The sequence below is a fragment of the Salvia splendens genome, chromosome 6 (genome assembly GCF_004379255.2).
Source record: "Salvia splendens isolate huo1 chromosome 6, SspV2, whole genome shotgun sequence".
NCBI lineage: Eukaryota > Viridiplantae > Streptophyta > Magnoliopsida > Lamiales > Lamiaceae > Salvia > Salvia splendens.
The window spans coordinates 10375797-10517016 of record NC_056037.1 but is presented as its reverse complement, the minus strand read 5'-3'; the positions used below and the strand labels follow the sequence as shown (position 1 = coordinate 10517016).

Here is a 141220-nt window from a genome sequence, read left to right as displayed (position 1 = left end):
TAAAAATAATATTACTATTTTGATATTTTAAAAAATTACACTTTAGTTATGTTTTCTAAATTCATTTGAATTAGGTTTAATCGTCTAATATCGAATTTTAATAAAGTACTATCAAGTTTTAATCGTCTAAATCAGAATTGGACCGTTATCGTTTTGTTATTATGTCGTGTCACCATACCCCTTAAAAGACTCAGGGGGTGGAGGAACACGGCTTGAAGTCTATGATTCACCTAGATTATTAATCCACAATTTTAATAGGTAAACCAACAATTTTGGAAGTTGAACCAAGATAGTGGAACATCATTCCAATTCTCAATTGTGCATATATATTATTGATTTTAGTCTATATAAAATTTAGCATTATATTAAATATTTTGCACCAAACATAACAAATAGCAATATAAATAGCACAAGCCATGTACATATAGAGTTGTCAACTGTGTCAGGCCAAGTGAAACGAAACAGTTTTAGGTTGGGGTCGGGCTCATTGGTTGAGATGTGTCCCAATTGGGCCATTTTGCAAACTCAGGCCCGGCCCAAGCCAAGGACAATCTGAAGCTCAGACCAGCCCAGGTACAGTAAATATCATGGTCATTATCCTAACTAGCCGTAATATGGATAGTCTACCAAACACGATTATATAGATGAGACAAGATCATCACCAAGTCAATGTAGGACAAGAATTAAGAGATTTTAACACGTCCCCTCACGCGTGGACCAGAACACGTGGATAAACAAGAGATAAAGATCTTCATGATCGACTTAGACTCTATCTGATACTACCATTTATAAAGAGTGAACTTTAAAAACAGTCCCTGGACTATGAGTTTATCTCGTCCATAGTCCTTAGACTTTAAAAATATCCACAAACAACCCTGGACTAAGGGTTTATTTAAAAAAATGGTCATTTTGCCCTTTTTTGAGGCGAAAATACCATTTTGAGGATTTGAGCATTTTGGTCATTTAACTATTTATGCTTTTTGAGTGTGTCAGCTCATTAATATGTGCATTGATTGTTTTATCTCTCTTGCCTCTTACCTTCTCTTTCTCTCATCTATATATCTCTGCTTCTGTTATCTGTTCAATATCACATGATTTGAACAGTAATGTTGAAGAGACCAATGTAGGAAACCAGGAAACTCTGGAGAAAATTTCCCCTCCTCAAAGGTGTCCTATTTCTGTGGACCTTGAAGGCCAGAAAGAAGTTGAGTTAACTCGTTTTGCATGTGCAAGCAAACAACAAGATGAGGCAGACAAATTTGCTTCCACTTGTGATGGGGCTGCTTCTTGTATTTGCTGAAGGAACAGCAGTTCCAGGTGCAAAAATAAAGTTTGAGTTGAACGAATTTAGTAGCGAGGATGTGAAATGTGGGGATTCTCTCAATAAATCATCACCTACTTTGTCCACTGCTCATCCCAACGAGCTCTACAATTGATGGAAACTCTGCATCTGTTACCATAGCAGCTGCCATTTGTTCCCCCAGAGAACTTGTTGAGAAGTAAAGTGGAACTTGGCTGGAAGAGATCTGCTGCTACAAGTGCATTTCGGCCCGCTGAACCCAAAACAAGTCTTGAAATGCCGTTAGCTCTAACTAATTTGTCTTGTTCTGATTCCTCCACCAGTAAGCATCACCGTATTGCACTGGATTTTGATCTAAATGTAGCAGATGGAAGAGTTCTTGAGGAAATGGCAGGACATTGATGAGGATGTTGATATGAATTTGCAAAGGGACGGATTAAAATCAAAAATCCAAAAGATCTTTATTTTAGGTTATAATGTAGGCTCTTTGGTAAGATGAGGAAATATGGCTAAAAAGTGACTACATCCAAACATAGCAAAAGTGATCAATTTCTACTACATCAAACTTAGCACCACACCAATAATTCAAATCTCAATAAATTCTAGACTATATCTAAATTTCTTCTCACTTCCCAAATTCCTTTGATTTTTTTCCTTTTTCTTTTCTTTTCAGCATTTTTTTTCTTTTGTGCATCCTTTTCTTTTATTATGCACAACAATATATCTAATTTAAATCACATAAGTCTATGCAACATTCACATTTAAACATACTACTTTCTTTCTACCTTATCTCTCCAACTCTTTTCACAAAATATACATAAAAATTCCCCAAGAGTGTATGAATATTCCCCCTCTATTTAGCTTCCAAAGTAAAAAGCTTTCAAGGGTCAAAGTGGCTAGCTAGGGAAAAATATTTTGAATAAGGTCATTAATTTGGATATATAAAGTAGCTAAGAAGGATGGCCTAACGTCCTCTTTTATCATTTAAACACTATGTAGATTTAGGCAGACTAGGAGCAAGTTCTAGAAACAAATGCATGAATGCAGATAAATCACACAAGAAAGAAATTTATGGCTCAAGTCTCACAAGGTATAAGCATGATTCAAGACAAACACGCAATTCATTATTTTTGCACCTTTTCACTAAACCTTCAAATCAATGCATCAAGTCAACTCAACCAATACATAAACGAACTATTCATCATAGGCAACTCGGTCTGATGTCCCTAAACATGAGTATTTCTAAGTTTTTTATGTTATGCTCATGACAAGATTCACCTTGGGCTTATTAAGAAAAACAAACAAAAAAAACTAAACTCACAGTCCACCACTTCATCTCCCAAACTTATTCAAAACTACGTTAAGAATAAGTTTGAAAAGTCGGTAGGGACATGAGTAAACGAAAAAAAATAAACTAAACTAAAAATAAAAATGAAAAGTGAAAAAAAATGATACCAATGTTGGGTTGCCTCCCAACAAACGCTTGGTTAACGTCTTTAGCTTGACGTTCTTTGAAACTCATAAATTATCCCCCATTCTCGGGACTTTCTTTGGGATGCCTTTTGTACCTACAATTTCGCAATGTGAGTATAGAATGAAGAAAAATTATAGTAGAGTACAATGCATAATATGTGGCAATCCTCCAAACCTGAATCAAGTCAAGGCACAAAATATACAAATCAAATTACCAACCTTAACATGATAATTTTTCATCCCCCATATCTCTATCCCCAATCAATTGCAAGAATTTTCAACAATAGACCAAGATCAAGCAAAACACTTAAGCTCTAAATATACATAATTCATGCGAGATAAAATAGTCTCACAATGCTATGAACATGAAATATGTGTACTAATAATCAAGCCAAAGTGATATTCAATTTTCATCCACCAAGATCAAACATTCTCAAGCACACCCAACAATAAATAATTCCAAACATCCAATACTCACAAATTCACCATGCATACATCCTAATTAAATCATCTCTCATCAAACTCCAATCCAAACTCCCAATATATATCAACAAGGCCATTCATGAAAAAAATTCAAATTCAAAGCTCAGAAATTAAAAGAGAACGTACCTTGTGTTGGTTAACAATTAACACAAGAAAATTGGTAGCATCCAAAGAATTTGATTAAGTGATGTGAATGTGAAGTGTGAGTGTGTGAATTATGTGGAGAAAACAAAATAAAAATAGTGGGAAAGAGGTTCTAGTTTATCTTTTTTTAGGTATTTAAAAAAACGAAAATAAGAAGTAAAAGAATAAAAAGGAAAACAAAATAAACGAGAGAAAAAAAGTTAAAAGAAATGATTTTTTTAATTTTCTTTTAAACTTCAGCACTAGGGAGAAACATCAGCTCTACAGAGGAGAAAACTAATAAAAAAAAGGGAGTAATCAGAACTTTATACCTCACCCACGCTCTACAGATGATATCAAGTGTTGAAGCAAATAATTCTATCTTGTAACGGAACGTAGAGTGATCCATTGTTGTGCTCCGTGTTCCTTGTAAAACAGATAAAAAAATTAAAATAAAACTATACAAAATATTACACTCTAAATTAGTATTATCAACAGTTCTACGATATCAGCTTAAAGCAATAATATTCCCCGGCAACGACGCTAAAAACTTGATGCACTATTTATTAGCACTAAAAATACTTTCAAGTATACAAGGTACATCTAGTATAGTCAAAGGTCAGTATCGGGATATCGAAAACAGAGAATAAGATTGCAACTGACTATCCTATACTAAGTGTCATATACTATTTAGAGACACAATGTTTTTTATTTTGGATTCTATAAACAAGACATAAATAAATAAACAAATAATAAAAAGCATAAAACAAAGTAATACAAAGCAGACTAAAGAATGTAGAGTTTTAGGATCCAGCTACTACGACCTAGTGATGATTAATCTCACAGAACCTTTACCTTTATGTGTCTCTAGGATTATTAGGAAAGTCGCGATTCTAGGATAAGCCATCTCTCGAGTGCACCTATTCAGTAGTTTAGACTCTAATTATCAAAGTCTCATTTAAATAGATTAGATTTTAACTCCTTAAGTTCCTAAGACTCAAGCCCTCACAAAGGGTCCCCTCTCTCGAGTGCAGATAAGCCTATGTGTTGCACTCATTCCTTTTACCACGTTAAACTAGCTATATCTCGATTAATCTAGTTAAACGGACAAATTTCTAAAGTTGGCCAGAAAAAAGAACAATAAAAGCACAAGAACAAACAAAACAATCACAAGAGCTAGGAAAATGTTCAATTAAATAAATCAAAACATGTTCACAATAATCTTCACCCAAAAATCTACAAATGATGCTTAACTACTCATAGACAAGTAGTAAAACAATAAAGTACGAGACATGAAAGAAATTGATAAAACCCAAGGTTGAATCCTCAATCTTCAGTCTTCTCTTGTCTGGATCTGCAGAGCTCCGCTCCAATGGAAGTTGGAGGAATTTAAGTGTGGAAGATGGGATGGAAGAAATGTGTAGAGAGGGGAATGATTGGAGGCTCCGAGATGGAGAAGGATTGGAGGCTTTGAGATGGAGGGATGGAAGAAGGTGTAGAGATGGAGATCTTTGAGATGGAGGGATGGAAGAAGGTGTAGAGATGGAGATGGAGAAGGATTGGAGGCTCTGAGATGGAGAATGATTGGAGGCTTTGAGATGTAGGGATGGAAGAATGTGTAGAGATGGAGATGAGAATGATTGGAGGCTCTGAGATTGAAGATAATAAATTAGGTTTGGGTATTTATAGGCGGGAGAAATGTTTATTTTAATGTTTTTCGTACCCTACAAGAAATGAGAGAGATTTGGGCAAAAATTTATTTTATTTCTTGAATTTCCGCCTAAATTTTCATCAGCTTTGACTGAACTGCGCAATATTCGTAGAATGGTCATAACTTTCTCTACAGAACTCTAATTGAGATGTTCAAGGTATCCACGCGAAGCTCTTTCGAAGAGGAAGAGAATGGTATGCAATAATCACTTATTGGACTCCAACACTGCCGGTAAAATAGGATTGAATTGAGATTGCTGCACCGTGGCCTTTTTACACTTTTTTATGTCTTTTTCTACATTTATCAACAAACAGGTCCAAAATACCAAATATATAATATATGCAATTTTAGAACATAATTTGCATAATTGACATTTAAAACAAGTCAAATATAGTCCTAAAAAACATGCAAAATCCGTGTTTGTCAGGGACCAAGAGGAAGAAGAGAAAGAAGAAGGGAAGAGAGATAGATAGATGAGAGAAAGAGAAGGTGATGGCAAGAGAGAGAAAACAATCAATGCACATATTAATGAGCTTACTCACTCAAAAAGTATAAATAGTTAAATGACCGAAATGCCCAGACTCTCAAAAGGGTATTTTCGCCTAAAAAAGAGCAAAATGACCATTTTTAAAATAAACCCTTAGTCCATGATTGTCTGGGGATAATTTTAAAGTTCATGGACAATGAGCGAGATAAACCCATAGTCCAAGGACTGTTTTTGAAGTTCACTCTTTTATAAATGAGTTACTCAATCCTTTAAAAGTCCTTATAAGGAGAAGGGTTTATCCATACTCATATGAAACATGATCATCACCAAATTAATTTAGGATACTATTTAAGAGATTTTAACATTACTTTGTTCCATGATTATCATAATATATAAATCTATAGTGTATTTCCGTTGTTATAAATTCATCTTATGAAAATAAGAAAATTAAAAATGGGAAAATTTCATCATATTCAAAGATTCTCATTTTTTTCCATGTACTCTTCACAAAAATATGAAAAGACGAGGCAAAATATTTTAGCATCTATATATGAGATAAATTGATAATTTTAGCGTAACTCAAAGTAAAAATGAGGGAAGTGTGTTGCTCAAGATATTTTCAATTTTTCTCAGGAAAAATTATCCATGTGAGATACTAACATTTATGCATGTGGCTCAAATTTGCTACTCTGTACAACAGAATGTTGATTATGACTAATTTTTGAATGGTCATTTTTGCATTTACTATAACCTAACTTTACCTAATTTTTGTATTTAATTTAATTTGATTAATTTTCAGAATACACAAAAAATAAATAAATTTTAAGATTATAAACTTTAACCGTGCAAGTTTAAACTAAAAAAAATACAAGAGCCGCACTCTTTTGTCATTGTGTGGATCGCGCTCTATGTGCATATGTCGCTCTTGTATTATTCATTCACTCATAGTAGTCAGTTGCACAATAATTATGTTTATGAATTACATATGTTGCTTGTATTAATAAACAAATTCCACTTTTATAATATGGATCATAAATTTAAAACATTAAGTCAAATTTTGATCGAGATTTGAATCAAGTTTAGATTGAGTTCATGTTAGATTAAAGGTGAAATCAAATTTGAGTTGAATTAGTGGCACAAGTTTAGGTAAGGTCCAGATAGACCCGCCCCACCATAACCCGCTATTTGCGAAACTATAATCAGTGATGGGATTAAGCTAAATGTCATATTAAATCTTACATTAATTCACTTATTTAAATTTTCTATGATCAATACAACAATCCCAAAATGATCAACTTCATATCACAAGTTTTTCTAGTTTCATGCAAGATCCATTCAGCATAATTTCTACATACTTTAGTATTTATTTTGTCAGTTCATAAAACTGAAACAAATTTTCTACAATTCTTACTTTCAGATGTTTTTTTTTTTTTTTTTTTTTTCTTTTTCACCCTCTTACTTTCAGATGTTAACACAGTCACATTTTTATCACGGATTCATGAGAGGCGATAATTTTAATTTGAAATGATCTTAACCGTAGCCAGAACTAAATGAACCTTTAATTAAGTGGAATCAAAAAATACAAAATAATTTAATTTGTGGAATAATTGTAACAGGAAATAGACGTTGGACCTCTAAGAGCATCTCCAATAAGTATTGCCTTCACCCTGCCACATCATCAGCACTACAATTCTCCTGCCACATCAGCTTGCCACATCAACTGGACATCAAATAGCCCTCACATAGCCTTCACACTACCTATCCACATCACTAATAAAAGAGAGACAACCTAGAATGATTTTAAAGATGTCTCTATAAAAGAGAGACAACCTAGAATGATTTTTGTCCCACATCGAATGTGGAACATAAAACATTCTAGGATGTCTCTATAAAAGAGAGACAACCTAGAATGATTTTGTCCCACATCGAATGTGAAACATAAAACATTCAAGGATGTCTCTATAAAAGAGAGACAACCTAGAATGATTTTTGTCCCACATCGAATGTGAAACATAAAACATTCAAGGATGTCTCTATAAAAGAGAGACTACCTAGAGTGGTTTTTGTCCCACATCGAATGTGAAACATAAAACATTCAAGGATATCTCTATAAAATAGAGACAACCTAGAATGATTTTTGTCCCACATCGAATGTGGAACATAAAACATTCAAGGATGTCTCTATAAAAGAGAGACAACCTAGAATGATTTTTGTACCACATCGAATGTGAAACATAAAACATTCAAGGATGTCTCTATAAAAGAGAGACTACCTAGAGTGGTTTTTGTCCCACATCGAATGTGGAACATAAAACATTCAAGGATGTCTCTATAAAAGAGAGACAACCTAGAATGGTTTCATAATTCGCAAGCCCATTAAATATATATGGGCTATTACGAATTTCTTGTATAAATTTATTTGTAAAAAATGTTTTTAAATATTAAAAACAATTTTCATAAATAAATAGTATTTTTAATTTTTTTTTTAAATTTGAATTTTTAAAATTTGAATTAAAAAAAAATTAAAAATTTGACGCCGATTTGGCGCCGATCCGGGACGCACAATGGCGCCCGTGAGGATCGGCGTCGGAACCGGCGTCAGCGCGGGAATCGGCATGGCGACGCCGATTTCGCCCACGCCGGTTCCAATGGTTCGGCGTCAAACCGGCGTGGGCGAAAAATCGGCGTCGCGGTGGTGACGCCGGTTATTGGAGATGCTCTAAAGCAGGCGTGTGGAGCGGTAGACCTTAAAATCAACTTGCCGTGCGGTACACGTCATCAGGACAGGTGTTTTAATTTTATACGCTACCGCAGAAGGCAATTTCCTATAAAAACCCTCCTCTCCATCTTCGTTTTCATAACCTAATCTTCTCCCAATTCTCTTCTCCCATTCCTTCAGCTTTTGTCAAGGTGCGATTTCTGTGGTTATGATTCGCTTATATGATAAGCTTTTGTATTTTCTCCTTGCTTTAGGCCATAGATTCGTTTTTCTTTGGTTTGGATTTTGAGATCTCGGTTCTGTGTTTCTCCATACACCTGTTTGACGATTTGTTTTATTAATTCTTGTCTTGGATCTTATGATTTTTGTTTTCCATTTTGTTATCTGCGATTCATATCTGTTACGATTCTGTTTTCGTGGAATTATTGTGTGACCTGATGGATTCAAAGGTTTTTTCTCCTTGATTATTAATTAGGTATTGATAATTGACCTGTGAGCTGTTCTCTGATACTATTGTTTTATTAATTTTTGTCATGGATCCTATGGTGGTTGTTTTCAATTTTGGTATCTGCTATTCATATTTGTTATTCAAAGGTTTTCTTTTTCTACGGTTACAATCGTCGATCGTTTCTCCTTGATTATAATTGATCAGATTATATCTGTGAGCTATTTCCTGATACTCTTGTTTGACAATACAGATGCAGATCTTTGTGAAAACCCTCACCGGTAAGACCATCACCCTTGAGGTGGAGAGCTCCGACACAATCGACAACGTTAAGGCCAAGATCCAGGACAAGGAAGGCATTCCCCCGGATCAGCAGAGGCTTATCTTTGCCGGCAAGCAGCTCGAGGACGGCCGCACCCTTGCTGATTACAACATCCAAAAGGAGTCCACCCTTCACTTGGTCCTCCGTCTCCGTGGCGGTATGCAGATCTTTGTCAAGACCCTCACGGGAAAGACCATCACCCTCGAGGTCGAGAGCTCTGATACCATCGACAATGTTAAGGCCAAGATCCAGGACAAGGAGGGCATTCCCCCGGACCAGCAGAGGTTGATCTTTGCCGGCAAGCAGCTTGAAGATGGCCGCACCCTTGCCGACTACAACATTCAGAAGGAGTCCACCCTCCACTTGGTCCTGCGTCTCCGTGGTGGTATGCAGATCTTTGTTAAGACCCTGACGGGCAAGACCATCACCCTTGAGGTCGAGAGCTCTGACACCATTGATAACGTTAAGGCCAAGATCCAGGACAAGGAGGGTATTCCCCCGGACCAGCAAAGGCTCATCTTTGCTGGCAAGCAGCTTGAGGACGGCCGGACCCTTGCGGACTACAACATCCAGAAGGAGTCCACCCTCCATTTGGTCCTTAGGCTCCGTGGTGGTATGCAGATCTTTGTCAAGACCCTTACCGGAAAAACTATCACTTTGGAGGTTGAGAGCTCAGACACCATTGACAATGTCAAGGCTAAGATCCAGGACAAGGAAGGCATTCCCCCAGACCAGCAGAGGCTTATTTTCGCAGGCAAGCAGCTTGAGGATGGGCGCACCCTTGCGGACTACAACATTCAAAAGGAGTCCACCCTTCACTTGGTCCTCCGTCTCCGTGGTGGTATGCAGATCTTTGTCAAGACCTTGACAGGAAAGACCATCACCCTCGAGGTGGAGAGCTCGGACACCATTGACAATGTCAAGGCCAAGATCCAGGACAAGGAAGGTATTCCCCCGGACCAGCAGAGGCTTATTTTTGCTGGCAAGCAGCTTGAGGATGGCCGCACCCTTGCGGACTATAACATCCAGAAGGAGTCAACCTTGCACTTGGTCCTCAGGCTACGTGGTGGTATGCAAATATTCGTCAAGACCCTTACTGGGAAGACCATTACTTTGGAGGTGGAGAGCTCGGACACCATTGACAACGTCAAGGCTAAGATCCAGGACAAGGAGGGCATTCCCCCGGACCAGCAGAGGTTGATCTTTGCCGGGAAGCAACTTGAGGACGGTCGTACCTTGGCTGATTACAACATTCAGAAGGAGTCAACCCTGCACTTGGTGCTGAGGCTGAGAGGAGGAATGCAGATTTTCGTGAAGACCCTGACTGGGAAGACCATCACCTTGGAGGTGGAGAGCTCTGACACAATTGACAATGTGAAGGCCAAGATTCAGGATAAGGAGGGCATCCCACCGGACCAGCAGAGGTTGATCTTTGCTGGAAAGCAGTTGGAGGATGGAAGGACCCTGGCTGATTACAACATACAGAAGGAGTCTACCCTTCACCTTGTCCTCCGTCTCCGTGGTGGCTTCTAAATGTTGTCAAATTTGCTATCTGGTGGTTTGGTTGGTGTGGTCGATTATTTAGTCTGTTGGTGCCTTGTCTACTTTTATCTGCCGTTGTGAACTGATGTTGATGTTCCTTTAATACTCTCTTTTCACCTGTTGAACAATGAAGTGGAGTTTCCCCCATTTTACTTGAATAAATTTGTGTTTCAGAATTCGTTTTTGTTTTCTGGTGATCTTATATTTCCTTCACTTGCCTTCTTTCTCCACTTGAATATATGCTGCCGTCACCAGAGGTTGCATCTGTAATTCTCCTAATCCCATCGTCTTCATGGTGGCTGCTTCATTTCTATTATGATTTCATCGCACCCATTTATGTCTTTCGACGGACTGGGACTTTTCATCTTCTTCGCCATTATTAATGTTGGCAGCCTTCAAATACCTTTCCTGGTTTTGATGCATACAAATTACGATACATAAAGGAAAAATTAGATTAATAAATAGAAAATTGATTTATTATCAATATTTTAGGTATTCGTTTTTTCTTTTAAGATGCTTACGGAGTGCTATTATTTAGGTATGTAATATTATTTTATAAAATACTAACATTGATTATTATTTTTAGAATGATTCTTTTCCTTATATTAATTTAATGTAATTTTTAAGATATTATTATCTAAATTTTTGTTTATTACTATTTGATTTAAGTTTATTTGTTAACTAGTTTTATCTATCATTCTCTATCTTTTAATACAGTACTTATCTTTTATCTAATATATATAGTACGTAGTAGTTAATTATTTTTGTTATAATATTTGGATTTATCAATCTCGATTGAATTATGAATCGATAATTACCAATACAATATTGATCCAATTTTAAAACATTGGCTACAATATACCCTTCTTTTCTTATTTATGCTCTCTATTACTCAATGGACTAAAGCGGCAAATGAAAATTTTACAAGCAACCTGATGATTTATTAAGTTAGAGTTTATGCAGTTGAATTAACAAAGAAAATTTGCATGAAATATAATTTTCCACATCAAATAAAATTAATTACCACTATGACATAAACTAAATCTCAAATAATACTAAAATTTAGGGATATTTACAAACAAATCAAAATTTAATACGTAAATAATTTTAACAAAAATACATTTTGCCAAAAGGGAACGAGACGGTGAATCAGTTCTGAATCAGAATCTCTTTGAAGATCTGAGCCTTTGAGAAACCATTTCAAAAATCGATTTGTCTCTCATGGCTCCCGCCGCTCCCAAGTCAGGTGATGTCATTTTTGCCAGTGTAGATCGCGTGGTAAGTGTTGAGAGAAAAAATTGCTGCTTTCCTTTTCCTATCTGAGTTTTTCGGATGCGTAGGGCACTCTACTACTATAATAATGAAAATGTACTCAATTTGTTATTTCTTCCATCTAAGGAAAAAACATCATCCACATTGGCGTTTTATTAAGTAAAAACGCCTACTCGGTTGGCGTTTTACAATTTCTTTTTGATTTTATGTAAAATACAATATATATTGTAAAACGCCCACTTGGTTGGCGTCTTTGAATAAAAAACGTCTATTCTTTTGGCGTTTTTAAGCAAATTTCGGATAAAATAAATCCTCATTTATAATTGAACACGCCGATCACGATGGCGTCTTTAAAAGATTTTCAAAAAAAAATAAAACTAAAATTAGAAACGCCAACCCCATTGGCGTTTTTTGACAGATTGACTTAAATTCTGAAGATAAAATAAGAATTGTAAAACGCCAATTACAATGGCGTGGTTTTGATAAAACGCCAACCTGATTGGCTTGTATCGTGGACACATATATCAGCCCAGTCTCTCCCCAAAATCACGAACCCTAATGTTTTACCCTCCCCAAATGCGAAAAACTTCAAGTTGCTGAAACCCTTACTCGGGTCGACCCAATTGGCGATTTGAGCGAGAAGATTTTGATTTTGGCACATTCTTCCACACATTAGTCCTCCTATTCGGTTAGTATACATAATTTTTTACCAATATTTGATAGATTGTTATGATAGTATATATTGTAGTATAATTAATAGAAAACATATTGATGATATACAAAGTTTCTTCTATATAATGATGAATGTAAATAATACATTTTTATTTGTGCCCTACATTATTGCAGATAGTATGACGTGGTGTGTCAATTTATATTGGGGTGGAAAGATAATTCCCAGAGCGGTTATTTCATATGGTCCTCATTTCTCAAAAGGATTCATTATGTTGGACGAAAGTGTTTCCTACGATAAGCTTGTGGGTACAATTTGTGAAAGGATGAGTATAAGCATATTTGAAAACAAAGTTCAAACAATATGGAAACGTACTATATGCGTTGGATCTGGAGTCACGTTTATAGGTACTTTACTAGAAGAAATATGCATGCCACTAATGTTCAGTGAGAGTATGGCTACATGAGGTCAAATTGAATTATTTGTTGAGTATTCGCCGATTACTCAACAAAATAGTCATCATGTCATAAGTTATGATGTTGGTACGTTTACGAGAGCCCAAGAACTAAGTTTTGCTGGAACATATAGACTTGCAACACAAGATTTTGATGTTGGAGGCGTGCCTTTAGAAGACAGTGACAATTGTCATGTGGTTGATGACATTATAGGTCCTGATAAAGCCGACTTTCTTGATCCACAATCACCGTATGATTCAAAAGATTAAACATTGTTAGTACAGACTCAGATGGTGATCCGTCTGATGATGAACAATTTATTGATTCAAGGCCATCCATTCCAGTTGGAGAAACATCAGTTGGAGGAAGAGCAGTTGGACAGTTTCCACAACGTGGAATGGACTATTTTCGCACCTTACCAGGTACATATGATAGTTTTGATCCAAAGAACTTTGAGACTGCTGATCCTAGTGTGCATTATTGGTCTGAAAAAAGATCTTAGCAATGTCGGCTTGCATACTAAATTTGGAACGAAGTTGGAATTGAAGACGACCGTAACTTTTTGGCATTTGGAAAAAATCCGACAATATACGGTTGCTGAAAGTAAAGGAAAGAGATGGCATGCGGTTTGTAAGTGGCCAAAAGGAAATCTGGAGGATGAATCAGCACTGAAGTATTTGTGGGAGTGTCGAGCAACATTGAGAAAGCATGATGAACATTGGCAAATTAGAGTGTGGAGCACTGCTCATACTTGTATGGGGGATTGCAATTATGATGGGCACGCTAATCTTTCGTCGTCCATGATATCGTTGAGTGTTCGACACCAGATAGAAAACGATCATGCCTACAAGGTAAAAACGGTTGTGGCGGATATTGAAAATAGATTTCATGTGAAAATTTGTTACAAGAAAGCATGGTATGGTGGATGGGAGTGGTCATTCAAAGTTTTACCGTCTTATTTGAATGAAATACAAAGACAAAATCCTGATACAATTGTCGAATGGTTGCATGGTGACAGATTAAGCCACGATATGAACAAGGTATTCAAGTACGTATTTTGGGCTTTTGGACCAGCTGTGGAGGCCTTTCAACTATGCAAACCAGTTTTAACAGTTGATGGAACTCATCTACGTGGACGATGTCGAGGTAAAATTCTTATTGCCGTTGGATTTGATGCTAATAAGAAATGTTTGCATGTTGCATATGTCATTGTTGATGATGAAACCAAAGAAAGTTGGAATTGGTTTATGGAACACATAAGACTTCATGTAGCAAAGCATGAAATATGTGTAATTTTTGATAGACATGTGGGAATCATAGCAGGACCGTCAACACAAATATCCGACAAGTTTCGCATGACTAAGTCTCCAAATAAACTACATATGAAACAAATTTAGTCAAAACAAATTCAATCAAAACAAAAAACAAAAAAACAATTTAAGTTACATAAATTACTTGGTTGGCGTGCATTCTGGAGAACTGATCTCTTAAATTTTCAATGCAATGCCCGGGTGCTTTTACATATGACGCCAGACTACTCCATTTAAAAAAAATTAAATTATGAGCGAATAACAGAGAAATTAATGAAAATTATGCTTGAAAAATTAATTAGTGAACAACTTACGCGACTGCACATGGTGCGTAGTCTACATGCACAGGATTTATCATCTTTGGTCTAATATTTGGGATTCTCTCCCAAGCCCACAATTGTAACAAAGTACAAGCTCCCTCGACATCGGTCCTCCTGTCAAGGGCAACTTCACATAAATTGTGATACAAGCAAGCAAGAGTCGCACCACCCTAGCTACAGCTAGAACATCGTTCTACATCCATGAAAAATTGCAAGTAGAAGAATGGAATTTTATTTCCCGAAGCGTTCGGGATCACCAAGTAAAAGCAGACAATAAACACGAGCACGTTGAACATATATATAGTGGTCGTGTACATCACCCAGCTCAATCCTTAGTTGATTTGATAAGCTTGTCTGTTTCCAAACCATTTCTTTCAACTCAACTGTATCTGGTGTAAATCCAAGATATTCTAAAGAAAGTTGCATCCAATAGTTGGCTTCCTTAGTGGGGATGTAACCCGTCAAAGCATCACCGTCAACTTTGAGGCCCCATAAGACCTCCACATCTTCCAATGTAACTGTCACTTCACCGACTGGAAAGTGAAACGTGTGAGTCTCTGGCCTCCATCGTTCAGTCTACGCGGTGATAAGATGGTGGTCAATGTCCTTTGGTTGACCACACCTCAATATGCCGCCAAAGCCCATCTCGTCTATTATTGTCAAAATACGGGGATGTATGGGAATATCCCAAATAATTCATTCATATCTTCGACATCGTACGTCTTGTGATTCAACTCATGCCCATATATTTTGAGAGACATGCTGTCTCTGAAGATACAATATGGAAGGGTCCTCAGGACCACATAAGAGTCTTCGACGAGAAGCTGATGATGTTGCCATAATTCACCTACACAACATTCACAATTCAAATTAAACAATACACAAATCTAAACAATTTCAATAACTATTTTACCCAATATCACAAAATGGAACATCAATATCAGATAATGCACAATATCTTATGCTTGCCAATTTGTATGATTCTCACATAAACATAATGTACCAAAAAAGTGTTCCAGAAAATCTCAATAGGTAACACAATGTAATCACTCAAGAGGTTTACATTGATAACAATCTCAACACTGATGCATCAGCATCATAGATATTATAGAATTAAATTAGCAACTAAAAAAACTAATTAGCAATCAACTGTCAAAGTAGCCTATATAACCATCTAATCACCTCAAATTTAAACCCAAGATCATAATTTTCCACCTACACAACATTCACAATTCACCTACACAATCAAGTTGCCCAATTTTTAAGCTAGAACAACACTACCTAGTTTGGTTTTTAATCAAATTTATACCCTAACTAAACAACAATATCTCAACTATTAAGGAACAATAATGTCATTCAAACAAGCCACTACGCTAAATAATAATGTAACACAAAATTTCAACTTAATTTCCAACCCATTACAAACCCTAAATAACTACCAAACAATTACTCTAATATTATAAAAAATAAGCATACTAACCGAAAAATATATCAAATATGTGGAAGAATGGCACCGATTCACTCCTTGTTAATGCAATTGATGGAGGGAGGCCGAAATCACCGAGAAACCGCCGCTGCTGTGTGTGTTGTGGGTGGGTTTCTCGCTTTGGGGGAGGAGAATCCGATATAATTCATTCTGTCAAAAAATGCCAATGGGGTGTGTTCAATTATAAATAAGAATTTATTTTATTCGAAATTTGATTAAAAACGCCAACAGAATAGGCGTTTATTAATCAAAGATGCCAACCAAGTGGGCATTTTACAATATATACTATATTTACATAAAATCAAAAAGAAATTGTAAAATGCCAATCGAGTAGACGTTTTTACTTAATAAGACTCCAATGGAGATGACGTTTTTCCCATAGATGGAAGAAATAACAAATTGGATACATTTTCATTATTATAGCACTAGAGTGCCCCACTCATCCGAAAAACTCTTCCTATCTTTGTCCTGAATACTAGTAATTGGTTAATTTTTTGTTCTGTTACGGTTGATTGCGGGACTTGATTTGGGTAGAACGCGGAGCTCTTTACTCTGACATACAGTGCTATCGTGCGCCAACTGATTACCGATCTGGAGGAGGTGGAGGAGGTTAACAAGCAGCTCGATCAAATGTAAATGATTGGTCTCTCTCTCTCCTTTTTTTTTGACCTTTTTAGTCCAAAATAACTATATAAACAAGTGGAGTAATTATTTTGCGATAATTTTCTTTGTAATTATGTTGTATTACAATTTACAGCTGAGTTTTTCAGTACTTGAATTGTTCCACTGCAGGGGTTATAATATCGGGGCCCGTGTCTGGTTGATGAATTCCTTGCCAAATCAAGTGTGTCAAGGTGTGTCGATTTCAGGGAAACAGCTGATGTCATTGCCAAGGTTTTACCTCGTATTCTCTTCTTCATGTTTTGTGCTATTAAACGGAAGGAATCTGTGATTTTTTAATGCTAGGTTTTACCTCTATGTTTTACCTTGATCCTTTTGTTAGCAATTAGCATCATTATATATTTTTAGGAAAAGAAAATGGAATTGTGCTGATTGGAAATGATTTCAATCAAATAACCAGAATATCTTGAAGCTGGATTCGAAGTGTATTAAGAACAAGCATCACAAGCATAAAGTGTTTTAGATGTGGAAAAAGTGTTCAGCATATCAAGTAAAAACCATAGTATAGTAGGCTAGTAGCTCTCTCTCAAACAATCTTCGCTAAAATCAAATCAGGTTTGCAAGTACTAGCAAGTGACATACATAACACATTTGCTAAAACTGCAGAACATATAACTCATGGCAAACAAGTAGCATCAGCAATGATGAAAAACAAGAGAGCTATCACCAAATAGGGCTTTAATGTACTATAAAAATCATCTTCTGGAGGCGAGTGTCTTCGAATTTCCTTTCATTGTAATATTGTATTTGTAGAGTCTTTACCAAGGTCCCTGCAACACCCTTTTTAACCAAGCTCTTCGACAAAAGGCATCGTCTCTTCAACAAAGGCTAATGTAACCTGTCTTCCACTATGGATATCATTTTATCTCATCTGAAGTGTCTTGCCATACACCTAACATACAACTTCACAAATTAACCCTCGGAGTTAGGACAGGTTATTTCTAGAAATTCCAAGCAGTGGCTGAACTGTAAACTGTATCCGCACATTGGGGACCATAGGGGTATATAATCATTATAGTTAGGTTTATTCATGGGCAAATGTTGGTGGTGTCGATTTTATGCAAAGCTTTGGGGTGTACATTTGGCTGAACAAGCATACTCTCATATATAACCTCCATTACGGGCTTGCCTTCTCACTGAAAGAAGGATCACTTTTAGCTTATAATATAAGTACCAGGGGCAGAGGCTTATGCCTATATTACTAGTAGTATAACTCATGAATTTCTTTAAAGCTCTCCATGTGAACTCAATGCTGAAAATGTAGTGCTACAAGCATAAAGTCTTAGTTATTATATTCTTGTGTGATTGTTTCTGTTCTCAAATCTCAATATTATCATTCGTCTACAGGTTGGATTCAAAATGTTTCTTGGAGTCACTGCCTCCGTCACTAACTGGGATGCAGAAGGGACAACCTGTAGTCTCATTTTGGAAGACAATCCTTTGGTAGACTTTGTTGAGCTTCCTGATACCTGTCAAGGCCTTCATTACTGCAATATTTTAAGTGGAGTTGTCAGAGGGGCTCTTAAGATGGTGAGCATTCTACTATATGTCTACATCTACTAAAACCCCTATCCATCATAAATCAAATGTTCTAATCTGAGTCTGTTTTGAGTGCATTTTTATCGATGTGTCATTTCAGAATCTGATACTAATATAACTTGTGTGCATAAGATCCCTCTTGAAGTGCCACCCACTGGTGTCCTCTATTAAAGTGTAGACTAGCACTTCTTGAATAATTTACAGAGCTAATTTAATAGGGGCAAAAGAAGTAAGAGGTTGGGTCAGTGGGACATTGATCTACTAAATTATGATTCCTTTTAATTTCCCTTTTGGGTTCGCTTTTCCTTTTCTCTCGCCTTCTAAATATTGTACTCTGTTGATGGGCTTTGTTTAGATGAAGTAACTACAGCTTGTGAGATATAATAACCATAACCAGACTCATTCAAGCACTACCACACTTTTACAGTTATCATTTCTATTCTTTTGTTTAGGTCTCAATGAAAACTGAGGTCACATGGCTGTGTGACATGCTCAGAGGAGATGATGTATTCGAGTTACTAGTCAAACTTCTGAAGCAAGTGCCCGAGGAGTACCCATACAAAGATGATGAGTAACTTGCTTCTTTTGCTCTCAAATTTCTACAGTCTATATTATCCTAGTAAGCTGTAAGTCCACTCTTCATTTGGATATTTTGCACTTCATTTGGTGTAGCTACATTTGTTTGCTAGTAAGATTACGTGGAAGGACATTGCTCATAATTAAAAAGAAAAAAAATAAATGAATCTATTAAATTACTATTGCTTCCTCTTGCAGCTCCAAGTGTTTAGATATTTGCTGTGTTTGTTTGTGGTTTTGTACTCATATGCTTTACCAGATATGATGTCTTAGTTGGGGCGTAGAATATGACGCTTCCTCTGCCTGTTTCTGATTCATCTGATTTATTCATCTATGGATCTAAAACACTTCCATGAATTATTGTTACAACTTTGTCTTGGATTAACGTCGATTCCTATGCTAACTTTGACATTTCTTTTTCCATTTATACCAAAATCTTCAAAAAAAATTATCAATGGTGTATCAATTATGTCCTCATAGCAGCGTGGCAACCTTTGAAAGCTCGTGCTCTACTTGTTCGATTGTGTTTTTAGTTATTGTTGCCAAGTGTCTGTTTCTCATTGGATAAACTTTCTAAAATCAATTAAGTACTTTGTCATTGAGTGGAGTTTGACGATAAGATTGAAAACTTGGTCGGGCCTAGACCACGTACTTCAAAAGCCATTATTCCTTTTTTTAATTTTCAAAAGCTGTTATGTTGTACGAGGATAGATAGAATCGATACATATTGAAAAGTTCAAAAATTAATAAATGAGGGCTCATTGTATCCAGAAAAAGTCGTGATTTAATTAGTAAGACTATAGATTGAACTGAAAATAATTTAACTACGCATATTTCTTTTTAGGACATCTTTTCTATTTTTCGAATACTTTATTCTTACTTTTTATTATTCCTCTCTTAACTCACTAAACATTTCTTTTTTAAATTGAAAATGACTTATTTAACTTCCTTAAAATCCACCTGCACATCATAGTTGTGCTGCACACCTCCTTCCATGTTGGTGACTACAACTAGTGGCACCACCAACTGCCCCATTTCCTCCTCCTCGTCGCCGCCCACCAGTGTCAACATTAAACAAGCACACACGCCTCCCCTTCCCTGCTACCACGCCACTGTCAACCAGCCTACATCGAACGCACACACAAAATGAACACATGCACACATTGGCGGAACTAGGTGGAGACAAGGGGCTTAAGCCCCTAATCAACTCATTTTTTAAAATAATTTCTTTAATAAATTTTTAAAATTTATCTAAAGTTTAAATAAATTGTTATACAAAAGCCCCTATTAATAATCTAAATCACTAAAAAAATATACTTTTAAATAATATTTGGAAAATATAGTCCTTACACCGAGTTTTTTTTTCTGTGTCTGCCTTTGCATGATGTGCACCCACCCTTAAACCTAAGTTTTAAATGACTCTATCTTTCTTGCACACAAACCAATCTTTGAAAATTGAGCACCAACTCAAATTCTCAAAGATATCGGCAGTGTGAACTTGGTGCTTGCTTTTGTGATCACCAACGACAGACTCATAATTATAAGTGTGAGCTTGCTTGTCTTCTGATGGACATATTTCATCTTACTTGTAACCTTAAAAAAACAAAATAAGTGTGAAAACAAAGTGCTTCTTTCTACGCCCTATAGCGCACTACAATTTAGAAAATCATTAACATCTATGCACTGAATTGCTTGAGTTAAGCGTAGCAAGGTCAAATGGAAAAGTCTAAAGATTGGTCCGTGACATCATATAGTATTAGTAATATTTTAGTTTGATACAAGTGGAGTACTACTATATAAATCAATTGCGCTGTAATAATTTGCAGACAACAAAGCACCTGTGCAATCCGTGAAGAAATATTTTCTAATCCCTCCGTCCTACTCAAGATGACTCACTATCATTTTTCGTTCGTCCCAACCAAGATGACCCTTTTCTTATTTAGGAAATATTAAAAATACTCAATTATCTTTTTTCTTTCTTACTTTATTCATCTCTCCTATTTTTAAACACCCAACAACATTTTCTCTCTCTTACTTTTTACATCTCTCCTACTTATAAACATCAACAACCTTTTATCTCTCTTACTTTATTCATCTCTCTTACTTTTAAACACTCAATAACTTTTTCTCTTTCTTTTTAAACACTTTAAAATTGGCATGCATAAAATCCCGTGCCGTCCCAAAAAGGGGTCATCTTCCTTGGGACGGAGGGAGCAAGAACAATACATTTGTCTTGGATTGAATCTGGTCCTAAATTCGTCCAAGCCCCTTTGCCTAGCGGTAAAGGGCGCAGGATACCGCGTCCATCCTGGAGGTCACGAGTTCGACCCCTGGGAGGCGCAACTTGGGATTAATTTCCCTTGGGGGTGACAGTTGACTCGTCTGTACCCAACCTTGGGGGTGACAGTTGACTAGCCGTGTACCAGTTCTGGGGTCGGTAAGTTGACTCGTTTGTTCCCAATGGGACAATTAATTTCCCTTGGGACGAGTTCGACCCCTGGGAGGCGCAACTTGGGATTAATTTCCCTTGGGGGTGACAGTTGACTAGCCATGTACCAGTTCTGAGGTTGGCAAGTTGACTCGTCTGTACCCAACCTTGGGGAGACAGTTGACTAGCCGTGTACCAGTTCTGGGGTCGGCAAGTTGACTCGTTTGTTCCCAATGGGACAATTAATTTCCCTTGGGGGTGACAGTTGACTAGCCGTGTACCAGTTCTGGGGTCGGCAAGTTAACTCGTTTGTTCCCAAGGGAACAACGAAGCGCAGCTCGGTGGTAAGACGCTTCACCTCCGATAATTAGGCCGGGGTCCGAGTCACTTAGCGGGTAAATAGGGAACCATCGTTGATCCTCTTTTAAATAAAAAAAATCTGGTCCTAAATTCCTAATTAATTTGTCACTGCCACTTGAAGAGCTCCCATTTTCTGAATGGGAGGATTTATTTATTGATAGAATAATTCGAGTGATGATGTTGATTTGGTTTCAACTTTAATAGTACTAATCATTCCACCTGGTCTCATATTATCCTATTAGATACGTAATTTTTGAGATGTAGCCTATTTGTTCATGAATAAAAGTTTCATTTGAGTTCAATACAAATTTTAAGAAATATTAATATGAAGAAAAATATATAGAAAAAGGTAATAGAATGTATATCTTCCTTTCATAAATTAGTTTTGTAATATAATTTGAGTGAAATGAGCTAATAAAATATTAGGCCATCCGCAAAGGTGTCTGTTATCCGTCTCTTAACCGTCTCAGCTCTTAACTATTCATGGGCCCCACTGTACTTTTCACTCCATCTCTTAACTAAGAGACAGCTCCTGCATCCATTTATCTCTTAATCATCTCTTAATCATCTCATACCTTAACTATTCATTCAATTTCATTTTTTTTTATTTCCAACAAATTCAATTAATAAAAACACTCTTCATTAAATAAAATAAAATTACAATTTAAAATCCTAAAAAACAAAAAAAAAACACATGATTAAAATCTTTAAAAAAAAGACATAATTTAAAATACTAGAAGTTAAAAATTACACACTTAAAAACTACTCCGCCGGCGAATCATCACCCGAAGGCGCTGGCGGTGCACTCAAGCCACCTGTAGGCGGGATACCAATTTGTCTTGCCATATACTCAATTCCGGTAAGATGGGCTTGATATTGGGGAGGCGTCATGCGGGAAGTGTCAGCCATCGTGGCAGTCAAGTATATGGACAATAGGGCGTTCGAGCTTGAGGCCGAGCCCGCCTGGCTTGATTCGCCTCGGCCCCTCCTCCCTCTAGCCGCCTTCGCCGCCTTGGTCCCTTGCGGCCTACGTGCCCTCAACCTCTTGTGAGGTGTTGCCTGACCCGCCCTCACTAGACGAGTATTGGCCACCCGCCGTGTGCTTCGTGCGTTTCGAGCTCGAGCTCGTGCTGGACTGGACACCGCCAGCCCACCTTTCAACGTCTTTGACCGCCTCCCAAACATCGACATGTTTGAATTCTTTGATGTGGTCGTCAAAAAAGACTCGCATAGACGCTCTCAGAATGTCAGCTCCACTGGCTCCGCTTTGGTAATTCACCGCTTCATTCTTGTAGATCCCGCAAAAATTTTTGACATCTCTGTCTACTCGGTCAAAATGACTGCGAAGCATCTTCATGGTGCGGCGGCGGGACCCCTTTAGCTTGTTCTCGTTATAGGCGTCGGTGACTTTTTCCCAAAAATACTTGCGGGTTTGTTGATTCCCGACGATGGGATCGTACGAGACGCTGACCCAAGCGTTGAACAGAGTCATCGTGTCCTTGCGGCTGTATGGATGACGGCCTACATCCTCCTCCTCCTCGGCCGCCTCCTCCTCTTCCTCCACGGCGTCGAATGTGCGACCCCCGAAGCTTCCATCGCCTCGTCCTCCTTCCGGATTGGGTTCATCTGGAAAATCCTCCCTAATTTGGGATAATCCCTGCGATTGCCCATACCTCGAGGCGGAGTGACGAGAGTATGCATCCACATCAAAATAGGGTGGTAGGTGCCCGGCGTCGACGAACCGGAACCGGAAGCACCCAAGACACTGTACATGCCCCCAGTCGCCAAACGTGTTCAAGTCATAGCCGCCGGAGCCGCCGGAGTTTCCGTCGCCGGACATTTTGAGATGAAAATTGGAGAGATGATATGAAAATTGAAAAGAAAAGAGAGATGAATTGAGAAGAATAGATGTGTGTTTGTGTGTATAATGAGAATGAAAGATGAGTATTTATAGAATAAAAAAATAAAAAAAATTTAAAATATTACCGTTTTTTAATATTTATTTATTTTTTTTATTAAAATCAAATTTAAAAAAATATTTATTGAGTCAGCATGATGACACCCACTCGCGGGCCTGCGAGTGGGCGTCACGCCTAGCGCCAACGCTCGCCACGTGGCGCTAGCGCGTGGCGAGACGTCTCGCCAACCCACCCTTCGGGCCGAGATGCCCGCCGAGACGAGACCGAGATGGATGGCTGCATCGCCGTCTCGCTGCCGTCTTATCTCTCCGGGACGAGACCGAGACGGGGCGAGACGCGGTGCAGATGCCTTAGAGTTACTCACTATCTATAATAAAAATAAATTAAAATCTGTATTGGCGATGGAAGGAGTGTTAAGTTAACCAAACTCTATATAGTACTAACAATTTAATATGATTATAAGTATATGCCAATAATGTATAGGCATCCCACTTATTTTATCATCATCTTGGAAGCATTAGTAAATAACTAATCTTTAAAAAAAAAAGAAACTCCAAGTGATCCTTCTCCCCCACCGCATACACTTCTTCCTCCGCCGCCCCATGGCGGGCGACGGCGACTGCGCACGGTGCTGCTTCAGCTTCGTGTTCACCTCAGGGCTAGCAGCCCTGTTCCTATGGCTGAGCCTCCGGCCCTCGAAACCAAGCTTCTACATCGAAGACTTGTCCGTCCCCGGCCTGAACCTCTCCGCCGCCGAGAGGAGCAACCACAGCATCCTCTTCAAGGTGGGGCTCCGGAACCAAATGAAGGACAAGGGCGTGGGCTACGGCGACATAAGCCTCCTCTTCCTCTACAACTCCACCCTCCTCGTCGCCAACCACACGCTTCCCGCCTTCTACCAGGGCCACGGCAAGACCGCCCACCGGATAGACGCCGCCGACGCCGCGGGGGTGCCGTGGTCGGCGGCGGTGGCGGCGCTGACTGCCAACGGGAGCGTGAGGTTTGGGGTTAGGGCGGCCACGAGGGTCAAGTTCAAGATCATGCTGTGGTTCACCAGGAGCCACGCCTTGCGAGTCGCCGGAGATGTCGAGGTGGGACCCTCCGGGAGGAAGCTCAACAAGAAATCGATCAAGTTGAAGTCCGGCGCCGCGGAGCCCCATAATCTGTGGCTGACATTCGGCGTTGCTACGCTCTTCACTTTCTTCTTCTTGTAAACATTTTTTTATTTTTACCTTTTTTTTTCTTATTGTTGATATTAATTTGTAATCCGATTCCCAATTGTTTGAGTGAGGCCATTTGTAATTTGGATTTTATATTTTAGAGGTACTAATAAATTCTTAGGTGTATTTTTTTAAAATTTTGAAATTAAAATTTTGATGTTTTTCGAATTCAAAATTGATTAATGTGTTTTTCAAACTATCTCATTATAAATTTCATCATTGCATTTTTGACGGATGGTAAATTCAGACAAGAGTTGACTATGAGCTGTAAATTTCAATGTGACCATTACAGCATCTCCAATGGCGGACGTTCAGTCGGACATCCGCGACGGGCAACCGGGACGTCCGCCATTGTGGCGTGGCAAGTCGGATACGGACGTCCCGAAAGGACGTCGGATGTCCTCGGACGTGCGGGCGACGGGTGGGTGGACGTCCGCCATTGTGGCGTGGTCGGACGTCCGGTATTTATTTATTTGTTTTTTTAAAACTCTATATATACGGCTCGTTGAATTTCATTTCATTCGCACCACTTGTGTTAATAAGTTTCTCTCTTCTTTTACTACAAATTTCATTTCTACTTAATGGAGAACGACATGAACTCCCCCGCCACGAGCGAGTCGCAGACTCCGACGTTTCCCGCCGAACTGGAGGGAAACTCTAGCGGAAATGCGACAACTGTTCCGGCAATGTTGGGGATGCAGTCCCAAATGGCGTGTGGGATGGGTGGAATGGGTGGGATGGGTGGTATGATGTCCCCGTACTTCAATATGTACAATTGGATGGGTGGGATGGGTGGGATGATGCCCAGAGCAGCAGGGATGGGGGGCATGACCCCAAATATGATGGGGATGGGGGGCATGACCCCAAATATGATGGGTATGGGTGGGATGATGCCGGGGATGATGCAGACCATGCATGAGGGAGGGGGTGGCAGGAGCCCTGAACCACTTGCAGAGAATGTCTATCGCCCAGTTATCGATATGCTGTCTACTGATTCCTCATCCAGTTTTGTTCTGGAGACTCAGTTCACCGGCATGAAACTTTTTCTTTTGAGAAGTTGGGGCTATCTCCAGTCAGGGAGACTCCCGATGATGTGGGGACAGCGGCAAGGGGCAGGGGCAGGGGCAGGGGCAAGGGGAAAGCCACAGGCTCTTCCTCGCGAACCGTGGCAGAGGAGGAGGATGAGGAGGAGACGCGAAAGAGGACGGTCTGGAGCGTGTGGGAAAACGTCGCGCTTGCGAAGGCTTGGATTTCAATAGTCGAGGATCCCTATGTCGGTGCTAACCAGCATATTGACAGACTGTGGCATCGCATCGCTGAAGCCTACCTCACACACAAACCGGCTGTGGCGAAGCGTCGCATTCCCGAACAATGCCGGAAACAGTGGGAGCGGTTGAGGCCTAAGCTTAGTCGATTTGTCGGCCTCTACCAAAACAATCTCCGCCAGGCAACCAGCGGTATGTCCGAGGAGGATGTGAAGAACCGTGCCTTTGCGCAGTACCCCGACAAAGCCTTGAAGTTCAAAGATTTCGACCAGTGGGAGGCCTATCTCGTGGTGAAGGATTCCCAAAAGTTTTGTGGGGGTGTCGAAGCGGGCTGGCCGAAGCGGACGAAGATCAACGCTTCCGGTGAATACAGCAGCAGTGCTGGTTCGCACGAGCTCCCAGAAGCCGAGGAAGTGTCCCCGATACCTCAATCAGACTCCCGCCGTCGTCGTCGCCCGATTGGGCAAAAGGCTGCACAACGGAATGCTAGGGGAAGCAGCAGCGGTAGCGGGTCGTTCGAGGTCCAATCGCAGGCCCCTGCTCCCCCAGAAGAGTACGACCGTCTCGCCCGCGCGCAGATAACGACTAGCTTGGTCCGGACCATGCATAGGTGGCATAGCACGACCGATCCGGTGTACAAAAGGATGTTGAAGGATGTCATCGATGGATGTCGGCGCGATTTGGGGATGCCACCCATTGGAGATGATGGCGCCGAGATCAGCGGCGGGGACGACGGGGGCGGCACGGGCGACGAGGACAACGCAGAGTGAGCCGAGAATGTATGACTATGTATTTTTTTTTTTTATTACTATGTAATTTTTTTTCGAAGCATGTATATTTTTTTTAATGAAGTTGTTAATTTTTCCCGTTCGTATTCGTGTTGAAATTTTATTTCCGTAAACGTAAATTGCTTTATTTGTGAATTTGTGATTTTTTTATTGCGGGAAGTCCTAGTGGGAAGGGCGATGGGAATGTTGGATTGTGCAGTGGAAGTCCTAGTGACGTGGCAGTGGGATGGGAAGTCCTAGTGACGTGGCAGGAGGTGTTTTTGGGAAGTCCTAGTGGATGTCCGAGTGGGACATCCGGCCCCGGGCATTGGAGATGCTCTTAGTATTTCTTCGTCTCACAATAAAAGTCGCATTTAGTGTGAGTATGAATAGTAAGAAATACTATAAAGAATAATGGTCGGAAATGTTAGTGGAACATAAGGTCCACTTTTTTATTATTAATTTATAATAGAATGTGAAGGAAATGAGTTAATAGAATATGAGATGTACTTATGATAAAAATGAAGTGAGACTCTTATTATAGGATGAACTGTAATGGCAAAATGTGACTCTTACTAATTGATACTACGCGACTAGTAGTATAAAAAACAACTCAAAACTATGTCGTAAAAATCTTGATAGGATTTGAGGTTTCCTAAAAATGTGTCCATCTCCCATCATGTGAATATAATGTTTGGCTTTTGCATTTAGTACGGTGCTGTTGAAATTTAATCGATTTGTATTCTTTTTTAGAGACTTCCATACTGTAAGTCATTTTCTTAGTTGTTACTAAAAGTTTTAACTATTATTTTTTTACTTTATAATATCTCTTAATTATTTCCTCTCCACTTTATTTTATTTTATTGTTTTTCCTACTTTGTACTATTTCTATTTAACTCACTAAACATGGAGTACTTATTAAATCTTGTTTCGAAAATAAACGTTTTGATTTACTTGGAACGAATGGAGAATGGAGTATTTCTTTGTGAAAGTTGGCTGTCCCTTGGTTTGGGATATCAACCTAAATCAGTAGCATATTGACATATTGATAATTGGAAAAAAGGACTAAAAAATAGGCTTAACTATTTGATCGTTGTGCTCAGTTAATTTTCCCCCCTTGTTACAGGTTTCTTACTCTTTGTTAGGAATTACTATTATTCCCATTAGATTAGGCATACCCATTCCTTTCTTCAACCATTGCATTACTCATTCCATTTTTATCTCCATTTCTACATTCATTACATTCCATTGTGCATTTCTACCAAGGCAAAGCCAACCTTTGCTCGGGATATTTGTCATATTGAAATATATTTCCTACTGTTATTAGCATATGATTTATTCAAGTGCATTTCCTCATGTAAAATGAAAGAGAATAATTTATAGGTATTACTAGGAATTTTGATTCAATTTTTGGCTTCAACAATTTATAATAAACTTGTGGAACGAAAGAAGTAATTAAGTAATGTTATATAGAAGACAAGATTCAAAACGAATTAGCAAGAAGAATAGCCTGCCTGCAACGAGCCTTAGCCTGTTGAAGCCTCTCATTCAAAGTATCTTCCTTAACAGCAGCTTTAAGCATAGTCAAATCCATTTCCATTAGCTTCAAAACTCTAGCCAGCTCTGTCACCATCCTATCCTCCACTTTCCCCTCATCTCTCAGCACCTCCGCTTCCTCTAACGCTCTCGCCGCCACAATCTCCCCGGCTGTAACGAGCAGCGCCGCGGACCCGAACTCCCTATCCATGAGCTCCACTAGCTTCTCCAAGAAGTCCATGATCACATATCCTGTTGGCTTCTCCAATGGGATGGCCTTGCTCCTCTTCCACCCTATCTCGAAATTCGGAGGCTCCGGCTTCACCAGCCCCCTTCGACTATCCCGGTCGCGGATGATCTCCGATTTTCTCCGTTTCTCGATCGGGAACTTGTCAGGGCTGATGGTCGTTTCCGGCGATGGAGCCGGGAAGTCGGGGTCATTTGAGGTGCATTTTAGTGGGAAGTGGGAGTGGCGGTTTGATGAAGGGAGAGGTATATGGAGGAATTGGAAAGTGGAAGCCATGACTAGTTGTAGGATAGGAAGACAAGATAAGATGAGGTTTGGCTGTTGCAATACACTGTTTTTTAGATCCCAAATATCGATTTTACCCTTCACTGCTCACAAAAGTCCATCTGTTACAAAATTCAAATATAACTCAATAGTAATAGCATATCTGCTATCCAATACAAAATTTGGTTATGAGAAATGACATATCAGATAAATTTACATTGAGACCCTAATCTCTATATTTTGTATGCTTAGTATCTACAAGAAAGAAACACAAAACTATACCCCTTCACCCAATGTCATAATATTACAACACAGCATTTTCAGTGCGGAATTCTCAATTGTTCAAGTAACTTCTGCATGGTTTCAAGTTTCTCACTCAGCTGTCTGACATTATCAAGGTAGTCTGCTGGCGAATCTGAGCAAGCTAACTCGGTCGCCAGAGCAGCGCATTTTGCCTTCGAATCCAAAACTGCCTCCTCAAGAGATGCCACGATTGTTGTCTCCATGCCTGAACCCCAACTTCCACCGCCCGCGTCTGAAAATGGACTGGACCCCGTCTTCGACTTCGGGGTAAAAATTTGGTCTATACTTCCAGTCCCTGCAAGTTACAACAATCAGGAAACAAAAGATATATGTGTCCATGAGTTGCAAGTATATACATATATATTGTTTCAATCTCTGAAAATACAAATTATCATTTACCATCTTGAACTGATTTTACCTAAATTACTCAGTTGGCTGATTGCTGCTGAACCAAGTGATCCATCTAACTTGAGAATTCGAAGGACACCAGCAGCTATTCTACCCAAAGAGTCGAGCTCAGACTTGCACAGGAGAGCGAGATATTGGAGCTCATCCTTCTTCACTACAGCCTCAATCTACGAAACAAATTATAGCCTCATTTCCCTCAAACTGAAAGCAAATACAACAAAGGCGTATAACAAAACCGAAACTCTTACTGGCTCGGTTACAGAGAATTTGAAATTTTCCACCATCCACTCAGCCATTAGGTCATCATTATCTGCTTCTGAAGCCACTATGTCAACTTCCACATTGACGCCACCATGTCTGTCGACAGGTTGCTTTTCTATTCCAGGAAAACCATTCTGAACTATCTCATTTTCACAAATCCCATTCGTCAGCATCCGGTGCCCAGCCATTGGTTTTAAGATCTCCAGACCTTCCATGCCAACCTGCAAATATTTTATTGTAAAGGCTACAATAGAAAATTGTTAAAGAAGTAGCAAACATCAGTAAGTTTCAGAACTCGTGTTTCTGCTTGCATAAAAGTGAGCCCATAATAACAGAAACAACAAATTTTGGTTCTAGAGCAGATCAATTACCCATTTACATTAAATATATTAAGATCCTCCCTTTTCAGTAAAACAGAGCTAATTCAATACATTCCATAGTGGTGACAATGACTGACAAGCAAACAAGGTTAGGCAAGAAAAAACATGAGATCCTCTACAAAAAGGTGTTTCATACTGTACAACAATATCTAGTATGAGGTACATTAAGGGACCGTTCAATTGCCATAATTACTTGTGATTAAAGGCCATGGCTAATCTTATCTCTTGTTGGTTGCATTTTTCTCAAAAGCTCGGCCCGTGACAATGTATCTTGGCCCGCCTCCGTAATGTCAAGATTAGATGTATCTCATGACTAACCATCTCATTGTCATTCCTATGACTAATTTAATCCAAGACAAATACTATAATGGTTTATCCCATATTGTATCTCACTATTCTTTTGTCTAACGAACCAAACACCACGTAAGTGGTGTTAATATATTATTTGTATTCTGTCCCACATCGGTGATGCGACATAGTCTAGCTTAGTCTCTTGTACTATATATATGTGGCCTATGTTGAATAATAATATATACTACTACTTTCTCCATTATGTCACTATATTTTACTGTTCTACATGGTATCAGAGCAGACTCAAGTCGATGATGGATTTTATCTCTTTATCTCTTCTCTTGCCTATCCACGTGATAGAAGTCCGATGTGTCATTCCGGCCCATACGTGAGAGGGCGTGTTAATAACTCTAAATTCTTGTCCCACATCGACTTGATGACGATCCTAGCTCCTCTATATAAGTGTGGATAACTCTTCCCCTTATAAGGCTTTTTAAGGGGTGAGTGGTCCATTTCTAATATGTCATTTCTAATATGGTATCAGAGCGGATTCGAATCCGTCACTAGTTTAGTCCCCAAAAAAATAAAAATAAAAAAATTATGGTTTCGAAATTTAGGGTTTTTTCTTTCTCCGTTGATGCTGCTCTATTCTGCTCCTGCCCCCGCTGCCTACAGCTATTTTTTTTATATTCTGTTGCTCTGCAATTATCTGTCTGCTGCTCTGCCTGTTGCTCTGCACTACTGCTATTATCTTCATCTACTTCTTCATCTGCCTGCTACTCTACTGCTGCATCTGCCTGCGCTGCTCTGTTCTACTGCTAATTCTTGTTGATGATTATTCTCGTATGACATGATTATATTTGCTTAAACAAAGAAGTGAAGTCCCTACTGTTCTCAAATCCTTTTACTATGAAATAAAAAAACCAATACTCTGTTGATTTGCGTATCCTCCGTACTGATAATGCTCTTGAGTTCACACAACAATCTATCTCATCCTTTTGTGAATCTCATGGTATAATTCATCAAACCTCTTCTTGCTCTCACACTTCTCAACAAAATGGGGTAGCTGAGCGCAAGCATCGTCATGTTTTAGATGTTGCGCGTACTCTTATGTCTCACATGCATGTGCCTAAGTATCTATGGTATGATGTTCTTACTGCATGCTTTCTTATTAATAAGATGCCATCTAGTGTGTTGCATGGGGATATTCCTTTTTTGTGTCTTCATCCTGATAAACCTCTTTATCATATTCCTCCTCGCATTTTTGGGTGTACTTGTTTTGTTCATGATCTTACTCCTGGGTTGGATAAGTTGTCTCCTCGCTCTATTAAGTGTATTTTTCTTGGTTATTCTAGAACCAAAAAGGATATCGATGTTTTGACCCTCTTACAAAACGTCATTATATCTGCAGACGTGAGTTTCAGCCTTATTTTACTCATTCTCAAACTAAACCAACCAGTCATTTAAATCCTACTCCTTTGCCTGCCCAAACTTTTGTATCTCCTCTGCTTTCTGCTCCTCCTTTACAGGTCTATACACGATGCCATCGACCTGCAACAACCCCTAAAGCCCCTGAAATAGTACCTACATGCTCATGTCCACTGCCACAATCATCTTCGCCTCCAGCTTCTGAAGATCCAGCTCCTCCTGATGAGTTACCCATAGCCATTCGCAAAGGTAAACGTACTAGTACCACCAAACACCCCGTGTCTAATCATGTTTCCTTTACTCGATTGAGTGCTCCTTTTCGTGCCTTTGCTCTTTGTCTTTTATCTACAGTTATTCCAACTTCTTACCAAGAGGCACTTAAACACCCTTTATTGCGAGCCGCTATGGATGAGGAGATGCGAGTCTCTTGAGTCGTGGTACTTGGATATTAGTACATGCCCCTAATTCGGTAGATATTGTATCTTGTCGTTGGGTGTTTACCATAAAATTTCTTGCTGATGGTAGTATTGATCGATACAAAGCTCGGCTTGTGGCCAAAGGGTACACACAAACTTATGGTATTGACTACTTTGAGACGTTCTCGCCTACTGCTCGTATGAACTCAATCCGAATTCTGTTCTCTTTGGCTGTTGATCTTTCGTGGCCCATGTACCAACTTGATGTGAAGAATGCTTTTTTGTATGGTGATTTGACTCCGACGGTCTTTATGGAGCAACCTCCGGGGTATGTTGCTCAGAGGGAGGATGCTACTAAGGTTTGTTGTCTCAAAAAGGCAATTTATGGCCTTAAACAAAGTCTCAAGGCGTGGTTTGATAAGTTCAGTAGTGTTCTTAGAACTATTGGTTTTAAGCAATGCAAGTCTGATCATTCTGTCTTTGTGCGACATCAAGCATCAGGTATTGTCATTCTCATTGTGTATGTTGATGATATACTCATATCTGGAAGTGATGTACGTGGAATTGAGGAAACTAAGAAATATTTGCATCAACATTTTGTCATCAAGGATCTGTGGCGTCTTAAGTATTTTTTGGGAATTGAAATTGCACACGGAAATTCTGGAGTGTCTATATCTCAGCAAAAGTATGCTATAGATTTATTGAAATAAACTGGACTACTTGGAACAAAACCTGTTGATACTCCTATGGAGGTTGATCAAGTGTTTGGGATGATAGTGGAGAATTCTTGGAGGATAAAGCTAAGTATAGACGTTTGGAAAACTTATCTACTTGACAGTAACAAGGCCTGATATTTACTTTGTTGTTGGTTTAGCCAGTCGTTTTCTGGATAAGCCTAAGCAAGTTCACTGGCATGCTGCTATTCGAATTCTTCAATATATCAAGAAATCACCCGGCAAATGGCTGTTATTTAAAAACAATGGTCATCTAAAAATTGAAGGATGTTCAGATGCTGAGATGCTGATTATGCTGGTTCTAAGTCTGATATAAAGTCTACTTCTGGATATTGCACCTACTTTGGAGGAAACCTGGTAACTTGGCGAAGTAAGAAACAACATATTGTTGCGAGATCGTCTACCGAGGCCGAGTATAGAGCTATGGCTCATACTGCTATTAGATGATTGGAGTCAAGAATCTACTTGGAGAATTGGGGTTCACTTTCAATGAACCTTTACCGATGCATTGTGATAACCAAGCTGCAATCTATATTGCGAATAATCTGGTTTTTCATGAGGACTAAACATATTGAAGTTGATTGTCATTTCATCAGAGTGTGTGTTTTGAATCAGACAATTACTACTCCTTTCACTTCATCGTCCAACCAGATTGTTGATATCTTTATAAAACCGTTGCCTATGAAGCGTTTCTCAGAACTTTGTACCAAGCTGGACATGATCAATATATATGATCTAGCTTGAGGGGGAGTGTTAATATATTATTTGTATTCTGTCTCATATTGGTGATGTGACATAGCCTAGCTTAGTCCCTTGTACTATATATATGTGGCCTATGGTGAAAATAATATATACTACTACTTTCTCCACTTTATCTCTATATTTTACTGTTCTACAAGTGGCATTATCAATCATACTTGGCGTGTATTGCGATGTTAGAATAGATGGTTAAGAACTATTCGTAGTAAAGGATGAGGGTCGAGGATCCCAACTAGAGAAAACGTATCGACGCTAAAAAAGATTACTGGGCCAAGACAAATGTAACTGGAGCATAAGAAACAGAAACAATTGAACATAGTAAATGCAAATACTGATTAGCTAAAGAAGAAGCTCACAGTAATCAACTCGATAGGATGTGTCTGCTTTCTGTTTGTTTTTGTTTTATCAAGTGCTGCATGCTTTGGGGTGCTTTTTGCTTTCATATGTATATTATGAAATGTCATATGCCAGCTCCTCTCTTCTCTCTGAGGAACTGCGGAGTCTTGGAAGTATAATCTATCTGCCATCTCCTGTTCACCTTCAAGAGCAAATAACCAATCTTTTAATTCAATTGATACATCCACGTCATCAGGGGTGCCCAAATGGAAGAGACTGCTTTCCTTTCCATCTTCTTGACATGCATCTAGGAAGGGAGGGAGAGGAAAATTCAAGAAGAGAATAGATCATCAGTTCATGTTATGCATAAATAGCAGCGAAAGAATCTAAAAATAGTAATGGTTCATACTCTCTCTAAGGTCATCCACAGTGACAGGTGATGCTTTAAAAATTATTGATAAAGGTCCACCAGATAACTGCTCAAGGCCTCTAGTAAGACCTTCCCCTGGCCCGCCATCAGCACCAAAAATTCCAAACCTATGAAGCAAAGATTCAGCATAACTCATACCTCCACCAAGGCGGATACCAGCAATGCAGGCCAACACTCTTAAACTGTGGCACTCGATATCCTGTGCACTATATGGAATCACATGTGTCACGGATATGTCCAGAAATGGTACTGTGGTATTACGATTTGATTGATCAATTTTAGTATTTTGAACCCAAAAAACAGCCCGTAACTGATTGCTGTCCTTCCCGTTCATATTCTTGTTGGGAAGCATCAATTCAGAACCTTTCTCCAGATGGAAGTCATTCGCAGTGTCTGCACAGTCCACCTCGACCCTTTCCCATCGTAAAGTGGATGAAATTGCCATAGCGCCACCCAGAGTTCTATGGCTAACCTTGACAGACAGACCATCACCAATGAAAAGAACTAGAGGTGGGCCTTGGGTATCAGATGAAGATTCTAAAAATCTTAGCTGCAAATTCTTCAGAGAAAGAGTGACAGCAGTATCACCAGGAACTTTATCCATTATGCTTCCCTGCAAAGACTCATTTCTTGTTTCCTCTGAAGACTTGTTTTTCCCTGCCACAGCTATCCTTTCACTAACCTTACCGAAATAAGCATAGAGGTCTAGAACAAAGAATAATTGCTCCACTGAAGTGCTTGAATTGTATTGTTCACAGTTAACACCTACTCTGACAACCCCTCCCGCAGGTGGCATATCTGTTAAAGGGGTCCCATCTGCAGTCACCATTGCTACCTCAAAACAAATATCTTTCATCTCAACACATTTCCATACACTTGAATCCACCTTTGTGTTGTTCCTCCCAATAAAGCCATAGCATGTTTCCAAAGACAAAGTAATCAAAGATGCTCCAGCAGTCAATTTCTTCTGGCTGGCATCAATTGGTTGACTCTTCCAAAGACAGAAACATGCAGGATCCTTCTCAATGTTCAGTAGGCTTAGTTTTAAGGAAGGTGACTGGGAGAACATCAAATTTTCAATATGGAGCCTTGCCCCAGAAAATGAATTCTGGACTGGTATGTTAGGACTTCCAGATAATTGTTCTGGGTTTCCTATCTCTAGGGGTACGGTAACAACTAAACCTTTAAGATTGAACAGTAGGGAGTTAATGGAGAAATCTGGCAGCACAGAACCAGGATTAACAACAATTCCATCAGCCAAAAAGGATGATATTCTCAGACAGGATTCTTCCTGAGGATGAATCTGAGATACAAAAACAGGTAGGTATTAGCAGCAATAATAGTAAAGAAAGTCAAATATTTCTATCTACGAGAGATAGGATTAGATGAATGCTGACCATTAGTGGCTGGCAATCAATAACGGTTCTGGAAGCAAAAATTGGTGGGCTTGGGGAGGGCACTAACTGCAGACTGTAGAGACAGATCAGAGGCACACTGCAATTTGATTGCCACTGCTGGTCCCCAAGAGGATATATTGGAGGACAGAAGTTCTTAGCTGGATACAGCAAACAAATTTCTATATGACAAAGGGCTCTCACAATCAAACAGTGTAAGCATGTTGAGGTAAAGTTAGTGAATACCAAAATCTGGGACATCTGAATTATCAATTGAAGCATCCTGCATCGATGGCTGCACTAAGGTGCAGGGTGGACGCGAAAATGTATCCCTAGATTTTATTTCATATGGACGAGGACAGAGTTAAACAATTAAAAGCCACTCTAAAATGAGAATCCACCAAGCAAAATAACTGACATCTATTTCTAATGAAAACCCACAGAAGTTTACATTGACATGTCTCCAGATCCACAATGATGGCCCCAAAACCTTTCGATAATGCAAGATAAATATGTACTTACAAAACAAAAAAAGAATGCTAGAATCAAGCATCAAAACATACTTGCACACAGAAAATAGCATTACCTCTGACATATAATTAATTAAGTAAACTAAAATTTGTCTACAAATTGTGAAGTACCAGTAATATATGTACTGTAAGTGATCCAAAAATTATTTGCATTCTTGACCAGAAAGAGAGCAGGTCATACTAAAAAAGTGATTTCCAAATTTCAATCAAACAGGCATATGTCTGATGTCATGGTATACTACATCGATAACTTACGGCTTACCTCAAAAACAATCCACCTATTATGACCCTTGTCAAGTAATTGGCCTTCTCTCCATCAGATACACTTGCCTGATTGAAGAAACTAGATCTCAGTGCATTGATAATACAAAGTTGTGAAATACAAAACTATTGGGAAATACATGACTTGAGTGTATGTGTCATCCTAGGATCATAAAAAGAAATGAAAATGGAAGACGAACCCGAGAGAATAATAGTGATTGCATCAGAAGTTCTAGCTGAAATTCTGTGAGGTAAACAAATTTGTTAGACTAAGACTTAAACCGATAACAACTTTTTACAGAAAAGTGTGCATTATCTTTGGCACTCGCATTGGCGACTAATCAAAGAGAGCAGTAATTTTCTATAACAATACCTACTGTATTGACTTCATTGGAAAGAAAAAAGGTATTGGAAAAAAATAACACGGGCGCAAACCAACTAACCAGCATCCTTAATGCAGACAAATATGTGATCCACAGTTATAGAGACCAAAGAACGGCCAGCAGCTTCTGCAGACCGCTGCCAACAGAAGTAATATATTGACACCATTCAGAGAGCTCATATGTATAAAAGATTCTAAAAATGTCAGTTCATGACATCAGATACTATAGAAGAAGCAGAGAAATAAAAAAATACTGGCTGAGAACTTGGATTCACATCTCCTCGATTTAGACAAACATAAAATCCAGTAAAGAAACGGAGAAGAGCTCGCAATCCTGAGAATACGACGGAATTAAGTTAATAAAAAATTTATGCAAGAATTTTGTGTTGTAGTCAACAACACAGGTTTTGAGAAACATTATTTCTGGTAGGATTATGTTTATGTTTCAGGAAATTCAACAATAAAATTGTGTGAAGTTGTAGCCTTAACAGAAACCAATTAACTTCTAATACAGACCTGGTTCACTTAAAGCAGGGCAAACAGCTTCTGTAACATGCAATTGAACTTCGAGCCCTAGTGGGCAATTCAACTCTGTCCGTTGAATTGTAATCTGAAACCATCATTGAATTGCAAAGATATTAAATATTCCACAGAAAACAGGGCTCAATCACACATAGCAGGAAAGAAAACTATATCCTGGCGAATCAGTGAAATATGACTATCCACCCACATTAGAAGGTGGTGTTAAAATAAATTGAGAGCTAAAGTGCATACATAGGCCTCTCCTGAGATCCCCTCAATGAATCGCTCCCCACCAAAGAATACCCGCTTTGCACCATCTTCGTCTTTCTTATTAGACCCTTCTTGAGAGTTTAAAAAGTCTGGATCCGAGAACATATCTGGATGAGGAAGGATGTCAATAGACAACTGCTCCCACTGAAGTTTCTGCAGATAAAAAATATATGTATAGATTATGCATCATTTCCAAAAGCTTGCATATAAATTGAATGACTACTTTTAACTAGACAGAACAAAGGCATTAAACATGATCACATTACAATAACTTATGCAGAAAGTTTCAGACAAGAAGTGAGAAATAAGAAAAACACGCATGAAGCACCCTTCTGGTATACTTCACAATAATTTATAGTACACAGATACGAAATTAACAAGAATACAAACATAAAAACTAAGTGGGCCTCTTTACTTTGAACACATATATGAACTTCTTGCCAGTAGAAAATTCCCTTGCATCCTTAAGATTTACAACCTGCTAAGTGGAGCAAATATTAATAAGAGATGTGTTCTTCTACAAATGCACATCAAATTGAAAAAAAACAGAAACAGTCTGACATGTAGAGCATAACCTCCCAGTTCTCATTTGTTGTGCAGAGTATAAGGTTCCGTATAGTGATGGAAGCCAGTGGAGATGCCCTGTTGGATAGGAAATGATTAATCCAAGCTGAATGAGAGAACTATAGGATAAGTATGCCATATCCTTCATATTTCTCTGACAATTCTAGCTTTCTAATATACAACTATAAGGAACTGATCCAAGTATTATTGGAACCTTAACACATTTATAATTCCTAAAAGAAGGGTTCCCCTTTAGCTCTTAAGTAATAAAACAATAACTCAAGTAAGTAGATTCCTAGTAAAGAATCAAATATGGAAGATATGTTCAGCTAGCTCCTACAGGCATGATCACATCCACCACGATATCAAAGATGGTATGAACTCAAATAATCTTTTTCTCTATACGAAACTTTTATTGAGAAACAGAGAACAAAATACATAACAAAAGGCTGACGCATCTCCAGAGGCAAAACCCGCCCAACTATATATGAGTCAAGACATAAAGAACTTTATAAGAACTTAAAATCAATTTCCACATCTTGCATCCACTTAAAATTTAATTGTGGAGATATGAGACTCTCTTTCATTGTAAGAACTTTATATTAAAGGCAATTACTCCTTAAAATCAACGGGCTTAAGACCAAAGAGTCAGGTAGAAAGGGGGCTCTCCGTTCCTGGTTCTCATGTAGCTGGAACCTCCGGAACCACAAGAATCCTTAGCTAAAATGGGATTCCAACTCAGCACCTTTTGAGTAGACTTTAGTATTTTCTTCATTAGTTATTGCATGTTCTTTATTACTATGTAAAGAACATTTCCTTCATGAGTACGTTCACCCACTCCACCAAATACGGATAACCCCCCATGGGCTTTCAGCAATATTGTTAATCAATTCTGAGGCATGGATGCTCCCCAAATAAAATTAAAAAAGGGAGGAGTTACGTAAGTATTTGTACAGTAGAAAGAATTTTAAATGATCCAAAATGCACCTCCTAGTATCATCCTACAAGGTTGCAAAAGTTAAGGAAATCCCAACAAACAAGAGATCTAGAGGAGTTATGAATCAAGAAGGCAAAGTAAAGAATGGGTAAAAGATGGATGGGATAATACATAAAAAGGTAGGTAAGCAAGGATAACTATGTTACCCGCTCACAAGTCGTCCAGAATCTCATTTTGTTACCGCTTCTGACTCTAGATATGCATTTCCACTGCCTTTGATGGGTAGCTCTAGCCTCTAATAGCAATACCCCACATCCCAATGGTTGTCTTCCAGGCCTTGCTTTTAGTTAGTTACACAACAAGAATTATTACCTTCTAGAAAGCACCACTAGCATTTTCCCAAAAGAGCCTTGTTTTCTATACATATATTCCCACTGTCCAATAAGCAAACCTTCAAATTCTTTAAGTTGTTTGACCAATTCCCAGGAGACAAGGTGGGAATGAATAAGAAGCTAGTTTTTAGGATAGCACGAGGAATTATGATTATACTTTAAAATATGATCTTAGTTCCCATAATAACTTGCTTCCATCAAAAACACGAAATGATAACTAATTCTGAAGGTGACAAGGGTTACCAGGTTGCTCCTCCTCTGCGCCGAGCTCCACCGTGAGTTTCAAGTAAAAGATTAACAACACCAACTTGTAATGTCATTCCGTCTGCAATCTGATAGATACAAACCAAACATAATTTTATTAAATCCATTACGAGGTAACCATAAACATTAACAGGAAAAGCCAAGTGCAAAATCATGCAATCAAATAACACAAGATTAACCTTGTCAGCGAATCCATAACCACTACCCTTTCCAGTACTTGTTGAGGTTGAAGCACTGCAGGAGAACCGATGGTACAAAATGAGAATTCAATTTTAAGGCCAAACGCATCCACAAGATATGATGAATCAAACAGAGTTTCTAAACCCTGTCAGCTTACCTGCTCGGTTTACTAGATACATCTATATCATCATTTTCCACCAACACCAGGTCCAGCCTATCAATTTGCACCACAATTGGCTCTACTTGTACGTAGCTTACCGAAGGAAGCTTCAAAATTGGAAGAAAACGTACTGTTAACTCAGTATAGCGCCACAGTCTAAACAAAAAACAACGACAATTCCAATTAAAGTTCAGGCTCTTCACATCAAGGATCACAGAAATCATCAAATCCCCACTTGACAGCAATTTACACGTATTTAATCACACTGAGTGGGGAACCTACTGACCACAATCTCCAATTTGCCAACTTTGGCGGTGGTGACATTGAGCGCCGGCGGCAATCCCATACTCGCGTGTAGTGCGTCTCCATTTATATCTACCCAAAAAAAAAACTAAGTTACAAAATTCTCTAAAATTCAGCTCCACACACACTGACACACAAGGGATGCAGCTCGAACGAGATCGGAATCTGAAACCTACCTAAATTCGAAAGTTGCGCGGTGCGCCCCTGCAATTTGAACTGATCTCTACTGAATGATTTGAGCCAATACTTGAGCGTGTACTCCAACGCTCGAGCCAAGATGGACTCCATTTCCGCTCGGAATTGTAGCCGGAGGCTCGCGGCCGTTAATGTGAATTATGGTAGCTTAATGCGATGCCGGTGGCGCCGGAGTAACGAGATCACCAGATCAGATGTGGGATCCGATTGGAGAGAGAGAGGAAGAAAAGGGTGTCATATGATAGGCATCTAGAATAAAAGGGGTGGCACGTGCGAGCAGGGTTTAGACGGTCGTGGCTGGCACGTGCGTAAGTTACTGTCGTTCTCGTGTGGGATGTTTTGTGATATGGTGAGAACACACCACGGCGATGCAAGCGATCGCAGCCCTGGATTTGATTTGGATCTCGAATTGCTTTTGGTTCAGTAAATAGGGCTATAATCGGCGGGACTAAGGCCATCCACAACGCTGTCTCTATACCGTCTCTTAAACCGTCTCTTAACTACTATTTGAGCACTATTTGAGGGCCCCACTGTCCTTTTTTCCTCTATCTCTTAACTAAGAGACGGAGGCTGCAACGCTCCGTCTCTTAACCGTCTCTATACCGTCTCTTAATTACTATTCATTCAATTTAATTTATAATTTTTTTTAAAACCCAATTCAATTTAAACAAACACACTTTATTAAAATTAAAACAAAATTAAAAAACGCACAAAATAAAAAAACACACAAAATAAAAAAAACACACAAAATAAAAAAACACACAAAATAAAAAAACACACAAAATAAAAAAAAATTAATCGGAAGGGCTAATCATTCTCCGGAGGCGGTCGAGGTTGAGGGGGAGTCGGAAGGCCAAGTTGTGCTGCCATATGCACAATTCCGTTCCACCAGGCCGCGTATTGGGAGTGCGAGAAGCGGGAAGTGTCCGCCATTGTGGCGGTCATGTACGCCACCATAAGTGTGTCCGAGCCTCCTCGCGAGCCCGATCCTGAGGCCGGCTGGCTTGATTCGCCTCGGCCCTTCCTTGCTCTAGCCGCTTTCGCCGCCTTCGTCCCTTGCGGCCGACGGCGCCTACTCGCGGATCCTCCTGCATCGCCGACCGTACCCGCAAACTCCTGGGATTCAGCATCATGTTGGCTGATGCCTTCAGCAGTGTCACCACCAGACGCACCAGCACTAGACGAGTATTGGCCACTCGCCGTATGCTTCGTGCGCTTCGAGTTTGAGCCCGAGCTGGAGCGGAAACCGCCGGCCCATCGTTCCTCGTCCTTGACGGCGCGCCAAACATCAACAAATCTGAATTGATGTCCCTCGTCCTGGTAGTAGGCGCGCAAAGCGGACGTCAAAATGTCGGTGGCCGTGGCGCCGCTTTGGTAGCGCGCCTCTTCCGCCGAGTAGATGCCGCAGAATTTTTTGACCTGTCGGTCGACTCGGTCAAAGTGACAGCGGATCATTTTAACTGTGCGCTTGCGGGAGCGGTTCGGCTTTATTTGGTGGTAGACCTCGACAACCTTTTCCCAGAAACACTTCCGGGTTTGTTGATTCCCGACGATGGGATCGTACGAGACCGTGATCCAGGCGTTGTACACCGCCATCGTTTCGAGGTTGTTGTACGGATGTCGGCCAAGATCCTCTTCCTCTTCCTCTTCTTCCTCCTCGTCCTCGCCCGTCTGGGGTTGTACACTGCCTCGGCCACCTCCACCGCCTCGCCCACCTCCACCGCCTCGGCCTACTCCCGGCGTGGGATCAACTGGAAAATCCTCCCGGATCTGGGATAATCCCTGCGAAAACCGCGGGACGTTGGGACGAACATATGCATCAAGGTCAAAATTGGGTGGTTGGTACCCCCCGGCGTCGCCGAACCCTGGGTCCCCGGCGTTGACGAACCTCCACCGCCCAATGTGTTGATCATGTTCTCCCAATCGCCGAATGAGTTGAGATCCCACCCGCCGGAGCCGGAGCCGCCATAGTTGCCCTCGCCGTCGCCGGACATCTTGAGTTGGGTTATGAAAATTTCAGCGAAAATTTGAGAGAAAATTTAGATGATATGAAGAATAGATGTGTAGTTGTGTGTAAATGAGGATGGGTTTAGGAGTATTTATAGAGTAAAAAATTTAATAAAAACAAAAAAAATATAAAAAAAAAAACAAAAAAACGGTAATAATACCGTTACAAAATTTTTTTTTTTTATTTAAATTCGAATTTTTTTTAAAAAAAATATTTATTGCGTTAGCACGTGACGACGCCCACTCGCGGGCCGGCGAGTGGGCGTCACGCACGACGCCGGGCTGCGCCACGTCGCCGAGGCGCGTGGCGAGCCAGCTCGTCTCCTGGCTCGGCGAGTCGAGTCGCGCGACGAGACGCGCGACGAGACGGGACGAGATGGAGGCTGCAACGCGTCTCGCCGGGGTCTCGTCTCGCTGAGACGAGACGCGAGACGCCGGCGAGTCCCGTTGTGGATGGACTAATGTCTTTTGTCTTTTTTATACGTCTAATTACCAGTATCTGATTTGGAAACTTTAAGGTAAAGAGTAGTAATAAGAATTAAATAATAAAGGTGATGATTGCACATCATATAGAATAATTTAAATAGTGTTTTACATTAACTGTAGTAGTACTGTATTCGTAGAGTAAAACATTAAATGACAATTAACAGTTTATTACTACATAAGTAATGAAAGATTTATGATTAGTTATTGTATTATACGCTCTTGCAAGAACATATTTTAATGTACCGTATATGATTTAAGGATTAGTAATATTAAGAATGTCAATAGGATCAGTCCATCATATTTGGGGTTAATCATTGTTGGAGTTTTAACCGAGAAACACAATCGAAAACTGAGCTTGTTTTGAGAAAAGAATTGTATTGCTTTCTTGGAGAGATTGTACAAACTGATCAACTCTCAATGAGTATGAAAACCGAAAAATTACAAAAGCTAACTAACTAACTACATAGCTAACAAACTACTTATAGAACATTCAAATCCAACGGCTGAGATTCAATCTCAGATATGGCGTGAGATCCAACGGCTCCTGAAGCTTTGGAGCAGCAAGATTGTTTCTTCATATTCTTTCATGGATTCTCAGCAAACTAGCATACAACATTTACAATTCTCAACCTTGAATGCTTTTTGCTGAGTAATCAATCTCTTCTACACATTCCAACCAACTTCAAGCACTGCTCAAACTTTTCTTTTGGCAAAGTCTTGGTAAGCATATCGGCTGGATTCTCCAAAGTGTTTATCTTGAACACTTTTACCCTTCCTCTTTCTATTTCCTCCCTAATGAAGTGCAAACGCACATCTATGTGCTTGCTCCTTTCATGAAACATATTGTTCTTGGCCAAAGCTATAGTACTACTGCTGTCACAACCAATGGCCACTGCAGCCTGAACTACACCGAGGTCTGCTCTGCTATTCCCTTGAGCCAAAATTACTCTTTCACGGCTGATGTCAAGGCCATATATTCTGCCTCAGTCGTGGACAAGGCAACCACACTTTGCAAGCTTGATTTTCAGCTCACTGCACCCCCATACAGAGTGAAAATGTAACCTGATTGAGACTTTCGGTTGTCAACATTTCCAGCATAATCACTGTCACAATACCCCATTAATGTATCTCCCTTCACTTCATCAGTTCCCTTGAATAGGATTCCAATGTCCCCAGCTCCATTTAAGTACCTCAGAATCCACTTCAGAGCTGACCAGTGCTCTTTTCCATGCTCACTCATAAATCTGCTAGTGACACTGATGGCTTGAGCCACATCTGGTCTTGAGCCTATCATTGCATACATGATACCGCCCACAACACTAAAATAAGGGATCTTTTGCATCTCAAGCCTTTCTTGCTCAGTTTTTGGCCTCTGCTCCACAGATAATCTGAAATGTTGAGCCAGTGGAGTTGATGTTGCTTTTGAGTAACTCATCTTGAATCTTTTCACCAGCCTTGATATGTAATCTGATTGCTTCAACCATATCTCTTTCTTGGCTCGGTTTCTGACTATGATCATGCCCAAAATTCTCTTGGCATTTCCCAGATCTTTCATGTCAAATGCAGATCTTAAATCATCCTTGATTTCTTAGATGGTCTTCTTGCATGATCCAGCTACTAGCATGTCATCAACATACAAGAGTAAGTAAGCCACCACCCGGCCTCCTTTCTTTTTGATGTACACACATTCATCATACTTTGATCTGGTGAATCCATTTCTCAACACATGGTCATCAAACTTGATGTGTCACTGCTTGCTAGCCCGCTTCAGCCCATAGATGCTTTTCTTTAGCAGACAGACCTTGCTTTCTTCTCCAGCCTTCTCAAACCCCTCTGGCTGCTGCATGTAAATTGTCTCCACCAAATCTCCATGCAGAAAAGTTGTCTTTACATCGAGCTGCTCCAGCTCCCAGTCCAATCTAGCAACTACAGCCAACAGAGTTATAATAGAGGTGTGCTTTACTACAGGTGAGAAGACTTCACTGTAATCAACCCCATATTTTTGTGTGAAGCCTCTTGCTACAAGTCTAGCCTTGAATCTGATCTTCTTATTATTAGCAGATTATAGTTTCTTTTTGAAAATCCACTTGCAGCTTAACACTCTTCTTCTCTCAACTCTGTCAACAAGCACCCATGTTCCATTCTTTAACAGAGAATCAAACTCTTCAATCATGGCCTTTAGCCACTCACTTCTCTCCTTACTCTCCATGGCAGCCTTGTATGTGGCTGGCTCTGCAAACTCCACCTCCTCAGCCACACACAAAGCAAAGTACAGCATCTCTGAGTTTGCATATCTGGCAGGAACCTTGACATTCTTTCTCCTTGCTCTATCCCGAGCCAGTTGATATTGACTGAGATCCTCAGTCTCTGCATCTGAGTTTCCCTGTATGATCTCATCATTACTTCCATCGGCTCCACCTTGATCCAATATCTCAGGTTCCAGTTCTGAATTGGGAGTGTGCTCACCATGTACAACAAATTTCTCACTATCATGTCCTTTATTGAGAGGCATGATAGACTCAGTGAATATTACATCCCTGCTCACAATGATCTTGTGATTTTCTGGTTCAATGCACCATAGTCTATACCCTTTTACATCAGATTGATATCCGAGAAGCACACATCTTAGAGCTCTTGCATCCAGCTTACCTTGCTTGAGATGAGCATAGGCTTGGCAGCCAAAAATCCTGAGTGCTGAGTAATCACCATGCCTTCCATACCACTTGAAGTCAGGAGTATCACCTTTGATTGCTGAAGAAGGGCATTTATTTATTAGCTTGACAGCAGTTGCAGCAGCTTCAGCCCAGAACCTCTTCTCCATTCCTGAACTGAGCAGCATGCATCTAACTCTCTCCAAGATGGTTCGATTTGCTCTCTCTGCAACCCCATTTTGTTGGGGGTTTAAGGGAGCCGTTCTATGCCTTTTAATTCCCCTCTCCTGGCAGAAACTGTCAAATTTCTTGGACAAGAACTCAAGTCCATTATCTGTCCTCAAACATTTCAATGTGCTGTCCTTCTCTTTCTCAACCAAGATGCACCAATCTTTGAACCTTGCAAATGCCTCTGACTTTTCTTTCAAAATATATAACCACATCTTTCTTGAATAGTCATCTATTATAGACATATAGTACCTCCCACCACCAATAGAGTTCACAGGGGCAGGCCCCCATAAATCACTATGAGCATAATCTAGAGGTGCTTGTGAAGAGTGATTACTTTAGGATATGGAAGTTTCTTGGATTTACCAAGAATGCACTCTTCACATGGCTCATTGATTTTGGCATCAACTCCTCGGATCACCCCTTTCTTGATCAATTCTCTGATGCTGCCATCTGCTGGATGCCCCATCCTCATGTGCTAAATTCTAAAAGACACTGATGTAGCATTATTTACTTGATCTCTGGCAGCCTTCACAGCACTACCACAGAGATAATAGAGACTCCCTTTTCTTTCACCATGCATTATCACAACAGAGCTCTTTCTGATTTTCATTATTCCATCTGAGGATTCAAAAATACAGCCTTTCTTCTCAAGCATTCCCAATGATATCAGATTCCTTTTCACTATTGGAATCAATCTGACATCACTTAATATTTTCTCAGATCCATCATCCAATCTGAGTCTCACATTCCCCATACCTTCAACGTGACAAACTTGATTATTTCCAAGCACCACAGTGCCACTTGACTCTTTTAGATCAGTAAAGAACTCCACACATGGGCATATATGGAAGCTACAGCCCGAGTCAAGGATCCAAGAACCCCCATCTTCATATGCCATCACATTTAAGACCTCAGGAGAGTCTGCATTTTCCTCCACGAAATCTGTAGTGTTTTTCCCTTGAGCAGCTTCACTGGCTGGCTTCTTCTTCCATGCGAAACAGTCTTTCTTTATGTGACCCGGTTTCTTGCACCAATGGCAAGACCGAGTTTCCTTCTGGTCAGTTGTGGATGCCTTCGTGCCCTCACTTTTCTTGAAAATCTTTTTAGCCTTGAACTTCTTGATGTTCTAGCTTTCAGGAATGATCTCTGCCTCCTTACTGTCTTTCTTCTGCAGGTCATTGGCTCTAAGGGCATTTTGAACTTCGAGTAAGGTGATTGTGCCTTCTCTTCCAAAAAGTAAAGCATCCCTCAATTGATCATAGGATTTTGGTAAGGCGTTCAACAGCAATATAGCCTTGTCCTCATCATCGATTGAAACATCGATGTTCTCCAAATCATCCACCGCTTTATCAAAATCCTCCAACTGCTCGATTATACTTCTCTCTTCCGAGAAACGATATGAGTACAGTCTCTGTTTCATAAAGAGTCGATTCGCAAGAGACTTTGTCATGTACAAATCCCCGAGTCTCTCAAGAATTCCAGCCGCGGTCGTCTCCTTCGCAACCTCCCGCAGCACTTTGTCGCCGAGACACAGCACCACCGTGCTATGCGCCTTTGCAAAGATCTCTGCACGCTTCAGCTTGGCCTTTTCATCGAGCACCTGGGCTTCATCTGCCTTGCTGGCCGGCGTCAGAGCATCCGACAAACCCTGTTGGATAAGCATCGCCTTCATCTTCATTCTCCACAGGCTGAAGTCGTTCTTGCCAGTGAACTTTTCAGCTTTGAATCTTGAAGCCATCTCTACTCTGCCTTAATCTGATTTCGATTGTTACTCTCGCCGGAGTTCCCACAGACGGCGCCACTTGTTGGAGTTTTAACCGAGAAACACAATAAAAAACTGAGCTTGTTTTGAGAAAAGAATTGTATTGCTTTCTTGGAGAGTTTGTACAAACTGATCAACTCTCAATGAGTATGAAAACCGAAAAATTGCAGAAGCTAACTAACTAACTACATAGCTAACAAACTACTTATAGAACATTCAAATCCAACGGCTAGTTGAATCCAACGGCTGAGATTCAATCTCAGATATGGCGCGAGATCCTACGGGCTACGGCTCCTGAAGCTTTGGAGTAGCAAGATTGTTTCTTCATCTTCTTTCGTGGATTCTCAGCAAACTTTTACAATCATATTTGGATTGGGTTAATCGGACTATAATTTTATCATGTAATCCCTAAACGAGTTTGTGCTTAAGCTAATTAATTTATTCATGAGAATTTTGAGTGCATTTTTAAACTCAAGCTTGACATATGATAATAATTAGTGACATTTGATAAATTTTGTGTTTGTTGAATGATTTACATATATGAATAGATTATAACGGATAATGATACTGAAATTAAATATCCAATTTAAAATTATTAAATTAAAAATAAAAAACACATCTAAAGAAATTTCAAAACATGTTTTATATCTCAAAGCTCATTTGGTAGTGTTACTAAAATAATTCTAAGATAAGGAAGAAACATAAAGAGGAAGATAAAAAGATAGGATTATATTAGTGTTATTATGTGATTGATTAAAAAATAAGATAAAAATTATGCATTTTATAATTTAGATTATTTTATTGATTAAGACATAAAATTATTTCATAATTAAGGAGTAAATTAAAACACATTATCTAGCTATGTTGCAATGAAACTACTTTACACGTGAATTCATCATTGCAACGTCAAGAAAAGATACGTACACTTTACTAAGTTTGGTATCCGTATAACAATACTTTACAAACAACATTCTTCTCTAATTCTTTCATTCAAATATTCAAATGACAGATAATCAAAGTGCCATGATAGACCCACATCATCCATTATTTTATTTTGAAAGGAATCCACTGTTATTATAATAATAATAATCAGTCGACTAATGATGAATACCTTTCTCCTATGCACTCATTGATAGCTCACCTCTACCTTAATTTAATATGTACGTATATGTACCAAATACAACGAAATACATTAAATATTTTATAAATCCACTAGTAATAGCATACTTATAATTGCAAGTACCAATAGAATTACAAGTATACTGTTAAAATATAAAACTTATATCCAAATGTGGAACGAGCTCATACAATATTTTAAATTTACAAATCTAATTTATTACTAATAAGCAACACATATCCGCATCTACGATGATTTTAGTTGCCATTATACTAAAGCTTCATTGTCTTCCTTTTTTGTTCTTTGAGAGTGTCAAAAAACAATGCGAGGAATTAAATGCGGCAAAAATATGGAGTGCTAATATTTGATCAACTCGTGGCTTCCTGATGATAGATAAAATTGTAGACCTCTAATCTTTAATTTGATAATATGAGATCTATTTATTGAAAAAGAAACGAAGACATTTTATATGAATTCAAAGATAACATCTCATGGAAACCCCATCAGCAGCATTCAAGTTCAAGAATTTGGTCATCATAGTAAACCTTACATCTCAAGGCCATATAATGGCATGAATGATGTAGATATACGACGACATCCAGAATTCTGACAGCATGGAATGCGAAATGATGAGTTGAACATACAGATTTACTCCAAATTCAGACTATAGTTTAGGTTGAGATTTGGTTCCCATCCTGTGTACCAGATTCAGCAGCCCTCAGCGCTTCCGCCATCTGTCGTTCTTTATTTTGAAGCTGTCTTTCAACCATCACCATGTAAAGGCCTGAACAAGTAGATAATGTAACCAAGAGGGAAAGGAATGCAGAGCACTCCAACACTAGAAAAGACGAAAGATACACAACAAAGTAAGCAGGTCTAGAGAATCTTCAAATCATGGAACAAGCAACATCTTAGATACTAGTATTTTATCTCAAAACTCCATCTTACAAATTGAGTGGAATTACCATCATGGAGTATTATTTTGGAGCTAAACCACATAGAACTGAGAAACTGAACCAGCTTGAATAAAAAAATTATATGTTTTGATTCTCATGAAAAGATTCAGGGACAGACCAACCAAGTTTGCCACTGGAACACAGCTTATGCAAACCAAGTAACCCACCCAACAGGCCAACAATCTTACGAACTTTTAACTTTTTGCCAGCTCTTGATTTAGCCAAAAGTCAGATCACTTGTCTTTTTAGTTCTATCGCAGCACTGCCAACATCCATTCTCCATGTAATATCATGATCATTGTTCTCCTAGTCAGGTTAGGTATCTATCGAGCAACAACATAACACCCCTTTTGCCTCCACTACCAAGATATGTCTATTGCCACGAGGAGGATCTTCCACAAGTATAACTTGGTTATGTTCAGTGGGAGAAAATTAGGCATTTCCACTTTTTCAGTTTGTTTCAGCTCAGTTAAGATGCCATTCTGCCAAGATTCACCCCAGAATCATGGCGAATAGAAACTCCTTGTCTGATTCTACCAGTCTGCCATTGAAGGCAAGAAATCTCAACTAGTTAGGGAAATCTCCTTTAATGTGCAAAATCTTGCAATTTCAAAAAGATAAAATTAAAACATGAGGCACGATATAAGAAAGATAAGACCTCTGGCAAATAACAAGTTTTAAGGTACATCCACAAAAATTGAGACACCTTTCAAGATTCAACTAAACTAAGAATCATAGTAAGCACATTACTATTAACAACAAAATTCACAAATTATACATAATGAGCTGCATACCTGCTGCACTTCCGAATGCAGTGAGCCAAAGGATCCTAGAGGACCACTTATCAGTAATTACTCCTCGGTCGAAGAATCCCATACTTATCTGACACACAGAAATTTAATTAATCAAGAGAAAAAGCTCTATAACAGTCGAGGGTTAACTAAATATTCAATGTATCTGTATCATATTATGAGCAGTTATCAGTCATGCACTTCCTCTATATCCTAACTAACCCTACACATTTGTTAATCCAAATTCCATGCCACCAACTGCTGCTCATGCAGTTGTCCAAACTATAATTATACTTCTTCGACTTTATGAATATGACCCCACTTATTGGTAAAAAGTTTTCATCTGGAAAAATTCCAGAATAATAAAACAATGTTCTGATAGAGTACTATCTCAACCAAAGTAAAATTTGCATCTTAAAATGCAAGGCTGATGCATGGAGATGACATGGAGGCACAATCATACAGCTTATAAGTCCATGCACAAACTAGAAGGGTTTAGGTTAGGGGTGTAAACAAACAGAGTCAACTCGGACATCTGCATGCTCGAGCTCTACTTGGCTTTTCTACTCGGTTCAGTATCAGCTAAACTGTAACACCCCTTACTTTTTTACCGAAGAATCAAATAAGTGATGTCACTTAAAAAAATGTTTTACTCTTTTCTTAATTGATGTGACTTTTAAAGATAATTTTTTTTTCTTTGTCTATTATCCTCCCGTTTCCAACTTACTAGCACACAACAAAGATTTTAATTTATGTTTGAAGAGTCGTATTTGATTAAAAGGTGACGCTCTTAAGTTTATAAATTAAGAGAATATCTCATTGAATTCCAAAATACTTAGTATAATACATAGATCATCGCGGAAATGGCCTAAATTTATACAAAAAATTGAGTGGTACTAAAAATACTCAAAAGTACACACTACAAGTTCCTACATGCTACAACTTATATATTTCCAAAAGTTTACCCAATAAATAAGCTAGTGAACTGAAAACAAGTGGCTGCACGCCTAACGATGTGACAGTGTTAATGTATAATAAACTGCTTTATTTCCAGACTAGTTCATAAACAACCAATACCTAAGCATCAAACATCAGATGATCAAGAAATCAAGGTCTAACTTTCTATCCTCGTCTTTACTCTACCCTACATCACACCCTAGTTTAAACTCCCAGCCTATAATATGTTTAAGTATCCTCTGGACTGTAATTCAACCAATACATAAGTTATATTTCAACTAAATTACATGCATTTAATAGCATAATTTTCTGTCAGAATCCTATTGTGACACCTTATAATTATACAATGTTAATTCAAATCACGTCATACAAGTAAGCAAAAAATCCAAAGCACTTGACTTTCGGTAACTTTGGTGGAAAATTATGGTAGGATTTGATTTCCTTCACTATTTCTTTCTCACAATATATGTTTATTTTACTTTGAACAACTATCCAATAGCTAGTTTGAAGAAATAAAACAGAACCGTCAAGCTTGCAAAAGATGAATGTCTAGCCCACTTTTCCTTAATCTTCAACCATACTCAATTCATTTTTTTATTATGTTGCATTAACTTCAATCTCTATCATATTTAAACGGTTCTTGAGTTACAAATCAAACACTAGAGATGTTAAGTAATCCGTATTTAGCTATAACTTAGGGATGTCAAGGTATTAAACTTCGGTCAGCACATACCCTCTTTTTTAACTGAATTCCAGCTCAACAGTTCTCACTAACTTCACGCACTAGTACGTAGTACTAACTTAATTACAGTGAGCTATAACAGTTCCAGAACCAGTCCAAAAGCTTCTGGTTCTCATGTGTCCAGCATAAAGATTAATTTCTTTTAACAGATCTCAGATCTAATATAAACGTAACGAAATTAATTTAGGCAGAGTCTAGTATATGAACAAGGAACTCCCAAATTTTCGGCTACTATTCATATCCTTCGATCCAACTTTTCTTCATCATTCAAGCTTAAGTCTATCAGAAATCATGTATAAAAGGAAATTTAAGAAAAAGGGAAGGATTTTTACCTATATATGTGCACAGTGTGAGCGACGGTCTACAGTGGAGAGAGTGCGGCTGACGGAGAAGGAAGGGAAGAATGGCACGGAGGTTGGCGACCGAACGGCGTCGGAAACAGATAAACTACGGCGCCGATCGAAAATCGGTGTGGCCGAAGCAGAGGGTGCCGGAATTTTCTAGGTTTCAACGGCGTGTGTCTAATTTTTTAGTGTGTGTGCAGATCAGGAGTGAAGAAGATTGGATGACGAAGAGGGAGACGCGACCTGTACCGGCGGCGTTGCGCGGCTGAGAAGCGAAGACAAGGGCAGGGCGGCGGCGGCGGAGGTGTTGGGTGTAGGGAACCTAGTGGATGATAGGATCCATAATTGATAAAGTAAAAGAGAATGAGAAAAAAAATTGTCACAAAATGATATGAAGGAGTATAACTTATTTCTATAGAACGGAGAAAATACTAAGAATTTTAAAGTTCTATCACCCAAATTTTAAATTTTAAAATTATCTCAATTTTCTTGTAAAATATTTTTTAAAATGTAGTTTATAATGTTTAACTATTAGTATCAACAAAGTTGTAAAATTTGAGTTAAAATGACATCACATGCAACACTAGTTTCGCCTTCAAATAGCGATGTCAACTAACGATTTGATAGCGGACACGAGAATGATTTTAGTAGGAGTATATTTTAGTCCAAAATCATATTAGGCCTCTTGTAAAAAAAATTATTTTTGACAAAAATCTTAAAATGCTTAATATTTAAGATCAAAATATACTCTCGTTTAATATGTACAGATTGAATTAATAAAGTAGTACTCCCTCCGTCCCGGGCTACTCGCTCATTTCCTTTTCGGCACGGAGATTAAGGAATGAGTGTATAGGAAAGTCAAAAATGACGGCTGTAGGTGAAATTTTTTACTAAAAATGGAAAGAGTGCAAGTAACTTGGGACGCCCAAAAAGGAAATAAGTGCGAGTAGTGCAGGACGGAGGGAGTACTACTATCCGTTTTACCGGCAGCGCGGTGAAAAATTGGGTTTTGACCGTGGGGGTGGAAAACACTGCGGCGGAGTTGTAGTCTTCTCAACTCACCAAATTTTCAAATAAAAAATAAAATCAAAATCGAATTTAGATATAGAGTCATACGCCTATTCATTAATCCCTCTCCATTTCTCTCTCTAGAGTTACGAGATTCTCGCGATACACAAATCTTTTTTCTCTCACCAATCTGAAAATCATCGAAACCCTTAGGATTTAATTTGTACTGTATAAAAAACCTTTCAAAATTCTTGATTCAAATTTGTATATATCAACAACCCCAACCTCGTATTATTTGAATTATAAATTGTCAATAGAAATTCTTTCATTTTTTTTCTAGTATTATTTTGTTGGTCATAGATATAGGTATATAAACTCAGGAAAAGAAAAAAAAGAGAACACACGCAACAAAGGAGTTTTTTGAGGGATTTTGTTGTGTGCTGTAGTTGAACCTGTATGCATACCGCCGCTTTTGAATGATTTCGGCAAGTAGTGGTTGTGATTAATGTGAAGAAACGAAATAACAAGTGTAGTCGAACCATCTTTAATTTTATTTATTTTTGTTTCGTTTTGCATGATTATTGGATGGATTTTGAGTTGTAAACTGATGAAGTAGATACCTGTAAGTCGAGGGCTTTGATCATAACTGTGAGTGTTAATTTTCATTGCTGGAGGTTATGATCATTAGAGTGGTTGAGCATATATGCGCAGTTTTTTTGTTGTGGGGATTGGCTTTTTAGGATTGTTTCTGTTGGTTGTTCCATTTGGGGATGAGGAATGATAGCCAGAAAAGTGATGATTGTGGATCAGTGGTGCCGCGGGGTAGAGTTAATAACGGGATACTTCCGAATTTTAGAACCTTTTCGAGCTACCTTAAGATTGTTTCCTCTGGTGCCTCTACCGTTGCTTCCACTGTGAGGTCTGCTGCATCCGCAGCTTCAGCCATTGTGGAGAGGGATGGTGACACCAACCATGATCAGGTGAGGCTTTTATAGATTTTTTTAATGTTTATATTACTATGTTTTCTGTACTTTTTGGTGTGGTCAAAAGCTTTAAATTTTGGAAAAATTGTTATACTAGTAGACCTAGTTGAATGAAAAATTGTTATACTTGTAGTTAAAAGCCTTGCTCGATAAATTATCAGATACATAGTCGAGCTGCAACTTGGGCAGGTTGCAGTCTGCTTCCTTTGTGTAACTGTTGATGGAATTGCTTCTTTAACAATTAGTTTTAGGATCAAGAGACAAGAATGAATCAGCAGCCTAGTGGTTTTGTAATTTTGTTGAAGCATGCATACATGCATTCAAAGCAGTTTGATTTCCGTGTGTTGCATATAGATGCTACCGCCATGTCCTGAGAATTGATTTGGGCATGCATGTGTATTTTCCGATATTTGAACTGTTTATTTATGTGTCAAATATCACTATCTACGATTAAAACCTCATGAACATACTGTTGAAGAAATGATCTCTTGGGAGATATGAATACTGATCTTAAATTTTTAATTTTTTATGCTATTTAAATTACCGACCAAAGAAAAAGAAGAAATTGAAAAGGAATAAAAATACCAAAAATAACTATTCTGGCCTCAATAGGTTCCATTTGCAGCAATCTTACTCGATTTTCTGTTATGCTGTCGTTTATGTATGTACCTTGAGGTTTGTTCTTTACTGCAAAATTTTTTGCCATCGTCACTCACAATGCTGTGGGTCAATTTGTTTTTTCTTTTCAATTGGGCCGAGAGGTACGGTAAGCTGTAGATATGATAAACTTACCTTTTTGTTTAGTTTTGCGGTTGCAATGTTTTGCAGTCTATGAGTAGCTAGAGTAATTCCATTTGCATGATTTGACTTGTCCAAACCTGCTGTTTCTCTGAGTGGTTTGGAAATTCATGCCTTTTCTTGTTTTTGCGGCTGGTTGGGCAGGTGGAACTTCTGTTGTCATCTGAATTATTTGTAAATCATTTGTCGACCGTTATGTAATTTTTTGTCAACTAAATTTCCAAAATTGTTGCGACATTAGTTCTTGTTTAAGGGTATAACAATAGTCCCGTGCTTTTTCGGATCGTATTTAATAGTAAATCTAATTTTATTAGAATTAGGTTAAATCTCCTGATCTGATACTGATTGTTATAATAAATTTAATTAAATTTCTATCGAAACTTGCTGTTCTCATATAGATATTAGAAATAATTAAGATTGTTCAGATTTTCCAATTATGTGGCTTATTTTTATTCAGTATTATCCAAGATAAAAAATTTCAAGAAACTTATTTTCTAGCAAGTAGATCCAAAATTAAGATAAGGAATGAAAAATATGAAAATAAGCTTCAGTGGATCCCTCTTGGTCCTGTTTAGTCGTCTTTGTTTCAAAGCTATTTCTGTTTGTTTCTTTATCTCTTGATTCGAGTGTCCGATTGTGAAATCCTTGATTTTCAAGAATCAAAATATAGCTGCTACACCAAAACTGGGTACAAAGAACCAGTCAGACTGCTCTCGTCTTGTTTGTTATTGATGTTTTATATCTACTATACTATAGAATATGGGACTTGATCATTTGTTAATGAATATTTTAAAGTTACTTTAGGAATAAGTTGTGAGGCTCCAATTTGAAAGTCAATGTCAAATCTGTTAATCCTAACACAACTTGTTGTGGAGATGACCTACTCTTTTTTTTAGTTGTCACCATGGTTACATAGGATGCCATCTCTAGGATTTCCACGCTAATATTTCTTAATTGCCCACAACACTTCTCAATCTCATCCTATTTTTTTTTAAAGTCAGTGGTCTTGGGTTTTATATTAGTGGAGATTGTTTTCTGGTAAAAGTAACTTAATTATATTTCACATATTCTGAATTCGAGGTTTCCTGGGCTGGGTTTGACAAACTAGAGCTTGAAAAAGATCATTCACGTCGAGTGCTCTTGCTGGGCTTCAGTTATAGATTTCAGATCTGGGATGTTGAAGATGGTGATAATGTGCATAATATAGTTTCAAGGCATGATGGCCCTGCTTCATTTATGCAAGTGCTACCTAAACCTCTAGCATCAAACCAACCTGGGGACAAATTTGCGTACAGTCGCCCATTGCTGGTTATTTGTACTGATGGATCCTTCTCTGGAGATATTAAAGTTCATGACGGATCAGCTCCTAGTAATGAGATGGGAAAACAATGCAATGGTTCAGTTAATGGTACTTGTATCCCAACGGTAGTTTGCTTTTATTCCTTCAAATCTCGATCGTATGTACATCTCTTAAGATTTCGGTCTGTTGTCCATTTACTGCGATGCAGTTCTCGTGTTGTTGCTGTCTTACAATCAAATCAGGTGTGTTCCACAACTTCTACTCAGCCAAAGCTTTCTTGATTTTGCATGTTAAGCTGCAAGCATATTCTCCAACTTGATGTGATTTTGTTGCAGATACATTGTCTTAATGCTTCTTCACTTGAGAGAGAATATACAGTTCTTACAAATCCAGTGCCAACTGTATCTGGAAATATAGGTGTTGGACCCCTTGCTGTGGGACCCCGGTGGATGGCTTACAGTGGGAGCCAAGTTGCAATTTCCAGTGCTCGCCGTGTGAGTCCTCAACATGTGAGTCCATCACCAAGTTTACTTTCTCACTCCTCAAGTGGAAGTCTTGTTGGACATCTTGCGCGAGAGTCAAGCAAACAGCTTGCTGCTGGTATTGTTACTTTGGGTGATATGGGGTATAAGAAGCTATCAAGGTACTATTCTGAGCTGTATCCTGAAACCAACAATTTTCAATCAGGGAGTGGTCCTCTGAAGGTCAACGGCATTGATGGACATTCACCTGATGATGACAATGTTGGGATGGTATGCTGTATTAAGTTTATATCTAATAAGTGTCTTGGGAAATGGTTTAGGTGGATCTTTCTGCAGTGATATGCAATGCTTGCACTTTTTTATAGTTTTAACTTTTTCATATACAGGTTGTCGTCAGAGATATTGTCAGCAAAGATGTAATAGCCCAGTTCAAGGCACATAAAAGCCCCATTTCGTCGCTGTGCTTTGATCCAAGTGGTCTTCACTTAGTGACTGCCTCAGTTCAGGGTCACAACATTAATGTCTTTCGGATTATGCCTGGCTCATCTGGAGCTGCTTCTCATGTCCATCTTTACAGGCTGCAACGTGGTCTGACCAACGCTGTAAGATGGACCCTTTAATGTTGCACACTTCTTTAGATTACAAAATCTAATACCTTGTTATTGCCTTTTCAGGTTATACAGGACATAAGTTTTAGTAGTGACAGTCAATGGATTGTGATCAGTTCCTTAAGAGGGACAAGTCATATTTTTGCTATCTCTCTCTCTGGGGGATTAGTTAGTTTTCGGTCTACTGATTCTTATTCTAGTGCAAGAAACAGGGTATCTAGCTTGATGACAAAGCCTGCTGTTCATGGATCACCATATTCGGGATTGCAGGTCCTGACTAAACAGAGCGTCTATGCATCTGGTCCCCCAGTTAACCTTAGTGCTGTCAGCAGAATAAGAAATGGAAGTAATGGTTGGAGAAATACAGTAAGTGGTGCTGCCGCAGCTGCAACTGGGCGGTCTAGCTCACTATCTGGTGCAGTCGCATCTGTTTTCCACAACTGCAAGGACGATGGTATTTATGGAGATCAGAGTTTGCTGACGAAAAATTATTACATGCTTGTTTTCTCTCCATCTGGCTGTGTGATACAGTATGTTCTGCATTTTTGTCCTGCTCTGGATGGCGCGATGGCTTCGCCTGGAGCAAGTCTCACTTCTGAATCTGGTATTGATAGTGATGCAAGAGTGATGGTTGAGGCAATGCAGAAATGGAATATTTGTCAAAAACATAACCGAAAGGAACGTGGAGATAACATTGACATGCATGGTGAAAATGGAAATTCAGATAGCAGTAAAGTATATCCGGAAATAACGGAACATGAAAATGGCGCATTTTCTAAATTTTCTGGTTCTGAAGAAAAACATCATATGTATATATCTGAAGCAGAACTTCAAATGCATCAAAAGCAGAACTTGGTGTGGACCAGATCTGGAGTACGCCCTTGTTATTTTAAATTTGAGTTACTGATCTTTTAAGTTAGAAATCAGGCTAGTCGCTAATATCATCTTCTTTCATATGTGTGTGAGCAGATTTATTTTCAGTCGATGCAGAATGTTGATCTAGCTGAAGGTTATCATGGTGGAGAAATTGAAATTGAAAGATTCCCTGTCCGTATGCTTGAAGCAAGGTCAAAAGACTTAGTTCCAGTTTATGATTATCTTCAAAATTCCAAAGTTCAATGTGGGGGGAGGTATGTTTGAAACCTAAAAATCTGTGTGCCTAAATGATAGATCTGGTCCTGTATGTTGTTTTGCCTAACGTGGCTTGCTTAATTGGGTTTTGCTTGGTGGAGCCTCATTTCTGGGAGGCAGAATTATAGCCTTGATATGCTTCTGTATTTTTGTTTTAATTTCTGTTTCTGTTTCAGGATTTCTACGAGTAGTGTAGACAATAAAGGCCACTTTCAGCCTCGGGCATATAATTCCTTCGAGTGTGGGATGACTCCTGGCGGCCATCTTTCGGATTCTCTTGATTCTATTGCCAAATGTGGGTCTGGAAGGGAGAATGAATTGTACAATGGTCTTGAAGCAAATGGTGAAGATGTTCTCCAGATGTTAACTGGATCTAGCAGGGGACATGTAAATAACAATGATACCCCAACAACTGACACCGAGCAAGAGGAGATTGTATATACTAGAGCAAACACTGAGAGGGAGAACCAACTTGGATCTGTAAATAATATGGATGGCTCGAAAATGAAAAACCAGTTTGAAAAAGATGATGGGTTTTGCTGAGGTAATTCCTCCATTCATGCCCAGCACCAGGTATGTCGACAAGATTTGTGCTTGTTGTGCTAGTGGTCCTTTGTTTGAATTTGATTTTCTATGGCCCCATCATGATGATCCATCTCAGGCTGGAATTCTTAACGGGGTATTGTTGGGGTCGACCTGATTAATCTTTACTGTTGTGTCTCCTCAGGTGTGGTGATATTCTTTTATTACGTGGAAAAATGGTCGTGGGCGGAATACATATACAGTGAGAAGCAAACACTAGATGCTTTGAATTGATTGTGGAAGTCTGCACCTTTTGTCATTTTACATTCTGTGACAGCAGATGTAAAGAAAATTTATCAGATCATAATCACAATATTACTTCGTGTTTGCAGTGTATTACTATCTTCCCCATTTCGTTCATATGAAAATATCAAGGAGTTTAATCCATTTTCACGTCTCTTGTGGTTGGAAAGTGTGACTTTTACGATAACCATGTTTTTGTTTTAGATTTTTTTCTTCTTCTAATATTGGATATGATGTGGATCTTGTTTATTGGGAGTTTGTCATTTTCTCTACACCATATGAAAAAAATTGGAGATGGGATCATGATAGTGTTGCCGTTGTGTTTCATGTCCCGATAAAGGATATATTTTTTTTTATCAAAGAAGAGAAATATAATACTATTTGCTTATTGAAATGTAAAAAAAAGGTAATGTTTGTAATATATCACATTCTCAATTGAAATGTTTCTCTCTTGATTAAGTAGGTGGCCAAGGTAAGTCGTGGTTGAAAATAAAGTGTGATTCGATGTTTTATTTTCAATAGCAATAGCAATCAACTAGAGTCTAGAGAAGGAGGGGTGTCATACTTTCACATTTCGAATTTGTTTTGATATAAAATGTTCATTGCTATCAAATGTACATGTCAATAATAATTAAAGATTATACAACAAAAACGACACATATACATAAACTCAATACGCCATTAATCATGAGTGAGATCTTTTACATGTAATGTGGTATTCAAGAAAAATATTGGTTGAATATTGTGATTAGTGATTGATTCCAAATTGGGCATATACTAATTTGCACTTTGTACATTGAAAGATAATGTGAGATTAAGCCTTAAGATGCATTCTAAAGGCACGACTTTGAGGAATGTGGAAGAAGATTAGGCCAACATTATACGTCATTATAAATAATAAAAAAAAAAGAGGAAAAGCAAACGAATTCAACGTGTTTTATTATTTTATCTACTTAATTTTTGTCAGGAAATTCCAAATTAAGGCTAAAAAATTGGATTGCAGATGCAACTTAGACCAAAATCCTCTAGCATATACAGTATTATAAATGTTATATGCTATCGTTAATCTTATTGAAATTGTCTTAATTATCTTTAGCTCTTACTAAGCTGATGGAAATGAAGACCAAATCATCTGAAGATTAAGAGGGACTGAAATGAGATATAAAGAAAGAAAAACGGCTGCAAAGGATTGATTTGAAAGAATGAAGAGAATGTGAAAATAAGAAATAAAAAGTAGTATTTTACATTAACATACAATTAAGTTAGATTAGGTGGTGTTCTCTTGTTCGGTTTCTTAAATAAAGTGATAGTAGTAAAATAAAGTATAGATAAGTAAAAGATACTTTTGTTTATGACTAATTAGGAGTACTGAATTTTATTTTGTTGTTTGGCTCGTTGAATTTTATTTAAGATTAAATTAATACTATTAGATTTCATATTGTTGGTTGGTTGAGTTAATAATATCTAGATTTTAAAATAGAATAATTAAAAGTGTTTAAAATATAGCAAATACTATTAATATGAATTTTTGTACGATGTAGTACTAATGTTTTTAATATGTACATATTTTTTGAATATAAAAAAAATAGATTCAATGAAGCCCCTACCAACATGATTTTTTTTACTCCATAGTAATTAGTAAGTAATTAGTACTTGCGTTAGAGTTTAGACCGAATACATATTATACGTGGTCATCTATATGACCACACAATTGAATCAACAATCCCTATCAATATCATCCTAAAAACTTAAAATTGGAAAGAAGAAAAATTAAGATAAAATAAATGAAGCCATGATGAAGACGTCTTTATCCATTTCGGAAACTATGTTATATCACAGCCCACAAACAATAGTAATTTCTGAAATATACTTGATGTGGAGGCAAAGTGAGCTGCACCAAACAACATAACTCCATCTTCCTTAATATACCTTTTCATCAATCTAACATTAATTTTTTTTTGAAAAACAGCACATTCTTTTCCAATCCAACCTCCCTTGTTGAATACTACATTACAAATTCTCAGTCTGCAGTCATTTTCCTCCAAACAACCTCTCAAGCCTGCATTTTTGTACACAACAAATACACACACATTCAACAATAGCCTCTTTCCTAAGCAAGTTTAGGTGGCTGATAGCTACTCCGAACACCCTACCCTAACCTTCCTTTTTCATCTCCTTTTTTCTCTTTTCACCACATAAGGTTTTTTGCGGCTTCTTCCTCTCATCTAACTCTGTGGTCTGAGATAATGCAGCTGCACATATCGCCGAGCTTGAGGCACATCACCGTGCTGCCTGCCAAAGGTTTTAGGGAGCTGTGCAAGGTGAAGATCGGATCAAGACGGTTGTCGTATCGCATGGTTTTCTACTCCCTTTTGTTCATCACCTTTCTTCTCCGTTTCGTGTTCGTGCTCACTGCTGTTGATGCCATTGATGGAGAGAATAAATGCTCCTCCATAGGTATATATATATATATACACACTCTCTTTGCATCAATGCACCTATGGTTTGTTGATGTAGAGTAATGTAATGAATTTGGAGTTTTGTGTGCTCAAATTTGAAATGCAGGTTGTTTAGGGAAAAGGTTGGGACCAAGAATTCTGGGAAGAAGATATCAACCAAATGTATTTTCTTACCTTTTTTCATCAACTTTCTTGGATTATGGTTGGAAATTTCTAATCTGAAAAAAAGGAAAACTGAATGGCCTAAACTGGCATCACAATTAAATGTACTCAAGTGAATGAGAATGAGATGGGTCTTTGAGCAGGTGCCTGAAGTGATATACCAAGTGCTAGAAGAAGACACAAATCCAAATGAGGAAGAAATAGGGCCACAAACATTGCAAGAATTTGTTGCAGAAATGAAGAGTGAACTTCCAGATGCCAAGACTTTTGCCATCAAACTCAAAGCCATGGTAAATTCTCTCTCTCCCTAATACTATATGATTGCACTGTATATAATGGTAGCTGCAGTAATCAAATGATCTCTCTCTCTTGAAGGTAACATTCCTTGAAGAAAGGACTAGAACTGCAAAGATACAGGAGTACCTCTACCGTCATGTGGCCTCTAGTAGCATCCCGAAACAGCTGCATTGCCTCACTCTCCGGCTGGCCAACGAGCACTCGACCAACGCAAATGCCAGGCTGCAGCTGCCCTCTGCAGAGCTTGTCCCAGCACTTGTAGACAACTCCTTCTTCCACTTCGTCCTCGCCTCAGACAATGTCCTGGCTGCCTCCGTGGTTGCATCATCGCTCGTGCAAAACTCGTTGCGACCTGAGAAGGTCGTCCTGCATGTCATAACCGACAGGAAGACTTACGCCCCAATGCAGGCTTGGTTCTCGCTGCACCCCCTGGTGCCAGCCATCATTGAGGTCAAGGCACTCCACCAATTCGACTGGTTCGCAAAGGGGAAGGTCCCGGTGTTGGAAGCCATGGAGAAGGATCAGAAGGTGCGCGCACAGTTCAGGGGAGGATCATCTGCCATCGTGGCTAACAACACCGAGAAACCTAAAGTCATCGCAGCAAAACTGCAGGCTCTCAGCCCCAAATACAATTCACTCATGAACCACATTCGTATAAATTTGCCAGAGGTCCGATTTCAAACTCATATATTGAAGTAGGATCATTTCCAAGTCGATGTGGAACTGACACGCTGGAAATCTCAAATATGTGCTTTTTATCTGCAGATGTTTCCTAGTTTGAACAAAGTGGTGTTCCTAGACGATGACATCGTCATTCAGACAGACCTTGCGCCTCTGTGGGATATCGACATGAACGGGAAGGTGAATGGAGCGGTGGAGACATGTAGAGGGGAAGACAAATATGTGATGTCAAAAAGATTGAAAAGCTATCTCAATTTTTCTCACCCTCTCATTGCAAGCAACTTTGATCCTAATGAGTGTGCATGGGCTTATGGTATGAACATTTTCGATCTAGAGCAATGGAGGAATACAAACATCAGCCAAACATACTACTACTGGATTGAAGAGGTAAGTAAAGTTCCAAAACCAAAACATGGTTCTTCCAAGATCCAAGAATTTATATGAGAAACTAACACACATACACACACATTGATTCTCTGCAGAATCTCAAATCAGACCTAAGTTTATGGCAGCTTGGGACGTTACCTCCTGGGCTGATAGCTTTCCGCGGCCATGTCCACACCATCAATCCGTTTTGGCACATGCTCGGATTAGGGTACCAAGACAACACCACCATTGGTGATGTTGAAGCTGCTGGAGTCATCCACTTCAATGGCCGGGCAAAGCCATGGCTCGACATAGCATTCCCACAGCTGCGTCCTCTTTGGACAAAGTACCTCAACTTCTCTGATAGATTCATCAAGAGCTGCCACATAAGAGCATCTTAGAAAGATATTTGACCTCCCAAAAACGCTTTATCATTCGTTTTGGACCTGTAAATCGGAGAAGGAGAAGCATACATGGAGAGTTCTTCATGAGGATTTTCAAGCAGAGAGATGACAGCAGCCAATTTTGGCTTCAAATTTTCAGAACTCTCCTCTTGCTTCTGAGTTCTTGAATATGTCTCAACATATACAATGTTTTTTCATTTTATCAATTTCTCCAAAGGAATGATTCATTTCTGCAGAAAGTGTGCCTGTGTTGAGATGCAGAATCTCCTAAATTATATATATCCATAATAATCATCTTTCACATTACACAAGAAAACACAATCTCTAATGCAAAATATTGCATTGTATCAATACAAGAATGAAGATCAAACAATCAAGATTCGCATAAAAAATCTCATGGCACAAATAGCCCACAATTATTCATTGTTAAACAATAGCTAACACTACTTCTTCCCAGTCACATTTGATACCAAATCTTTCAAGAACTTGGCAGATTTGGTGACTGGTGAATTGATAGCCATGAGATTGTACAACACGGTCTCAACCTGCACTATCGATGGCCTCGATTTGAAGCTTGAGACCACTCTCATCTCTCCTCCTTCTTCCTCAACTAAAATATTCCATCTCTCACCACTCAAAACCCCATCTCTCACACACTTAAAGATCACACCTTTCCTCTTACTCAAAATGCCCCTAACTTCCAACCCCATGAAAGAATACACCACCTCAAACGATCCCAAAAACCCACCTATGTCTCCAAAATCAGCCTCCTCATCAAAACTCCACCTAGGATTGAAGATCACCACAGGCCTAGGACTCAAACTGTCACTAACGGTCTTCATGATCGCCAGCTGAACTGCCTCGGGGGCAAAGAACACCGCCACATCAGAAGAATTCAGCGTTCTGACATCCTCATCAAGAACTGATGACATGTCAATGCTCTGTACGGTAATGTTAGAAGAGCGAGAAGCAAAGGCCTCATCGGCAGCCTGCATTAAGCCATAGCTAGGCCATAAAAGAAGAATCTTGATTTGTGGGACTTTTCTTCTGATTGGCATTTCTGCAAATACTTGGATGGCTAGCTCAGAGAGCGACGCAGGCGAGTCATCGACGACTGGAATCTCGACACGGAGCCTGGGCTGCTTAATCTTCTTCATCGTTCCAGCGAGTTTGGGATTGTTGAGGGGCCTCTCTAAGGTTGATGAGAGAGACGTTTTGGCTTGGAGAATGGCTTCTTCTTTGGTTGCTGGTGGCCTGGGAGATGAGAGAGAGCATTTAGGAGAGATTCTTGATTCATGCTGAGGGGTTTTTCCATGTGTGAAAGGGATTAGTAGGGGGTGTTGAGAGAGATGTTTGGTGAATGAAACTGATGAAGAGGAAGTAGTTTGTAGGTAGTTGTAGTTGTAGTTGAGAGTTGAATTCTTGATGTTTTGGACATGGATTTGGAGTTTGGAAGCCATTTTGGGGGTTGAATTAAGTAAAAAACTGGTAATAATCAAAGAGAAGATAAGGAAGGGACAATATGAGCCTCAAAACAAAAAAATAGTAGAATGGAAATTAAAAATGATATAGCATGCCACGTGTCAATCGGATATTTGACTTCAGAACATACTTGTTTTTCAAACTACGCATACAAAATCTATACAGATTTACAGCATCAGGAGAAGCAATAACTTCACTCTGATAAAAAAAAAGAGTTTGACAAACCACAATCTCTAGTCCAACATTATCCAAGTTAGACAGGTTCAACAAAAAGTAATAGTCAAGCACATGAAAACAGTTTAACCACAATAAGAATGTCAACAGAGGGGTTCAACCGTCCTCTTAGGCAACCGGTGGCCGCAGCACATGATCCTGAGAAGTATCAACGACTGCTGGTGGCATGAACTGCCACATGGCGACACCAGGGTAGCTGATGATCGGCACCAGCTTGTTACCACCAGCTTGATTTTGTGCAGCGAATGCGGGTGGGATGCTTGGGGTAGCTGGCAAAAAGCCAGGTTGGGGAGCACTCATTGTCTTAAGTTGCTGCTCCAGCTTCTCCTTCTCCGCCTTTAACCTTTGCTTTTCATCACGAAGCTCATTCTTCTCGGTCTATAAACATCATGGAATAGTATATTATGAGCAACATGATTAACCATATCCAAAAAAAATAAATTGTTCAGATACAATCAAATACTGAAAAAAGGTGCCTTACTTTGAGCTCCTTGATCTTCTCCTGTAGATTCGAATTTGAGTCTTTCAGCTTCTGAGCTTCACTTCTTAACTGAGTTACCATTCGGACAGCATCGATCAAGATGACCGCTTTATCAGTTTTAGGAGGCCGCCCTGGCTCAAGAAGAGCACCTAATTCCATGAACCTAGAGAATGGGCACCAAAGTTACTAGAGAAAAAAATCCACAAGGAGAAACATCATGGTCAAACAAATGTATACAATTACTTGTCATTTAGCCTGTCCCTTCGTTGTTTCTCCCTACATGCTTTGGAGCTTGATATAACACATGTCTCAGTTCTAGCTCTGTGAAAAATATACTAAAATGTTAGTGTATTGGAAGAATTAGTTCATCTCGTACAGTACATGTTCGTGAAATTCAAATAGATGCAAAAGTTTGGCAAAAATTCAGACCAATCAATCTCAGTCCAAGGAGAGCTTTATACCTTTTTCTGGTCTCGGTTTCCTTATCCTTCTGTGAGTCAGATTCTCCAAATGATCCATCAATTTCAACACTATGAATGAATAAAAAGTGCCATAATAAATCAGTAACAAATAAGCAGTGTAAGCCACACGTCTTAAGCAAATAATAATGTATAAAGAGAGACAAACATCCACAAACACAAAAAATAAGTTCCCTTGACATTAAATAAACAGGTCTATAAAGTAAACTTCTATAAAAAATACCTTTCAACTCATACCCTAAACAATTATCCGTTCAGTAAGTACTCTGCGTTAATTATTTCAATTTCATTTTGGCAGTTGATTTGCAGAAACAAAAGAAGATCACATTTCCATAATTGTATTGAACCATCAGAACTTCTATAAGGACCATTCATACAAAAGCAAGCTAAGAAATTAGTATAAAGCTGCAGCAAACAAACAAGATCCTTAGGAACCAACAACAGTATGTACCTAAACTCATTGACATATTACAGAACATTGTAGAAACAATATTCTTGAACTTGAATAAATGACTTGGTTGAATTTTCTATGATGAAACTTAGCAATACTAGAAGTAGATAAAAGAAAAAATGGGACAAACACACAAAGAGGAAACAATTCTCAAGCAATGCAGTTGGCTCTTCAAGCGAGAGAGAAACAAACACACCCAGTATTTGCATAGCATGAACGTAAAATCATAAACCATGGTGAAGTCATTTCCACAGTGATTCCTATGCCCTCAAAATCCCAACTTAATTCATGTTTAGAAGGACAATACTCCAATAGAAGTCAAGACAAAAGTTCAAGTGAACTAATATTATACTCCCTCCATCAACAAAAAATATCATGTTTTTTCATGTTGGTCCATCCACCAAAATTAGTCCCTGTCTATGGTAAGTTTCTCTATCTAATAAAACAAATGCATTAGCTAACAATGCAAAGCAAATCATCTATTCTAACAATTATCAATAACACTACAAAATTCTGTATAATAAGTAAATAAATTCACTCAATCAAGAGAACGTCCTTAAATCCATGATTTGGGAAACATAGAAAGAAGTAGTCTAGGCACAGCTGGCCAGTAGGTAGAGTTAACCCAAAAAGTACACACTGAGCACCTCTTAAAGATAAACGTCCAAGAGCTTCCCAATAAACAACCAATTGTTGCAATTCACCGTTTCAAATTACAGAACCCAATTTATTACAGTTTGGTAAATTGGATAACTCTTCGAATAGCAGTGAATGGCCAGAAAGTAGAAGAAACAATGCTACCACCAACCTCAAATTTCAATTCAACCCGTTCTTTTTTCCTTAATTGGTGTATGCAATTAGTAGAAGATGCAGTAGTTTTGAATCCGTGATCGTGAAAAATATTACAGTGGGCCCCATAATGTCATTTCTGCATGTGCGGTGAAATGGGAAGACTTTGTCAGAGGGGACACGAGAATCCACTCCAAAAATCAACAAAATCGATACCAGCCTCAAATATTGGGCTTGGATATAGCAACCGCTAAACTTATTAATGGAGAAAAAAGAAATAAAAGAGGTATAAATAACAAAATTAAAAATCTTATCCCAACAAATTACAGGAGCCAGGAAAAGAAAAGGAAGCCGAACGTAATTTCAGACCAAGAAAAACATCAGAAATTTAGAAGAATCTGAAAATAGGAGTGAAAAAGAAGTTGTGAAACAGCACCTGGCATTGGTGGAGGCAGAGAGGGGTTGAACCGGCCAAGAAAATCCGGAATTGGGAGCGGCGAAATTAGCAGTGATATCCTCGAATCCATAATCGTAGAGCCAATTCGTGTTCTCAGGCGAAACCATGTCGGAAACGGAAGATCAAATTGAGGAGGAGAAAAGGAGTCTTCGGAAACGGAGAAGAATCACGTGTGTTGAAATGGCTAAATGGGCATTTTATTTATATTTATATAAAAAGGAGTCTTCTTATATTACACTATAATGATGCATTATTAATCGGTGTGCATCATTCAACTGAAAATCTGCATTATTACACAATAATGGTGCATTATTAGTCGGTGTGCATTATTCAACTGAAAATCTGCATTATTAAATGACACGTGGCACCAATCTAACCGTCGGATGACAAAATCGTGGAGCAGAGATTAAAAAGAACAAAGAACAAAAAATACAAAAAGAAAATGAATACATCCCCACACATATATATATATATATATATAGGGAGATGATCAAAACAAGTATGTGTTTAAATCCAGAAATGCAGCCCAAATCTTGGCCCTAGAATTAGATGATCTAATGGTCAATAATTAATCAAAAATACGGAAGGTCATAATTAAGCAGTTTTAGGTCATATTATAAGATTTGAGTTTAATGTCATATTAAGATCATTTTAGGTCATGCTTTGTTAGTATGACCTAAACATAAACTAACAATGACCTAAACATGCCCTATGCATGATATTGTTCTGCATTTCTGTATTTAAATCTAGTTTTGCATAGATTAAAACCATATATATATATATATATATAGGGATGTATTCATTTCCTTTTCCTATATTTCCTCTTTTTTCCTTCTTAATATCAGCCATTAGATTAGAGAAATGGACGGTCAAGATCAACATTGAGTAATTAATCTCGTGTTGCATTATTTGTCATATTTTGTGCATTATGAGGGTACAATAGTAATCTAATAATGGCTGGAAACCGCTACGAATAATGCACCACATGGTCACGAGTAATGCATATAATTGCCTATATAATGCAAAATATGTGAACTGCAATGCATACGAACAAGATGTGTTGTGTTATGATGTTTGACACACGTTTCTTGTTTCCCCTAAGGGTTTAATAAGCTTAGGGGCTAGGGTATAGTACGTAGACATGTATGTAATCTTCACATGGTAACGAGTAATGGATATATTTGACTATATAATGCACAATTTGTGAACTGCAATGCATACGAACAAGATGTGCTGTGTTATGATGTTTGACACACGTTTCTTGTTTCCCCTAAGGGTTTAATAAGCTTAGGGGCTAGGGTATAGTACGTACGCATTAATAACAAATTATAAAACGATACGAATAATTCACCAAATTGTCACGAGTAATGGATGTTATTAACTATATAATGCACAATATGTGAACTGCAATACATACGAATAAGATGTATCATGTTATGATGTTTGACACACGTTTCTTGTTTCCCCTAAGGGTTTAATAAGCTTAGGGGCTAGGGTATAGTACGTAGACATTACTAAATGCACGTATGTAATCTTCAATCTGTTGATTAACCCATATACACAATACCTCTAATAATGCATAATATACTGAGATAATGACAATTAACAGCTACATAATGCACTACCTAAACCAAATAATGCACATACGTATATTCCAATAACAACAATTTGTTAGTAATGTCTACGTACTATACCCTAGCCCCTAAGCTTATTAAACCCTTAGGGGAAACAAGAAACGTGTGTCAAACATCATAACATGGTACATCTTATTCGTATGCATTGCAGTTCACATATTGTGCATTATATAGTTAATAACATCCATTACTCGGTGACAATTTGGTGAATTATTCGTATCGTTTTATAATTTGTTATTAATGCGTACGTACTATACCCTAGCCCCTAAGCTTATTAAACCCTTAGGGGAAACAAGAAACGTGTGTCAAACATCATAACACAACACATCTTGTTCGTATGCATTGCAGTTCACAAATTGTGCATTATATAGTCAATTATATCCATTACTCGTTACCATGTGAATATTATATACGTGTCTACGTACTATACCCTAGCCCCTAAGCTTATTAAACCCTTAGGGGAAACAAGAAACGTGTGTCCAAACATCATAACATGGTACATCTTATTCGTATGCATTGCAGTTCACATATTGTGCATTATATAGTCAATTATATGCATTACTCGTGACCATGTGGTGCATTATTCGCAGATACCAAAATGTGACAGTTACTTTTCCGTCAAATGTCAATAATAACCATGTAATGCATACAACCACCTTCTATAATGCAACACGGAACCAGTTTTATAGAATCAATCTGATCCGTTGATGCCTTAGATCTAACGCGTAATATTAAGAAGGAAAAATGATCTAAGATGTGAAAAGGTGAATAACGCTCCCCTATATATATATATATATATATATATATATATATATATATATATATATATATATAGTCCCATTATATGCACAACACCCCTTTAGTGTAGAACTAGAGACTAAAATATGGCATTTGGATCTAATTTTTGATGGATGAGATGTGATATTGTACAAATAATTTCTGTCATTCATCTTATGAGCAATTTATTTCATCCGAGGGGCTATTTAGTCATAATACATTAGGTCAACTGAAATTCTATAAGGTATGTCAGTAAGATTTGGGAGTAAATAATCGGGGGTTATTTCTTTTACACTAATCGACTACTTGCCCATTCACATATTCATCTCTTTCCGCCTTCTTCTCCAACTTCACACCTGGTGGCAGGGTTTTCATCCATGGACGATACTTCATCACGAACGCCGTGCGAGTTTCACAATGCCTGTGAAAAAGAATTCTAAATTTCAAGGTTTATTTGATGTCTCAGAAAGGCAAATCGAGATCAAAATCTCCGTCGAATGAATCAGAAACTTGTGGTGAGTTAACCCAATTTTCGTTTTAAATTTGGGTCCCTGTTTTTGTAATTGAGAGGGTTATAATTCTGTTTTTGCTTCATTTGTTTACCATTTTGGTTCTCAGTTTCGGATATATTCGGGATCTTCAAGATATTAGTTTCGATTTGTTTGATGGTTCAAAATTGGTTCATTTTTGTTGTATACTGTGAATTGATGACAGTATAAGATGAAATCATTGCGTAAAAGGATGAAGAAATTTTGTTAGAAGATGAAGTTATTTGTTTTGGATTGTGTAAATTTGGTTCATTTAAACAAAATGTTTTCATTTCTCCGGTGAAGTTATTACATTATAAGATGAAGCAATGTGATAATAAGATGAAGTGATTCCATACTTTAATTTCTAATTTCGATTCATTTTGTAGTGTATTTTGTGGTGAGTTCTGAATTGTTTTTTTTTTGCTTTTTTCATTTGTAAAGATGGTTCTGTAGTTAGAATTCGGTCTCTGGTGAAGTGTAGAAATGTTTTTGTAATGAAATTATTGAACACAGGTAAAACAACTACTTTTAGTGCAAAGGTTGGGAGTGGGCAATCTAGTAGGCCACACCGGAGATTGCTGCGCGTGTTTGAGGAAATGAGTAGTAAGATTAATCAATTGTTGGCTTTGGATTGCATTCTAAGATGGTTCAATTGATGTCTACTTTTATTTTACTGTTTTGATTCTGATTTTTGGATTTCATGGAAGCTATTCAAGAGGTATGAGTGATTTCAGTATAAGATGAAATGCCTACGACATAAGACGAAGTTATTGCATTAGTAGATGAAGTGTTTTGATTCAAATTTGTTTCGTTTTAAATTTGAATTTTTTTTGGGAAGGTTCTAATTAGAATATGAAGTTATTTCATTGTATGATGAAGTAGTAAAAGTATAAGATGAACTCGTTACATTATAAGATGAAGTGATTTGTTTCATATTTGGTTCATTTCAAATTGTGTTAATTTTTTTGGATGAAATTATAACATTATAAGATGAAGTTATAACATCATAATATGTAGTCCTTTCTTCCATATTTAGGTCATTTTCGGGCTGAATTACGGTAACTTCGTTCCGGCAGAATTATGATAATTTTGTGTTCCACTTCTGTGTGTTCTGGAAATTTTGGTGTGTACACTTCTCTAAAATGAACTATATTATCTATGTAATGAAGCAAGTTTTGTATGCTTTTAATTTTGGTGTGACAGAGTCTAAATGAATTGTGGTGTGTACACACGGTTTACTCTTTAGCTGAACCTAGTTCATCATAGAATGAACTATTTTATTTATCTACTAAAGTAAGCTTTGTATGATGCAAATGAAGTAGGTTTAGGTTTAATTTCGTGTTCCCCTTTTTTTAGCTACAGTTGAGGTAGAAACTATGAACACTACAATTGGTGCTGGGAACGGTGATGTTGGAGGAACCAGAGAAGATGTTGGCGGGGGAATATTAAAACATATTGGACCAGGTAGACTAAAAATTGAACTCAGAATTTTCTTAACATTTTATTTACTTTGTGGGATTGTAATGAAGAACTTTAACGATCGAAATGCAGAAAAAACGCAAACTGATCTAAAAGCGCGTCTCCTTAACACCGGTCGAAGTATTGAAATGTTATATTTACATAATGCATTTTCTGTTTTGAATCGTTAAAATATTTGAAATTGTTGGCGAACATCATGCTTTTGTTTTGAAATACAGAGATGATGAAGGCCGATGCTTCACTTCATTTTTATTCGAATTGGTCCATTCGATGTGAATAAAATTTTCACAAAAATAATAGGTGTCAAAGAGGAAGAAGAAAGAGTTTGTGAGAAGTTGAGGTCGGATAATTATGTAATGATTTTTGGTTTGGTTGTCAAGTTTGCCAACGCGAATGAAGAACTATTTTGATGTCCCAATGCACCATTTTAATTTTGTAATGATCTATGTTCATTTTTTTATTTGGATGAATCGTATTACTTTAAAAATGAATAGAATGTATAACTTGAATGCCATGTTTTTAATTCTGTAAAATATACCAGCAACTTGTGTTCATTTGATAAATGGGATGAAATGTATTACTTTAATAGTGAACTGATGCATATATTGGATATCATGTTTGACAATGTGAATGAACTAAGGCCACGGATGAACTATTTTGTTGTCTCACGACACTATTTTAATTTGTAATGATATTTGTTTAATTTTTAATTGGGATGAACTATTTTCCTTTAAAAATGAACTAAATGTATATATTGAATGCCCTATTTTTAATTATGTGAAATATGACAATAGGTTGTGTTCATGTTGCACGTACAACATGACTTCTCCAAAAGCAGCAGAAGCATACTTAGAGAATCGCAAGCAAGGAAAATGAATTATATTGCTTCATTAAAAGGAGATAATTGGTTCATCACTAACATTCATTTAGTTCATTATGTAGTTTCATTGTACGCGAGTTAATCAAACACGTTTAACTAGAAATGGATTATTCATATGAATTATTTCATTTTAATAACGAATATAGTTCATTACGTAAGATAATTACTCCACGAGAATTATTCCACACGATTGGTTAATATTGAACTAAATCGTGTACTTGTTGTGATGATAGGGCATTAGCCTTTAGATGGATGAAGGTCTTGTTGTGATGATTCCGACTCTGAATCAAACAACGATCCAACTGGAGTCTATGTTACTGATATATTATTATTATTCCATGAGATTCGTTTGAAGAGGGCGTGGAAATGGTTAAATCCTCCGTTGATGTTCGTCGAGAATCATCGTGGTGGTGGTTAAATTCTCCATTTTTGTTCTATTAAGGGGTGGGGCTGTTTATATCATCCATTGACGTCACGTCATAGGAGAAACATCTATTTCTATTGGGATGGTTGGATCCTCCATGGAGAACGAGCTATGAAATTGAGAATTACAAGCAGATCATTGTATATCACAACGTAATTGAGAAAATTATTTCTGAAATTGATTTGCATAAGAATACCATAAAGATATTACGCTGGGTGAAAAAAAAAAGATCATGAAGATTGTTTCCATAATTGAGTGGCGTAAATTATGTTAAATTGTTAATATAGTAACTGCAATAACATTGGAATTCCTAATCAACCCTTCTTCCAATTTTATTGAATATAAAAAACGAACTTGGGTATATTAAATATAACCATGAGATTAAAATAATGGGTGGATGAGATTTGGTCTCTGGTTCAGTCCCAAAAATTAATTCGACATTGAATGCAATCCTATATATATATGAACGAACGAGGACATTGTGTTGGTGTGGATGCTGAGGTGTCGAGATCCCATTGGCGGATAATAATCAATATTCCATCACAAGATTGAACATGAACGAACACAAATCAATAGGAAATACCCCAATTTGTGATATAGATAGACATTCACTTGATTACTTATAGAATACAAAGTCCGACACGATTTTTTAAAAATTAATATGACATGGAATGATGAATACCATATTTGAATCTAATAATGCTTACTAGTAGTAAATGATAATTAGAGGTTTCAATTACATCTGCCATATTTGTATATTATCCCTCCTATATAGCCAGCCATTCACCTCAACCTTACAAACTACAGGCAGCTGCAAATGCAGTTAGATTTCAAAACAAACACATTTTCCTAAATCTAAAATGTAGTCAGTCAACCAATGCTCAATCGAGAATCTGACGATCTTAGATTGGCTTGACGTCTTGGGATGCCAATCTCGCAAGCATTCACCCTTGCAGCAAACCGTAGCGAACAAAGTGATTCGCCAACAGATGCAGGATCCGGTGAAACATTCACAAACATCAGAGTCTTCGAATCCCCGCCTAAGCAAGGCTGTATATGATGAGATGAACAACATCAAAAGTTCCAAGTGTTTAATAAATGGCAAAAATGCTTTAAATAATTGTCACGCTGCAAAGCTAAAGAATTACCTGGAGAAGATAAGTGAGCTTGGAGTTCCTAAACGGAACATGCTCCTCTTTCTTGGCCAAGGCAAAAATGACATCACTTAGTGATGATAAACTTTTATTGATGGCCTGATCGATTGTTGATAGCAAAGAGTCAGTCAGATAGTGCAAGAAACTTTTCAAGAATAAGTGAAAGGCAACTCTTGCTTCTGATACCTGAGTTTCTTTAAGACGATCCCCAGTCGATCCACTCTTGGAAAGACGCTCACTACCAGCAAGGTCAATTAGATTCAGCACACCTTGGACTTGCTGATCAGTGCTCTACACCACACAATAATACGTATCAGCAACTTGCAAAAAGGAATAAATGGCAACAATTAGTAATACCTCATTCACACCGACTATTCTTAGGGTAAAGACAAAATGGCTCCTTGAAGACTGTTCATTCATTTGGGTCTTGCCAACAGACCTAAAGAGATAAGTTCAGGATGCAAGTATGACATGATCAATATCTTGGTTAAAAAATTTGCAACCAAAAACAATCATATAGCTTTAAAGTAAATGCTTTTATGCAGTCATATAGCAACCAAAAACAATCATATAGCTTTCAAAAGGAAAAAGGAAGAAAATAGGGAGATAATAAACATGCATTTGTTTTTTACCTGCTCTGTGCTGCCCGTTCTAGGAGATAGGAAACTTCCCTGCTACTACGGACATCAACAATTGTAAGATCAGAGACATAGGTGTTGCCATTTGCATCGTGCTTGATAGTATATTGCTTCGCAGCAGTTTCTACTCGTGATGCATCAAAGGTTGATTTGTTTGCTGATAACAGGTCACGTATTGCTTCATTGTATATTTCAAGCATTGACACCTGACCATGTAAAATTTTTTAGCCAAAATGTATATATATATTCTTTGGAAGACATAAATGAAAAACCACAGTTTCGTCCACACCTGCATCTCATACTTCCACCCTTGGGCTTCAAGCATTTGTTTTGTTTGAAATACTTGCTCTAATGATCGTGGAATTAAACCTTTCTGATCTAGTAATCCTGGATTACCCATCATTGTATACGTCTTACCAGACCCTGTTTGCCCATAGGCAAATATGCAGACCTGATATGAAGCACAATCAAATTAATAAGAGGTTGTGAATGAGCATTTATGTGCAACTTCCATCATTTAGGCAAATGAAGTTTCATGATGTGAGTATAGTTCCTTTTGATGAGTCCAGAGTCCTAATAAAACTATCAAATTATGACATTCAAATCAGTGACTGTTCAAACTTACTAATAAGTTGTTAGAGTTTTCTTATCAGTTCATCAGTGATAACCATAACTCTAGTATTAGGTATCAATAAATTTAAGACCAAATGATTCTTGAGTTCGGTAGAAACAGTATTACCTTATATCCATCAAGTGCACTTTGAACAAGCTGTGATATCTCGACAAAAACATCTTCTTGTGAGTTATCAGGCACGAATACTTTGTCAAAAGTGAAAGAATGCTTTTGCCCTTGCAGGAAAACAAAACATAGAAAATTGAGAGGAGAATATTGATATGAGAACTATTAATATACTAAGAAGTAAGAATATATTACATATTACAAAGATTTAGGAAAATGGGCATACCATTTTGGCTCAAATCAATTCCTCGACCCTGCGCCTCCATTGATGTTGGGAATGAAACAACTTTTACATCATTTCCAACCCCATCATCAGAAAGCAGGGGTCTCACTCTACAAAATACACGAATATTCCCTTTCAACTCCTGCATTAACAAGGATTCTAATTAGACTAGAATATCCGAAAAAATAAATATTTGAAAAAGAAAAAATCTTAAATGTTAAATACCAAAGTAGTTATATAGCATCACATAGTTTTTGTATAAACTAGGTACCAGAATAGTGTTATGCAATTTCTTGCGAACATTTTCTCCCTCGACAATCTTTAAATCTGCATCAGCTAGACGACTTTTCAACTCAAGAATCATTGCCTTGTTCACCTCAAATTCGGATCTTGTTTCCATGGCTGATAGATCAGAAAGCTAGAGAGGAAAAAAGGAAATGGCGGGATTAAACAAAAACATAGGTATTTCTGTTAAATGAAGTTCATTATGAATGTATTATAAAGGTCTTGGTATAGGTTACAAAGCAAGGCCAAATCAACAACCTGCAATTTCTGTTGCGCGGAAGCAAGTTGTTCATGTAATCTTCTTATTTGCTCACTTTGATCCGAGCATGTTGACTGAAAAAAAAATTAATGTATCCAATAAGCAAAAAAATGTCAAGCCTTCACCCAGAAACATCAATTGAAAAGCAAACCTCCAGTTTCACTGTTTTAGTGCTCATAGTCTCCAAATCTGCTGTGTACTTTCCAGTAAAATCCTTGTATTTTGAAACTTCAGATTGTAACCCTTCAACTTGTGCCAACTTTCGATCACGGTCCTCCCTCATTTGTTGCAGATTACCTCTCAAGCGTGAAGCTTCACTGCCTAGTGCTTCTTTCTGCTTGATTGCCTCATCTTGGGATGCCTTTGAAAATCAAGTATGAAATGGGCCGTTTTCAAATAATGTTCGATCAATTGCTATTAATTAGTGTTCTTGTGATTGGCAACCAGAAGATATTTTGAGTAACAGTTCACAAACCAATTGAGCAAGTGATAACAATAAGTTCAATGAAGTAGGATGTGTTACAAGTGCTATCACTATATGCAGTCTCAAGTAAAAAATGTTCTACATGACTATTTGTGCATTTGGCATTCTCATGTGAGGCTACTAAAGGCAACAAACTAAACTAAAAAATGGAATTAGCTCTAAGATGTACAGATGGAAGTAAACCTAGCTTGGAAACCATGCAAAAAATAGCAAAAAATAAAATTATAATAAACACTATTACACTAGTACTAAATTCTTTGAGGGTGGCCAAAAAGGATACTTCAGCAATAAAGCACAACATGTAATAACCTAATGTGACAGACCAACCAATATACATAGGTAAATCACATATCATCTTTTCTAGTGTATGATAGAGGTGGCCATCAAATATCCCTAAAAAACCCATCCACAGACCACATTGTCGTGAAAGTGGCAAAGTATGGTAAACACCAAAAGCCACCCACAGGCTATTATGAACTGCAATGCTTCAGACCAATCTTCCACTACCCTAATACATACATCTAAGAGTAACTGGGCCTTTCCTTAAAGCAATTAAACTCCACTTCTTTATATTAGGAACATGATGAATTTCCTAAGCATTTCATATCAGATGAAAAGAACAGATCTAATGAAAATAAGAACAAGAGCACAATCCCCCCCAAAAAAACCTTACTCGTGACAAATTAAGTTGCTCTTGCAGAGAAGTAAAGTTCCCCCTCAAAATGCTTAGGTTTTCCACAACGGCTGCCTTTTCTTCCTGAACACGTTTGAGCGTAGTATTTGTTGCTTCAAGATCTGATTGAAGCCTAGTATTCCATTGATGCAGACTGGTATTGAACTCTTGTAACCGCCTGTATGTATCATTAAGTGACTGAATCTGCAGAAGGAAGTACACGTGATGACAATTTTTAGTGTTACACAGTTACACTAAGATGAAATCAATTCTGAAATCATACTTCAATTTACAAGCATTAACTACTTACCTTCTGGTTAGCACTAGCATTATCCAATTGACTTCGCCTGAGATCTTCAGAAAGCGAAGCTTGTAATTTCTCTGCGGCCAATCTCAAGTCTCTTTCTCTAGCCAAAGAATCTAATGCTTCCTAGTAGATTCATTTTACAGTTAAGTATGACAATCCAAAAAACAAAACCAATAATAGCTTTATCGTATGTCAAGGCTCGTACCACTCTGTCAACTTCCTCCTTTGCAAACTTTGACTGCAATGCTTCCAAATTTTTCCTCAATTCCATAATAATAGAATTCAATTCATCTTCCTTGGCCTTCATCATCGACTCTGGAAAGAGACAATTATGTAAATTTTGGGACTTCATTTATAAGTTCTGAAGTAAGAACAGAACGATGTTGATGAGACAAAGAACCAACATACCCGTATCATTGCACTTCTTTTCTGCCAATTCCAACAGTTGTCTAATTTTTTCCTGCTCCTCAACATAGTTTGCTTCAAGCTGCAGAAACCATTTGATACATTGCTTAAGTCTTTTGATGAAATCTATCATTTTGTCATTCTTCTCCTGCAACACAAGAGTAACACATCATTATTCAAGCATGAAACTTTGTATAACAGAACTCATTGCCAAGAGTAAAACATATACTACAGTACTACTTAATAACTGAAATCTCCACTGCAACGTACCCTGTAGTTCAAATTTTTCTTCAACTTCTCGTTGAGTAATGCATCGACATCATCTTTTGTGAAATCAATTGCACCACAATCAGAACCAAAATTGCTTGGCGGCCCACTAAGTGGTGGTAGATCTTGTCCCCCATTTACCACTGAAAATGCTTGACGAGTTTGAGTTCGTGTTCCAGTGTTAGGTGCCATTTTTGTGCTTGCAATCCCTCTCCTCTTATCTATGGAAACCTCATCGATACTACTACTTTTTCTCTGCATAAACCATAAGCACCCAACAATAACATTAAACCGAAAAATCGTTTAAGTTATGACTAGAGAAAAACTTAAAATTACAAAAACAAAACCACAACAGCAAGAACAGAACAAAATAATCCCACAAAATTCCTCCCTCAAAAATTGCGAAGAGAGTTACGGAATTTATATAGAAACAAAATATGCAGAAATGTAGAAAATCGAGAAATTAAGCAGCAACAACAACAACAATAAAAGGGGAAAACCTACGAATTTGAAAATTTTAAAAGAGATTTACATTAATGGAAGAGAAACTCACTTTTGAAGGACTGGAAGGAGCCTTGTTCTGGTTCTTGGAAACCATTTGAATGAAGAGCGTATGTAGAGGTTGTGTGTGTGAGAGAGAGAGAGGAGATAGCGAGAGGCGGACGGTTTAATTTGCTGGTGGGACCGTGGTTTATTGCAATGGAAGCTACGGCATGAAATTCATTATTGCTTTGAATTGCAGGGATCAGAATTGAAAAGGTTTAAAACTCAAAAGGAGGAATTGGAATGTCGAACTACAGAATTTTGGCAGTGAAAGTTCTTGATTCGTTTTCTGAAGCTTTAGATTATAAAAATTGGAGGAAAATTTGGGTATTGTCACTGGTTGAGTAATAAACTGGTAAATATGTTGAGATGTCATGTGAAGGTTAACTGAGGAAGAATTGAATGCAGATCCGTGTAGAGAGAGAGAGAAGAGTAAGCGTCATTTGAATAGTGGTATGCTCAGAGATCCGTTGTAAATTTGACTTGACGAAAATACCCATGGGCTCCGAAGCCATAAAATCGAAATTTCGAATTATAAATGTTAAATTTTTACAATCAATACAGTTTTTACCCATTTGTTAATCAAACTGGCTCGGATTTTACTATATCAGTAATATTTTTTTACTTTCAAATGTTATTTTATTAACTTAAGTAAATAAATTTAATTTGTTTTTATAAATAAATAAATTATACTCCCTGCATATTTAATTATGAATGTGAAAAAGAATAAAGTGACTTTTAGAAAAATATTATCTACAATCGGGCCGCAATCATCAGGTTCTCATTTCACAACAAGATCTTATGATTTTGACAGGCTTGATCTTGATCTCAACTCAGACTTTCCTGTCGATCCACAACACATATGGCCAACATCGACCGGGGAAACGGGATCGCGAGACATTATCTTAAATTTATATTTTCACTACTCTATTCAAGAGCGTTACATCATTGTTTTTATATGTATCAATTTCTTATGAAGTATCTTGTAATTTATTTAGACCAATTTAATTAAAATCCTAATAAGTACGGTATGGAGTATATTTTATTATAAGTTGTAGATTACATAATTAAAACGATAAAATGCATAATACAAAATTAAATCACTAGTTGTTGTAGCCCGCTTTTCCCAAATGTATTGGATTAGATCTTTTGTTGGAGTTGCTCGTGGGTAACGGATCGCGAGACATTACGATAGCATAGGTATTTCTGAATTAGTGACAATAATTAGTGTGTGGAGTTAGGTGCATCGGTTGGGCTTGACAAGTCTGGAGATATCTTCGCCAACCCGATTTATAGTAATTTCTTCTTCTTCTTCTTCTTCTTTAATCACGGTGTGCATTATAATATATGCGTACATGCTTAGATATAAAGTTCTGATATCACAACATGTACCCATGATAAACAACCTCTTTATTACAAGGTATGAAAGCAACACAATGTTGCAATATCATTTATATAAGCAAACAAGGTATGAAAGCAACACAATGTTGCAATATCGTTTATATAAGCAAACATGCGACATCGAAATATCACCCGATCGCATTAGCTCATTATCATACTAATCATAAATAGCTTCTTAATGAAGGTGTACTACTATATTTTTAGTAGAATAAATAGTTTGTTCTCCCGATAGTTTAACACAAAAGCAAATTAATTAGGAGTAATTTTATTATATTTTTTATGTATGTGAGTTGAAAGACCATGATTACATCTTCTTCAATCCCCTCTCATGCCAGCTTAATAGAAAGAAAAAAATATGACATAACTTTTAAATTTATATTTATTTGTCTAAAAAAAATAATATTTTCTGATACAAAATCACTTGCATAAAATGAATAATAACACTGGTAGCATATTTACTGAATCGAAGACAATTTCCAAATTGCAAAATCGTATCGTTTCAATGATTTCATCAAGCCTTGCACTTCCCCTTGCTTGAAGAGGGTGACAAGAATTTTCACTTTCGACCTTTTTTTTCACGAGTGGAAACTTGTGACACAAACACAGAATAATTAATTTAATTAATGAATTAATAAGGTAAGAGAGAGTTGTTCATCTATCTATTTGGTTTGTTGATGCTCTTTATTTTCAACTTTATTGAAAAACTGATGGATGGATGCTTCTTCTTTACAAACGCACTTACGCCTCTCAGCTTGTGCATTACTTTCATGGGAATTAAGATATAACTTTCCAACTCACACACTCCACTGCTTATTGATGCTCACTCATTGCCCTTTTCTGGCTAAATGAGTTTCTAATACTTACTTTTTTGGGGGGATTTTCTAACTATATAAAATTAAATCATGTATAATGGAATTCTCACTCATGCAACATCGGAATATTGGAATATATTTAACGAGGGGGTACTATTAATATTAAGTTGATCGATAGTAATTTCATTGATAAACACGGTCCACGGTTGAAATCATGTTGAGGTATATATTTTTATATCAATAATTTTGTTTGTATTTGTAAAAATATTCTATATGTTTAGGTAATTGGATCCAAATATTGACCAATAGTATCCGGTATCCCAAAGAATCTTAATTGTTAGAAAATTTTGCGTGTTTTAAACTCTAATTGTGTATATTGTAAATTAAACTTACCTTTTTCTATCTGACCAACGAATGCATTGTATTCATAATTTATTGTTGTTAGTGATTGCAATAAACCTAACATTATTACACAGTTGGCTAGATGCACAGCTCATTGACTAGAATAAACTGGTTTGCACTTATCGAACTATGTATGATTCAACAACTTTTTAGAGATATCATATCTATATAGAGAGGAATTTTTCTAAAATAAAAATTAATGAGTAATTATTTCTAATTTTTAGATCATACTAAGTGTTAAATGAATTCTTGGTCTTTGTTCAAAGGGCGAAAATTCCAATTTTACAAGTCATACATTTCCACAATGAATTTGTACACGGTAAATTAGTCATTTCTATTTAAAAAATGGATTCTAAACTTAGTATTCACATATTGAAAATATTCATAATTGTGTACCACTATAATTTATTATGAAGAAAGATGGAAAAGGTTGAAACCTAGCTACTTAAAAACAAACATTGAGTTGCCTTTTGGGCCCGTTATTTAAAAGCTTTTTTTTGCCCCGTTTGTTGTGGTGGGCTTACTAACCAAACTTTTAAGAGCCTATTTTATTGTAGTTATTGTTCTGTATGACTGTACATGGGTCAGAATTTGAGTCTAATTCAGGCAATGGCCATGTTTGAGCCTATTTTAAACTCGATTCATGTACTAAGAAAATCAACTTCCAGTGATACCTATGTTAAATTTCGTTGCCCATAAATTGGATGTGGGACATTAAATTTTTATGCTCAAGTTCAAACTTTACTACCTATCGAAATTTAGACTATAACTTCAGAATAACCCAATCCGGCCAACCCAACCTACTAGCATGGGCTTCCATTTTAAAAAAACGTGGGCTTTCGATAATGGATACACTATACTATACTATACTATACAAAAAGACTCAGTATAAACACGAAGTAGCAGCTCACTACAAAGATTATTATCTGTATTCAATATTCATATTCACTTGTAGAGATTTTTCATGAAATAAAAGAGAGAGATAATTTCCTGCAGCAGATGATATGTTAAATTAACTTCCTTTTGGTGCATCAGAATCTGTAGGAAGTTTGGGGATTCTGATCTCTAACAGAGAAGAATCATTGTTGATATAAGCTTCAGTTTTCCTCCAATCTGCATTCTCAGGCAATTCAATCCTCCTAACATACCCATGCTCCCACCACTGGCTGCTTTTCCACTTCCTATTCTTACTCTCCTTTTGTTGCCCACTTATCTCCATAATCTTCCCATTTTCCACTGCAACTTCAACACTGCTATGCCTATTACCTAATCACACAATTCTCTTCAGAATACACACCTATACTAATTTTCACAATAATTAGGGAAAATCGGACTCAAAATTAGGGCAAAAAGTAACAACATGATGGTGAAAATGAGAGGAAACATGGTTTAATGGAAACTGACCAGAGAGATCTGCTTTGAGGATAAAATCAGTATGAGTTTGGCACCAATCGACGCTGCGGTGAGCGGAATTCGGCAGCACCTCGTCGGATTGGAACTCCCATAGAGGAAAGGCGTCTGATGGATCGAAGAATTTACCGAATAGCGAAGGGCTGAAGAGCGATCCTGGTTTGTGCGTAGTTGGGGCTGCGAACACATCTTCTTTCAGCGGTTGGCACCATTTGTGGGGGTTGGGGTCTTCGAATTGGATCTCGATTTGTTTGCTACTCATCTAAGGTCGTGTCTAAATGGGGAAACGATGGAAACTTGGCTACACCTGTGAATTTAGCTGCATTATAAAGCAGAGAATCAATTCCGTGGGAATCTGTCAAAGTTTGTGGCGATCGACATCGAATATTTTGCTTTTCACAAAAAGCATGTTCTAGTTGAAGATGATTAATGCTTGCTCCTTAACAACTGTTCCATTGATTATAACTCTGATTTATATTTTATATTTTTATTAAGTAGCTTGATATTTAATTTTGAATTAGCTTTCTTATTTTTTGACGGTAGACGTATATTTTCTAATATTAATTTTACTTTTTGAGTTGAATAGAATAGGAGTAATTAATTTAATCAAGGGATGAACTCTACCCAACATAAAAGTTAATAATGATAAAATTTTGATGGTTGTATTCTATTGGATTTCATTTTTAACTAATAACTCGTGTTATAAATAATTTTAGTCATATCACGGTCTACTATAAACCATATCCATATGTGTGCATCAGCATAACCGTGTGTAAAAATGCGTATATAAACTTTGTAATAATTTCCTTTTAAAAACATTTGGATAGATATAAAAGAAAGAGGTATTTCCATCACGTATTCAATTCATTTTGAAAGAGTAAATCGATAATCTGGCAATGATTTCATATTCGCGCTAAAAAATGACACAAATACATAAGGAAGGGTGCAGTGCCGAGTCTAAAAACAGCAACAAAATTTCGTGCACCAAAAAAACAAGAAAAACACCAACAAACATTTTGGTCAGATTTCGTCTGACGCCTTTCCACGCACAGGGAAAGCATCTCTTCTTTTCTTCATCAATTCGTAAATGTTAATGTTTCAATAGTTTCCTTTTCATTATTCTGGGCCTATTTAATCGCCCTGTTTCTTGGAGTTTTTCCTTTTGCTTCAGGCAAACTTGAGCATTTGCTCGGAAATTACCACATTTTGTGCAAGTCAGAATCAAGATTGTTGATAATTTCGGTTCTGGGCAGCCTAGATTCTTGGTGAAAAGGATTAAAATTTCGTTCTTGATCGAAATGTGGTTAATCGCAGATCTGAAATTGGTGTAATGCAATGAGAAGCATTTTGCAGAAGAGGGAATATGAGGTTTCAAATGATAATTATAAGAGGAGGTTTTATATATATGGCGTTTGTGTTTGTGCTTGTGCTTGTGCTTTCGATTACATCGGCGATGGGTGTGGAGAGCAAGGACCAAGAAACCTTACTTTCATCTTTGATGGACGCAGGGGAGATCAATCAAGAGATGGTACTCACCTCTAATTTAACTCTCTCGTTTATCAAATGATCCTCATCCAAAGGACTTTCTTGCTGCAGGCTGAATCACTACGGAGTGACTGCAAGAACGAGCTATCAAATGGGAAGAAAACCTTGCAGGATATTGAGTTATGTTTCACAAAGGAGAGGTCGTTTCGTCGTGAGGAGCTTTATGGTGGGTCGTCCAGAGTAAAGACGCTGGATGCTCGCAATGTCATGTGCCCTCAGGTTAAGAAAATCCTTGCAGATTGTATACGGGATAAAAACCTAGTGCTTCCTGTCACAGGAGAGAAGAAGGATTTGAAAACTTTACCATCTTCTCCCAGACGGCGTGAGTTAGCTGAGAAATCCAGTGAATCAGCCGATCCAGTCCCAACCATCATGCTTGCTGTCGGTGTCACTGCGTCCCTGACCTTTATTGTTTCTATTCTGCTGTTTTATTTCTGCTGCGGGGGTAGCTTTGCAGCTGGTCGAACCGATGAGAGAGCTCTCCTCAGCTTAGCCTTAAGCGACACATCTATTGGTATATAATGCTTTTTCTTGTCATAACTCATCTTTACGCTTCCCTTCTCAGCCATCTTTATTTCCTCAATGCTTTAGCCTCCTCGGGGAAGTCATTGACATTAGGAACATCATCAAATGAAGAAAAGCTCGATAGTCAGTCTTTCAGCAGCAGCTTGGGGAATACCAAAAGTAGCGGGACCTTACACTTAGAATCGCGGTCTTTGGGCGATCTGAACCATAGTAGTAGCAGCGGAAACTTATCTTTGGAGTTGGACGAAGCATGTTCTCTGAATGATGCACTTACTCAGAGTAACTCAATCACTCTGAGCAGCTCCAAAAAAGAGAATCTGCTTGGAATCTCTGCAGACGATGCTGCTCAGGCATCGCCTGGAGAGACGGGGACACCTGCATTTCCACCTCTTAAGCCGCCTCCTGGAAGAATAACCCCTGTCAACCCTCCTCCTCCAGTTAGCTCGGCTCCTCCCCAGCCGCCAACTGCAGCTCTCAGTACACCGAGTCCACTAGCTCCAATGGCTCCAGCACCCCCACCTCCCATGAATGCTCCTGGGGCACCCCCACCTCCTAGAGCTCCCGGTGGTCCACGTCCTCCAGGACCTCCACCACCACCTGGCCCCAGGGGGGGTGGTGGACCCCCACCGCCTCCAGGTGTTGGAGGTGCTCCACGGCCTCCTGGCGTGAGGCCTCCTAGGGGTGCACAACATGCACCGAGCTCCTCCACGGGAAATATTGATGTCAATGGTTCTATGATGAAGCTGAAACCTTTCTTCTGGGACAAGGTGAATACCAGTGCTGATGATTCAATGGTTTGGAATCAGCTCAAAGGCGGATCCTTCCAGTAAGTTTTGTTTTTCAGCCATTTAAATGCTTGTTTAAGTACTTTTCCGTGAACTTGTCGTTTGACATATAATGACGTCTCAACAGGTTCAATGAAGAGATGATCGAAACCCTATTTGGATATGCCCCAGCTAGTAATAACAAGCTTCCGACAAAGAAAGATGCTTCCCAAGAGGCTCCTAAGTTCATTCAAATAGTTGATGCCAAGAAGGCACAGAATCTGTCGATTATGCTTAAGGCATTATGCGTGACTACAGATGAAGTCCGTGATGCACTCGAAGAAGGTTGTTTTGCCTCCCCTTGTCTCTGTTAATTTGCAAAATGGCATTTCAATGAGAGGTAGCAATTACAAAATGGGAATCTCTAAATGAAAGATATAAAGAGTAATAAATGGAAAAAAAGATTATTATGTAGGTACCGAGCTTGTGATAAACTATCTAGAGATTGTTATTCCTCATTGATCTCCTTGTTTCGAATTATGTAGGTAACGAGCTTCCTGCAGAACTTATTCTGACATTGTTAAAGATGGCGCCTACTTCTGAAGAAGAACTAAAACTGCGACTCTTCACGGGTGACTTGACCCTGTTAGGTCCTGCAGAACGCTTTCTAAAGGTCATAGTTGATATTCCATACGCGTATAAGAGGCTAGAATGTCTTTCTTTCATGGGCGTCCTTGAGGAGGAGTCGGCCACACTAAAAGATTCTTTTAAGGTTTTGGAGGTAAGCTACTGATATATTGTTGCTCGTCATCTATGGACGTTGAAATTACGGGATCAATATATTTTCTCGTATTATGTAAGCTAGTGAGCAATAACCAGGGAAGACTGAATGATGATTTTCGACTCCATTGGTAAAAACTGGTCTTTTAGTTAGGTTGATGAACTCATAAATATAAAGGCACACTTCTATTCACCCGCCTAACTAAATCCTAATTGTGATTAATAAACTCTAACTAGGGATTAAGAAAGCCTAATTCAGATGAATACACTATAATCAGTTAAGTGTCCAAAATTGTATGATTTCTCCACATTTTGCAGGCTGCATGCACTGAACTGCATAAAAACAGATTGTTTCTCAAACTTCTTGAAGCAGTTCTGAAAACTGGTAATCGCATGAACAGTGGCACGTTTCGTGGTGGTGCACAAGCATTTAAGCTCGACACGCTTCTAAAGTTATCGGATGTGAAAGGATTAGACGGAAAAACCACGTTGCTGCACTTTGTCGTTCAAGAAATAATCCGAGGGGAAGGCATAAGAGCTGCTCGAGCACAACACGAGATGCGAAGCATGTCCAGCGTTGTGTCTGAAGATCTTGACAACGGTCCTATCCTAGATACAGATGATAATTTAAGGAGCCTCGGTCTTCAGGCCGTCTCGCGTCTTGGAAATGATCTCGAGGTTGTGAAAAGAGCTGCAGTTTTAGAAATTGATAACTTAACTGGGACAGTGGGAAGGCTCGGTTATGCACTTGTGAAAGCGCGGGATTTCCTCAACACAGAGATGAAGACGATAGAGGGAGAAGACAGGGGGTTTGAAGCCACATTGAGGAGTTTTGTGGAGAATTCTGAGGCTAATGTCAGGTGGTTGCTAGAGGAAGAGAAACGAATAACCACGCTCATCAAGAGCACTGCGGATTACTTTCATGGATCTTCAGGTAGGGTTGATGAAGGATTGCGATTATTCTCAGTCGTTCGCGATTTCCTTGTGATACTAGATAAGGTATGCCTTGAAGTTAAAACCACACCAGCAAAGCCAAAGGAGCAAAAGCCGAAAGAGGTGAAGCCTAAAGAAGAGGAAAAGCCTAAAGATGAGAAGCCTAATACATCGGCTCTGAAAGAGGATACAGTTGCTGCGCCTCCGGTTCAGCTCCCCCCAGCGGCCGTAGCTAGTGGAGGTGCGGCTAGCCCGGATAGCTCAGATGATTCAGATGAGTCAGACAATTCAAGTTCAGAGGAGGATACATCAACTACCAAAGATGATCCAGTTGTCACCTCAAAAATCAACACCTCCAGTCCCAGTCGTACCTAATACGCATCCTGATAGTTCAGAGGATTCGAGTTCTAAAGAAGAGGATACGGCAAACACATCAACTACAAAAGAAGAGAGCCTTACTAGTGCATCAACTGTGAAGGAGGGTCTTCCGGATAGTTGAGACGAAACGACGAGGACAAGGGCTGATGTTACTTAAATCAGAAAAAAAAAAGAAGCAAGTGTAAGGAAGCCATGCAACCTCTTCACTGGTATACAAGTTGATGTCTAAGAGAAAGTGGTAGCATATCTTCTTTGATTAGGGTGATAATTGGGCATTGATGATTTTGGAATGTGTAGGAAAACTTTGTATTATCTTCCCACTTGGGTTTGTATAATCTTGTAGCTTTATGTTGTTTCTTGCAGGGCTTCCATTAGATTACTAGAAATAGATAGCTCTTTTGTTAATGTACAGATATGATTCAAATTTCAAATCATCGCTGCCGTGTGACGTACCTTGTTTTATGTATTCCATTATTCTCTTTTCTTCTTAGCATGTGAAAGTGATTTTGTGCATTCATTCCAATTAATCATATGGAAACTTTAAAGTTTCATAAGCTTGAATTCCACAATGTAACTTCTAAACGCCAAATGTAATAAAATTGAGCATTTTAGCAAGAATTTGAGACCTAGTTATATCCCACTACCACAAAACCTACATATGACCCAAATAAAATCTAGCTAACAACTCAACAGAAAATTCTTCCAGTTGCCTCCCTAATCTCTAAAGGGGATGAAAAAGAAGAGAGTAAAAGAAAACCTGCCAAAAAAACTTAGATGCAAAATCTTCGAAGACAACACGTGACTAGGCAGCAGACTACACGTATATGTTTTTTCCAGGTAAATTAGTTGAATAATCATCTTAAACTGCTTCTTATGCAACTCCTAAGCTTAACCTTTTGCAATTTATATAGTTGATCAGTAGCACCTTCCTCCATGATACCAACAAATGAGAATGCAAGAGTTCCATAAATTACTGAAAGAGATATGGCTATGCACATCCAACAAAATTTTATCATATCAGGATTTGAGAAGTAGCAAAAGTGTGCCCTTTGAATGTAAGTCAGAGAATAAATGGAGTCCAAATCATAGATCCTAGATTGTTACATTGCTGGGATATATCGAATGGATTTACAGAACCTGGTCTCCTAAGAGGCAGCAGCTAATTCTGTTGCTTTCTCTTTTTCTTTAGCCACTCTCTTCCAGTTCTCTGCACTGTCAATGATTTCTCCAGTCTTTATTAGGTAACGAACACGTTTACCGTTATCCAAGGTTTTATGACCAACCCTGCTCACCACCTCCTTCTCTTTCGAATAAAGCATAACATTTGAGCTGTGAATAGGGGCTTCAATCTGAATATAGATAAAACATCAAACATGTTAATAAGTGCAATGACTTCACTCAGCCTTCACTCCCAAGCTCCACGTTGGGAAGAGAAATAACCTTGATTATCTGCCCAGGTTCATCCTCTCCCTTGCTCTTAACATGCTTTGTTTTCAAGTTAATATCTTTAATCACAATGCTGCTGTTATGCGTGATAATTTTGCTAACCTCGCCGACTTTACCTTTGTCCTTTCCAGATATGACTTTTACAGTATCTCCGAGTTTAACGTGCATTTTATGTAGCACCGGTAAACTGTTCGGTTTGCACTCTTTCCTCTCCCATCGTTTAAGCTGTTGGTGAGATATCAATTTAGTTAGTAAGGAGCTTCGGTTGCAACTTTGAAGATAAAATTCAGAAATGTGGAATGTTCAGAGATGTATTACACAGCAAAACTGTTGAAATAGCAGGCATAGTAGAAGTGCAACTGTTTAAATGCAGGAAGCAGTCAAGCAAATAGCAAAGAACCAAAAGGTAATTCTTAAAAATAATCAAGACATACTTTAATAGAACGAATGAAATACTTCTTTAAAGGAGAACTACTGGAAGCAAGAATTGTTCCTGTCCATTCCTAGACTACCTATAAAAAAGAAGCTTCATCGGTCTATACTAAATATGCATGTCATGCATGGGGAGACTATGATAAACTTATCTAACAATGTAGCTCAAGAGGAAACGGATAGATATTTTTGTTTGATTTTGAATTCAGGAAGCATAACAAAAATTAAATAAGCAGGTGCAGATAAGCCAGATATGTTTTTCTCCTACTAAGAGCAAATGATGTGTAAAATGATCAAACTCAACCAACCTTGGCGACAATTGAAATCGGCTGCTCTGTTAACTTAACCTGCACACAGAAGCACGAGTTATTGCAATAAACCAAAGATGCATATTGTTTCAACTTTCAAGGCTTCTAATGTCGCGGGAAACCTCACACGTTGCACCAAAAACAACTCCACTAGTTCAGAAAGCATGCTTCATATATGTGCATTGGAATCTTAGCCTACTGAGTTTGCCTATGCAACGAAGAAACCTCAGAATTTTTATGTCTACCCAGTACAAGCAGCCTAATGCGTTAAAAGAAGCATACTGAAGTGTAATCAGTCACTTCACCTTCTACAACATTCCACTACTTTTTTACTGCAATGATGGCATCACTCAAATTTCAATTGCTCATAAACACTAGAGTTATTTATCATATGCGAAAATAAGCCATTTCACAATGGGGATAAACACATCATGACTTCAAATATGTCAACCAGGGTTTCGACACACGAAATAGCACAGCGTAATTATAACTCCGTGTTCTGTTAAACCTCCTCTCGCTGTAGCATATTAAATTTGGAATTTCAAGTAATTTATGTGATGATTTCACGAAGATAATTGTTGGTTAAAAAAACATACAAGAGGCAGGTGGAGGGAGGGAACGACGCTTTTTCCAAGGAAGGAACTGGTTCCGAGATTGAGCGAGGTAAATGAGCTCTGAAGAGCGGCCATTGTTGGATTTCTCTGACGAGGCGGAGTGACTTGAGAGAGAGGTAGATGGCAACCAGATAACGTTCCAGAATCGCCTTTCTATCCAGTCCTCTGCAGCCCGGTTTCTACAGTTAAAAACTAGTCTTCAAGAGTCGTGCTATGTCCTAAATATAGATGATAAATGTAAATTAAAGTCGCATTGCTTAAACATTTTATTGAGATACATTTGTTTCAACAAGTTGGTCACATCTGCATACTACATTAAAAATTAATAAGTGAATCTTATTTTATGGGAAAAAAAGTTATTTCCAGTATAACCTCTCCACTTAAAGTAAAAAATTTAAACTACACTAAATATCAAAAATGTATTTATTCAAATCAATTTCAGTTAATTATGCTCAATTCTAATAAAAAAAAGTAATGGTGGATCACATTTTATAAAAAGAAAATTTATTTCAAATAATATTTCTTGCACTTTCTCGTTTCTAGTTTCTACACCTCTTTCAGTTTCACTAATTCTCAACATATTTTAATTACTAATCTTGTTTCTTTTCAAAAGTTATCTCCTCATAATTTTGTTAGCTGCTATATCAATAATATATATATATATATATAGGCAGATTAATTTTTATGTATTGTATACTAAAAAACATCATATTAGCAACATTACTCCATATATTAGTATTTTTTATCATGAAATAAGTACAAATACATAACAGGAATATTAAAATCAAAATCAAAATATCATAAAAAGAAAATAATATTGGAAAAACTTAAAGTAACAAGAAAGAAAATAGTAGTACAGAAAAGTAAGAAAATATTTAATATTCAAAATTTTAAGGGTTCATAATTTATTTATAATAAATATAGTTTCTACATATAATATGCTTGTATCAAACGATCATGTTTGAGTTCTAGAAAAAACATAATATCAAGATAATAAAATTGATTGAAATGTGATCCACCATTACTTTTTTATTTGAATTGAGCATAATTAACTGAAATTGATTTGAATAAATACGTTTTTGATATTTAGTGTAGTTTAAATTTCTTTACTTAGGAGAGGTTATACTGGAAATAACTTTTTTTCCATAAAATAAGATTCACTTGTCAATTTTTTAATGGTGTATTATGAAATATAGTTAGTATACAATGCATGAGGTGATCCCTTTCGTTTTTCACATCAATGCCATATATTTTTTTTAATATTATGACTTAAAAACAAATAATACTACCTGTACTAAATTTAAGAGCATCCACATCCATGTTCTTGTGTGCCCGGACTGACATTTATTAATTTTTTTACTCTCTGCTCTTCTGCAAGAGCACAACACCCACTTCCAGGGACGGAACTAGAAATTGAAATTAGCCGGTGCTCAAAACTAATGACAAATACGGCAAAACACATGATGCTCTTGAATCTCTGGTAGCAACTAGCATTATCTAATAGTACCAGTGGTCCGTAATGGTGTATCTAGGATTTTAGATTTGAATCCAAAGAAAATATTGATATAAACACATTTAGTGATATCTTGATATCATAAGAGTCGCAAATTAAGTTGTTATAATATTAGTACTTCATCCATTCGAGATTACTTATCCCACTTTGGTTCATTTCAAATATTTAAAATGGAAAAAAAATGTTAGTGAATGTGTATAATTATGTAGAGTATTAATTTTATGATAAAATAGGAGTGAAATGTGATGCATATTTATCAAAATTAGTAAAAGATAAATGAATACGTGTTAGTAGAAAGACAAAAAAAATGAAATATGAGACGAATAATTATGGAAAAATTTTTTATTGAAATAAATAAATTGATTAATACAATATACTCCTTCCGTCCCTGAAAATTTGTCACATATTTCCTTTTTCGTCCATCCCTAAAAATTTGTCACCTTTCATTTTTACCATTTTTGACAGTGGACCCTACATTCCACTAACTCATTCTCACTCACATTTTATTATAAAACTAATATATAAAAGTAAGACCCACATGCCACTAACTTTTCAACCCACTTTCTATTACATTTTTTAAAACCCGTGCCGGGTCAAATGATGCCAAATTTTAAGGGACGGAGGGAGTATTATTATACAAATAAAATAATAAAACTTTAAATAGTACTATTTGATTCTTAAAACATTTTTAAAGATTGAAGAACATATTAATATATTCCTAAACTAATATTATTAGTGACTTAAACGCACTCAATCATGATAAATTAAGTCAAAGTACTCTTGTTTATTAGTACTACTCATTTTTCCACCATTAAATTATACCTTTCGATTGAATTTGATTTAACCAATTGAAAGGATTGAATTTAATTTATCTAATTGAAAATTTGGTGCTTAAATGCCAATGTAGAATTTTAAATATTACTACTATTTTCCTAATCCCACAAAACAATAAAGGAAGATAAGCGTGAACTCTATTCTCAAGGTCAATCATATTTCTCTCTCCCCTCTCTTTCTCCTCATCTTCTTCCTTCAATTCCTTAGATCTCTGTAAAAAAAACCATAAAAACACTACAAGAAAATCTACGAGGGCGGCGCCGGCCAAGCCCCCGCTGAAGCGGCGGCTTGGCCTAACCTATCTCCGTCCCTGCCCACATTCATGCTCTTCCGCAAGAGCATGCTCAAGGGTCTCACCATTTCATTATTTAATTAAAATACTTCAATTACTAAAAACATTCCCACAATATAAAAATACATTAAAAATACTCGAACTACTATTACTCCCTCCGTCCCGCTTTAGCAGTCTCAGTCACTTTTGAGCACTCATTTTGTAAAAATGATAATAAATAGTTAAAGTGGAGAAATGGTAAAGTACGAGAGAGAATAACGTAGATAAGACTCTTCTCTACATTATTCTCTCTCGTACTTAATTATGTAATTTTTTAGGCTTTAATTATAAAATTTTTAATTTGTAGGATTTTAATTATGTAATTTTTATGTTTTTGGATTTTAAGTATGTAATTTTTATTTTTTAAGATTTAATTATGTGATTTTTTAAGGATTTAATTATGTGATTTTTATTTTTTTTTAATTTGTACAAAGGGAGTGGGAGCGGAGGATTGCGATGCGGATGGAGTCAGGCCGCGACGGCCGTCGCCTGTTTCCTTCTTTGAGGCCGGCGTTGGGAACTGTTCGGGTCGGCGTCGGAGCTACCCAAGTGAGCTCCGGCAAGCTGGCTAGCCACCTCATCCTCACCGGCTTGGATAGGGATACCGACCTCGACTGTTTGCTGGAGGAGGATGCGAGGCCTCTCTTATACCTCGGATGAGTACGCACCTCCTGCCAAACGTCGAGATACTTGAATGGTTTGTACTGAATTGAATGGAAGGTCGACATGGCGGCCGTGATGATGTCAACCTCGCTAGTGCCGCTCCCTGCCGACTGCTGTTCCTGGAGGTAATACCCCTGAAACTTTTGGATTTCTTCGTTGGCTCTTCCGATGGCATTGCACACCATATTCTCATTGCGCTCGATGGTGTCATCCGGTCGGTTGGAATTGTACCGGCGAGAGACGCGCCACCAAAACCTTTCCCCGGTTTGGTTCGTGCCGGTTTCCGAATCTTCGAAGATTTCCAAATAGGCTTTGAATAACTTTTGCATCTCCCCAGAGTGTACGGGGTGCGGACGTTGGTGTCACCTCCAGTACTGCCACAAGTACGAACACGGACACTACGAGGACGAGGAAGAGCGCCGAAACCACCCTCCGGTGGCGTCGGGGCTCTCCCTCCCGTGCCAGTTTCGGGAGCCCACCCGTACCCCTCGGCATCTAGCTCGTCCACCGGGTAAGGCCGGTAGCCACCCGGAATATGAAAACCTTAGGTTTGAGGAGGGGGGAGAAATCCGTATCCGGATTAGGGAATGACGATGAGCCGAACTATTTATGGTTTCATCCGCGGGAGTTGGATGGGTGATCGTCGGAGCCGGATATTTTGTTGCAAGAGTGAAAGAGTGGGAGATGAGAATTGATGAGAGAAGTATTTTATGTAGTGCAGTGTAAAAAATTTTGTGTGGAAATGAAGGTATTTATAGATGAAAATGTGAATTTTGGGATAAAAATTAATTAAAAGTGGAGAAAAAATGGATATATTTTATTGGGAAGTGGGAAATTATTATTTTTTAATTTAAAATCGATTTTTAAAATATATTTAGATTTTTTTAAAAAAAATAGAAAATGTTGACGGCTAAGCCGTTGGCCAATCACGCGAAGCCACGTCAGCCTGCTCAGCGGCACGGCGGTGCTCGATGCATCGAGCAGGGCCGTGCCGCTGGCAAAAGCACAGCAGTGAGCATATGCTTGCCGCGTCAGCGGCACGGCGGCCCGCCGCCACATCGAGCACCGATGTGGTTGCTCTAATACTTATACCAAAAAAGGATGAAAAGGTTAATACTATATACTATCATTATATACTTCTAATTAACACCTTAACATGGCTGACAATAAATTTTTACACGACCGAGCACACTTGATCATAAGACTAAAATTTGCTAAAACGAATGCTAGAACTTATGTTTAACCCTGACAAGAAAAGAAATCGTACTAAAATATATGTACAACATGGATTGCTTTCATAATCATTAGATCAAAAATTCCTGCGGGGATATACAAAACTAGAGCGATGAAAGAAGAAAAAAGTCAATCTGGAGATGTTGCTACTCTATACACAAAGCAAAATGAAAAAACAGAGATGGAGTTATATCCGAAGGCCTCTATCTGAAGCAGCTTGGCGCTGTTTGAGCAAAAGCTAAGGATTGTGGTGTGATCAAAATCCAAATTCGAAAGAAAGAAAAGAATAAAAGAAAAGCATGCCCATTAAACATCAATGGAGTCGGCCGTGCTGTCTAGTGATTCCACTCTTTGGTGTTGAGAAGTTGGGCTGCGACGATCTAATTGTTCCATGTTGACAATGACAGAATCTACCCTAGGAGTCCTGGGTTCTTTCTGCTTCCGCCTAACATGGCTGGATTTATGAATCTTTGAGAGCTCCTGAACAATGTCCCTCATGCTTGGTCTCTTTTTAGCTGCAGGGTTTACACATTTGTGTGCAAGGGCAGCCACTTCATTGAGTTCTTCCACGTCAACTCTCCCATCTAGACGAGGATCAGCAAGTTCCTCCCATCCAACTTTTCCATCGGTGTTCATGGCTGCCTGAGATCATATATATACCAAAATCAACTAGAGAAAACAATGATCAAACAAATGATGCAGATAGAGTGACACCAATGCTGGCAGAGGAACAAGAGAAAAGAAGAAAAGAATCATTTATCCAAAATAAAAAACCAGATCCACGATTATTAAATAAGATGCATGAAACTTGAGAAAATGTGGAAAACATATTCCTGCATGACTATTTCCCAGTGCAAGAGTAACAGTGAAAAGACGGAAAACATAAATGATGCAAGGGGAACATGTGATATGCCAAAAGCCGGTGTGATCATAAGATTGTGAGGCAATCTAAGACTATGGAGACAACTCACCAGCTCAACATACTCCATGAGACCCTGTAGGGGGTTTCTTGCCGCAATAAGTTCAAAAAGCAACACCCCATAGCTGTAAACATCACTTTTTTTTGTAAATGACCGGGTCGATATGTATTCAGGATCAAGATACCCAAAAGTCCCTTGAATATTAGAGACTTTCTTGTTAACCATCTCTTCTCTTGAAAGTCCAAAATCTGCTACCTGTCAAATAGACCATGCATAGTATGAACATCTTAAAAATGCACTTGTACATCATAAGAATTTTGAACATCTTAAAAATGCACTTGTACATCATAAGAATTTTGAACAATTTTTTATAAGAATAATGGAATACTGACAAAGAATTACCCTGGCTCTCATGGAATGATCCAACAAAATATTTGAGGATTTGATATCACGATGTATCACAGATGGAACTGCCTGCAAGAAATTGCAAAAGCAGAAGATAAGCATTGACTATAACAGGGCAGCAAACAGATGCACAACCATAAAAGACTAGTATTTGTTGTGAACATAAAAATAAGTTATCCAACTTACCCCGTCATGAAGATATTCCAAGCCCCTAGCCACATCGAGGGCTATTTGAACCCTTAATTCCCAACTCAAAGGCTGAAGAATCTCATCTAAAAGAACATGGGAAAAGAAGGTAATGATTCAGCATTAATGGAAAAGTACCATCAAGTAACAAAATTCGCAAACTTAGATAATGGATACCGACAGGTTCATAATTTTCAAATTACTCAAGTTCAAGATATACGGAGTACAAGACACAGGCAGAGTAAAAAGATCCAAAATATGCCTACAAAAAATGTGTAGTAAATAACAGCCTACTTTGAGCCAAAAGCAGATTAAAGTTACAATAAAGTACTCTCTACATCTCATTCAAAGTGTCTCAAAGATTAAGCCATGCATGTGTAAGTACGATACACTTTATACTCTAATCACCTTTCATACATGTGCTCATTTGTAAAGAAATGAGACACTTCGGACAGAGGGAGTATCATATAAACTTTAAGCAATGCGGATCAAATTCTTAGAGAAAACTCATCAGGCAAAGGATGTGAAAGTTAAGTTCATAGTCTGCTGGAACTGCCTATGTTACAAGTTATCTTCTCAAATATTTAGTTTCCAACCCAACAGACATTGTGGTTTGATTACACAAGTTACATCCCATTTTCAAACTTCCTATATTGTAAATTAGGAATTCAAAAAATTAGCATCAAGATCCAGATACCAATGAAGACAACAACTAGAAGAGATGGACCCAGGTGGGCTTTGTCAAATACTGTAAACCCTATGCGTTGCCATGGGCTGCTCAGGTGTGGGCTTAGGGAGCAAATAGCACACTGAACATACTGTTGAACAAAACAATTTCATTTCTTAAACTGAAAGCAGTGTTATGGGCACTTACTGTACAAATGTGAAGCCAAACTTCCTCTGCTCATATATACGTAAATAAGCATATGTTGGTTTTTCTCTGCACAATACCCAACCAAATTCACAAGGTTCCTGTGGTGTAACCTTCCTAATAGCATAACCTGAGCACAAGGGCATATAAAGAATAAATATGGTAATGTATTCACAAAAAATCTTCAAATGATGCACTAACAGCAGTTTACAACTTTCTCATTGGAGAAGGACATGATGAAACACTATCATTGTTATCAAGGCCATATAGTGTTTTTCCTCTTTTTCGAGAATTTGTTCTCAATCTCCCAGCCAACCATTTCTATATGATATTTCATTGACAAATATACTTTTACATCACATCTTGAATAAGAAATTGATTATTGCTATTATTCGGCTGTCATATTATCTATTTTCTATTGTTGAGTTGGAACTGAAGCTGGTAATAAGTAGTTGTTCATTATATGAACAGAAGTATGACGGGAAAGGTTATTGACAATGCCTTCTACACTGCTAAATTTACATTGCAATTGCTGATCTGCTTTTAGGGAAGTGTAATCCTTTCAGTGTTCTTAGAACTCCATAGGGGGTATACTTAAGAATTTAGTTATAAGATTATTATGTTGATTAAAAGTTGACTGCCAAATAAGTTAGTTGATAAATGGAGGTACCTCTGTATGGAACTCTTTCTCACCCTGCTTTGAATCAGTGGCCAGCACTTTAACAGCAACAGTCTCTTCAGCAGACATCTGAGCTTTATAAACTGGACCATAAGCCCCTTTACCAATTAAAGTTGTAAAATTGTATGTTGCTTTCTGCAGGTCCCTGCTCGTAGGTTAACAAAATAATATCATAAGAAAAAGGCTAAAACAATGACATGTACATAAAATACCCATGTAGACTATTTATGCCAGACACTAATTTTGCTGTTTCATCTTGAGGCAAATTACTTTTCATTTTAGTTCCTATTCATAGCGATCTTGAAAAACATGCATGGTAAATATATCTATGATATTTTGAATATAGAAATACGGAGCAGATGATTACAGGCATATTATCTTCATTTAAAGACTCAACTTCGAATCACTATTCAGACCTATGTTGCATAAGAAGATCATATAGCAATTGATTCAGCATGAGAACACTTACTTGTAGGAATACTCCAGTATGCCTGTTGCAGTGACTAAATTCACCTTCTTAAGCCCCCTAAGCCACAAGGGCATACTACTCGGCATCACAGACTTAGGTGATTCAGTGCCAAGCGATGAATCTGTTGCACAAGAATCAACCCCATTTGCACGTATTGGGATCGTTGCATTCCTCCTAGAGCTGCTATTTCCTATTTGGGAATTCTTCCTATGATACTTGAAGCAAAAAAATGCTGTTACAGCCAAAACAACTCCGATGACCACTCCAATCGATAACCCGATAATTAAGCCTGATGATTCCCCTTCCATCTCTTTCTTTACAACTCAACCTCCTCAATCCTATTATCTAATCCGTCCATGTGACTGCAAGACAGTAGCAATAATGATTCATGAAAAACTAGTAAATCAAATAATCTTCAGATAGGATCTCAAGACCATAAATGCGGAGCCCTTGGTTTTAATCATGCCTATGAAATTGCGCTGCAGATGCATGACAGTTACAGAGTTTTATGAGGAAATAATCAACAAAAGATATGAAACTTGTGAATTAGGGGTCTGGAACGTTGAAAAAGAATAAATGTGTAAGCAACAACAACAAGATAATCAACAAACAACAGCGGAACAAATAGAGCGGGAGATTCATGCGTTATCGTCAATCTCAGTAGTTTCCAAAACAGGACGAGTCAAAAATTCGCCTCGCGATTTTGTCAACAAAAAGCAGTAGGTATAAATCAGCCGGAAGTTCCAGGTAAAGTAGCAGATAAACACCGAAAATTTTAATCAAAACACATCTAGAAAAAAGAAAAAACCAGGACAGAGAGAAAATTGAACAGTACTTTGCTGAAACTTTGTTGACCAACTAATGTTTTCCCCATTCTTCTTCTTCTTCAGAAACACATAAACACACAGAGTCTCTCTCTAGAGAAAGAAATAAAGAAAATGAAATAATCAGCGATGAAAACAGGGAGAAATGTGGGAGGAGGAAGGAATCAGGTGCGGGAGTGAAGGTGAAGATTGAGCTGGTAGTTTGGATTTGTTTGGGGAGAAAGAAGGCGACATTTGATTTCGTATATATTAGGGGAGGGGAGGGGAGAAGAAGAAGAAGAAGAAGAAGAAGAAACAATGGCAGCTGGTCAAGGAAGGATCACTGTAATTGGAATTGGCGATGAGAGAGATGAGTTGTTTTCTTGGATTAATAATTTCAAAGTGATTCCGCTCGTAAATGCTATACTACGCGTGCCACTCTGCCATTTCTTATTTCCCAAAATACTCTTTTCTCTAATTTCTTTTTGTTTTTTTATTTCTGCCCTTCTTCTCCAATTTAATTATTAATGTCGGATGATATTCCTCTTAATTAATCATCCATCGACTTGATTGTTTATGGGCAACAACGAATTTAATTCTTTGTACTAAATCCTGAGTGTTGCTGTGATATTAATTTATTATTCTAATATCAAATTATGTGATGTATAGTCTCATTTCAGTTTTATTGCGTAATTCGTAATGTTAAAGTGAAATAAAGTGTATAAACAAAGTGAAAAAAAAATTAATGCGAAAGGTATATAACTCTGAAAGATCTATAAATAAAAACTTTTAATAAACAGTACTGTAATTAGTAATTTCACCAACATAATTTCATGGAAAATTAATTCCAATAAATATAACTCTGCGAAACAGTCACCAAATGCATTTTGTTAATAGAATTTTATACGGACAATTCACATTAAGAGTATAAAATTCCACATTCAAATTCAGATATTTGGAATTTCACAATTTAGGACAGTGCAGATTGCAGAATAGGAAATATTTCATCAAACAAAATCTAAAAGACTGAAATAGGTCAATTAATCATTTATAGAATTTCTCTAATTACATTATTTATTTAAGGAGAACTACATTTTAGTCTATACTCCTGTTTGCTACTTGCACATTTATGATGGTTGGAGTGAATACATGAAATGATCATATTAAATTATTTATTTAGTTCGTTAAAAATAATTTTTCTTTTTTAATTTTTTCTTTTTTCTTCTTTTCATTATTTTTTTTTTTTGTGATTTTTATTGAGTGAAGTACAAATTTGGTATTTGATAAATAATCATCTCATTTTGACATTTTTTCGTCAATCAATAAATATCTAATTTGGTTTTTTACTACTTTTGATAATAGATCCTACATTCCACTACCTTTATTTTATTTACATTTTAATATTTTATTATAAAAATGAAAATAAGACCTATCTCTCACTATCTTATTTTCATCCACTTTTCATTACATTTCTTAGATACTTGTCCGGTCAAACTAGGTCTTAAATTCATGGACGGAAGAAGGAGTACATATTAGCAGTACTTTATGAAAATGAATTGCACCGGTAGTCTTCGAACTAAGGTTTTAATTCATTTGATATACCGTTCATTTCGAAGAATTAGTTCTTTTCCATTTTGCCCTTTTTAGCTTCAACGCTAAATTTGATTATATTTATTTATTCTCATTTCTATCTTTTCGCTCATGTCTACATCTTTTTCATTTCTCTCTTATCCTCTTATTTTCTATTAGATTATGTTTTAAAATATTTAATATTTTTATAAACCTTTTGGGATAATTCATTTATAATCTTGAAAATATTCTTTATACATATTTCATAATATAATTAGCTAATATAAATATAGTTCAAATTTGATATAGTAGAACTGAAGTTTTGTATGGAATATTATCTTTTTTATGCACTCCTAATAAGTTTGTATATACCCAAATATTAATAAAATAAAATAAAATAAAATAAAAAATTATTTCAAGTATCAAATCAAACATAAGACATGGGATGATTTCAATTTTTGCATAAAATAAAGTATTTAATTAAAAGAGAGATGAAAATAAGAAATGATCAAATTTGTCCTTGAAGTTGAATATGGCAAGATGGGAAAGAATCCTTAAATAAATTAAAACTTAGTTAAAAACCTACTAGTGCAATTTATTTTCATGAAGTACCATAAATATGCATGATCATGTATTCACTAGATACAAAATTTGCAGTTCACCATTTTTATTTAGTTTTTCTACCTTGTTTTTTCTTTTAAAGAAAGTTCAACCTAGATTTAATTACTAAGAATAGAGATTTTGGGGACGTTAAATGTTTTATGAGAGATAATGAGAAAAAAATTGGTTGAAATAGTATTAGCGTATAATGAAACTCATACCATTAGCATTTTAATGTGTTATGAAAAAGTTTACAAAAAATGTGGACTAATTCCAAAGATCGATTTAAAATGTCAAATGAAACTATTTTTTGGGATCAAAAAAATATTATTTTTTTAAATTAAAAATGTGTATGAAATTTAAGTGAGGTTACGTATTAGATAACTGTGGGTGGTAAAATACAAATGAAAATTTATATAACATCCTTCACAAAAATAATTTTAATAATAGATGACATGAGCAATAATGCAAAATTTGGTAAAAATAAGAAAGATATAGAGAGAATATTATTGAAGTATTATTAATAGAAAATGAGTCTTGTCTCAATAAAAGAATTCTTTTATTATAAATAGATATAGACTAATTTTGACATAAGACAAATTAATAGAAAAATATAGTAGGAGTATAACATTTTCTATTTGTGACGGGGATAGTAGTTAAAATTCAAATGCTTTTGCAACTACAAAACCAGTCGTCCTAGTCAAATTAAAAGTACCGAAATAGAGAGTAAATTGTCTAAATGCTTTATAGGAAAAAGGAAAAAGGAAAAGGAAAAGAAAATTATTATAGTAATTTTATCGAGGCAATAGCTAGTATAATTTACATGAAAATCTAAGCGGGCAAGACTTTATGTTTTGTTTGCAATCAACATACTATATATACTTTATAATATCATGAATAAATATAGAGCTAATCTCAAATATTCAAACAAATAAAAACATTACTCGCACGGCGGTGAAACTTGAAGCAAATAATTTCAAAATTCAGTTAAATGTTTGATTTGCCTGATTCAGCTCATTATGGATAATTCATCCATACTCTAATCATCTATTTGAATTATTAATATAATCATATTATTCTTATTTAATTTATCCAACAAATCAAACATCACACCGAAAATAAACAGTAGTACTAGTCGCTAGAAAGGAAATGGTTGATACTATTGATATAGCTTTATCTGATCCATATTGATTAATACTTATCATGAAAAATATATATTTATTTGTCTACATAATGCTCCAAATAAGGGAATGAAATAAATTGGAAATTTTTTTATCTTAGATTAAGGGTGGGTAGGTACGGTATACCATACCGAAACCATCATACCGTATACCTTACCGAAAATTCGGTATGAGGAAAAATCATACCTTTACCTTACCAAAACTTTTGGTATACCGAACTTCGGTATACCTTATTTTCGGTATGACAAATTTAAATACCGATACCAGACCTTATTTTCAGTATGTCATACCAAAATTCGATATACCGTACTATACCAGAGTTTTACGGTATATCGGACTACGGTACGGGATACCAAAATCTCATTATTTTGTAAATAACTCTAAATACAAAAACAATGAAAATAATATTTCAAAATACTTAGAAAACATGAAATTTAATCAAACTCAAACATATTCAAATAATGTTAAAAAACACTGCAACAATTAAACTCCATTTGTTTGAAAATAATTTAACTAAAATCTTATATTTGTTTGAAACTAATTGATTCAACGATATCAAGTTTTCCTAATTGAGTTTATTTGATTTTATATTTACATGATTAGCCGACAACTATAATGAGGCAAGATTTGATTTCTACATGTAAATATTTATTTGTTTGGTAAAAGTATGAATTTACTGGATATAATTTGGTATATATTTATATCGGTATATACTGAAAATTAAGGTATATACCATATTTTTGGTATATACCTAAAATTACGGCATATATCATATTTTCGGTATATCCCGGTATACCTCGGTATATGAAAATTCATATCGTTACCGTACCGAAATAAATCGGTAAGGTATGATACCTTACCGAAAATTGCGGTATACCGAAAATCCGGTATTTTCGGTATTTTTTCAATACAGTATTTTGGTATTTTTACCCAGCCCTATCTTAGATTATGGATAATGAGTCGATATTGTGGTTCAATTAGTTGCAGACTATGGTGTATTTGTGATGGAAGTAATCAACTGCTAACCTAATTAAACTTGTTTCTCAACATTAGATATGGAAATTATCACACAACAAGACATTGTCAAGACCCATTTTCAATTCAAAATTACAGAATTCAATTTGACAGTGTCCACTCGGATAAGATATAGTACAGATGTGGCCATAATTAATTACATAACCACGTCACCATGTTTACTAATGAGATTTATATATGTCGTTATTTTTCTTGTCACGTAAGTTGAGTATATATAGACTAAATTTTTGTGAAGCCTAAATCTAAATTAGAGAAATTATAGTTTGTTTGTGAGGAAGAAACAAAACAAATCGATATAAGTATATAACGTTTGGTTACAATTGCAAGCAATATTATAGTATGTTGTTGTCATAAGCCGTATTGCTTAGTCAAAATATCACGTTATATACTAAAACTCATGCGTAATTAAGTAGATTGCGTGCATTATTTCATATTGTATCATGGCTTCATACATAGGAAGAAAAGATACATATCCAAATCACCAATTAAGCAAATCTTTTTTTTATAAGAACTAACTATTCATGAAAGTTATACTTATTTAATATCAAATTTTAAAAACTCGGGTTATATTGATAACATGAAGCAATAATGTTGTGTGGATAGAATGTATTGGAATCGTGACAAAGCCAAAGGCCTATAGTCTTTCATCTTGACGAAAATCCTAAGTCTTTTACTCCTCTATCTCTGAAAAGTCTGAACATTTGGTTCGTTACGAGTTTTAATGCATAATTAGTAAGTAATAGAGAGATAGAAAAATATGTAATTAAAGTATTGTTAGCAGATAATGGTCCGACCTTATTAGAAAGAACAAATTTTCTAAAATTAGAATGTTCGTACTTTTCAGGGACGGATTAAAAAAGAAATTGTTTATACTTTTCAGGGACGAGGTGTATGAGAAAGGATATGCCATTGAAGTCTCCCCTATAGCATATAAATAAATGTGAAGTTTGGACGAGAGAATATCTTCATAAATACATTTCTTGAAGTTGACATGCATACAAGACTTCTCTAAGCTTAACCGGACATTCCTCAATCAATAGCTTTAGAAGTTATCCTACACTTGAGACATACAAATAGTTTGTTTTGCTTTAGTATTATTTTCATTGTAGTGATACATAGTTTGTTCATAGTTCTGATACATATTCAGTATACTGAACCATTACAAAATTTGTATATTCATCCAATATAAATGAGTATAATGAACGATAAATGTATCAGTATAATGTACAGTATGAATATCAGTACTATTTCTTATTTTCTTGTGAAAAAATCGTCAGAACATAAACAATTAGGATTTCTACCTTTAATATGGTATATGATGTATCATGTATATGAAATATACATCCCTATAATAAGGAGTATTATGAATCAATATAAAAAACTAAGCAAAAAAATTGGTTCCATTGAGATGTGAACAGAAACCTCATATTTTAAGGACTAACGACTTCTCAACTAAACTACTTCAAAGATTATCAATTTTTTGCACTAAACTGCATCCTTAATGACATGTTTTGAACTACAATAGTAGTATTTATATAAACTGACAAATTATCATAGTATTTTTCGCTCGATAATAAAGGATAATATAAGTTTTACATGTGATTCCAAATCCCCTATTAAATCCGCTACTGACTATAATAATCAATCTATTATTCGTATATTTCGTGTTTAGAGCCTTGTGGTTTGAGTAACACACAAACATTCCGCACGTTGAAGCCTGAAAATAAAACAAGATTGTTCCTTTGCTTTATAACTGAATACTATATGCAATGAAACTGGACTTTATTTATATATTAAATATTATGTGATGAAAAATATATCAGATCAAATGAAAAACAATATATACATTAATTTCAAGACGTGAGGGAGGTCGTGACTTGTGACATCATGATATTAATTTCACACCAACACACTAACCTTACAAATATCCTCTGCAGTTCTACAAAACACAGCATAGCCTGCTGTGCATGAAACGCAGAGAATAAAGAACGAAACGCAAACATATAACTTATTAACTTGTTTCTTTAATTTTTAATCCATTTTCCCAATAATTACCTTCAGATAATTACTAATTCACATCATTCCATCCACATGGCCCCACCACACCGAACCATTATCTCTTTCTGTCAAATATATGTAAATAAATTTTTATAAAAGTTATTTACATTTTTTTTATCATTAACTACTAAACTGATTTGTTTTGTTCGTATTTACAGAAATACTACTCCAGTCCCTATGTTTTAGTATGTAAAGTGGAGTAATATGAAACTATTTGTTTTTATGTTGAATGATGGAGTATTTTTTTTATAATAATAATTCTATTATTATAATATACTTTATACTACTCCACTTAGTTTTTTTAAACATGGAATAGGTGTAATTAACAAAAACTAAGTGTTACTGTAATGTATGAAAATACATTAGTACTATTATAAAAGAAGGAACATCATAAGAAAAAATATTCTTCTATATGTAAAGAAACTATCCAACATGCGTGTCAATAATGAATATTTATATTAGTAAGAAATGATAAGTCAAGTTAATTTTAGTAAAAATAATGATTTCTACATGATATTTTATTCTAGTGTAAAGAAGAATTCTTGTGATAAAAAAATAGCTAGTATAATCATCGTATATGAGATTCCATTGAATCAATTAGCATTTTTAAAGAGATGAAATAATAAGCGTCAAATTTCATCAGTATTTACACTTTTGAATAAAATAAATCAGTTTACTAGTTAACGATAAAAAAAATGTAAACAACTTTTAGAAAAATTTATTTACATATATTTGACGGAGAGAGATAATGGCTCGGTGTGGTGTGGCCATGTGAATGGAATGATGTGAATAGTCTAAAGGTAATTATTGGGAAAAGGGATTAAAAATTAAAGAAACAAGTTAATAAGTTATTTGTCTGCGTTTCGTTCTTTATTCTCTGCGTTTCATGCACAGCAGGTTGTGCTGTATTTTGTAGAACAACATAGGATCGTTCCCACTTACAAACTTCAAGAGTTCTTCGAATAAAATTTATATGGGGATAATAACCAATAAGTGTGATCATTTATGGAGTAATAAATTAAAGAAGTCACCAGTTTGAAATTGATTTTTAGGGTGATGTAGTAGTTTCTTCAAAGATAGTAGTATTTGTTGGGTATTGGTGGTTCACAACTGAACTCTAACTTCAGGTTAGTATGATATTGTCCACTTTTGACAAAGCCCTCACGATTTTACTCTTAGAGTATTCTCTAAAAAGCATCATTCTAATGAAATTGGGAAAGTCCATTTATATGCTTTCAACTATTGTTCATTCTTCAATGTGTGAATTTTTTGCCTTCACACCTATCATACTATTATACAATACACGTAAATAAGATCAAATTATCTCAATTAAATTTGTAACTAATAATTCGCAAATCATGAATCTTGATAGATTTTGTGCGTCAAAAGACTCAAAATTATCTTTCATACAATTTCATTTTGTATAAAAAAAATGTGCTATTTGTTCACACACACACTGACCCAAACTTTTTGACGAAATTTCTAATTTGATGTGATAAGTAAAAATGAAAAAAATGAAACAATTAAAACGATTTTAGTCTTTATATTAGTATATCAAAATTAAACCTTAAAATATTTTCGTGGATCATAGGCTAGTTTAACTAATTTATAAACGACTGTTCAATACTATAAATTTCGATAATTACTAGGAAAGAATGATATGGTCATTAATGTGAGGTCTACAATAACGACAAGTTTGGAATCAACATTTTAAAGACTTCATCGCAACATAGTTAGTCATTTTGTTTTAGGATATCATTTATTTGGAATTGATCTCAATTTATTTTAGGCCCATCCAATTTCTCATAAACCTAAAAAATGACAAAATCGATTGAGAAATAAAATAAGTTTAGGGTGGGGCCGGAATTTCGTGATCACAATAGTAATTGTCAATTAGTGCGGTGCTTAGTTTATTTATTAGTCGAAAATAAGAAACCTTGTTATTCGTGTATTTAATCCAAGGGTAGATTTGGAATATCCTAAGAGGTTAAGAGAGAGAATGTTGGGACAGAGGGATTGTCGCCAAAGCTCTGAGCCGTGCTAGCAAAAGAAGCGACCATCACAGTGCTCAATGATTATTATCTTTAGACTTTAAATTAGGGCTTATTAGAGCATCCACAACTGTGCTTTTACCAGCGGCACGGTTGTGGGTCCGGCCCCACTTTTTCTGTCCGCTCTCTGGTAAGAGCACAACACCCATAGCTGTGCTCTTCCGCAAGGACGCACACAATTAATTTAAAATTCAATTAAACAATAACATTTCCATAATAATAAAATTCATTAAAAAAACCTAAATAAAATTACAAATGACAAATAAAATAAAAACGACATAATTAAAAGCCTAAAAATTAAAAATTACATAATTAAAATACTAAAAATTAAAAAAACCACTACTTGTTGCCGAATTTCATACACATGTGGTTGATTAGGTCTTCTTGTAACTGAATGTGGGTTCGGGTATCGCGCATTGTGTGCCTTGTCTCGATCCTCTGGCCAACCGTCGTATGCTCACCTCGGCGTGGGGAGACCTCGCTGTTGAGCTTCCGGCTTCATCCTCGTCGTAGAAGCTAGCCGCCCTCGGGCCTTCGTCGGCTATAATCATGTTGTATAAGATAATACACGTGAACATGATGTCGGCGATATTATTCACGTACCACAGCCGAGCCGGAGCCTTCACAATGTTGAATCGGGCTTGAAGGAGGAGGAGCGGGGGTATTCGCCGCGACATATACTTCGTAAGCGGCACGATGTTGTTTGTAGTATTCTTGTTCTTCGCGCTCCGCTTCCGCCATAATATGGGTAAAATCCATTTGAGGTTTTGAGTGAGGGGTGAATGTGTTGATAGTTTGTATGAGAATTATGAATGAGAGATTAATGAGAGATGATTTGATGTGATAAATGGATGATGAATGTGTGTATTTTTATAAATGATTTTGGGGAAAAAAATATAAAAAAATAAAAAAAATTCAGAAAAACGGGCAAAAAACGGCCATATTTTTGGGATTTGAAAATATTTTTTTTTTATTTTTTATCATTATTTAAAATTAATTAACGAATTTAAAAAAAATTATTCAAAGGCAACGGCTATGCCGTTGCCTAATCGTGTGCCGCCACGTCGACTGCTCGCTGGCACGGCGGCGGCGAGCCTCGTTCTCGCCGCTGACACGGACGGCGACCTTCTTCCCCACCACCGTTGCGGATGCTCTTAAGATGAAGATTATTGCTCCCTTTTGCCCCTTATTTCTCCTGCAAACACTTACTAAATTAACTACTTTGATTAATACTCTTTTGGCTCATAATATATGGTTTATTTGGATGATGGTACGTAATTCTATATGCTGTTAATTTATGTGTATTTATGTGTTAAGTGGAGAGAAAAAGTAGTAATAGTATATTTATATTCTTTTCGTCATAATTTAAGTGATTGACTTATTTTTACATGAGAGATATTTAGAATCATGCCAAAACTCATGTATTGTGAATCCATTAACATAAATATGATATAATCACAACTTATAGTTCTATTTTCCCATTTTGACATTTTGTGATAGAATAGAACAATTGTGTAATCGAAATATTTTATTTTTAGCATGAAATTTAAGAATAATGTGTTAAATGAATGATGAATAAATTAAGAGAGAATAAAGTACTTCATATGTCTCATTCAAGATGCTCACTTTTTCTTTTTAGTTTGTCTCAGTCAAGATGTCTACTTTCTATATTTGCAATTAAATCTCTCTTTCCTCTCTCCTCATTAAAATATTCAATTACTTTTTTCACTTTACTGTATCACAAATAACTATTCCACCTAAAACTTCGTGCCACTAAAGATTGTGGTCATCTTGAATAGGCGGAGGGAGTATGAGAGATGAAAGGGGGAGGGGTTACTAGTGGATCGAGGGAGGGATTCAAGAACCACCCAGTCATAAAATATCCTACCGCAAAACGTTTTATAAAATAAGATGAAATATAATGGTGAATTCAAGATTTGAGTTTTTATTTTTTATTCTGGATAATGGCAGGGATGAAATTGGTGCAAGTGTAGAGGGTGTTCATTATGCTCACTGCAAAAATTGGGTACACCTTTCAATTAAAATTTGTCTTGCCCTACCACTTTAACGATCGTTTTACAACGACATCCAACCTCTTTTTCTCTTTTAATTTATTTATACATTACATCCTCAAATACAAGTAGAGAAATCTCCTATGCTCACTGCGGAAATACTAAAATACTACTATTAAAATTCCCAAGCCATATCCTCAATTTAGTCTTAAAAATTCATGGATACGAACATATTATCTCATCAAAAGAAGTCTAAATTAAATAGTAGTATGTCACTATATTAGCTAGATCCATACAGTTGACTTTGACATATGTACATGAATCCTGAAAATGAAATAATGGTGTTGGTATTTATTTATTAATGACTTCGCCAAGATGTTATTTAATCGTGTGAACAATGATGCAATTTCACATGGATGCACGTGTTTTATGTTCCATTCATCATTCACAACATATGACAACGTGCTAAATTATGACTGCCTTTTTCCCACCTTCGCCAATTTAATACTCTCTCTCCCTTTCCACAGAATAATAAAAATATTGTGATGGGTAGCTCTCATTTTTCAAATTTTGAATTCGAACACTTTTATTATTTGTTGTTTAGCTATACTAGGCCATGGCCCACATTTGGCTCGATGGAGATCTTAATGTAATTTTCACCATATCGCAACTGCAATGGTATTTTCGATTTACTGCGACGAAACTTGATAGCATTCGTATCAGATTAATCTAGTATATGTGCACTATAGTCTATAAATATCAATTAAATGTGACCTGATTCGCCTTTAATATCAATAATATTCATGCATAATGCATTGAATTTTTTACTTTTTTTTTCTCATGTTAAATTTAATTTTGGTGGTTGGTTTTAATGTGCTATGGCCTATGGGCATACATTTTGCCAGAGGAAGATCTCACATATTCACGTGTTTAATACAATCTGATAGTAATGATTTTTTACAAAATAACCTATAGTGCGAAGGCCCAAATATGAATGACCTAATGAAAAATCCAAGCCCAATAATATCCAGCTACATAACTTTTATGATTTTAAATTGTGATTTGTGACAATATGTATTGGTGAAGCATTTATTAGTGGATATCAAGAAGAAAAATTGTGGCCTTTCTTTCTAGCCTGCATACATCAAATTCAGTTTCAAATACACTTTCCTAATAATCAAAATTGACAATCCAACGAAAAGTCGAAAAGTATCTTTAATTTTCGATTTGTTTGTAATAAATTAATAATAGTAGTAGTAGTAAATATTTTGCAACGTTTTGACATTTTATTATTCTTTTGGAGTCATTATTTAACTCTACCATGCATCTGTCTCAAAAGCTAGTTAGATTTCTTTCATTCAAATATACCCTTTCAAATAGCACATCTATAATAAATAGTCCCGCTGCTAGTTGAGTCATTTTCCATTTTGATACGTTTATGCGAAGTTGAGTCATTTCTAAATAAGAAAATAATTAGACAATCTAACGGTTGACTATGACAAATCCATGATATAATTTTGGAGAAGTGAAATTAATAGTAGGATTTAATGAAAAAGGAAGGAATTAAATATTATTTTTTTACTTTATTGAGGGGTAAAAACAAAGCCGTTCAACTTGATTTCGAGATATACACATGATTTCTATGGTAATTTCGTTTTTGGTTATTCAATTCCGTGAATAGATAAAATTGTAGAAAGCTAGGATTTGAACGTAATTGACTTTAATATTCTTATAATTAATCATGCAATTATTTAGTCAATAATTAAATAATAGTACTATATTGTTGCAAGATTCTAGAAATGGATAGTAATATTCGAACAAAAAATCAATATTATAGGGAAGGTAATAGCAATATATATCTATTCAAACTTTATGTAAATATATCCTTGGATGCTCCTTTGCTTTATTAAATTTAAAACAAACGCGTCCACTTAAAATCGTTCGCACACACGGACGGACCCCACACGTATGACGTATGTGTATATATATATATAGAATGAGGTTGCAGTGTAAAATGTAAATCCATCCCCAATTTGTAAAGAAAAAATAGCATCAAAATGGACCTTATAGAAAAGGCAAAGAACTACGTCTCCGATAAGATCGCGAACGTGCCGGTGCCGGAGGCGACGGTGGCGGACGTGGATCTGAAAGGATTCGGCCTCGACGGAATCACTCTCCTCGCCAAGGTCTCCGTCGCCAACCCCTACGGCGTCCCCATCCCGATCTGCCAGATCGCCTACGTCGTGAAGAGCAACGAGAGGGTGGTCGCCTCCGGCACCATCCCCGACCCCGGATCTCTCAAGGCCAGCGCCAGCACGGTGCTCGAGGTCACCGTCAAGGTGCCGCACAGCGCCGCCGTCAGCCTCGTCCGCGACATCGCCGGCGATTGGGACATCGATTATTGCCTGGAGCTAGGCCTCATCATCGATCTCCCCGTCGTCGGGAATTTCACCATTCCGATCTCCTATAAGGGTGAGATGAAGCTGCCATCCGTTTCCGACTTTTTCTCCGGATCATCGGGTGAGACTAACGAGAAAGTCGTGACCAAATAGATGATGTTTTTCGTTTTATTTATATTTACCAGTTATCATCACAGTGGTTTCGATACAACCAATTCTCTCCACATTTCTGTGCATGGGAGAATGAAATAAAACAGTATTTCAATGTGTTTTGCGTTTAAATCAAATGTTTATAATGAAATTGAAATTAAATTTGAACTTACAATATTCTAATCTAATACTAGTATTAGAATTCTTTATTTGACCAATCAAAAAATTAATTAAAATTAGCATTAAAATACACCACTGAAAATAATGATGAATTTATAGTACTCCATTTTAAAATATATTACAGGTTTCAAAATATATATTGAAATTCATTTTTAAATTTAAATATATTTTATGGTATCAATTCATGATTTGAAAATACTACTACTGTGTTAGTTTTATAAATATTTTAGCCTATAAGAATTTTTTTCATTGACAAAACTAGAATTTAAACATATTTATTATAATAAATAGTACTTCATCTATCTAAAAATAAGTAATTGATCTCGTAATGAAAGCTATTAAATGGTTGTATGATTGTAAATAAGTTGATACTATCATACTAATAAATTATAAGAAAGTTTGCAAAATAGATTGATTAATTTTAGTTCATACCAAAATAAAAAATAAAATATACTATTTTATTGATAGAAAAAAAAACTTTATTTTTATAATTGAAAGCAGTCCGTTTATAGATATACTTAATAAACTTTAATTGGAAGGGATAAAAAATAAAGGAGCAAAATAAACAAAAATTATTTACGGTTGCCGCCATAACAATCAATGAATGCATAATATTTTTTCAATGAATGTATAATGTAGTCATAAAGATAGTCATATACCTCATAAAGATATAATCATCATACGATTCATACCATGCCTCATAAACGATTCATACCATGCCTCATAAAGATACCTCATAACTCATACTAATAAAGGTGCGTTCAATTGCCATAAATCATTATCATATACTGTATAGCTATATGAGATTAAGTTGCATGATTATTTTAATTGAAGGAATGACTATAACTAATTATATAATGGGTGCTTTAGGGCGACACTGTTATTAAAGTGACAACATAACAACAATTAACATGCAATCTGCAATATATATGCAAGCAATATGTGATACATAGGCAATTAGTTCGCCATATGGTTTCAAGCAATATAAGATACGAAATCATAGCACTAACGTGACACCATAGTTAAAATAACAACCTAGGCAAGCAATCTGCGATACATAGGCAAGTAACTCGGCATATGGTTCCGAGCAATATGTGATACGAAATCAAAGATAATCAAGCAATCTACGATACATAGGAAAGCAAGCCTACCACGTGTCAGGCTAAGATTGAATCTGCTCATAAATCTAAGGGTTCACATTGGTGGTACATTGTCATTTTAAAAATGATTGTCATCTTAATACAATCCTATAAAATTATTCATCAAAGATTAAGTTGTGGGATACAATACATAATCAATTTTTTTGGTATATATACCCTCCGTCAACGAATAATAGTCTCATTTTGACATTTTGAGATGCCGACAAAAATTAGTCCCATTTTATAAACGGAAAATAACTATCTTATGCTTTATCCTTTTCTTCTCCTCTCTCTTACTTTTTTTCATTCTCTCTTATCGTACCAATTTCTAATTAAAATCCATACCGTCCAAAAATAAGACTTTTTTGTGGACGGAGGGAGTAACATTTTTTTTCATAAACACGTATTTCAATAAGAATTGTCCTTTTAAAAAATAGACTATATTCCGTTCATTCCACTTTAACTTAACATTTTTTATTTGGCATAAGATTTTATATAAAATGTAGAAAGAGTGGTGTTTTAATTTTAAGAAATATTATGTCATTTAGAATATATATACAACAAAAAGGAAAATGTGTCACTGACGTGTGACAAAGAGTATATACATTTTATGTAAAATATGATATGAATTCTTATATTTATAATAATTAATTAGATGACTTTGTTGTGGCTGTTAAAACTTAATACAAGATTAAAATATTAAGAGGTTATCTATTACTACCCCTTTGTCCACCTTAGATAACACATTTATTTTTCACACTTATTTTAGACAAATAATATTACTCCATAAATAGTTAAAGCTGAACATAAAGTAAAGTAAAAAAGAGAATAATGTAGAACAGACCTTTATATTATTCTCTCTCTTATTTTACTTTCTCTCAATATTAACTATTTAAATTATTTTTCCAAACACGTGTGAAAAAGTAATACTCCCTCCGTCCACGAATAAGAGTCTCATTTGTTTCTGGCACGAGTTTTAAGAAATATTAAGAAAAGTGACTGGAAGAAAGTTAGTGGAATACAAGTCTCACTTGTATATATTAGTTTGAAATGATGTGTGAGTGGAATGTGAGACCTCTTTACCATATATGGTAATTATGAATCGGGACTCCTATTCATGGACGGATGGAGTATGTCAAGTAAGATGGAACGAATGAATCTATTATTGTATATTTGAATAATTGAATTTTCCGATGACATCATTTGCGCTTAACTATTTCCAAAATCTTGTGACAGTATAAAATTTGAAAAAGAAAAAAACAGCATGCTAAATTTGATCATCCCACTCCAATTCCTAGCATATCAATTTTAAGATATAGTAGTAATCGTTAAATTTTACCCTATTTAATTTTGTAATACCTACGCGTTGTACTATGGACTGAGTCGATTTAAATATGCGATTATCCCTCTGTCTTAAGGAAGATGACCAATTTCTTAAGTGGTAGTACAAGATTTTACGTAATACTCAGTGTTTCGTGTGTAAATTATAAGTAGAATATTATAAAGGAGAGAATAAAGTAGAAATAAGATTTTCCCTTACAGAGTGAGAGAGAGAGAAGGCATATATAATAGGTGATGAAACAAGCAGCATTCATTTAGGGCTTTGAACATGTCAGCCAAATTCGTATATATGAAGATGAATAATCAAAAAATAAATTGGAAACACGAATGATCCTATCGAGATTCATCCACTCTCCACTCCTCTTCTGTTCACCATTGCATGCTTCATTTGGGGAAAGAACCTCTTGGTATTGCATACTCCACAAATATAACCCAATCATCCAAATACTACAACACACACACACACACACACACTAGCAATTAACAACCAACCACACTACAACACCCTTTCAAATATTATCTCTACATAATTCCGTAACATATTATATATGTATGGTTTAAAATAAAAATCTTGTTATTAGTTGAGTCATTATACAAACCTAATTTACTGTCTAAACTAAGTAACGATTAAATGAGAATCATTTTGCTCTATGATTTTGATAAACACACAAAAAAAACAAAATGACTTCTATAGCTTAGTTGGTAAGAACTAAGTTTTATGGAGTAGTAAATTTAAGCTAGGTACTCATTTGGGCGTCTGTTAGGTCGGCTTTAGGTTGTGCCTCTAATCTAATGGTTCCTAAATTTACGAAAAAAAACCTCATTGAAGCCCATAACAGATGATGAACCTAGCTCAGACCCGTTCCGTTCCTATGGTGGGCCAAGCCGGGGCACTTGACAAGTGCAGTTGCTAGTCTTATGCCTAAAAGATTGTCTGATGATCAAATAGTTTTAGAGGTACATAAGCTTAAGAAGCTCCTTGTAAGAAACTAGGGATAATGCTATTTTGATTTTCAGTGCAGGTAATCCAGTTAGTTTTCAACAACAATTATTATTTTAAATAGGAAGTCATGTAAATAATTTTTATTCACCTGGCCATCCATGCTTTTCATGCCTAATTCAGCATCTTGTATTGTTGCATAATTCACGAAACCAAAACCCTTAGAGAATGTAGTAGCATGATCAGTAACAACTCTAGCTGCATAAAGAGGTAAATATCAGGCAATTGCTTTAACATTTTCCAGAATTCTACTACAAATCCATCATATTATACCTTGGACAACTTCGCCATATTTAGCAAAAGCATTACGAAGGCCTTCACTTGTTGTGCGTTTGTTAAGCCCTGGAAATTATACAGGAAGTTGAATTTGGAAAACTAAGAATATGATGATGTTAAATTTGACTAATTAGCAACAGTTAGGATTATGTGCATATTAATATTAGTGGTCTAATAATAACAAACAATAAACATTTTATTGTACCAACTTGTATTAAGCCAGAAAAACAATTTTAGATGACTGCAATATGAATAAAGATTAAGCATAGAACACTGCCAAACTTTATCCTATGCAGCAATCTCTCTAAGATTTGTTTTATTGCAAAATCAAATTGAGTGACAAATGCAGCAGAAAACTAATGGAGCTATCAAGCTAGAAGGTAAGCATAGCATGGAAACCGATCTTAAATTCCATAGAACTTCCATCATAATTCTTTGGTAAAGCGACAATCCAGCATTTTATTTTAACAAGTCACAAATCAGTTGTGTGTAGCCTCAAATAATGTCATCACAGTGAAGGTTGGGTTTTAATGGTGATCAATATATATAAAAAAAGCAAAGAAGAGAATTAGCATAAAGCAAGCAGCACCATCATCTAAAATGTCAAAGATGTTAGTAATATGTTTCCTATAACTCTATGCCTATACAACCTTCAGTTTAGTTTAAGCAAACATGCAAACATACAAAAATAATAGTAGTACTAATATCACAAGTCAACAAAAAGTATGAACATTTGGCAAGTTTCTCATTTTGGGGGGTATTCTATGAAATGGAAATACGCGAATGTTAATGGCGTGTTTAAAGAGTAAAGAGAAGCTTACATGCCAATGCCCTCTAAAAACACGCCATTAACATTGGCGTTAAACACGTCATTATCATTAGTGTGTTTCACTTTTCTAAAATCATCCAAAACGATAATATTTTACACATATACAAATAAGCACACATAGTTAAAAACCCTAGAGATCCAAAAATAAAATCCAGAAGAAGTCATAGTTAGAATTGTTTTTTTGTTCTCTCCTTCTGCTTCTGCAGAAGACAATAAAATGAATGGCAAAGATTGAAGCTTGAATACCAACATAGGGCAAGGTTAGCACTGCTTCTCTATTAAAAACATCAATCATGCCCAAAAAATCTTTGCTACAAACGAATATAACTACAAGCCTACAACCAATATAGGAATATTAAAAACTACTGTATGAGAAACGAATTTCAGAATCAAAGTTTATTGCAGAGAGGTATATACCGGGAAAACAAGTGTAACTCAATCAGGCCAAAACAGGGAACTCTATTAACAGTGGTATTAAAACTAATAGGGAAGAGATTATCGCCGCAATATGTGTGATTGTGAGAGAAATATTTACCACAGACGAATAGATTTGTAGAGGGTTCGGCGGGAGGAGGCTTAGATTGAGGTAGATTAAAGGGAAGGCTGGAAAAACAAGAGCACAAACCCTTTCTTACTAATCCCATTCCAACTCCAGAATTAGCGGAAACCGCCGCCCTCGCTGCCATTTCTGTCACCACGCGAGGTTATGATTTCAGAATTTATAGCTTTATTCTAAAATGGGCTTCCCCCTTCATCTTTAAGGGCATGAATAACCCGTCCCCATTTCCGGCCCCAAGTCCCCTCCACGTCATCATTCCCTTACAGTTGCAGCCCAGACCCCAACTGCTCCAACCCTGCTGGCCGCAACCCAGACCGCAACTAATGAATGACACTATTCACAACTCCAACTTATTTTCTTTAATGAATGACACTATTCACAACTCCAACTTATTTTCTTTGTAAAATAGAATACGATTGAGCAATTATAACACGAGAAATTTATTTTTAATACAAAAATAATAAATTATAAACTAAAAAATATACAAAAAATTAGAGTATTAAAAAAAATGCAAAAAAAAATAAAAAAAATATTAAAATTCTGCAAAACACGTTCCCCCTCTCCATCTCCTTCTTCTTCCTCTTCCTTCCCCCTCTCCCCCTTCTTCTTCTTAAAAATGCAAAAAAAAAAAATTAAAATTGATGAAAAAAACGTCGCCCCTCTTCATCTCCTTCTTCTTCCTCTTCCTCTTCCTCTTCCTCCTTCCCCCTCCTTCTTCTTCTTCTTCTACTTAAAAATGCAAAAAAAAAAAAAATTAAAATTAATGAACAGTAGCGGCCCGGCTCATCACCCCGGAAGCTCCAACGCGCGCCCAGGCCGGGAACGCGGCCTGGGCCGTGACACCTCCTCCTCCAACGCGCAGGACAGGCCGGGACTCGCGATTTGCGCTGAACATTGCTGCTTGGAAAATTAAACAAGCAAAGTACTAGTATTATTGAAGCACCTCAACCAATCAGCATGTACTCAAGGAACAATAGCACAAGTATGAATACTTGCACAAATACTCTAATACCCATCCACTCTTGAAGTCTACAAATACTTGCAATCGTAAGTAACAATTAAAGCAGGCTAAATTAGACGCTCCAGAGTACTGACAGTCTCGTAAGAATCAAAATGACATTAAACAAAAAGAAAAAATCTTCATAGTCCCACAAAAACAAGAACAACCAGAACATTATAGTATTCTTAATCCCAACAAAACTACCAAATCTATAACCATGATGTCGTAAGATAATTAAGCAACTCATCCAAAAACACTAGCCTAAGCCTTGTCAGCCTTAGCAGCTGTAGCAGCAGCTTGACCACGGAGCCGACCAGTCCTCCTGGCTGCAATAAGACCAACCTTCTGTCCAGGTGGCGCATCACGGCGCACAGTACTGGCATGACCAATATGTTGATGGTTACCACCACCATGGGGATGCTCCACTGGGTTCATGGCAACACCACGGACCTTGGGCCATGAGTTTCTCTTCACCCTGAACTTGTGGTACGCATTTCCTGCCTTCAACATGGGCTTCTCAGTACGCCCTCCTCCAGCAACCTGACCAATCATTGCACGGCAGCCACTCGGCACAATCTTTTTGGCTCCGGATGGGAGCTTAATTCTGCAGCCAAAAATATAGCTTGTCAAGTTAACTATCTAAAAGACATACATACAACATCATCCATCTGTAGAATCAAAATACAAGTTATAGCACCACAAACAAAACTATATTATGCAATTTATTCTAACATTACATGAAACTTTTAAAATGGCTGGATACATCACAAGTAAAAACATATAATATGCCAGGCTGCAATATAACCAGTAAGAAGCTAAATAGCTATCAGAAATACATATTGACAATATCTGTTTGATACTTAAAACTACAAAAATACTAGCAAGATATTGAAGTGAAGTTCAAAACAGACTTTTCTTGGCTTTTCTTGTGCATCAAACACGCCATCAAATGCAATAACCACAATATCTAATATTGAAGCCAACAACTTGCTATATAAGAATACATGAGGCATACTTTAGTGCATCAATCGCAATTAAATTCTAATTGTGATTGTGAATGCACACAAAAGTTTTTGCCTCCAAAAGATACATAGTATTTGACAATCAGATGAAGCGCATCTAGTCAGTTTTAAATATAGCAGAACAATCGAGCTAATATGGAGCAAATTAAGCATTAATTGGCCAAACATATAACTCGGAGAAGCCACGGAATTAGTCATGTATTGCGAAAGCATCAAACGATTCATCTAATTGTTAACAAGCATCACAATTAAATGACTGAATAAAAACACAGCAACCATTATACCTGGAAGTGCCATTATCGGGGTTGTGCGAGATGACGATAGCGTAGTCACCAGAAGCCCTGGCGAAAACACCACGGTCACCGACATGGTGCTCGACGTTGCAGATGACAGCTCCCTCGGGAACGGATCTGAGGGGCAGAACGTTTCCGACGACGAGGTTAGCCTTCTTCCCGCAGTAGACGAACTGGCCGGTGTACATACCCTCGGCGGCGACGAAGAGCTCCTTCTGGTGCTGGAATCGGAAGGGATGGCGGAAGGTGACGCGGGCGAGGGGAGCACCACGGCCGGGGTCGTGGATGATCTCGGTGACGACTCCCTTGAGGTAACCGTTGCGCTCGCCGAAGTCGAGGGAGCGGAATCGGGCCGGACCCTTGCGGTGGTGGGTGTGTGACTTGAACACCGAACCCGCACCCTTACGCTGTGCCCGGATTACACGACCCATTTTCGCAGAATGGTGTGTGTGTGTGTGTGTGTGTGTGTGTGAGAATGGTGGAGCGGCGGAGGAGAAATAGGAAGATGAATCTGCGGATTGGGGAAATAGGGTTTTACAATTGTGGGCTTAAGCTCTTCACTTCCTCGGTTTGGGTAATTGGGCTTGGGCCCAGATTAATAATCCTCCAAATTCATTTCACGATATAAAAAGCACACTGTGGACTATTAATTTCAACTTCAAAATATATTTTCATGTTATTAGTGTAGTATTTAAGAACAAGTTTTCCTTATACAATATAATAGTACTATCTAATTTTTATTATATTAAATTGAAATATTAATAAAATATTTTGTATGCCACCTACGGGGCATCATCTTGAGACTTTGTAGAAGACATTATTTAGATTCCATTAAGATAACATTGATTGGACTGCATCCTTATCAGACAACAAGGAGGATCTTTCTCAAACTGGAAGAGAGTTATTTTGGTAGTACCAAATTAAAAAATTAAGTAGTAAACTATGTCAACCTCAAATACTTGGTTTTGCTAACGGCATGATGCATGAATTGTCAAAGATGCAAACTAGATTATTGAACAAAATTTGTGAACTGGAGATGCAGATTAGGGATTTAAAATCTAATTGATGGAATTAGACATACACATGCTTTAGTTGAGTAATGTTCTTAAGGCCATTTACAACGCCGTTCCTATACCGTTCCTAAACCGTTCCTTAAACTACTATTTGAGGGCTCCACTGTACCTTTTTTCTCCATTCCTTAACTAAGGAACGGAACATGCAACCGTCCGTTCCTTAAATTACTATTCATTCAATTTCATTTTTTTTATTTCCAACTCAATTCAACACTTTAATAAAAAACAAACACACTTTATTAAAAAACACACAACATTAAAAAAATTACAACTTAAACTTAAAAAAAATAAAAAAACACACAATTAAAATCCTAAAAAAATTAAAAACACACAATAAAAAACACACAATTAAACGTGGGAAAATAAAAAAACTACTCCGCCGGCGAATCATCCTCCGGAGGCGGTCGAGGTTTAGGGGGAGTCGGAAGGCCAAGTTGTGCTGCCATAGCAACAATTCCGTTCCACCAGGCCGTGAATTGGGCGTACAAGAAGCGGGAAGTGTCTGCCATTGTGGCGGTTATGTACGCCACCATAAGTGTGTCCGAGCCTCCCCGCGAGCCCGATCCTGAGGCCGGCTGGCTTGATTCGCCTCGGCCCTTCCTCGCTCTAGCCGCCTTCGCCGCCTTCGTCCTTTGCGGCCGACGGCGCCCACGGCTGGATCCCCCGTATTCGTCGGGCGTTGGATACCCCGTACCCCCAAACACCTGCGGTTCACCCTCGCTGGCCTCACCGGTGTCACTAGACGAGTAGTTGCCGGTCGCCGTGTGCTTCGTGCGCTTTGAGGTTGAGCCCGAGCTCGAGCGGACACCGCCGGCCCACCTTTCCTCGTCCTTGACGAGCTGCCAAATATCAACAAATTTGAACTGTAGACCGGTGTCCTGGTGGAAGGTGCGCAAAGCCACCCTCAGAATGTCGGCGCCCGAAGCTCCACTTTGGTATTGCGCCGCTTCGGCCGAGTAGATGCCGCATAATTTTTTGACCTGTACGTCGACTCGGCGAAAGTGAGCACGGAGCATTGTATATTTCCGCTTCCGGGCCCCTTTCGGCTTAGTCTGGTGGTAGACATCACGGACCTTTTCTTAGAAGCACTTGGCGGCTTGTTGATTCCCGACGATGGGATCGTACGAGACGGTGAGCCAGGCGTTGTACACCGCCTTTGTTTCTTCGTTGCTGTACGGATGTCGGGCCAGATCCTCCGGTTCATCCTCCTATTCCTCCTCCTCCTCGGCCGCCTCAGACGCAGCCCTGGAGCTTCCACCGCCTCGGCCTCCTCCCTGGGTGGGTGCAACGGGGATATCCTCCCGAATCTGGGACAATCCCTGAGAAGGCCGCGAGGCGGCGGGTCGAGCGTATGCATCCACATCGAAAGTGGGTGGTTGGTACCCACCCGGCGTCGCCGACCCCTGGGTGCCCGGCGTCGACGAACTGGAACCGCCAAGTGTGTTGTACATGGTCTCCCAATCGCCGAACGCGTTGAGATCCCACCCACCGGAGCCGCCACTGCCGTAGTTGCAGTCGCCGGACATTTTGTGAAGAGTTTGAATATGAAAATTGGAGAAGAAATGAAGTTGATTTAGGAAGAATAGATGTGTAGTTGTGTGTGAAATGAGGATGAATTAGGAGTATTTATAGAATAAGAAAATAGGTATAAAAAACGGTAATATTACCGTAAAAAAAATTTTATAAAATCGATTTTTTTTTAAAAAAAAATAATTATTGCATCAGCACGTGACGTCGCCCACTCGCGGGCCGGCGAGTGGGCGTCACGCACGACGCGGGGAGAGCCACGTCACCGAAGCGCGTGGCGGCACGTGCCGCGGGTCGTGCCGTCGGCACCCGGCACGGCTTGGGAACGGCTCCTCGACGGCACCATGCACCGCAACACGAAGTCGTTCCGGCGGAACGGCCCGCGGAACGCCGGCGGCCCGCGTTGCGGGTGCTCTAAAGAGCTATTCTGTTAACAGATTCTTTAATTCAACTAATCTGTTTGAATAGTATTTTCTTGATGAAGTACATGTGATGCAGACTGATGGCCAAATTAACTGCTTCCATGCTCATCGATGGTGAATTGGTGATGTACCCACACAATTATTTTATGCAAATTTTATTTACTCATATTCTCTCTATATTTATAAGGTGATTGATACTTTCTTAGTCCTAATGTATATGTCTTACTGTTCTTGTTAGTTCTTTCTTAATTTTTTTTCTCATAGTTGTATGTCAAAATATATCCTCCTCTTAGAGCATCCACAACCCCCGCCAGGATTCAGATCTCAAGTGCCCTCCACGTCATCATTCCTCTAAATTTCAGTCTCAAGCGACAACTCCTCTAACCCTACAAGCCCCATCCAGGCTACAACTATTAAATTGCACTATTCATAACTACAACATACTATTTTACTAGTAAAATAGAATACGTAGAACAATTAAAATAGAGAAAATTCATTGTTCAGTCGAAAAAAAAATTACAAGTCCTAGAAAATGAAAATTACCAATCCCAGAAAAAAAATTACAGGTCCTTGAAAAAAATTGAAATATTTAATAATCCATAGCAGCTACAAATATTGAAATAATTTAGAAGATAGAAATGGAGAAATGGGTGGAAGAATGTTGAAGAAATGGGGTATAAAGAGGCAAAAAAGTTGGGGAAAAAAAGGTTTGGGGCTTGCGGTTCGGCCAGAGGGACCTCCAAAGCTGGGCCGGGACTCGTTGGGGCACGGCCCGTGCTCCTCCAACGCTAGGCCGGGACGGACCTAGGCGCGGCCCAGGCCACAAAAATGCTCCCTCCAACGCTCAAAGCCGCGGTCCGGGACCCAGGTGCAGTCCGGCACGCAGCGTTGGGGATGCCCTTAACACATAAAATAACATTTTATCTATTTTGAGATGGATGAAGTGTAAAAATATGGATTTGGTATGGGCAAAATGGATTTAAAGAGTACTGGTAACCCATACTCCATATCATACACCAACTCATATATTTCCCTTGTCATATTATCACTCCATTCAATTCGGGGTCGCTGCAGCGGTTTAAATTGTAGAAAGATGGATTGCAATGGCTGAAAATTGGGCAAAAGAAAAAATAAATCCAAAATGATAAAAATCTGCAACACACTTAATAGTCACGTTGGATAATTCTAGGATATTTTATGTTTTTGTCTTGTCGGGTGTAAAAAACTACCCACCGTATAAACGAATTTAAAATTTATGTTTTTCGTGATAACTAATTTCTTAAAAATATCAGAATCCGTCTAAAATTTATGATTTTTAAGATCAATGTCTTATAATTTTTTTTTCACATAGATTAGGTTATACGTTGATGCAACATTCATCTCACCATACATTTGTAAATAAATGACAAATCTTCAACCCATCAATCTTACTCTAAAATGCAGTGCAAATTCTAAGATAATAATGCTGTAATTACATAACGTATGAGAGCAAGAAAAGATTAAAATATTAAGTGGATGCTTTGCTTTGGAGTTATCTAATCTAACCCACAAGATTAAGGCAAACAAGGAAAGAACAAAAGCATGAAGACAATTTGTTCTCTCAAAATTCCTCAGGTTGTCTGTTTCCCATATTTTTACAGTACTACTACTATTAATATTTAATACACACTAACTCTATACTTAGTGAAAACACTAGTAATTAAACAAAAAAAAGTGGCAATTTTTCTTGATTTATTACTTTATACTTAGAGCTACACAAATCCCTTCTCTTTTCCTCTCAGCTCCTTCAATTTACCTGCATTCGGCCCAAATCACATTACAGTTAAGAATCATCGATCCATTTCAAAAGTGTAAAACAACAAAACCAAAAAAAGTATCAAAACAAAATCAGTAGATTAGGATAAGTTCAACTTTTCCAATTATCCGATAGCCAATAAACAAGGGACACGTACACACAACTCCATTAGTCAATACATGCAGAATTCACAGGAGCTGCATAGAAATTGAGTCTAATTACACAGAAAAAGAGACAGAAAATAAAAAATAAACTAAAATTATAGGAGTAAGTAGTACTCCCTCCGTCCCGGGCTACGCGCCCCTTTCCTTTTCGGCACGGAGATTAAGGAATGAGTGTATAGGAAAATCGAAAATGACAGTGGTAGGTGAAAATTTTTACTAAAAATGGGAAGAGTGCAAGTAACTTGGGACGCTAAAAAAGGAAATAAGTGCGAGTAGCTTGGGACGCTAAAAAAGGAAATAAGTGCGAGTAGCTTGGGACGGAGGAGTACTTATTTCAAACTCCAAAGCAGCTCATTTTAGCACAAAGCAAATTTAGTTCAACTTAATTTATTTAAAAATCTTCTCTTTTTGAAAAAAGCCGGCATTCCTATGTTCAAATTAATTTATTCAAAACTCTTCTTTTCGACAAAAGCCGGCAATCAACACTCGAACGACGTCGTCTAAAGTGAGATTGCAGTAAGATAATTTAGTCACCACCAAAACTCCAAAATTGAAAATCAAATCAAATCGAGGATACTGACCCTTGGTGGAGCAATCGGGCGGATCCTCGAAGAGAGAGAGGGAGAGCTGCTTGTGAGCAAGTCCGATATCGAAGAGGATTAAGCCGGAGGTGGGGTCATTGACGATTATGTCCTTGACGGGGAGCCAGAGGAAGAGCTCTTCCTGTGAGAGGCCCTGGACGCCGGTGAGGCTGCCGTGGGTGAGATTAGCGCGGAGTTCACTCTCGTACAGAGCCATGGTGTCGAATCTGGTGAGACAGGGGCCGTCGAGGTAGACTTGGAGGAGGCCCGAGGGCGAGAAGGTGTAGGACATGACGTCCTTGGGGAAGAGGCCGGGCGGCAGGCCCATGGATTTAAGGAGGTCGTGGATGGAGGTGGAGTAGCACAGCGGGAGACAAACAAGGAGGAGCCACAGGATTTGGAGGGGCGCCATCACAGATAATTACTCCCTCCTATCAATCAAGCTAGACACACACACAGAGAGAGAGGGAGTTTTACTTCAATGGAGTGAGGAAGTGCTATTTTACTAATGAAAATTATGAAAATGATTTGGGGGTTAGGTTATCATATTCCTATTTCTTTTTTGTCGGAAAAAATCCTCTTCTACTTTATCACGTTGAAAATTATGACTATTTTTTAAATAAATGAAAGTTGACAATTTTATCTGGAATTCACCAAGAATTGGGGGCATAAAATAGTACTACTAGTAAAGGGTGTCCACTATAAGGTGGACACGCCCAATAGCCCCGCCCCAGTTTTTTGTCCATAGCCACAATTTTTTATCCATAGCCCCAAAATTCTATTTCCGCCACTATAGTGGACAACTCCAATAGCCCCAAAATTTTATAATCAATTTTCATTTTTAAATATTTTTTAGTTTCAATCAAGTGTAATTTAAATAATCGCAGTGTAAATAACTAGAATACGAGGTAATTAGACCGAATATTCGTTGTATTGCATACCGGTAAAATTATACAACGAATAATGAAAATAAAATACAACAACAAAACTCCGGCACCGTCTACTCGGTGTCGGAGTCGGCTTCCTCGTCTTCCTCTTCTTCTTCTTCCTCTTCTTCTTCTCCTCCTCCTCCTCTCTCGCTGCTGCCGGCCGCGGTATCCCCAGGCGCATTATCAACCAACCCCAGTCGACTCTCAAGCCGATTGATGAGCCTCTTGTAGACGTTCCTGACGTACGGGTCAGTTTCCCCTGCGTATGACCTATATACGTCTTGCAGTTGTTGCATCAACGTTACGTCTATGCTATTGGCCAATACCTCGTGGGGTTGCACCGTGGGCTGTGGGATTGGGGCAGACTGGGGGATGCGCGATCCGGACGCGGCCGCCGTTTGGCGGGAAGCACTTCTACCTCCTCTGGCTCTGCGGATAGAGGCCTGTTGTCCCATGGGCCGTCGTCGCCTAATGTGAGTCGCGGCTGGCTCTTCGACTTGCTCGTCGAACTGCTCGAACTCGTGCGAGCTGCTCCCACTGCTGTATTCCCCGGCAAGGTTGTGCCTTGTGCGCTTCGGGCCACCGGCTGTTTCCACCTCGTTCGCCACGATCGACCTGAATTTCGGACAATCCGCGAGGACAAGATACTCCTCCCACAAGGTGAACTTCGGCTGGCCCGTCTTGCGGTATTGGCCCTCCGACAGGGTCTTCACATCTTCTGCGCTTCTGCCACTCTCGGCGTGGCGAAGGTTGTTCTCGTATATGGACGCGAACAGCTTGGTAGCCCGTAGTATCCTACCGAACTTTTTACGGATCTGTTCTGGGTCGCGCTTCTCGGCGCCGTCGGGCTTCAATTCCTCGTATGCCATCATGACGCGCCTCCAAAAGCTCCCCGACTCCTGATCGGTACCCACCACGGGGTCCAAAGTGATAGCATCCCAAGCCTTCGCCACGGCAATGCTCTCGTCTTTGCTGTATGGCTTGCCGCGGCTGGACCCCTCGGGCTGATCACCGCTACCGCCGGGGCCACTGCCCTCGCTACTCGCAATGCCGGGGGAGCTGCCCGAGTGTCCACCGACGTTGCCGGTGCCACGACTGCCGCCTCCGCCCCTAGGGCCTCTGCCCCTACCGCCACCTCCTCGGGTCGGAACGGGTGTTTCCACCCGCGCTACCGGCGTATCTGGGATGCCGGTACTGAGCAGACCCAGCATAGTATCAAATGCGTCTTGATCTGCTTCGGTGATCGGAGATTGGCTGGCTTGAAAAGGGGAATCCGGCCGCGCCAGGTGAAGCGCGTCTAGGTTGGGTCGGTAATCTCCAAAAGCGGAACGACTCAGATTCCGTTGTAAAGCCGGCGGCGTTGGTGAGGATCTCCACGACTGAGATGGAGGAAGGGGTGGACTCGATGCCCACGGTGGTGGAGATTGATTCCAACTCCAAGACTGTGACGGAACCGCATATCCGCCAAATCCCGACGGCTGAGAAGCATATCCGCCAAAACCCGATGCCGGCGAATGATGGGCCGACGGCAGAGATGGATTGCTGTCATATCCCGATTCCTCAGTGTCGAGTGATTCGTCGTCTCCTCGGTGCATTTTGTAGAGAGTGTTTTTGTAGAAAGTGGGTGTATGGATGTTGTGAAAATGGGAGTGGGGGAGGAGGGAGAGTGGTATTTATAGATATGAAAAACGAAAAAAAAAAAATTCGAACAATGCGGCTATAGCCGCGGCGGATTTCCGCCACTATAATACCCGCGGCTATAGCCGCGCCTATACACTACACGCCGCGTCCTCGCCCCACTCGCGGCGAAGCCTCGTCCGCCGCCCTCCACCCCACCCGCCGCGTCCACCCTCGCGGCGGACACCCCATCCACTATAACCGCCGCGTCCACCTTATAGTGGACGCTCTAATAGTTTTATATCATTAGCATAATTAATTTTTAATACATAACTAATTATGTTAATCATGTCAGAACATTAACCAAATTATGACCATACTAAAACTCGATTTATGCGGAGTAGATTCATAGATATGTATACAGGGTGAGGGCCGTCCCTACTATGAGACGCCCTCCCCAACTGCAAAATTAATACTCCCCCGTCCCAAAAAAAAAGTTGAGTCGTATTCCTTTTTAATATGTTCTAATAAGAGCATACACTACGCGTCGCGCCGGCGTCCCGCGACCCGTCCAAGAAAGACGGGTCCGTCGCGCGACGCGTTGCAGCTCGCCGTCCCGTCCCGTCCCGCGCCCCGTCCCGCGTCCCGTGTCGCCGAGACAAGCGACGGGCCATCTCACCACGCGCCTAGGCGACGTGGCGCGACCCGGCGTCGTGCGTGACGCCCACTCGCCCGCCCGCGAGTGGGCGTAGTCACGTGCTGATAATACCGATTCGAATTTTTTAAAAAAAATAATAATAAATGGAAAAAAATTCTAACGGTAATAATACCTTTTTTTGTTTTTTTTTAATTATTTTTATTTTTAATTAATTTTTTTACTCTATAAATACTTCTAAACGCATCCTCATTTCACACACAACTATACATCTATTCTTCCTATCATCTCAATTTCCTCTCAAATTTTCATATAACAACTCAAGATGTCCGGCGACGGCAACTACGGCGGTTCCGGCTCCGGCGGGTGGGATCTCAACGCATTTGGCGATTGAGAGACCATAATCAACACACTGGGAGGTTCCGGTTCGTCAACGCCGGGGACCCAGGGTTCGGCGACGCCGGGTGGGTACCAACCACCCAATTTTGACGTTGATGCATATGCCCGTCCCTCCGCCCCGCGGTATTCACAGGGATTATCCCAGATCCGGGAGGATTTTCCCGTTGATCCCACGCCGGGAGGTGGGCGAGGCGGTGGAGGTGACCGAGGCAGTGTACAACCCCAGGCGGGCGAGGACGAGGAAGAGGATCTAGGCCGGTATCCTTACAACAACCTCGAAACGCTGGCGGTGTACAACGCCTGGATCACCGTCTCGTACGATCCCATCGTCGGGAATCAACAATCCCGGAAGTGTTTTTGGGAAAAGGACTGCGAGGTCTACCACCAGATAAAGCCGAAAGGCTCCCGCAAGCGCAAATATAAAATGCTCCGCTCTCACTTTGACCGAGTCGACCGACAGGTCAAAAAATTCTGCGGCATCTACTCGGCCGAAGGGGCGCGCTACCAAAGTGGCGCCACGACAACCGACATTTTGACGTCCGCTTTGCGCGCCTACTACCAGGACACCCGTCAACAATTCAGATTTGTTGATGTTTGGCAGGCCGTGAAGGACGAGGAACGGTGGGTCGGCGGTTTCCGCTCCAGCTCGGGCTCAAACTCGAAGCGCACCAAGCATACAGAGAGTGGCCAATACTCGTCTGGTGGTGACACCGCTGAGGGCATCAGCCCACATGAGGCTGAATCGCAGGAGTTTGGGGATACGGTCGGCGATGCTGGAGGATCTGGAGGTGGGCGTCGTCGGCCGCAAGGGACGAAGGCGACGAAAGCGGCTAGAGCGAGGAAGGGGCGAGGCGAATCAAGCCAGGTAGCCTCGGGATCGGGCTCGCAGGGAGGCTCGGACACACTTATGGTGGTGTACATGACTGCCACAATGGCGGACGTTTCCCGCTACTCGCCCTCCCAATACGCGGCCTGGTGGAACGGAGTTGTGCATATGGCAGCACGACTTGGCCTTTCGACTCCCCCTCCACCTCGACCGCCTCCGGAGGATGATTCGCCTGCGTAGTAGTTTTTTTCTCCAGATTTGTTTTAATTGAATTGGGTTGGAAAAAAATAAAAAATGAAATTGAATGAATAGTAATTTAAGGGACGGAATAAGGGACGGTTAAGGGACGGAGCGTTGCAGGTTCCGTCCCTTAGTTAAGGGATGGATGAATAAAGTACAGTGGGCCCTCAAATATTAGTTTAAGGGACGGTTAAGGGACGGTGGGGGGACAGAGTAGTGGATGCTCTAAAGTTGAGTCATTTCCTTTTTTTAATAAAAGATAAAACATTTAATCACTCTTAATTTATTTCATCATTTACTTTACTCTCTCTTATCTTTTCTACTTTCTTTCATCTCTCCTATTTATTTAATAAAAATTCTTAATATTCGTGCTTAAAAGTTTTGTCTCAATTTTCTTGGGACGGAGGGAGTAATACTTATCAATATGATCCAAAATGAATGGTCACTATTGCATACGTATTACGTACTGTACATTATATTATTTCTATTGTATAATATTGCTATATTACAGGGATAATTTTGTCAACGCGGTATAATAGAATATACATTAATCATTGCGATTATCTATACTTGGCAAATTATTTACAATTCGATAGAATGTAGCAATAAGATTTTATAATTAAATATTACTATTTTGGACTTTTAAAAATAACTATTATTTTAATTTTGACCATTTTTCAAAATTTGCATTTTCTATTTGAGGAAAAAAAAATTCGTTCTGATGAGTGAGATCTATTAGGGCATCAGCAGTGGGGCGCCCTAAGCCGCGCGCTAAAGCCCGCCCTATGCACCGCCACGTCAACATTTTATCCTCATACCCTTTCACGAGTAGTGGGACGCCCTATAAGCCGCTCTAAGGGGCGCCCTAAGCATTTTCTTTTATTTGAATATTTAAATAAATACACAAATTGGAGAAAACCTTCATTTCATTTATAAAATTAATACATTACAATACGAATTAAAAAAAATACGCAAACTCAGCGACGACGATTACGGGCCCTCCGAGGAACTCCGGTCGTAGTCGTGGTTCATTTTGGTTTGTGAGGGATGGAGAAATGTGAGAGATGAGAGATGCGAGAAATGTTCAGATGAAAAATAGAATGAGAAACGAGGTTTAATAAATAGGCAAAATTTGAAAAAAAAATAAAAACACGTTGCATCGTCTGCGGCATCGTCCGTGTCGCCCACAATGGGTGGACGATGGCGCGGACGATGCCATATCGTCCGTGCTTCCTCCGCGTACGCATCCACAGTGGTGGACGATGGCGCGCCCGAGGCATTGGGCGGCCTATCGTCCGCCCCACTGTGGGTGCCCTTATCTATTAACATACTTTAAATATTTTTTTCTTATTGATCTCTCTCTTATTTTATTAGTTGTGCATTAAAATATGTGTCATTTCAAAAATTTGTACTCTGTATTTTTTAATGGACGAATGTAGTATATAGTTATAATGATATTTTTAATGGATATGATGATAATTAGTTATATTTACTATGGGAGTGCTAATATAGTGGTTGAATTCATCAACAAACAAGATCAACAACTTATTAGCAAAGATTCGACTCTTTCCTCAGCTCAGGACCAGCAGCTCTCGGGTTTGAGCTAAATAAGAGAAGTTATGTGGTGATAATAGCTTTATGTGAGCCAATTCTTGTGTATCATGGTTCTATCCGATGCGATCAAGTCAAAGCCTTTGGAGGATGCACGGATGATGATGAGGTCATGGCGAAGAAGATGGAAACGTTTGTAAAGGATCATAGCACAATTGTCTTGTGCCTCGGCCCTCAGGGACAACGTCTTGTGGGCGGTTTCGAAAAAACCACGGTTGCGGGCATATGGGTGAAGCTAGAGCACCATTACATGACAAAATCGCTCGCAAATAAGTTCTATATGAAATATATACTATACTTGTATAAATTTCAGCAGGAAAAAGGATTGAGGAATGACTTGATGAATTATATAAAGTAACCAATAATCATAAAAAAATGATTATCACTTATTTTTTTTATCATTGAGAAAATTTAAGAACATATTTAGAATTAGTGTAAAAAAATCAATATAAATGCAAATTAAATAGGTTGTGAATTTCAATATTTATGTTTAATTTATAATATATAGATTATGTAGCAAAATATAACTCTTAACATATACACCGAAAAACAAATAGTTACGACCATGGGGCAAATAGCTCCCCCGGCCGGATCTATTTGTTTTTCGTTGTAAACATTAAGTTACCACGTGCAACTCAATTAGTAAGACGGTTCCCCTCTAATTAATAGGCTAAGAGTTCGAATCAACCCTTTAAACAATAAATTAGAAGTTCGAATCCCTACAGAGGACAAAACACAATAAATTAGAAGTTCGAATCACTACAGAGGACAAAACAGATAAGCTGGAAAAGTGAGGTAAAAGTCATTTTACTTTGTAGACTTTGATAGAGATATTTCAGTTATCAGCTTTTATAACATTGGTGCGTTTGATACTCATATTTCTTCAACTATCCTAACACCTCTCTTGTCAGATCAACTATAGACACATGGGTACCACTATACTAAATGAAGTTTATTTCATCTCAGTAAGGGCATCCGCAGTGGTGCGGAATTTCCGATGGAATTTCACTCGGAATTCCCAAAAACACCTCCTGCCACGTCATACGGACTTCCCACTGCACTGCCACGTCATACGGAATTCCCACTGCACAATGGCGGAATTCTCCGCGAATTCCCGACGGAATTCCTACAATAAAAAAAATTTACAAATTCACAAATTAAACAATTTCCGGAAGTAAACAATTTACGTAATTAAAATTTCGACACAAATAGGGAAAAATTTCCATTAAAAAAATGAAATAAAGAGGAATTTCGTGGGAGTCAACGCAATGGCGGACTTCCCCGCGGAATTCGGCGCGGAATTCCCCTTAACGCCGCGGAACTGCGACGTCCTCAGGGGAATTCCGTATCCTTTGCAGGCATGCACAATGGCGGACGTCAGCGACGGAATTCCCGCACGCCGGTGGGAATTCCACCCCGACGGGCGCCATTGCGGATGCTCTAAATCGCACGTGTTGCTCGATTTTGATAAAAAAAAACAATTTATGGAGTACTGCATTCTAAAAGATGTTGTTTTAGTAAATTGCAACTTTTTTTTCTAAATAATATCTTTAGAAATACTAAATTCAATTAATTATTAAAGAATTACAGTTAAACCATGAATAATAAACTTAATTTGGAACCGTTTACACTAATTTTTTTGGACTAGATGATTGCGACAAAATATGATTTACAAAACCATTTCACAAATAAACTCAACTTTGTTAATGAGAAGTGAGGGGAAAAAAGAAGACGAAAGAATGGCATTACCAAAAAAAAGAATTGAGATAGAATGAGAGGTATAACGCGAAAATAAATTTGGAGATGAAACAACCTTATGAAAGCAAACTTTGCGAGCGATGGAACATCTCCATGTGTCTCCCTAATCAACCAAAGGCATATCTTCTTTTCTGACTTGGCGTCCCCTTTAGAGGTCTTGAAACGAGATTTTGGACGGTTATGTTCTATGTCATTTCATGGTCTATATGGGACATCCGCCATAAGGTTGCCTTTCAAAATTTCAACCCCAATTCGGAGGTTGAGAAGAAGCCACTTTTTTGTCGTTTTAAAAATTGGATGAAAGGAGCTGGTCAGGTTCCGTGGCGGCAGGAGATTCGACTGATAAGGTGAGCCTATCTCTGCTTGTGGCTACCTTTTGGTGTTGGTTTTTTTTCTTGCTTTTCTTTTATGCTCTCTTGGAGGGCTTCTGTTGGTTGTTTGATTTGGTTTCTAGGTACGGTTGTTTGGGTTGAGCTGTTGAGGGCCTTGGTGGTGTGTTTTATTTTTTTGATAGGTTTTAGAGTTTGTAATTTTAGGGAGTGTTGGTAGTTTGTGGGGGTTGGTGTTGATTTGTTTGTTTCCTTCTTTATTGGCTTTTTTGACGTACTCTTCCGGCTCGCCAACCTTCTGACTATTATAATTGGACAGAGCAATCTTTTGCATTTGATCCAGGAGGGGATACGCGATGCTCATCGTTGCTTCATGGTTTCCACCTTGAGGACAAGGTGGATTTCAACCGTGGGGGAGTTGATACGATTATATCTTTCGAAATATCTTTCATATATCTATTATTATATTATTATATCTTTTACACATCTTTATTATCTTGTTCACCAAGTTAGGTTATTCATAGGAGTATTATAAATAGGACCTATTGTTATTCTCATTAATCAATCGATGAAATCATAATTATTGTCTTTTATCTTTATTTAGTTTTCCGTTTAGAATTTCCGATTGTCGACAGAGCAAGGTTTCTCTGCGACTTTCTTTATCTTTTTCACTTGATAAGAGTTTTCCCCTTATCAGCGTCCCCTTTAGAGGTCTTGAAAAGAGATTTTGAACGGTTATGTTCTATGTCATTTCATGGTCTATATGGGACATCCGCCATAAGGTTGCCTTTCAAAATTTCAACCCCAATTGGGAGGTTGAGAAGAAGCCACTTTTTTGTCGTTTTAAAAATTGGATGAAAGGAGGTGGTCAGGTTCCGTGGCGGCAGGAGATTCGACTGATAAGGTGAGCCTATCTCTGCTTGTGGCTACCTTTTGGTGTTGGTTTTTTTTCTTGCTTGTCTTTTTATGCTCTCTGGGAGGGCTTCTGTTGGTTGTTTGCTTTGGTTTCTAGGTACGGTTGTTTGGGTTGAGCTGTTGAGGGCTTTGGTGGTGTGTTTTGTTTTTTTGATAGGTTTTAGAGTTTGTAATTTTAGGGAGTGTTGTAGTTTGTGGGGGTTGGTGTTGTTTTGTTTTGTTTGTTTCCTTCTTTATTGGCTTTTTTGATGTACTCTTCCGGCTCGCCAATCTTCTGACTTGAGCATTTTTCCTTAATAAAAAAAAGGCAAACTTAAATCTGGATATTAATGGACGTATAAATTACAAGAAAATAGGCCCTCTTGGCAGATCCATTCAAGCCACCGCCTCATTCCCATTAGTAGGCCGGAATATGAGCCCATTATGGAAAGAAGCTCTAGCAAGTTATTAATTATGAGCCCATTACTGAAAAGAAGCTATAGCATGAAATATCAAATAGTACCTTTCTCTTTGGAAAGAAGTTATTTAATAGGCAACGGTCCCTTAAAAATAAATCAATTATCCTATTTTGGGGCCTTAAAATTAGACAATTCTAAATGAGATATTATTTTCTCTCTAATAAGGAGGTAAGTCTTAAAAACTAAAAAAATACTCTAATCACTTTTTATTTCTATTTTTCTTAATTAATTATACATTAAAACCTGTACCATTTCATTAACTTTTTAATTTGAAAAATTATTAAAATATTATAGCTCTAGTTCACATCGTACCAGGTCAATTTTATAAATTAGAAGGCTAAATTGTCAATTTAATTTGGTTAATATCATAATTTTACTTAATGGTGTCAGTGTCAAAAATTTTTGACAATGTATGTATGATTTTCATATACTTTGCATTAATTTGAAGTGTAATATAAGCATTGCAAGAAGTAGAGGGTGAGTTTGGGGGAAAAGAAGCAAATTAAGGGACAAGTGCGGAGAAACAAACAGTAGGAGGATAATGAATTCCCCATAATTCACCCAAATTGTATTATCACTATCACATTAAATAACTTTAGCCATTCCCCATCACATAAAAGCCCAAGTTTTCGGATCATAAAAGTCTTGAGTTATGGGAATGACTGTCGGCATATCACTTCTCTATTATTGGACACCTTTTCGACCATATGGAGACAAATAATAGTAGTAGTAATTTGAAAACACCTACACCTACACACACCCACACTTTTCTTTCAACTCAAATATTTGCATTGCTTTTGACTATTTTCTTCGATGCCTTATCCATTTGTTTTCTGCTTCTGTGAGAGCATAACACTAGCGACCTCTCAAAATAAATCATCAAAATCATTGAATGCTACTATTATTTTCTTAACAAATACTAGTACCATTTTTTATCAAATTTATGTGTGATGTGTTGGCTTGTGACTTTTGTACAAATGCAATTTACAGTATATATGGAGTATTCTTTTTTAAAAAGATTGATTCGATAGTCTTTTTCAGCAACATTGTTCAAATGGATAAAAGCATTTATGCATTGAATAATTGAAGTTTGTGTCGCATGTATTTAACAGTCATGCAACAAAAGTATGAGACATAACCTATTATTACTGTGTATAGGGCTAGGTTAGTCACGTTCATAGTGTTGATTTTTCAACTAAGTTATTGACTGCAATTTTTACTAGTACTCCTTTGGTTCCATAGTAGTCGAGACATCTTTTTCCAACACGAAAATTAATTAAAAAAATGTGTGTAATGCGGAGTATTTTAAATAAAAAAATTATAAACTTTTTACTAAAAAAAGTAAGGGATGGGGAAAAGAAAGAGTGAAAAAAGTATTAATTTTTTACTAAAAAATGAATGACACTACAACTATGGAACATCCAAAATAGAAAAATGACTTTACTACTATGGAACGAATGAAGTACGGTACTTTATAAGAAAGATGAAAGGTCATGAAATAGAATTTTTTTTATCATGTACATATATGGTTAAATGCTAAATCATCCAGCATATATGTTTCACGACCTTTACAGTATATAAGATGACAATTTAGAAAAAAGTGCTACTATAGCAACACTTAATATTCAAATATTTTTGTCTGTCGTTATAGGAAAATGGAGATTAGATGATAGTGTTAGTTAAGCATGAATATGGAACAGAATTATTTCAGATTTCACAAAATTGGATAGGGATATCCTGACTGACACTTAGCTATAACAGAATTTGTTGTTACATTTTTGAGTGTAACGAAATTATTGGCATATAGTATCATAATTAGGACTAGTTTGTAGATATGGAACAATAACAGCTTAGGTTTTGACGAATCGGTTACAACTTGCTAGGCTCCGACCCACAAGCCTTGCAAAACACAACAAATTTTATGGTCCAGTCCTAAACTTTGAGTTGGTGGTCTATTTACACTCATATTTTATCTCATCATTATTGGTGAAAGATTTAACTGATGTAGATACATATACGTTGATTTAATTCTTAAACATTGCATAACTTCTTCACTATGTGTAGCTGGATAGAGATTTTTTTGATGGAGATTAGTTATGATTTCTAAATTTTGAGCATAAAATACCAATAATTCAAACCATATACATGTAATTAAACTTCGTGTTGCAAGGTGGAGTAATAGTTTTCAATATTTATCACAAAATTTTGAAATTCTTATTAAGATATTTGTGTTTCAAATTTTTATTTCCTTATTTAATTAAACCATTACACTGCATGGGTGTGATTTAAAATAAAATATCTATATAGTTAATAAATCTAAGAGAAAATATCACAATGCAATCCAAATCATGTGAAAAGAAAAGGTGACAGTTGAGAGCACTTCCTGTGGAAACATAATTCAAAGCAAAAGAAAGATTGCATGTGATGGAAGAGAATAGTATCGATTGAAGTGATTTAGGAGCATGAATTGCAGTATAAGCACGCCCTTTACTTATTGATTAATCATGGGAAAAGTATGACCAGAATTAATGTCACAGTTTAGGGCGATTGTTTTACACTAATTATTTGTTTAATCATTATTATATTAGATTAATCACTGGCAATATCTACCATTGTTATACCATAAGGAAAACAGAAATTAGGGACCACATAATTTGGTCTCATATCTTTGTATTGGTAGCCAATAGTTTTATCCCATTTTCCTGTGTGCTTTAAGGCTGTCCAAATTTTTACAATTGTCACAAAATCTACCTTTTTCCCCTTCCCCGCGGGATCAAATCTTGTTTGATTACTAAGAATTAATTTGTTGTTTCTGGCAACATTATGAGATTCGTGACAGCTTATTTCAGTAGATTGTTTTGTTTAATTTGGCTATCCCTTTTTTTATCGGTTCTAAACTTATAGTAGTAATTCATTTTACATATAAAAAGGCATGTACTATAAAGTTTTAGGTCGTGTAAACTCACAATTGCTACATGTGATCCACTATGTGCAATTAAACATCCGTTGTTGACCAATTTGTATGTTTTTCATAATTTAATACGCAATTTGTCCCTATAAATAACATATAGTAAGAAGAATTTAAGCTTCACATTGAATTGAATTCCACACTTTGACCTCACATTGACTACAAAATGTTGTTAAGAATAAGATTTGTGATTTGTGGTAACTAGTCAACTTTAATAAGATGAAAACTTCAGTTTTTTATTTGTTTTTGAGCTTGTGAGAAATATGGAAAGGAGAGATTGGTGTCAACAAATTTTGCAATGATGAATATAATAGAGATTCACACTTGGACATGCTGACATACGAGAGATGATAAAAGTATAACTAATATTAAATATATAACTAGAGAACAAATCTCAGTTATTAGATCAAACTGATCTAGTTCACTATATGAGTGTTTTAATTCATAATATGAATTTAAAAACAAGGAGTGATCCAAAATACCTTTATGGTGAAGTATTTACTCCATCAAGGATTTAGTTTGGCGTTTTGGTTCACTCCTTTGTGTAGTGATAAATTGCTCGTATAGTGAACTAAATTCAAATTCTCTAGTTATGCATTTAAATATTGATTTTCTTATATCACCAATCTACTACCATACAGATACACCCACATAGAAATATACCGGTAGTTAACAAATCTACTAATAATAAATGGTGGGAGAAGAAAAGAGCAATTGGGAGTGGAGAAATTCAAAGATTTGTTATAGGAAGCAGGTAAGTAATAATAGTATCTTCGTATCGGCATTCCCATAAATCCTCTTTTTCATTATCAGCACAAAGCACTAAGAGCGCCCCACCATATTAATAATTTTTTATAGTATATCAAATTTTGTTATTATTCGGTTATTACTCATATATACAAGAAAGTTAAGAGCGTCCCAACCATATATATATTTTGGTTGGATTTTAATTTTCCACAT

General features: G+C 37.5%; 17 protein-coding genes, 1 long non-coding RNA gene and 1 pseudogene across 25 annotated transcripts; 7 read left to right on the top strand and 12 right to left on the bottom strand.

Moving 5' to 3' along the window:
- Positions 1 to 8400: 8400 nt before the first annotated feature.
- On the top strand, positions 8401 to 10781 carry LOC121810032 (polyubiquitin-like). The gene is made up of 2 exons (XM_042210915.1): positions 8401 to 8487; positions 8995 to 10781. Exon 2 carries the CDS (start codon positions 8995 to 8997, stop codon positions 10594 to 10596), a length of 1602 nt encoding a protein of 533 aa, XP_042066849.1. The 5' UTR covers positions 8401 to 8487; the 3' UTR covers positions 10597 to 10781.
- Positions 10782 to 13292: 2511 nt separating this feature from the next.
- Positions 13293 to 19099, top strand: LOC121808768 (annotated as a pseudogene).
- Positions 19100 to 24080: 4981 nt separating this feature from the next.
- Positions 24081 to 24967, top strand: LOC121807117 (protein NDR1-like). The gene has a single exon (XM_042207314.1). It carries the CDS (start codon positions 24224 to 24226, stop codon positions 24833 to 24835), a length of 612 nt encoding a protein of 203 aa, XP_042063248.1. The 5' UTR covers positions 24081 to 24223; the 3' UTR covers positions 24836 to 24967.
- Positions 24968 to 28231: 3264 nt separating this feature from the next.
- Positions 28232 to 28966, bottom strand: LOC121806583. Its single transcript, XM_042206692.1, has one exon. It carries the CDS (start codon positions 28930 to 28932, stop codon positions 28357 to 28359), a length of 576 nt encoding a protein of 191 aa, XP_042062626.1. The 5' UTR covers positions 28933 to 28966; the 3' UTR covers positions 28232 to 28356.
- Positions 28967 to 29045: 79 nt separating this feature from the next.
- On the bottom strand, positions 29046 to 41272 carry LOC121806582. 4 transcript variants are annotated; one of them, XM_042206688.1, is made up of 20 exons: positions 41002 to 41272; positions 40809 to 40897; positions 40520 to 40629; positions 40362 to 40416; positions 40162 to 40250; positions 38601 to 38667; positions 38441 to 38503; positions 38008 to 38178; positions 37750 to 37843; positions 37488 to 37567; positions 37295 to 37370; positions 37052 to 37095; positions 36853 to 36920; positions 36307 to 36392; positions 36064 to 36221; positions 34646 to 35969; positions 34257 to 34543; positions 29880 to 30113; positions 29642 to 29798; positions 29046 to 29518 (listed from the first exon to the last, which is right to left on the bottom strand). In XM_042206688.1, the coding sequence occupies exons 1-20, from the start codon at positions 41111 to 41113 to the stop codon at positions 29241 to 29243; spliced, it is 3642 nt and encodes a 1213-aa protein (XP_042062622.1). In that variant the 5' UTR covers positions 41114 to 41272; the 3' UTR covers positions 29046 to 29240. The 4 variants fall into 4 exon arrangements, with proteins under 4 accessions (XP_042062622.1, XP_042062623.1, XP_042062625.1 ...); XM_042206689.1 differs by having other exon boundaries at positions 40805 to 40897; positions 41002 to 41143; XM_042206691.1 differs by lacking the exons at positions 40162 to 40250; positions 40362 to 40416; positions 40520 to 40629; positions 40809 to 40897; positions 41002 to 41272 and adding an exon at positions 39733 to 40108 and having other exon boundaries at positions 38587 to 38667.
- Positions 41273 to 50026: 8754 nt separating this feature from the next.
- On the bottom strand, positions 50027 to 53538 carry LOC121809900. Of its 2 annotated transcripts, none has more exons than XR_006052326.1 (3): positions 53053 to 53538; positions 51025 to 51112; positions 50027 to 50112 (listed from the first exon to the last, which is right to left on the bottom strand). It is a non-coding gene; the product is annotated as an uncharacterized LOC121809900 (long non-coding RNA). The 2 variants fall into 2 exon arrangements; XR_006052325.1 differs by lacking the exon at positions 50027 to 50112 and adding an exon at positions 50172 to 50771.
- A 638-nt stretch (positions 53539 to 54176) lies between these two features.
- Positions 54177 to 60343, top strand: LOC121807433 (autophagy-related protein 18f-like). Of its 3 annotated transcripts, XM_042207667.1 has the most exons (9): positions 54177 to 55052; positions 56934 to 57395; positions 57489 to 57753; positions 57841 to 57905; positions 58022 to 58237; positions 58310 to 59116; positions 59213 to 59373; positions 59551 to 59947; positions 60102 to 60343. In XM_042207667.1, exons 1-8 carry the CDS (start codon positions 54843 to 54845, stop codon positions 59915 to 59917), a joined length of 2553 nt encoding a protein of 850 aa, XP_042063601.1. In that variant the 5' UTR covers positions 54177 to 54842; the 3' UTR covers positions 59918 to 59947; positions 60102 to 60343. The 3 variants fall into 3 exon arrangements, with proteins under 3 accessions (XP_042063601.1, XP_042063600.1, XP_042063599.1); XM_042207666.1 differs by having other exon boundaries at positions 57489 to 57905; positions 58310 to 59098; XM_042207665.1 differs by having other exon boundaries at positions 57489 to 57905.
- Positions 60344 to 62113: 1770 nt separating this feature from the next.
- On the top strand, positions 62114 to 64803 carry LOC121807752 (probable galacturonosyltransferase 12). Its single transcript, XM_042208061.1, has 6 exons — positions 62114 to 62656; positions 62765 to 62820; positions 62964 to 63110; positions 63196 to 63786; positions 63883 to 64185; positions 64281 to 64803. The coding sequence occupies exons 1-6, from the start codon at positions 62446 to 62448 to the stop codon at positions 64563 to 64565; spliced, it is 1593 nt and encodes a 530-aa protein (XP_042063995.1). The 5' UTR covers positions 62114 to 62445; the 3' UTR covers positions 64566 to 64803.
- Positions 64804 to 64833: 30 nt separating this feature from the next.
- LOC121807753 lies at positions 64834 to 66084 on the bottom strand. The gene has a single exon (XM_042208062.1). The coding sequence runs from the start codon at positions 66026 to 66028 to the stop codon at positions 65012 to 65014; it is 1017 nt and encodes a 338-aa protein (XP_042063996.1). The 5' UTR covers positions 66029 to 66084; the 3' UTR covers positions 64834 to 65011.
- Positions 66085 to 66142: 58 nt separating this feature from the next.
- On the bottom strand, positions 66143 to 69128 carry LOC121807754 (transcription factor ILR3-like). Its single transcript, XM_042208063.1, has 5 exons — positions 68921 to 69128; positions 67227 to 67295; positions 67009 to 67086; positions 66766 to 66928; positions 66143 to 66662 (listed from the first exon to the last, which is right to left on the bottom strand). The coding sequence occupies exons 1-5, from the start codon at positions 69046 to 69048 to the stop codon at positions 66393 to 66395; spliced, it is 708 nt and encodes a 235-aa protein (XP_042063997.1). The 5' UTR covers positions 69049 to 69128; the 3' UTR covers positions 66143 to 66392.
- A 6221-nt stretch (positions 69129 to 75349) lies between these two features.
- Positions 75350 to 81057, bottom strand: LOC121809745 (kinesin-like protein KIN-14N). Of its 2 annotated transcripts, none has more exons than XM_042210519.1 (17): positions 80653 to 81056; positions 80103 to 80354; positions 79836 to 79980; positions 79633 to 79742; positions 79431 to 79550; positions 79121 to 79324; positions 78115 to 78324; positions 77963 to 78037; positions 77691 to 77837; positions 77423 to 77561; positions 77197 to 77306; positions 76747 to 76908; positions 76452 to 76663; positions 76177 to 76258; positions 76006 to 76110; positions 75814 to 75918; positions 75350 to 75715 (listed from the first exon to the last, which is right to left on the bottom strand). In XM_042210519.1, the coding sequence occupies exons 1-17, from the start codon at positions 80695 to 80697 to the stop codon at positions 75536 to 75538; spliced, it is 2403 nt and encodes an 800-aa protein (XP_042066453.1). In that variant the 5' UTR covers positions 80698 to 81056; the 3' UTR covers positions 75350 to 75535. The 2 variants fall into 2 exon arrangements, with proteins under 2 accessions (XP_042066453.1, XP_042066454.1); XM_042210520.1 differs by having other exon boundaries at positions 75552 to 75705; positions 80653 to 81057.
- Positions 81058 to 84146: 3089 nt separating this feature from the next.
- On the bottom strand, positions 84147 to 85090 carry LOC121806667 (21.7 kDa class VI heat shock protein-like). The gene is made up of 2 exons (XM_042206785.1): positions 84662 to 85090; positions 84147 to 84523 (listed from the first exon to the last, which is right to left on the bottom strand). The coding sequence occupies exons 1-2, from the start codon at positions 84927 to 84929 to the stop codon at positions 84270 to 84272; spliced, it is 522 nt and encodes a 173-aa protein (XP_042062719.1). The 5' UTR covers positions 84930 to 85090; the 3' UTR covers positions 84147 to 84269.
- A 473-nt stretch (positions 85091 to 85563) lies between these two features.
- LOC121806747 (formin-like protein 5) lies at positions 85564 to 90230 on the top strand. The gene is made up of 6 exons (XM_042206880.1): positions 85564 to 86195; positions 86264 to 86726; positions 86804 to 87563; positions 87650 to 87846; positions 88047 to 88282; positions 88600 to 90230. The coding sequence occupies exons 1-6, from the start codon at positions 86031 to 86033 to the stop codon at positions 89587 to 89589; spliced, it is 2811 nt and encodes a 936-aa protein (XP_042062814.1). The 5' UTR covers positions 85564 to 86030; the 3' UTR covers positions 89590 to 90230.
- A 351-nt stretch (positions 90231 to 90581) lies between these two features.
- Positions 90582 to 92584, bottom strand: LOC121806748 (50S ribosomal protein L24, chloroplastic-like). Its single transcript, XM_042206882.1, has 4 exons — positions 92375 to 92584; positions 91779 to 91817; positions 91033 to 91263; positions 90582 to 90941 (listed from the first exon to the last, which is right to left on the bottom strand). Exons 1-4 carry the CDS (start codon positions 92465 to 92467, stop codon positions 90738 to 90740), a joined length of 567 nt encoding a protein of 188 aa, XP_042062816.1. The 5' UTR covers positions 92468 to 92584; the 3' UTR covers positions 90582 to 90737.
- A 4410-nt stretch (positions 92585 to 96994) lies between these two features.
- Positions 96995 to 101705, bottom strand: LOC121809598 (calcium/calmodulin-regulated receptor-like kinase 1). The gene is made up of 8 exons (XM_042210320.1): positions 101332 to 101705; positions 100497 to 100858; positions 100019 to 100172; positions 99352 to 99478; positions 98478 to 98563; positions 98289 to 98360; positions 97938 to 98141; positions 96995 to 97608 (listed from the first exon to the last, which is right to left on the bottom strand). The coding sequence occupies exons 2-8, from the start codon at positions 100802 to 100804 to the stop codon at positions 97273 to 97275; spliced, it is 1287 nt and encodes a 428-aa protein (XP_042066254.1). The 5' UTR covers positions 100805 to 100858; positions 101332 to 101705; the 3' UTR covers positions 96995 to 97272.
- Positions 101706 to 113833: 12128 nt separating this feature from the next.
- LOC121807584 (desiccation protectant protein Lea14 homolog) lies at positions 113834 to 114526 on the top strand. Its single transcript, XM_042207846.1, has one exon. The coding sequence runs from the start codon at positions 113863 to 113865 to the stop codon at positions 114355 to 114357; it is 495 nt and encodes a 164-aa protein (XP_042063780.1). The 5' UTR covers positions 113834 to 113862; the 3' UTR covers positions 114358 to 114526.
- A 2665-nt stretch (positions 114527 to 117191) lies between these two features.
- On the bottom strand, positions 117192 to 119836 carry LOC121807585 (organelle RRM domain-containing protein 2, mitochondrial-like). Its single transcript, XM_042207847.1, has 4 exons — positions 119655 to 119836; positions 118288 to 118356; positions 118106 to 118212; positions 117192 to 117461 (listed from the first exon to the last, which is right to left on the bottom strand). Exons 1-4 carry the CDS (start codon positions 119803 to 119805, stop codon positions 117399 to 117401), a joined length of 390 nt encoding a protein of 129 aa, XP_042063781.1. The 5' UTR covers positions 119806 to 119836; the 3' UTR covers positions 117192 to 117398.
- An 878-nt stretch (positions 119837 to 120714) lies between these two features.
- LOC121809301 (60S ribosomal protein L8) lies at positions 120715 to 122518 on the bottom strand. Its single transcript, XM_042209861.1, has 2 exons — positions 121985 to 122518; positions 120715 to 121282 (listed from the first exon to the last, which is right to left on the bottom strand). The coding sequence occupies exons 1-2, from the start codon at positions 122422 to 122424 to the stop codon at positions 120940 to 120942; spliced, it is 783 nt and encodes a 260-aa protein (XP_042065795.1). The 5' UTR covers positions 122425 to 122518; the 3' UTR covers positions 120715 to 120939.
- A 4079-nt stretch (positions 122519 to 126597) lies between these two features.
- On the bottom strand, positions 126598 to 128126 carry LOC121806586. Its single transcript, XM_042206693.1, has 2 exons — positions 127556 to 128126; positions 126598 to 126810 (listed from the first exon to the last, which is right to left on the bottom strand). The coding sequence occupies exons 1-2, from the start codon at positions 127965 to 127967 to the stop codon at positions 126767 to 126769; spliced, it is 456 nt and encodes a 151-aa protein (XP_042062627.1). The 5' UTR covers positions 127968 to 128126; the 3' UTR covers positions 126598 to 126766.
- Between the last annotated feature and the right edge of the window lie 13094 nt (positions 128127 to 141220).

Excerpts from the sequence above, each read along its gene's own strand:
- LOC121806582 (XM_042206688.1), bottom strand. The coding sequence starts at position 41,113 with ATGGAGTCCATCTTGGCTCGAGCGTTGGAGTACACGCTCAAGTATTGG. Across the intron at positions 38,668-40,161 it reads CGCAGAGGAGGAGCAACCTG|GGCATCTCCACTGGCTTCCA; the intron begins GTAACCCTTGTC and ends CCTATCCAACAG. Across the intron at positions 34,544-34,645 it reads TGTGGATGACCTTAGAGAGA|ATGCATGTCAAGAAGATGGA; the intron begins GTATGAACCATT and ends CTCCCTTCCTAG.
- LOC121809598 (XM_042210320.1), bottom strand. The coding sequence starts at position 100,804 with ATGGAAGGGGAATCATCAGGCTTAATTATCGGGTTATCGATTGGAGTG. Across the intron at positions 100,173-100,496 it reads ATACTGGAGTATTCCTACAA|GGACCTGCAGAAAGCAACAT; the intron begins GTAAGTGTTCTC and ends ACCTACGAGCAG. Across the intron at positions 98,142-98,288 it reads ATCATTCCATGAGAGCCAGG|GTAGCAGATTTTGGACTTTC; the intron begins GTAATTCTTTGT and ends TCTATTTGACAG.
- LOC121806667 (XM_042206785.1), bottom strand. The coding sequence starts at position 84,929 with ATGAGTAGCAAACAAATCGAGATCCAATTCGAAGACCCCAACCCCCAC. Across the intron at positions 84,524-84,661 it reads CCTCAAAGCAGATCTCTCTG|GTAATAGGCATAGCAGTGTT; the intron begins GTCAGTTTCCAT and ends TTGTGTGATTAG.
- LOC121809301 (XM_042209861.1), bottom strand. The coding sequence starts at position 122,424 with ATGGGTCGTGTAATCCGGGCACAGCGTAAGGGTGCGGGTTCGGTGTTC. Across the intron at positions 121,283-121,984 it reads CCCGATAATGGCACTTCCAG|AATTAAGCTCCCATCCGGAG; the intron begins GTATAATGGTTG and ends TTTTGGCTGCAG.
- LOC121806747 (XM_042206880.1), top strand. The coding sequence starts at position 86,031 with ATGAGGTTTCAAATGATAATTATAAGAGGAGGTTTTATATATATGGCG. Across the intron at positions 86,196-86,263 it reads GGGAGATCAATCAAGAGATG|GCTGAATCACTACGGAGTGA; the intron begins GTACTCACCTCT and ends TTCTTGCTGCAG. Across the intron at positions 87,847-88,046 it reads CCGTGATGCACTCGAAGAAG|GTAACGAGCTTCCTGCAGAA; the intron begins GTTGTTTTGCCT and ends CGAATTATGTAG.
- LOC121809745 (XM_042210519.1), bottom strand. The coding sequence starts at position 80,697 with ATGGTTTCCAAGAACCAGAACAAGGCTCCTTCCAGTCCTTCAAAA. Across the intron at positions 77,307-77,422 it reads AATTGATTTGAGCCAAAATG|GGCAAAAGCATTCTTTCACT; the intron begins GTATGCCCATTT and ends TTTTCCTGCAAG. Across the intron at positions 76,909-77,196 it reads GTGCACTTGATGGATATAAG|GTCTGCATATTTGCCTATGG; the intron begins GTAATACTGTTT and ends GCTTCATATCAG.
- LOC121807754 (XM_042208063.1), bottom strand. The coding sequence starts at position 69,048 with ATGGTTTCGCCTGAGAACACGAATTGGCTCTACGATTATGGATTCGAG. Across the intron at positions 67,087-67,226 it reads GAAACCGAGACCAGAAAAAG|AGCTAGAACTGAGACATGTG; the intron begins GTATAAAGCTCT and ends TATTTTTCACAG. Across the intron at positions 66,663-66,765 it reads AGAAGATCAAGGAGCTCAAA|ACCGAGAAGAATGAGCTTCG; the intron begins GTAAGGCACCTT and ends TGATGTTTATAG.
- LOC121807585 (XM_042207847.1), bottom strand. The coding sequence starts at position 119,805 with ATGGCAGCGAGGGCGGCGGTTTCCGCTAATTCTGGAGTTGGAATGGGA. Across the intron at positions 118,357-119,654 it reads TACAAATCTATTCGTCTGTG|GGCTTAACAAACGCACAACA; the intron begins GTAAATATTTCT and ends TATAATTTCCAG. Across the intron at positions 118,213-118,287 it reads ATATGGCGAAGTTGTCCAAG|CTAGAGTTGTTACTGATCAT; the intron begins GTATAATATGAT and ends CTCTTTATGCAG.
- LOC121806583 (XM_042206692.1), bottom strand. The coding sequence starts at position 28,932 with ATGGCTTCCACTTTCCAATTCCTCCATATACCTCTCCCTTCATCAAAC.
- LOC121807584 (XM_042207846.1), top strand. The coding sequence starts at position 113,863 with ATGGACCTTATAGAAAAGGCAAAGAACTACGTCTCCGATAAGATCGCG.
- LOC121807753 (XM_042208062.1), bottom strand. The coding sequence starts at position 66,028 with ATGGCTTCCAAACTCCAAATCCATGTCCAAAACATCAAGAATTCAACT.
- LOC121806586 (XM_042206693.1), bottom strand. The coding sequence starts at position 127,967 with ATGGCGCCCCTCCAAATCCTGTGGCTCCTCCTTGTTTGTCTCCCGCTG. Across the intron at positions 126,811-127,555 it reads GCCCGATTGCTCCACCAAGG|GTAAATTGAAGGAGCTGAGA; the intron begins GTCAGTATCCTC and ends GGCCGAATGCAG.
- LOC121810032 (XM_042210915.1), top strand. The coding sequence starts at position 8,995 with ATGCAGATCTTTGTGAAAACCCTCACCGGTAAGACCATCACCCTTGAG.
- LOC121807752 (XM_042208061.1), top strand. The coding sequence starts at position 62,446 with ATGCAGCTGCACATATCGCCGAGCTTGAGGCACATCACCGTGCTGCCT. Across the intron at positions 63,111-63,195 it reads CCATCAAACTCAAAGCCATG|GTAACATTCCTTGAAGAAAG; the intron begins GTAAATTCTCTC and ends TCTCTCTTGAAG. Across the intron at positions 64,186-64,280 it reads ACTACTACTGGATTGAAGAG|AATCTCAAATCAGACCTAAG; the intron begins GTAAGTAAAGTT and ends GATTCTCTGCAG.
- LOC121807117 (XM_042207314.1), top strand. The coding sequence starts at position 24,224 with ATGGCGGGCGACGGCGACTGCGCACGGTGCTGCTTCAGCTTCGTGTTC.
- LOC121807433 (XM_042207665.1), top strand. The coding sequence starts at position 54,843 with ATGAGGAATGATAGCCAGAAAAGTGATGATTGTGGATCAGTGGTGCCG. Across the intron at positions 55,053-56,933 it reads GTGACACCAACCATGATCAG|GTTTCCTGGGCTGGGTTTGA; the intron begins GTGAGGCTTTTA and ends TCTGAATTCGAG. Across the intron at positions 57,396-57,488 it reads CTGTCTTACAATCAAATCAG|ATACATTGTCTTAATGCTTC; the intron begins GTGTGTTCCACA and ends ATTTTGTTGCAG.
- LOC121806748 (XM_042206882.1), bottom strand. The coding sequence starts at position 92,467 with ATGGCCGCTCTTCAGAGCTCATTTACCTCGCTCAATCTCGGAACCAGT. Across the intron at positions 91,818-92,374 it reads CCTCCCTCCACCTGCCTCTT|GTTAAGTTAACAGAGCAGCC; the intron begins GTATGTTTTTTT and ends TTCTGTGTGCAG. Across the intron at positions 90,942-91,032 it reads AACCTGGGCAGATAATCAAG|ATTGAAGCCCCTATTCACAG; the intron begins GTTATTTCTCTT and ends ATCTATATTCAG.